A 130,142-nucleotide genomic window follows, 5' to 3' on the forward strand; every position below is an offset into this window, starting at 1 on the left:
GTTGATGCGAGCAGTTAAACTGTCAACCCATTAACTTATTCAATGATTTTTTGCCATTTTTTTATTTTTGTTGTCAGAACGACTCTATTTTGAATCGATTTTTAAAACCATGGGAAAATGGTTGCAAATATTCTCTAATTTACCAAGGCATTAAATGATGAAGAAGTGATCAGGAGAAAATATGGCATATTAATAATGCAGAGAGAGAGAGAGAATTTAGTATCCTTTGTTAATTGATCCTAGAACTTGGGATTAAGAAGAGAGTAGGAATAAGACTCTGAAACCATGAAAGTAATTAAGGATTTAAAAGTATTTCTGCTTTTCTATCCAGCGTTGACATGAGAAGTTGGTATCTAAACCCAATTATAGCCCTTTTTTTCTTATATATACAGAAAACTTGGTTAATTATAGTAATCAACCTTCCCAACCTTTTTAGTACTAAAACCATTTTGGTGGGTGGGTCCATCTCTTCCGAACATTAAGGCTTTTTATTAGGAAGTTGATACAAACTATCAATGAATGTGAGAGGTTCAAACTTCAAACAATACAAAATATACACCTAGTGCCTCTATGGCCCCCTGATTAATGTGTGCGCCCCTTGTTTCAAGGGTGAGAATGAGTATTAATCAGCTTTACATCTCAATCATGTTGTAAACCACCATCAAATGTTCATAATCTGTTTCCTTCACATAGAACCAAAAAAAAAATGCAAGAATACCTAAAAACAAGGATCATAAATCATAATACCCATTACTTGATAGCCTTATCATGGTCATCAGCATTATTACTAATTAGATCTCATATTATCATGTGATGAATTTAAGGCTCAGTTTGGAAGGAATATGAATACGAATATAAATATGTATAGTATAAATACATATAAAATATATAAAATATAAGATTTTTCACTCTACATATTTGCATTTGTGCTCTTTCCAAATGGAATCTAAAGGAATTGTGGTAGATAATTTAGGTTGTTTTTGGTATTATTATTGTTTTGCCAATCAATATAAATTGATAAAAAAATGTGTTAAGTGTAGACTTGGCGAAAAGTTGATTCAACCCAACCCAAAAAAACAGGGTTAGGGGCTCATATTTAGCTATTTGAATTTAAGAATGATCCGACTCGAATTGACCCAAAAAATTGAGTTGGGTTGGGTCATGGGTCAACCCACTGACCCTATTATCAAGTCTAATTAGAAGTATTTATACATTGTTAAAAGTTTCTATTCTTTAATTTTTACTATTTAGTTTTTACTCTTTATTGTTTATTCTTTGAATTGTTAAATGTTCAATTTTTTTTATTTTATATTTGAAATTTTAATGTTAATTCTTTTAAATTTGGTATTTTTTATGTATTTTTTTTATTTTTAAATATCAAATATTTGTTGAGATGACCCGAATTGACCCATGAATCAACCCTAACCCGAACATTTAGGATTAGGACTACCAATTATCAACCTAACCCAAAGTTCAACCCGACCCGAAATCAACCTAAAGTTATTTGACCCAACCCAAACCCGACCCACCCAACCCAATTGCTAGTTAAGTATCACTACATCACATATGAGAGTTACTTCAACTAAAAAAAATACATGCACAAAAATAATTATTGACGTTTATTATTATTGAAGGTAGAAACAGCAATTTGTATCAATCTGCAAATGGTAACAAATGCAACCTTAATGAGATAGTGAGAATTGTTGCTTCACTAAGAAGAGAAACAAAAATGGTCAAATCATCATCTCTAGTGAAGGAGTGAGTAATGACCACTAAGACTTCACTTATTAGACGTTTGAAATCGCTAGGGTTCTTAATTTCACTACTACTTATTATTTTACCTAACTCAATGGGGGGGGGGGGGCAACGTCTTATTATATAGATTAATTTAAAAAAAAAAAAAATTGAAGTCAGTGGGCGAGAAGAGAATATAATCATAAAAGGCCATGGGTTGGGTTCTTGTTAAAAGGACAACTTTTGCAAAAAGAAAATGAACAGCAAAACTTGCAAAAAGTATAAGTCTTTGAGGAAAAAAAAAAAAAAAGATTGCAATGAGATAAAGAAAAGACATATGCTTGGATTTGGCACCGCTCAATTAATCAAATGCCCTCCTTCGACCTTTTTTTTTTGTTTTTGAGATGACACCAATCATCAGTCATCATCTTCTTGGGTTCATTCAAAATCACCACCTGTACCCACCACATCTCTCTCTCTTTCTCTGTCCTCTCTCTTTCTGAATCCAGTTCTATTCAATGTTTTTGAAGAAATGGACAATTCATTCATTGGTTAACTGACTGATCATGATTTAGACAGACACAAACCAGTGATAGAAAATATAACATTTTTTTACATTGAACTGACAATGAAACCAGGTGTGGTTTGGATTGTTTTATGACTGAAATCCATGGGGTTTGCTGGTTCTGCACAGTTTTCTTCTCATTCTAGCCCAATTAGGGCTTTCTTTTGTAGTAAACTCACCTATTTCATCTCAAAGTGGAGAGATGATTTGGACAATCCAAAGCACGTACCACATTTGCAACTCCGGATTGATATGTATGCAATCTTCCTAAATCTTGTTCTTGAGTAATGACATCATCTGTTCAACGCTACAATTTTTAATTTGAAATCTCAAGGAGAGAAAGAGCTCAGTTTGCATTACGTAGTAAGATCTTCACATGAGGCCTTTTGTCCCCAACATTCCTACCATCTCTCTCTCTCTCTCTGGGCAGAAATGTTTCGTAGATGATGACCCAAATTATGTAATGCAGAAATACAGAGAGAGAGAGAGAGAGAGAGAGGGAGATATACAGAGCTTCAGTTGTCCCATCTCTCTCTCTCTCTCTCTGGGCAGAAATATATGTTTTGTAGATGAACCCAAATTAATATATGTAATGCAGAAATACAGAGAGAGAGAGAGAGAGATGTACAGAGTTTCATTTGTCCCATCTCTCTCTGTCTAGTATATATTATCAGAATAGACATGTAGTGGGCAGAAATGTTTTGTAGATCACCCAAATTAATATATATATACATGTAGTGGGCAGAAATGTTTTGTAGATCACCCAAATTAATATATATATATATATATATATATATATATATATAATGCAGAAATGGCTCAGAGAGACAGAGAGATGTACAGATCGAGCTTCATTTGTCAGTGTTCTGTATAGTAATGGAAGCTTCTAAATTCGTCTGAAAGCAGACAATAAAGCCATAGGACTTAGCTAAGCTAGATGTTGACCCATGTTCATCGTACAGAAACTCCCAGAAAGAAAAGTGGGTCGTACAGGAGATTACTACTTAACCATGCATATATGTAGATAAAAATAGAAAACCCATCAACTAGTGCGCTGTCGTCTCAGATCCAAATCTGGCATGTCGCCTTAGAGCCTCTGCATTTCATTGTCTCGTTCCCATCTCAACTGTAGTTAATAATACAGAAAAACAAAACAAAGTTGGAGATCTCAAGGCCAGGCCAGGCCGCCCACGTGAAGCAGAATTATAAGCAATTAATTCAGTCTCTCTAGCTCTTGGAGCAATAGAAAATGCCAATTTGACGTCGTTTCTTTCCTCATAACCTCAGAGAAAAATAGTTCAGTTCATCAGAGAGCAAGTTCATTCCAGTGTGTTTCCTCTCTTGTTGTCGACAGATTGCACATGAAGTAGACGATGCATATGCAGCAACTGTACGTGCATACACAGCTCATGTTTTTGACTTTGGTTTTGTCATGCTTCTGATGACAAATTGACAATTAATTAATCATGCATGGCCGAAAGTTGAAACTTCTGTGGAGATTTAGAAAAGAAAAAACCAGAGATGTTCTGGACATGTACCATTCCAACTCATCTCAGAGAGTTTGGGAAGCTCTGAAATATTGAATCCATCTATTATTTCTATACTATACCCACAAAAAGTTCAAAATTGGACAACGTCAGATCTGAATGAATTGTGAAGCCATCTCATTTGGCCTGTCATCCCATTCCCAGCCATTAACTGGGCAAGCATGCAACCAAGACCACTTGAGAGAATATTAGTTGCAGAGTGGGGAACTGGGGAAGTGATGACAGTGACTTAATACCACCTGACTAATCAGTTCATCTGTTCGTTTCTGGGTTTCAGTTGGATGGTCTGGACCAAGTCTAAGGTTGTGTTTGGCACCATTGTTGTTTCTACTTAAAACCTTTTGTGTTGATCAATACAAATTAATTGGTGCGAGATATATGTTGTCACATTGTATTTGTGAGAATTACTTCAACTAGAATGATTAGACTTCAGTCCCTATAGAGCAAGAAATACCAATTTGATGTTAATTTCTATAAGCAGTATAAATAACATCAATCTCAAAAAAACAATTGTATATCAATTTATATTGATCAATCCAAAACGTTTTAGGGAAAAACAGCAATGGTACCAAATACAACCTCAGCTTATTGCCTGCCTGTATTTCAAATGGGCGATAGGAATTGGGAAGTGAGTGGTTCTTCCCTTGTTAACTCTGGCACCTCTTTCCAAAGCTGTTGTGACATGACTCTACATATGGGTGTGCTACGTTTGATAGAGAAATGAGAAATTTCTTAACATTTCCTCTCAACTTTCTTTTCTCTTTGATTTTCTACCAAACCCAAACAAATCCTAATTGGATTGATGGAAGGTGATGTAGGTGCATGTGGTAGGGTCCGGATGATGCCATGTGGCAGGGCCAGGAAGCAATCCTGGCCGTCCGCTGCTAACCACCTCCAGCTCATCCTAGGCGAGCTCAAGTATAAATAAGTGGTGTCACTCCCTAGGCAAGCGATATTGGCTCTTTCTGCTCTCAAGCTCTCTAGCTCCTAGGTGATCTTGTCTGACCACTCTCACCTCAGGTCTCGTCCGACCCCCTTACTACACACTTACAAACTTGATCGTCGGATTCTCCGCCCTTAGGATAACACTTGGGGCCTCTGATGTACTTCCTCCTTCATAGGTCAGACTTACAGACCCTCGGCTTCATCAGCCCCTGGCTAAGGAAGTGAAAGTACCTTGTTGCCCTCGGCCCATCCTTGCAGAAACAAAAGGTGATGGGTTTGATCAGCAGTGGCAAACTCATGACTAACTAATCGTTTTAGGGTTTCAAATGTGAATGCTTTTTTTTTCTTGTTTTTAGGAATAACCAACAGTGTAAAAAAAAAAAAAAAACGAAAACGAAAGCAAAAGTACTTGTTTTCAATTCCATAAGGTTGATATGGACTACCATTCATTGTGTCGAACACACACAAAAAGTCATAGAGTAGCATCCCTGTTCAAAATCATAGGATAATTCAAAATATGCACTATATTTTGTGCTCCACAATGTAACTGTGGCACTTGATATTATCTTGCTTCCTTTACTCCCCGTGCGAGTAGTGGTGTCAATTGGACCAGATTTGGTCCAACAAGATCCGGTTCAATATGAATCCATTACAAATGGACCATGTCCAATTTAATACGATGAATACTTTGAAACATTTTGGACCAATCCAATTCATTGTCTTGACCATCTAATCTGTTCAAATTGGATTTAATTTAGATTGATTCTAACCCAAACCTGGTCCATTGGCAGCTATATTCTTAACTTCTATCAATGGACCAGATATCGGTTCAATCCGATTCAATTTATAAATCCATTATGGATGACCAAGTCCAATCCAATCCAATAACTACTTTGGACCAGTAAGTCTGGACTAGTCCAATTCAATATGTCTTATTGGTCCATCCAATCCATCCAAATTGATTTTGATTCACATGAGATTCAACTCAAAACCGATTAATTGACACCCCAATGTGCGAGCACCTGCCACTCCCTGCATCCACATATAAACTGAACTGGATATTACAAATTTACAATTTGAAGAATAGATCCCCATCCTTTGGGTGGATAGAACTCTCCATGGGATGAACTCCAATATTTTCATGTACTTTCCTATAACGAGCATCCCATGGTAATCTTAGAGCTATGGCAACTCTTAAAAGAAAGACAAGATACATTGTTGCCAATGCTGAAAAACCTCATGAGTCATCTGAATTTGGTTTTGTTGAATGTCAAAATTTACATGTGTCCCAAACCACACAGCCATAGAGAATTTACATAAGAAGAAGAAATGAAACTCAGATTATTATTATGTTCCTCCCCACGGTATTTTCTGGACTGTGGAATGGTGAAATAAAATTGACACAAGGCAAATTAGTAAGGGTGTCAATGGACCGGTTTTGGACTGGACCCCGTCTAGTCCAGAATCAATTTGGACTGACCAAAAAGACATAGTGGATTGGACCAATCCAGTCCAAAATATTTATTAGATTGGACTGGGCCTGGTCCGTAATAAATTTAAATTGGATTTGGTTGGATTAAGCCAATATCCAGTCCATTAATATAAGATAAGAATATAGGTATTAATGGACTGGGTTTGAGTTGGAATCAATCTAAATTAAATGAATTTGAACAAATTGGATGGTCTGAATATTGAATTGGACCAGTCCAAAATGGTCCATATTATTCATTGGATTGGATTGGACCCGGTCCATTCATAACGGATTTACATTCGACTGGATCGGATTGGACCAAATCCAGTCCAATCGACACTCCTAAGGCAAAGAAGGCACTATTTTTGTTTATCAAATAAATAAAAAATATGGGGTTCCCCCTATATGGAAAATGGGATGTACCTCCTTCCCAAAAAAGGTATATACTCAAATCACCCCATTTTAAAAACCAGAAATCAAGGACTAATTTCTGGTTTAGCCTTTTTAAGAACACAATATTTTCCCAAACTTGGTTTTCATGCGATCATGGGAAAGGAAACAATTCACATTGGAGAACACCCGCTTCATATATAGTCTTTACATGCTACACAACAAGCCTTTTTGTGTGGTCTGTTGGGCTTTTCAAAGCTTGGAGACTAAAGTTTGGTCGTTCTTTCTGTTCGGTAATGAAAAATGGGAAATCAGAAAGACCTCTGCCCTGAAAAGCTCATAGAAGTCCAAATGATCATAAATCTTGAAGTTTCCTATCTTTCTGCACTTAAAATCTTTTATTTAACATATTTGTAGTCTTGTAGATCATGATAGACTAGAATGCTTGGGAAAAAGGTAGATCTTTAAAGACAAGACCCCAAAAGATCATTATAGGGGTTGTTTGAAAAGTCTTTTTAGAAAGATCTTCTGGTATCTGTGACAGTCAAAAGACTCATTGAGCTTTTTCATGAAGATCTGAGCAGCCCGAAGCTAGTTTGGCTACTACACGTCTTTCCATGTCTTTCTGCACGAGAATAAAACGAGAAAGACGTGAAAAACTCTATTTGGAGCTTCCCAGAATCAGCCCAAAATGGGCTTCTCGTATCTTTTCAGCGCACCGACTTTTAGCGGCTAGATCTATTATAAACCAAACGAAAAAAAAAAAATGCGGTGCGGTCTGCCCGGCTTATAAACAACCGAAATACCGCATAAAAAGACGCACCAAACGACATCTAGACTGTCGGAAGATCCTCCTAAAAAGACTTGCTAAATGGCATCAAGTTATAAATGTTTAAAACCATCTCTCTCTCTCCACATATCATATCTAGCCTTGCAAGCTTGCTGCATCTTGTGAGGATAGATTTGGATGGGCCAAGTTCAGCCAACCGAAGCCCAATCACAAAAGAAGTATTTTTGGCAATGTGACCCGGGTCAAGTCCCAGTGGAATACCAAAGTTCCTTGTATGTGGCAAAGTAAAATCAGGAAAAGTGATTTTTGGATAAAACCTTGTCTGGGTCACTGAAACCCTAGTAATATTGATTGTCCCATGAAATGTCACAACAAACAGGTCCAATAATGCACCAGAGGGCGACCTCGAATCTTACAGCCCACACTTCAGACCCTGTGCATGGCACTAGAGCCGAATCCCGTGCTGAAACCATCACACTACATCTTTTCAAGTAGCCCATTTTGCCTATTTATGGCCCTACAAAACCAATATATATATATATATATATATATATATATATATATATATATATATATATATATATATTTATATATTTGTTTTCAAATGACAAACTCAGTTTCTCTACCCAAAAGAAGATAATGGGCTAGCTAAGCCCATTATGCCAGTATAGCTTTTGGTAAAAGCAACCACTTTGGAGACCACCCGGTTCGGATCCCACTGATGATGGGCATCCAGGACAACACATTACACACTCAAAAGTGTTCTTCTGTTGAGAGGAGAGTCAATCTGATCATGATTCTAGGGGCAGACGACCCGTTACAGTCCACTTGCAACTTATGGCTCTTACAATGGGCCCATACACGTTGGCCTCTTTATGGGCTGTTTGTGGACTTATTCAAAGACAAGCTTGTCAATGGGCTTGTCTAGCCCGACACAGCCTGTTTTAGGTCTAGGCTTGCTTGCTCCCTACACCCAAAACAAGGGACAAGGAAATCAGGTTAGGACAAGTACTTTGATTTCCAGATCCAGTGATATCTTCAGAGAACTGTAGGACTCTCTCTTGAGGGGTACCTTTCCCTTGGTCCACGCCATTGGTCGCTCTCACCTCTCAGGGGAGGCTTTACATGGTTTTTGAATAGGTTGAAATGGCTTCCTACATGGTGTTTGGTTGAATATATCATCATATATATGGACTATTTCTACTTTTCCTTGTTCACTTTTTATATACTTTTACTCCCATCATACGGGGCCTTGTTCAGAAATTTAGGCCCATTGTCTACACAACTAGTGGCTCATTGTGAATATTGGCCCATCATGTGTTTGTATTTTTTCCCCTTTGCCAATTACGTTGATCCATCGGACGCTGGGGCCTAGGGATAAAGGGTCTGCCTACATAAATTGTCGGGCTTCTGGAACAAAATGGGAGACCAAATTTGAGCCCGTAATTGCATTCATTTAGAGCAATGACTTGATGACCACACATAGCTCTTATTGGCTCGAGCAAACAAAAGGTCAAAACTTTCGAACTGATGGGCCAAAACTCAAAAAGGCCTCTTTGATTTAAGGCCCGTTTCAAAGCACTTCCACTTTGCACAGCAGAGGACTGTATCTGAAGCCACAGAATTGAATTGATAGTTGCTGCTGATTGGTAAGTGATGGATCAAAGTCAAGCCTGTCAATTAGGGGTGAGCATTATTCGGTTAAAACCGAAATATCGAACCAAAAACTTCGGTTCAGTTTTTGGTATTTTAGGTGATTCTGTTTTTATGAATTTTGGTTTTCGATTTTCATTTTCAGATTTAGAAATTTGATTAACCAAAAAAACCGAATTAGTCGAAATTCATTAAATAATACGTAATATATAATACACAATGTATAACATATAATATATAATATATTATATATTTATATATTAATATATTATATATAATGTATTATAATGAAATTTGATTTCATAATATATATTATAATATATAATATTTTATATATTAATTAAATTCGGTTTTTAACCGAAAATTTTGGTTTCGGTTATTTCGATTTTCTTGTAATTTGGTTTGGTTTAGTTTTCATCTTTTTTATTTCGCTTTTTAAAATTCTCATCTATTCGATTCGGTTTTTAATCAAGTAAACTAAACATTGGGCTCAACTTTTTCAATAGTTTAGGGATTCTTATTTCGTGGGGTTTGGTTGTATTTAAAATGGCTGTGAAAATGAATATTTTCCAATAGTTGACTAAGTGGTAGGAAGAAGGCATTCTTTTAAATTTTTTAGATCATCTCTCTCTCTCTCTCTCTCTCTAGATCAAGTGGTCTTGGTCCTTTGAAAAATAATTGTTTGATCAATGGATCAGGCTAACCAAACCCAAGAACCGAATTCCCAGTAATTTGAAATCTGAATTTCCGGATCGATCTTGTACAAATTTGAAACCCAAATTAAATGTTGTCTATACCTGATACGATGTCCACAAAAGCAATTCCATAGTGGTAGCGTACGCCCAATATCAGACCTAGATCAGCCCCTGCTAAAGATGGCACAACAATATGTGTGAAGTCGATTCAGCAATGCAATTTCAACAAAACTCAAACTCCAACCTCCTTGGAGTTCAAACTTGGATCAGGACTTATCCATGTTTAAATCAGCCTTGTCTTCTTTAAAAGAAATGGGTGTATATTCAACCCATATTACATGACAACTTAAATTGTCACATGACCACTTAATTAACCTTATTAATAATAACTAGCCGGAAAAGTGAAACAATGGAAACTGATAATTATATTAATAATTTTAGTAATTTGTTATAAAAATAATTTAATAATTTAGGTTATTATATTAATAATTTTAACAAAAATAATAAATTACTACTAATTAATTGAGTGTCTATCACATGAATAATCCAATATCCAATAATTTACAATCAAAATTATTGAAAATACAAAAACTAATTTTCAATAATTATTTACTATGAAAACTAAACATTTTTTCAAGAAATTTTCAGAATTGCACAAATCTAATAAATTATATTAAATCTTTCAAATTTTTGAAAAGTACACTAATTTATATTTTGCCTTCCAAAATATGATTTTCTAAAAATTTTAGAAATGTAATAATTTACTATAAATAAAAAATTTTCGGAAAACTTTTGAAAATGCAATAATTTTCAGTAATTATTGAAAATACAAAAAATAAATTTTAATAATTATTTACAGCACTTTGAGGAATTGTCACTTTTCAATAAATACCGTAATTAATAAAAAGCATTGTCACTTTTCAATAATTTTCAAACATTTTTGCAATAAAATTCTGTTAATTTTACTTTTTATTATTTTCAGAATTTTGATTAAATTTTAGGTTTTAAGAATTTTCCATATTTTTATTTAATTTTCTTCAGTAATTTTCAGCATTTTTTTTTGCATATTAGTCATTTTTCATTAATTTTCACTACAAATTTAATGTGCATTTGTTTTCTGTAAAAAAAATTAAATAAACACCGTAGTTAATAACTACTAATTTAATTATATATTAATTAACAAATACCGTAATTAATTTATTTAATAAATACTTATATATTAAAATTAATTGTTAGTATTTAATAAAATACTATTGATTTTATTAATAAATATGGTTAAACTGTTACTTAATAAAATATCGGTAATTAATAAATACTGTTAATTAATTAATAATACAGTGTTTATTAAAATACTGTAATTATTAAATGTACTATTAATTAATTAACAATACTGTAATTATTCAAAATAATGTATTTATTAAAACACAGTATTTTAATAAATAATGTGAATTAGATAATTAAATAAATACTGTAATCAGTAAAAGAATACTGTTAGTTTTCAATATTGTTTCAATAAGTTTAAAAAAATTTGGAATAAAATACTGTTAATTTTACTTATTTTAATTGTTTTCAGTATTTTAATTAAGTTTTATATTTTTTAGAATTTTCCATATTTTCAGCATTTTTTTGCATTTTAGTCATTTTTCATTAATGTGCATTAATTATTTTTCAATCAAAATAAATTAAATAATTAAATAAATACCATAATTATTTTTAGTCAAAATCATTTTTTAATTATTTTCAGTAATTTTTATTGTACTATGCATCACACAGTATGTGAAAATCATGCGGTGTACAGCTTGGGTTGGACCATGGCTACACGGTATAAGTAAACCGTGTGGCACACGGTCAAATGTTAACCATGAGCCACATGGTTTGGTTTCAGGCAAACCCAAAACTGTATCGAAATTGGGTCGCGCTGGACCCGTTTTGATCATCTTCTTCGCCCAATCATTAATACGAGTCCTGTGCCAACCCGAATGCTTCTTTTTTCACTTTTTTTCTTTTTAATATACTTTTTACTTAGTAGTTAATCGTTTTTTTTTTTATGTTTTTCCAATATTTTCAAAGAAAAAACTATAAACGAAGGAGATAAATGTGAAAATTAAATCTATTATAAGTGACACTTGCAGAAGTTTTTTCAGCATTTTTTTCCATGGTAATGTGTCACTTTTTAATCATTTTATGTTTCCAATCATATACGCAAAAAGAAACAAAAAATGTAATACATACCTGGAGTGAGCAAGCAAATGGGAAGGCACAAAATGACGCTGAGATGCTTCTTGCAAGCTAGATGAAAGATCTTACATTGGGGCAAGTAAAATCAAACCTGGAGAACAGTGGACGGATGAGAATGATTGATATAACTCCGAGTTTTAGAGAGAAAAATGAAACAAACCTGATGAGCAAAAGAGTCCATAATCTAAAAGTTTCAATACGGAAGTTTAAAATTTTGAGCCCAAAGGTTTGGCACGTATGTAAGGAGAGTTTTTTTTTTTTTTGTTTAATCTATTGCATAAGATTTCACAGTAGATGTGCGCGGGAGACGCGGAAGTGCAAACGTCTCTACCCACACTTTAATTCAAGCTTATTTAATTGGTTGTTTTAATAAATACATGGAATAAAAAAAATAAGAAAATAAAAAAAAAAAACAGAAAATTAGAATGTGGGTTTTCTATATATATACACACCTAAGGCCTATTTCCTTTAATGGTTCATGGCCTAAGGCATTTCATAGCCACTTTAGGCCTGAATATCGTATGGTGAGGGACCCAAAAAGGTCTCATATAAAGTCCACAAGGGTTCGGCCCCACCCCTAGAAAGGAGTAGGCCGAATTCACTACCTAAGGATAGTGAACCATTGACCCAATCAGTTTGGGCTCAATTTGGGTCGAACATTTAAACATAAATGATCATTGGATTCAACCACCCTTTGAAGACCAAAGGATAGGGGTAAGCATTGTTCGGTTAAAATTGAACTGGAATTTTCGGTTTTGGCTTGTTTGGTTCAGATTTTTCGGTTTAAAAAAATGGTTTCGGTTTCAATTTTCAAGATTAGAAATTCGGTTAACCGAAAAAACTAAAATTTATTTATACATAATATAATATATATTATTAATATGTAAAACATAATATATTATAATATGTATATAATATAAATTAACATATACATATATTATAATATACATAAATATATTAATATATATAATATAATATGTATTAGTATAATATTAATAAATTCGGTTTTAACCGAAATAGCCAAAAACTGAACTGAAAAATTCGGTTTGAATTTTTTTTGCTTTCTTAATAATTCGATTTTGGTTCGGTTTTACATTTTATAAGTTCGGTTTTTAAAAATCTGGTTTATTCGGCTCGATTTTTAATCGAATAAACCGAATGCTCGCCCTTACCACTTTCATCATACTTGTTGATTGGTTACATTCTTTTCAGTATCATCGTCAAATGATTTGCTTTTTTTTTAATAGGAGGCTAGACTTGTTCATGGGCCACACTGGGATTGTCTCTGTATTAACAAAATGCATTCAATTCTGAGCTCGAGCCCAACTCAACCATCAAGCCTAGGTCTTGAGTCCAAGCTCGAGACCAGCCCTCATATAAAGCCTGAAGCCCGATTATATTTTTTTTCGTTTTTTCAATAAAAAACTGTTTTATGTACATTAAAAGACCTCAAAACCCAAAAATATATGTATGTATGTATGTATGTATTTTATTATATAATATATTATCAAGTCAGGCCAAGCTTTTTTTAGAAAGCTCGAGCCCATCCCAAAAAAACTTGGGCCTGGTGTTTTGGGCCCAAGCCTAAGCCCACAAGCCTAAATTCATGTCCAAGCTCAACTTATAATGGCTCGAGTCAAGCTAGACTGTCGGGTTACCCAATCCATGAACAAATCTATAGGAGGCTAATCAACCAAATGGTCAAAAGGAGAAACCCTCTTGTTTAATTGAGGGCTTTGCATTGATAATTTACAAAAGATGTGATGTTTCCCAATTATTCTTACTTTTGACAACACATGCGGAGCATTGTCGCAGTGACTCTAACAGTATTTTGGTGTAGGGTGTACATATGTGTCTTGATCTGTTAAAAACAATAACTTTGTGCATAAAATGTCTCCCATACATTTATATTAAATTCATGGGGAGATGCTCCAAACAATGTGTCGTTAGATGCACGTACTTTTAGAGTATGTACAAAGATTTTGCTTGCAGGGATTTGTCTAATATGATATATGATGCATTCCTTTTTACGAGTATAATCTATATTTTGATGAACCTATTGATTTGACCATTTAATCCTTTTAATGCTTGACTACATTAATAATGGCCGATGTATTCCTAAAAAACCTTCAAAGTTGAAATTAATAATTTTCAACCTGACAACAATCCAAATTATCAACCTACTTAACTTGTCACCCAAATGACAATATGGGTTTGTCTGCCAATTACCGTGGTCATGAAAATGAAAAAGCAGTTCACTTGATATTTTATATGTAGTTTCATTTCTGACTTGTCAATGCTTCATGGGGGATTGCTAGGGAATGCTGAAACCATGGTGGCACTAGTAGCAGACATGTTATTTTTTTAAACCATTGGATAATTCATCTGGTTCAAATAAAGATATTAAAAATATAAGGGAATTTTTCTAAATTTCACCATCGACTTTTTAACATTTCTATTAAACTTACCACAACTTTTCAAAACTTCCCAAAAACCCCATGTCAAATAGTTTTTATTTTCCAATACTCACCTTCCATCAGATCACAGTTAGTGATCATTGACAGAAGTTGCCCACATAAGCAATTAAGTAATATATGTGATCAAAATACCACTAAACGGTGAATGAATTAATTTTTGGCGATTTTGTTGATGTCATAAACTTGATATGAAACGACAGAGGGAGAAGAAAGTGAATGGGTGTAAAATCATGATTGTCATGAATGGTTTACAGTTCGAAGTGCTCACAAGATTCATCTCAATTGGAAGGAGTTGTAGCAGTGCAATACATATTACAAGATTCATCTTTTAATCACTTGGTGACTGTTGTAGGAGGGCTTACCGGTGAAGTCCACATTATGAAGCTTTGATTGAGATAAACGCTATTGTTTTGGTTATAAGTTGAAGTAGCATTGAAATAGAGGATGACTTTATTTGGTACTGTTCGTTTACAACAATTGTATATTTTTTATTCATTATTGTAGGTTGGTGAGGCTCTTGGAGTGGACAAATTCCGGCTAATGTATGATCAATGGATGTTAATCAATAAGGCATGTAGAGGTAATGAATACAAGTGCAAAAAAGTACTTTTTAGATTGTAGACTTGTAGTAAGCCAATAATCATTATTGTATAGAGGGCTTGGAACCAAATTACCTCTAAAGGATGGTAACCAAATCTAGCAAAGGTTATTAAGTATGAGATTATTTTAATAGCATTTAGTCACTTTTAATGACTTTAAATTGCTTTAATCAAATGGCTTCAATTAAGCACAAATTGGTGGGAACTATGAAACAATTCATATATACATGGATTGGTGAAAGAATATTCAATATAAGTCAAGCACAAGGGCTCTCAATCTCTCGGAAAGGGTCCTTAGTGGGTTTCAAGGAAAACCTTTGGAAGTTATAGAATACATAGGTTCAAATGTACAGTCCAGATAAAGAGAGCATGGGCCATGTGCTTTATGCACAAAGGACATCGAGGCTAGGACCTTGTTGCAACCAACAAATTAGTGGCCATGGACAAGAGCATCTTGTCTGAACCCAGAGAAGGGGTCAATGGGTCTCATTTCATATTTTGAGGATTGAAATCACTCACCCTAACTTGTGTAATAAATTGGCTTAAGAACAATGCATCAAATTGCCTCAACTTCTTTGTATTCTTAAACTGATTAGTTGACCCAACGGAGTGTTTGATTTATTGGAGACCTTCTCTACCTTGGGTTTCAAACGAGTCCTCTATGTCGAGGAAGGGGGAGAAAAGGGGAAAAGAGGGAGGAGGAGGAGGAGGAGAGAGAGAGAGAGGCATCTCTGGTTCATTCGGAGGAAGAAACAATGAACAATGCTTTTCTTAACCTTGTTTTCCTATAATTGGATCCTCCAGAACCATAAGAATCCTTAGAATGGAATGGGATTCCAACTCAACACCTATTAAGATTTGAGAAGAGTTGTTCTTTTGAGAGCACAATACAATGAAAGTTGTAAGTTGTGTTCGAGGAGGAGTATTGTCTATCATTGTCCTCTATGGTAGAATCAATCGGGGAGCCCTGAGAAGTGGTGGTTTACCATGTGGCGGATGTTAGTGGTTCGAGTCTGCTTATCTCTAGCTCGTGAACTTAGCCCATAGAAAGGTATATGATAGCACCAATTTTTTCTGATTCTGCAGTTCGATCTAATACATCTCTAGGGCAAACTCATACACATTGAGTACATTCTATACATGTATGTAAATTTTTATTAAATGTTACATTAAATCTTTAGATTTTTGAACATCATAAAATTTTGACCTAGTAAAGTAATATAATAAATGAAGCATATGTTGTAAATACCACACAAATCAATGATTTATCAGAAAATTTTTAATTAATATACTTCTGGATTTACTTATGAGAGAGGGCCAAGATACTTTGATTTCTTATGTTTTAGCAAAAATGGTCATGCCTGTCAAATATGCTAATTTGAATTAGTGAATATTCTATTTCTATTCTTTGTTTATATGATTACTACTATTTTTATTAATAATATCAATTTTATATATTTATTTTATTACAACTATTTATTCAGCAAATTCGATGTATTGATATGAGTTGATTTTTTGGTACGAAAAACGGAGTAGAGCATAAACCTAAAAGAATTGAAGAGGCCCATTTGGGAACAAGAAAATTACATCACGATTTGGATTCGATCTTGATGAAACAATACACCAATGAGAGGTTAGTTCGATAAGTTTAGTGAGTTTTTTTTTATTTTTTATAGGGAAGCGAGCCAAAACTCATATTTCTTGAAAAAATAGAAGAGAAGTCCCTTCCTTAGGAGTTAGAAAAGGCCTACTATGAAAAAAGAAAGAGGGTTAGAATTGACACATTTGTTTTTTTTTTCGTAATTTATTGAGCCATATGCATCCAAAGATGCATGTACAGTTCCTAAAGAACATAATTTTGTCTTAATCAACCAACTTCATCGAGAAATATTACTTTTTTTGGGCCAAGAGGTTAATAGTGAGATCTCAAATCAACTTATTGGTTTCATGGTATATCTCATTATAGAGGGTGATACCAAAGATTTGTATTTATTTATAAACTCTCCCTGTGGATGGGTAATACCCAAAATTGTTATTTATGATACTATGCAATTTGTGTAGCCAAATGTACATATAATATGCATGGGATTAGCCGCTTCAATTTGTCCTAGTCGAATTAGAAATTACCAAACATCTAGAATTCCCTCATGTTTGACACTAATGCATTTTTTATTTGAAAGAAAAAAAGGAAATTATGCCTTTGTCATATGGTATATAAAAAAAATGAAAGAAAAGATAATGTAATAATAGCATGTCGAGAGAGTAGTATGAGACAGATTGTTTTTTATTTGCTCTTATCTATCGGGTGTTCATTTTAGCGTCACAAAATTTTTTGTTTTTACATCAAAAGTATTCTTCCAATATTTATGTTAGGTTATGAAAGAATACAAAATATTGAACATGAAGGAGATATTATGGTTTCTAGCAAGCCACCATAGAGAAATTAGTAGACACGCTACTCTTAAGAAGCAATGCTAGATCATCTCGGTTCGAGTCTGAGTGGCGGCATCTTCTAAAAGATGTACAATAAATCCTATAATGAATTCAATTCATGATTTCCATTCTGCACTTAAGGCTCTATTTGTTTGCAATACAAACGCCAAACCGGGGTATTTATGCACCCTGATTCGCATTTGCGAGTGTTTGTTTGACATACATAATTGTATTGATTAAAAGGGCAAATTTGTTTTTTTCTAACAGCTTTGTGTCATTTCGAGAGTGCATCATTGTACCCATTTTTTGGATACAAACTTGCGCTCTCCTAACTAACATTGTAAATAGGCTATGTGTTTGTGTTGTTCCTGTGACCGAAGAGGGAGAGCCACTTGCATCCCCCCCCCCCAATGGTAACTTCTCACCTTATCTCTAGCCATGGCATGGTCATCGCCTATCGCCAATCAAATAGCATATTCCTTTGTTCATCTCCTCTTGTTGTTTTTTGACTTTGTGTCTTCATGATGTATATCTCATATGGTTTGTGAGGATCTTTCGATGAAGTAGGGCCGATCTTCAAATAGTGTCTTCCCTTGTAGACCTGACCTAAGGTAATAATAGATTTGAGGTTACAAATTCTTAAGCTTCTATAGTTTTACTATTTTCTCCATTTTTTCTATCTAATAGATTTGTGTTCATCCATACACATGCATAGATCTGGGCTCCAGATATAATGCACAAGAAAGCTTCAATTGTAATATTGTTTTTTCCTTGTTTTGTTACTTCATTCTCAGATCTAGACCAACTTCCATTCTAATTTGTGTGTAAACCTCCTCTAATTTATAGTCAGGTGTAGCTTAAATAATGGTTGTTCTAGTAATAATTTATTTTGAATAATGGTTGGTCATTCCTAATGTGGATAGGGTAACAGTTTGGAAAATAGTTTCCTTTAGTTTATGGCTCTATCTCATTTTAATGGTTTAAACTAGGAGCTTCTTTTAGGCTATGGATAACAGATTGGAGAATGGATTCTTTTAGTTTGGAAAACTAATTTGTTGGTTCAAATATACTTGGATTAGTTGTGACATGCATCTGATGTCTTCCTCCAATTTTCTTATTCCAAATATTTGAATTAAAAAAGATTAAAACTGGCATGGGCAAAAGTAAAAAAGAAACTTTACAAGAGATTTACAACAATGATGTAAGACTAACATAGCTATCTAAGTCTTACCTAAAAAACAAAAGAAGATGTCTCGAGTTAGGATCACTCTTTTACTCAAGTATTTGGCTTGACCCTTTCATGGAAATGGAAGCACTTAGAAGGTAGAAACTATAAACTAAAAACTCTTTTACTTAAATTGCTAGCATGACCATCTCTACCAATCCATCACCTCTTTGTATTAGTATGGTTAGCTTACAAGTTGTTGGGTTACTCATGAAATCCCTACTAGAAGTTCTCCGGATACTCTTACACATGAAATCCCTAAAAGAATGATGAACTTGGGTCATTGGACCTAATCCAGGCTCACTTTGATGTTATTTCCAAGTCCCATAATAAATTCCAATTCATTTATATTTGCGTCATTATTTCCATAGCACAGAGTTCTTGTTCAAACTAGGATAAAAGGAAGCAATGCATTTGACACCCAATTTGTTTTTATACTGTCTTATAATGGCATGTTGTCTCATGACATTATTTTGACTAATCAACCAAGCACGAGGGTAACACATGACATCATGGCCAAGCGTAGACAAATCAGTGCGGACATTATGACATATTTTGCAGTGCTTGTCATCGTGAGTCGAAGGGTGCAAGAGGTCAAAATCCTAGGGAAGGGAGTGTTACCTAACAATATATTTAGTAGTGAGGCATCTTGCTTATCTCAAATTAGGATGAGAAAGCCATGTTTTGATTCTTTGTGTCATTTGCTTGTGAAATATAATGGATTTTGGATAACCACTAATATGTCAGTTGAAGAGCAAGTTGCAATGTTTTGCACACTATAGGGCATAATGAAAAGAATAATGTCATACATGTTACCTTTGGGCAATCATAAGAGACTGTGAGCTGATATTTTCACAAAGTCCTAAATATTATAGTCGGATTGTACCTTTTATTAGTTATACAACCAACTGGAGAACAAGTACCCCTGGAGATTAGGAATGACTCTTAGTTTATGCCATACTTTAAGGTAAGTAACAATGATTTAAACATAGTTTTTTACAATTTCCTGAACCCCCCTAAACCATGAAATTGACAAACTTTAGTTAAATGTAGGACTGTGTAGGTGCAATTGATGGGACCTATATCCCATGCAAAGTGCTTGTTGAAGAGCAAGGCAAGTTTCGTGGTTGGAAAAGTTTCGTGGTAGGACTGTGTAGGTGCAATTAATGGCTATAGTGACATTTGATTTAAAATTCACTTATGTATTGGCTAGGTGGGAGGGTTCAACGACTGATGCCTCGGTCCTCTATGATTCCCATAAGGTAACTTACATTGCTACTTCATCATTTCTAATACTTGAATAGTCGACTCCATTGTCTTGACTAATTGCTTATTGCCAATGGTTACTATACACAATATAGGAAAGTACTACTTAGTAAATGTCGGATACAGAAACATGTCAGGCTTCCTAACACCTTACCGAGGCACAGATACAACCTCAATGAGATATGAGGGCAATTGTCGAAGTCCCCTACGGAGATTTTCAACCATAGACATCCATCACTAAGGAATGCAGTAGAGCGTGCTTTCGGTGTTTTGCAGAAGCGTTGGGAAAATTCTTGATGCAACACAACATTTTGACTTTGACATGCACGTCAAGAATATTATAGCTTGTTGCGTGCTTAACAAACATATCGTAGGAGTTGATCCACACGACCAATACATCCAAGAAGGGACCCGTGAGGTAAACAAGTAGAATACATCTGTTGGAGATGAATTTGTGGATGAAGGCGCCAATGCAAATTCTCTTGCACCAAAGCTGCAAAGAAATGAACTAGCAAGGTGGTCATCATTTAGGGACTAAATTGGGTTAGATATGTTTCGGGACTGGAGGAAATTGCGAAGATGATTAGGAGTTGTTGTTTTATTTGAATTACTTTTCATCATTTTGAACCAAGTTTTATTAATTGCAGTTCTTATGTTTAAAACCTCCAAGTTATTTGTTTTTTTTAGATATTCATGACTTGGTATGAACTTTGGTTACAACAACACTATTTTTGACTTTGACAGCTTTATTTCTAAACTATACATGTTGTGGATTACTATAGGTGATTTTAACATTTCTTTGTGCCGGTGTATGTACATGTCTATATGTTGCTTATTTATTGCATGAAATGGAATCCTTGGTAGAGATAGTCTCTAGTAGAGATATAGAACATCTATTGGGAACAGGAAAGATGCCCATACGGGTAAGGATGTGTTGGCTGTCTCTCAAATTGTGTCAAACAAGGGTGATCAAAATCAACAAGTAAGATGAAATGATGCCATGGACAAGACATTGATTAAGCTATTTGCTAATCAAGTAGCACTGGGCAACAAAATTGATAAGGGGTTTTAGACATCTATATACACATTAGTGTGCAATGAGATGATTGCTCGTTTCAATACTAACATGAAAACACCCCACATTAAGAGTAGAATGAGAACATTAATGCCCAAATACATGGAAGCCAATAAGCTATTTAGGACTAGTGGCTTTGGTTGGAATGAATCCAAGAATCAAATCATAGTTAACCTAGTTGTTTAGGATGATTACATTAAGGTAAATTTGGCTTATTTGGTAGTTTTTTTAAACTAATATTTAGAATGTAGCAGTTGGTCATGATGCCACCTACAATGCAGGCCAATTCAAATGTAGTGTGTGTAAAAGGCAAGGTGATGAAGATGTTTCAGGAGATACAAACAATTATGGGAAATGATCATTCTATAGGTGACAAGGCTATAGCCAGATTTGAGTCCATGACTGAGTGTGATGTTGATGTTAATGGTGCTGAGGTGTATGACCCAGAGATCAATGATGATGCAACAACCCCACTGACTGTTATTGAATTCTTATGTAAAGATAGTACTTAATTAGTCTCCAACAATTGTAGGGTAGCTTCCTGAAGTTCAAAGAAAAGAGTGCATGGATCAAAATCAAAGCCCAACTAGGACTTTATTGATGCAATTGACATAATGAATATTACAATGTAAAATATTGCATTTGCACTCACTGTGGAAATTAAGATGGATTTCTTAAACCATTTACAAAGGGAAGTTATGGACTTTGAAGGATTTGACATCTAAGTTCGAAACACTGTCTTTGAGTACCTAGGTGAACATGAGAAGGAAGAAAATATTTTCCTTGCTAGGGAGAATCCATTTAGGGCTTAGATGGTCATATCCATCATATCTAAGATGACTAGTTTTGGTGTGCAGTTGGACATCTTGGCTTGTTAGGAAGTTTAGACAATGAAACTTGACACTTCTTTTTTTTCTTGGTTGGATTTTATCATATTCTACCCTTTTTTGTTATATCCAAATGAGGTTGATACATTTGATGATTAACCACCATCTCTTTTTTTGTAGTACATCATCATGTGCTTGGTTAATAAAACCTATTGGCTGTGAAACTATTACTAACTAGTTGGTGGCAACTATAATAGCTATTATGATTCTTTAGAAGTTACTGCTATAATGGTACTTTTTTTCATGTGTGTGTTGCTTACTTGAAATATCTAAAGTTAATTATATTGTTGATGCCTTATATTCATATCAATTTGTCCTTGTGATGAGTTTTGTGAGATGAAAAAAATCATATGTTATGTTCAAGGGGAGAAAGCCAAGTGTGTATGACTTATAGCTCAAGTGTCAAAAGAAAGTTGTTGAGTTAATGGAGAATTCATATTGTTCATATAACAGTCAAGAAGAAGTTGAAGAGGTATATTATAAGTATTGTGAAGTAAAGCTGGATACAACATTTTCCTTTAAAAAATTGGTGGCAAGGCCATTCACATAAATAATTAGGCCATATTTGATAGGAGGCATCATTGGATTCTTGACTGGGATTGTGGCATGGGGGTTGTTTAATTAACCTACTACATATTGGAAGGTAATAGATTGATTGCAACTTTATGTGAAAATGCTATTATATATACAAAGAGAGAGAGAGAGAGTGAGAGAGAGTGAGAGAGAGATCTATAGCATTTGTCTAACTATTGTGTTTCTTACTCTGCACTTGGTAGAAAACTATAGTATATAAGACATGCCATGCACTTTCTACCCCTACTATTGGTACAGGTGTCAATTGGACTGATTTGGTCCAATCCAGTCCAATGTGAATCCATTATAAATGGACCAGGTCCAATCCAATCCAATGAATATTTTGAACCATTTTTGTCCAATCCAATCTAATAAATATTTTGGACCGGACTGGTCCAATCTAATATGTCTTGTTGGTCCATCCAATCCGTTCAAATTGAAATTGGACTTGACGAGGTCCAATCCAAAACTTGTGCATTGACACCCTTAGCTACTGGAATGAGTTTATATATAAGTCGTGCCACGTGCACTTGCTAGAAAACTCACTTTTCAATAGGCCAAGAAAACTATAGCTCATTAGTGATGATTCACTCATTGGTGATGAGTAATGTGTAGTAGTTGATATTAAGAAAATGGTAGCTCTTTTTATGCTAACTTCTTTACATAGATGAAAAATATATGAATACAGTCATGGAATCAACAAGGCTATGGAACAAGATAGATTGAAAATTTCTGCTGGTTCACTAAACTAAATGGGTTTATGTTGAATGTTGGATCCCATATGAAATAGTTTGTAGTGAGAGTACACCTGGACTGATTCGGGTTTTGATGCTAGGATCCCTTTACTAGCCAGTTTAATCATGTCAGCTATTACCATCAGTGAGGGTTACAATTGAATATGGTTTTGATACTTGGATCCCTTGGCCAGCCTACAAATCACCAATTCTGAAACACAACTATATAAGTATAGACTATTAACAATTGGTTTGAAATTGGACATTGAAGTTAGTCTACTAGAAAACTAAATTTTGAGTTGTTATTGATTAGACTTTACTCAATGTTGTTAATGGGTGTGAAAGTTTAAAGCTCTTACTTGTTTGGTAGTGTTGATGTAGTAAATTTTTATTAGATTATAATCTTGAATGGCAAATGTTTAGGTAACTACTAATCCAAAGTAGGGACCTTTGTGTGGGGGGTATTCTTTTTATTTGTGCATGTCCAGCACTCAGGAGTTGGAGTCAAGGATGGTAACCCTGATGATTTGATGATTGTATCCAATTTGCAAGTGATTAATTAGTCACTCTTGGGCCCATAGATGCCCAATATGGATTCGTACAAAACAAATGTTTTGCTTTTATAAATGTTGAAGAGAGAATGAAGGATGACAAAAGGCTTTGAACCAATTAAGGCCCAAATTCAGTTCTCATGAATTTTTTGTAATTACTATTATATTCTGTATTTTAAAAGGGTGGTTCTTAAATAACATAAATGACAATTTTCTTTTTAATAAAAAGCTTTTATATATATATATATATCAAAATTGTTTACATCCACTTGATATTTATATTTTTAACAAACAATTTCCAAATTGTCTAAAACCCAATTATCCCAATGAATAGTTGGTTTGATTCTAATTCAAAAGCATTTAATGTCTGAATTACCAAAGTATCACAAGTTCACAACCATGGTAGGAAATTATAAGGGTCAATTTGTTTCATCACTAGGTAACTTGTCGTGTTCTACTTAGGCAATAAACATAACTTGTCATTCTTAATTCAAATGTCTGGTCAACTGGGTTCAAATGCCCTAGGTGGATCAAATGCATGCAAGATTGAGTCTATAAAATTGTTTAACAGTCCATTTTGATGAAAATAGTAGAGACAACCGTTTTTGTTGACACATTTGATCGAAAGTTCAACGCAGTGGAGAGTAGGTAGTTTGAGCATTTATGTTTGCTCTCATACATTGCATCGATGTCAACCAAATGCCAACAAATTTATGTGCACATTTATCTCAACCCCAGACAAACAAGAAGAGTACAAAAATGATCTAAAGATGTGAACCAACTTTGCATTCATGAACTGATAAGATGGTAAATATGCAATGTACATATTTGTGTTTGCATCGCAATCAAACAAAGCTTAAAGGACTTTTTTTATGATTTATTTTATGATATTTTTGGCTTTAGAGCATATATTAACTCACATTTCCTTTTCGATCATTTCAATTGTAATTATGATTCATTTGATGACCTTATTAATCGATGAAATTGTAGGACTATATGAGTCGTAAAAAAAAAGGCATGATAGCTACTTTTCTTTTTTCTAAATAACATGATTCATAGTTACTCATTGGATTCATTTAGGGCATTTTTCTGTTAAGCGATTTATATGAATCATTAATGTTCCTTTTATGGAGTTTCTCCATTAGTCATATGGTTCCTAAAATAGGAAACCAAAATCATTTAAGAGAAATAATCACACAAAGTGCTATTTTTACCCAAGGCTTTGCCACTTCGGGTCTTTTAACTAAAATGCATGAATCCACAATATTAGTGCGCATTCTTCAATGTCAGTGGTGAATGATGCTTGTAAGTATATTAGTATTGAGTTATGTAGCTCTTTTATGCGGATCATTATTGTCAATAGATATTTTAATCATTATATTTTGAAAATGATAGAAAAAAGCAATCATTTATTAATTGGGTCATTTTACTTTTGTGAGATCCAATATGTGAATGAAAAAATAAATGTTTTATGAAAAAACTTCTTTTACTTTTAGAAATTATCACAGGCATCAATTGATTCAGTAATTGGATCATTTGAGTTACCGTGCCATTAGTCTAGGGTAGTATTAGCTAACAAGGCATGGGGTTGTATTGGAATTGGGATCCGAAGGAAACTTAGGCATTTATTACTTGGACCATATTCGTGATTTAATTACATGCTAGAATAAATACAAAATTGTGAGGTGAAAATTCCGTAATTGGGACCAATCTATTAGGAATAGGGCTACTAGTTATGGGTCATATACATTTTGATGTAATTGAAGAAACGACCTGACAAATACAATGCATATGGTGTATATAATGAAATGTTGAGTAAGTTTTTGAAAATCATTTGAATCAATCAAATGGTTCTCAAAAACATTATTTGGAGGGGTGTAATGTGGAATCTGAAAACACCGTTTGTCTTTTTATGCTAGACAACTCGTAGGGGGCTCTCCAGAGGTTCTGAAAAGTTATGGTGAATTGAAGAGAAATGGAAAAAAGTCATGTCGAGTTTTTAGATAATATCCCAAAATATAAAAATTGAGTTAAGATCAAAACAAACTATTTTGCATCAAAATAAACTTAAAACAATAAATAATACAATCAATACAGATATTACACATTAACATGTGTAAACTGTTAATATATTTGCAATTGACATTTTTAAAAAAATGAACTAATCAATGGGATATTTGGTAAAAGGCAAAAGAATTGTTCACTTAGTGTATAGGTGTTATGTTGTGTGTAATAAGGTTTGTGGTTGAAATTGAAATTGAAATCCTTTAAAATAAGAATCTGAATGGTCTATTGCTGATGGAGGATGATTTGACCCAACCTATGAAACGGTGACACATGGACACTGACCCAGCACGAGCGACAGCTCAGCGTTGTAGCCTGGTACGACCAAGTGACGGGCCCGCGAAGCGGCTCACTACATTGTAGCTCATGAAAGAAGCTCGCCGCAGCGCGAGCCCCGGGTTCCCCGAGATACCTTTGAAGAGATACTCCGAGGCAACTTTAGCTCGCGAGCTAAAGTTATTTGCTCGTCCGAGCTCCCAAGCAGACAAGTCATCCCGAGGACCAACCCACTAAGGGTGGTCCTGGAGTGTTCCCAGCTCGCTGCAAGATAGTTCGCAAATGAGCCGCATGAGCGCTCCTCAAGAAGCTTCTGACTGACTGACCGTACTGGTCAGACTGCGCCATATTCTTTACTGATGGCACAGTTCCAGTCCTTTCGACAGTCTGCATCCACGTCTCTCAACAGGCAAAAGGCGTGCCTTCCACTTCAGAGACATGTCATTCACCCGGGCGAGACGTACGCCACAACGGCCACCTGTGCAGCCCTAGCAGGTAACAGCTGTAGCAGGAGCCCAGTGGCGGTTATACCCGACCCGACGTGAATGTCCCTATAAAAGCCCTCAGGGCAGAAGAGAGACTTCTTGAGACCTCTAATCTCTCGAGTATAGTGAGAACGCGCTATCTGCACTCTTAGCCTTCGTCTCCTTTTTGCTTCTCTTACAGAGTACTAACTTAAGCTTGTTAAAAAATGTCATTTTTGCTTGTTAGTACTCTGTACCCAACCCGACGTGAATGTCCTTTTTGCTTATCTTACAGAGTACTAACGCGCTATCTGCACTTCGACAGGGGTATTATTGGCCAACAATGAAGGGAGACGCTATTGAGCTTGTTAAAAAATGCGACAAATGCCAGAAGCACGCCAATATTCACCACCGACCTGCCGCCAATCTCAAGTATCTCACTAGCCCATGGCCCTTCGCACAATGGGGCATCGATCTACTCGGACCATTCCCGCCAGCAAAGGGTGGGAGGAAGTTCTTAGTAGTAGTAGTGGACTACTTCACCAAGTGGGTAGAAGTTGAACCCCTTGTAACGATCATAGCCCGGAATGTCCAAAACTTCTTTTGGAAGAACATCGTGTACCGCTTCGGGTTACCTCGGGTATTGATTTCTGACGACAAACAGTTCGAGGACATCAAATTCCAAGACTGGTGCCAAGACATGGGAATCCGACAGAATTTTACCTCAGTCGCACACTCTCAAACAAACGGTCAGGCAGAAGTCACGAACAGAGCCATCCTCCGCGGACTAAAGGCACGGTTGGACCGGGCTAAAGGTTTGTGGGTAGATGAGTTACCTAGCGTCCTATGGGCCTACCGGTCCACGGAGAAGACCGTCACGGGAGAAACACCCTTCAACCTTACCTACGGTACCGAAGTAGTTATCCCCGCAGAGATCGAAGTCCCTACGCTGTGATTAGAAGCATACAGTGATCAGACGAATGAAGATGAGCTCCGTACCAACCTCGATCTACTCGACGAAGTAAGGGACCTCACGTATATCAGGACTGCAGCCTACCAGCAGAGAGTAGCTCGGTACTATAACGCCAGGGTCAAGAAGTGGAACCTCCGCGTCGGTGACCTGGTTCTTCAAAAGGTTATGGTACCTGAGTCCGGCGCTGGCAAGCTTGGGTCTAACTAGGAAGGACCTTACCGAGTGAAACGAGTACTCGGGGAAGGAACGTACGAGCTCGAGAGGATGGAATATTGTCAACTTAAGACAATACTATCTGTAACAACTGAGTAGGCCACGAGCCACTCCCAAAGCCTAAGGGCCAAAATGCCGAGCTAACACGATCTCGGCGCAATAAGACCCAGTCACCTTTGAGGCACGGACGAACTTCAAAAGTGAACTATAAGTCACTCCCAGAGCCTAAGGGCCAAAATGCCGAGCTAACACGATCTCAGCGCAATCAGACCCAGTTGTCTTCATGACATGGGCGAACTTCAAGTGAGGAGTGTAAGCAGCTCGGGCTTAAACACCACCAAGCATAGCTTGTTCTAGTACAATGATCGAATTAGAGAATAACCAACGAGCATATAGTTTGGGCACACGTGGTAATCACTTCGTCGTGTACCATAAAGATGCCTTAAATGATTTAAGGAACAATTCGAGATAACGATTATCGAGGAGTCCTACTTCGGGTATGTAGCTCTAACAGCTTGGGTGTTGAGATCGCCTTAGCAAAGATAAAGAGAGCACATCATACTTGGAAGAAAAAAGGGAGAACTTTCATTATCATTTCAAAAAAAAAGAAGAAGAAGAGAGACAAATGACAATGCGATAACCGAGCTAAACAGCTCAGGAAAGTCTGACTATCACAGGGCACAACTGCCCGATCAAAGACCTTTGAAAGACCGGGTTTATGGCACCCGGAAGCCACCAGAAGTCTAGAGAAACACCGCCTCAGGGATCCGCCTCCTCATCCTCTAGGGAGTCAGGCTCCTCTTCCTCCGCTTGGTCTGCCATCTCAGGAGACAGACCCTTCATAATGATGCCATCGAGGTTGAGCCCGGAGAACTTCTTCCGAACTAGCCACTGGTAGAGCTTAAACCCGGAGCGGTATGAATTCGAACCATATTCCACCTGGAGGTCGTGGTATTCCTGGGAGTCTTTACAATCGCAGACCGCTTTCTCTCGTTCAGCCTCCACCATCTGATCAAAGTTTCGAGTCCGATCTAGAAGAGCGGACTCCAAGTCCTGCACCTGCTGCCTGAGGAGCTCCCTCTCCGCCGCCATCCTCGATGACTCCTCCCTGTAACGCGCTCTCTCTTCAGAAAGCCGGGCTATTTGAGCCTCCTGGTCATGGACGAGCAACTCTTGAGACTCGCTGCCATTGCAAGTGTGATGGAGTTCGCCCCGGATCCGATCGAGCTCGCCCTGGATCTTCTTGTTAGCAGCCCGCTGGTCGAGGGCATCGACGCGGTGGACGCGCATCTGGAGAGCCATGGCATGGATGGCGGAATTCACCTGCCGACAAAAGAGAAGATCAGAGGATAGTGGAAAGGAGCAAAATGAGAAAAGAAAAAGGAAAGGAGTCACTTACCACCATGCAGTGGGCGGAGGCGAACGCGGCGAGGTCCCCGGGCTCCATATTCCCCCAGTGAGCAACCTCGTCGTTACTAATCGCCTTCCGACTCCTCCGGCGAGCCACGAGGTAGTCGTTCACCCCTTCCCAGTTTCCCACTGGAAACCGGGGGTAAGGGCATGGCTGGAGGGGGTTACAGGGAGCCTCCCCCTGCTGAGGGAGCTCGTCCCCTCCGAAACCGACCCCATTGGTTCCCTTGGGTGAGAGCGCCGGAATCTCATGCGGAGGGGAGGATAAGACCGGCTCGGCAGACCCAAACTCAGTACCTCCTGAGGGGGGAGCCCGGTCGAGGCACGTCCTCTTTGCATGGTGCCTCTGGCTGCTCGAGAGAAGGCGGCGCGAATCGGCACTAGACATGATGGCTGCCAAGAAGAACATCAGTGTTAGTTCAACAAGAATGAAATATATGCATGCGAATGTGAATACAATGTCGTTACAGAAACCACGCGACCTGAAAAGACAACCTACCCGGGCTCAGGCCGGCCTGCACGAGCTTCTCCTCGGCTAAGTAGTATGAGCAAAGGAAGCCTACCGATGCCCAAGACAGCATCGTTTTTCGAGTTTCGGGGTCCAGCTCGGCCCCAGGGTCCTGGATGGCGCCCCTCCAAACAGTCGGGAAGGGCCACCCCTCGGGGTTGCGAACAACAAAGTAATCCCACTTCCAGGCGGGAATCTTATTCGGCAACTCGTACAAGAGCTTATAGCCGCGACGGGGAGAGAGGTAATAAAAGCGCCTCTCCGGAGGAACCCCAGGAGCAGCATTTTTTATACAGAGGATAGAGGCAAAAATATCAAGGTCCAGAGGAAGACAATACTCGTAACACAACGATATAATCCCAACCATGTTTCGAATGGCGTTGGGATGAAGTTGGTCAATGGTGACGTTAAAGTGATTTAGCACCTCCACTATCATGGGGTGCAGGGGGAGGCGCAAGCCAGCCTCGAGCTGTTCCTGGAAGATTACTATGTCATTAGGACCATGCTCCCACGGGAAGTTGCCAGTAGGGAGGCTGTAGACCAGGTCCCCAGGGAGGCGAAAGTAGTGGATTAGAGGCCTGAGTCTCTCCGCTATCATGGAGGAAGGGCCGAAAGTGTCAGGCTCCCTCCCCCTAGAAGTAGACGCTACATCGCTGGAGGCCTCCCGAGCCTCCGGGATCTGCTCCCAGGCTCCCCCCGAGCTCGAGGGAGCATCGTCGTCGTCCTGACTATCGCCACGGTGGTAGGTGTGGTATGGGTACCCAGACATGGCCAACATCGATTGGGACTCACCAAAAGAGACGGAATGAAGCAAACTGAGGAATTCAGGTAGACTAGATGAAGTGCGCGACCTCAGAAGCCGAAGACAGCAAGATGGCATTGGAGAAAATGAGGCCCAGGAGGCCCCCCCTATTTATAGTCTCCATTGACGGCCCGGATCAAAGCAAATCCAACGGCCCGCGGGCGCCCTGACCGCATGCCTTCTGAAAACCGAAAGTGATTGGCGGCATGTCCTCTATAATTAAGGTAATCGCGGCCGCACGACGTTCGGAGTTAAAAGCCACTTCAACACATTTTCGGAATCCGGAAAGTCAGGAAAATCATAAAATCTCTTGATTCCCGTGAATGCATTTAATGTGGGCAGTTAATCAAGTTTGAATTTCGGTCAAATCAGTCCATCGCGCTTCATAAACTCCCCGCACTAAGACAATGCCCTTAGCCCAAGGAGTGGGGGGCAATTGATGGAGGACGATTTGACCCAACCTATGAAACGGTGACACATGGACACTGACCCAGCACGAGCGACAGCTCAGCGTTGTATCCTGGTACGACCAAGTGACGGGCCCACGAAGCGGCTCGCTACATTGTAGCTCATGAAAAAAGCTCGCCGCAGCGCAAGCCCCGGGTTTCCCGAGATACCTTTGAAGAGATACTCTGAGGCAACTTTAGCTCGCGAGCTAAAGTTATTTGCTCGTCCGAGGTCCCAAGCAGACAAGTCATCCCGAGGACCAACCCTACTAAGGGTGGTTTTGGAGTGTCCCCAGCTCGTTGCAAGATAGTTCCCGAATGAGCCGCATGAGCGCTCCTCAGGAAGCTTCTGACTGACAAACCGTACTGGTCAGACTGCGCCATATCCCTTACTGACGATGCAGTTCCAGTCCTTTCGACAGTCTACATCCATGTCTCTCAGCAAGCAAAAGGCGTGCCTTCCACTTTGGAGACGTGTCATTCACCCGGGCGAGACGTACGCCACAACGGCCACCTGCACAGCCCTGGCAGGTAACGGCTGTGGCAAGAGCCCAGTGGCGGTTATACCCAACCCGACGTGAATGTCCCTATAAAAGCCCTCAGGGCAGAAGAGAGACTTTTTGAGACCTCTAATCTCTCGAGTATAGTGAGAACGCGCTATCTGCACTCTTAGCCTTCGTCTCCTTTTTGCTTCTCTTATAGAGTACTAACTTAAACATCGGAGTATCCTCACCGGGTAAACTCCCCGGGGATTCCTCTTCTTCTTCACCTCAGGTACCTTCCAGGAGCCACGTGAGTGCTAACTAGGAGTGACTGGATCACGCTACATCAATTGCCATAGTCTGTTTGGTTCAAACATGAATCAAAGTGGGAATTAGAATTAGTTGGAATGGGATTTCTTTCCCAAGGGAGGGGGTATGGCCATTCCCTCAAATGGGGGAATGCCATTCCACGAGGAATGGGAATGGGATTTTGATTCCACCTAACCAAACAATTCCAGACCCCTGTTCTCATGAACCAAACGGGCCCTATGTATTGTCACATCATATACAAAGTGTCATTTCAAATAAAAAAACATGTGTATGCCAAACATCAAATTTGAAGTTTTAAGTAAAAATATCAATCTACATTGATCAAACTCAAAACATTTTCAAACCATTTAAAGTAAAAAAAAAATCTCTCTTTCACAAATTTGTATTATAACCCAAAATATAATGACAATACAATGCCACTGTTCCAAACACCTCCTAACTAATTATATTTAGGGAAAATTCCATATTAGTACCCTAAACTTTGGGAGTAGTTTCAAGTTAGTATCCGAAAAACTTTAAAACACTGTCAATTTAGTCCCTACCATTAACCAACTGTTAATTGACATATAAAAGGACATAAATGTCTTTTGTCTATCATATAATTTTCTTTATCTACCACACCCATATAAACCTCACCATACCATTCAAAACACTTATATTCGTTAGGGCACTCCGCAAAATGCCCTTTACTCCCCACAATTATAACAACTACCACCACAACCAAAAATTTGTAAGCAACCATGAGATAACAACCATTGCAGCGATTACTTTCTGCTCTTGTTTTCAATCATCGTGACGAATGTGAGAATTTATTTGGCCAAAATGCCCTGAGTTCTATGATTGCTTAGATGAATTTAGACCACAACATGCTATTCTACAATCTCTACACTACACTACTTTACCTCTGACTGTGACTGTGAAAGAACATCACGATGGAGATATAGTGAAATGAATATGAACCCACTTAAGTTGGGATTAGAACTTGTTAAGTATAATAAAAGAACCAAATGGGTCTATGTGGACAAGAAAGAAATTGAAGCTATCACCTTTGTGCCGTTAGTCTTGTCGTTGCCTTTCTCACCGAAATGCAACACATCGAACACTGCACCATGGTTACCATTGAATCCTTTTCTCGGTGGTACTGTAGTTCTCTTTTGGTCCTTTGTACTCTTATCCAGGTTTTGGTGAAGGCGGTGGGGACTTCGTCGACTTGGACCCACGGCCGCCGCTGATGCCTTGGTGGTGGTTGCCTCTGTGAGTCTTTCATTTCTTCTTGGACAAAGAGGTTGAGGTGATACCTCTGCTCTACCTCCAGTGCTTTCCTCTTTTGCCTCGCTACTGACATTTTTATGGAAAAGGAAAGGGCATCTTTGGCTTTCTTGATGGAGGAATAAATAGTGTTGCCTAGAAGGGACGAGGAATCAAAAGTATAAAAGGCTCCGATTGCTTCATTGCTTTTTGCTTCCCCCTCCTTAAACCTTTTCTATATCATCTCTAATCCTTATCAGATTTCAATTTTCCATCTCTGTTTTTATATTGATGTATAGTGTGTTAGTTGATAGAGGGATTAGGGTTTTACATCAAGCTATCAAGTACCATTTCACCTGTGGGTTTCTCTGAAACTAATTAGAATGTGACCATAGGAAGCATATAAATGTGGTTGGGCCCTCGTAGTATTCCAGTTACAAGGACTGGTACAAACCCACCCAAACACATTCTAAAATTAGAACTTCAAACTTTCGAGTCTCAAGACATTAACCCTAAATAAATCCCTACAAATTGAATATGTCTTCAGTTTGAAACCAATAACTTACTACAAATAGTGCATTGTAAATCTGACCATCTTTCCTTTCGTCCCCCCTCTCTCTCATACCATCAATTTTCTCCTAGAGCTTCTAACTAAGTCGGTCACCCGCATTTGTAGCTTGGTGGAGTCATGCAGCTGTCCATAGCAATTCTTCATGAAAGATGTTTTTATTAAGGATAATTTTAACATTTTTAAAACTTTCAAGTACATATCATCACGTGATACAAATAATTGACGGACTATTAATGGAGGACCAATTTAATAGTTTTTGAAAATTAGGATATTGTAGTGATATATTTTGAAATTCGAATGCTAATTTGTAATTAACCCTACTAACATGGAATTTTCCCTCTCATTGTTTACCAAAAATAAAAAGGTTTTCCCTCGTTCTTTTTTATGAGGCTAACCCAGCCAAACACAATTACAAATCGGGATGTGTCCGGTTTGAGATTGAATACCCTTACACCAGGTTTAAGCTTGGGTTGACCTCAACCCAACCCAACATTGACTGAGTTATAACCTAACCGACACGTGACCTGAGTTATATCTAATTTTGGTGTTGGTTTACTGGTTTAGAAGACCTGAAGGCATGCGACATGTAAATGTTCTAATTTTGAGTTAGTCAGATAGTCGTACCAGATGTCTGGTTGAGTTAGGTGGTGTTTGGCATCGGTAACATTTTCTAAGAAAACTGTGCCACATAGGCACTATGTCAAAGAAAATGGTGCTTGGAACAACAGATGGGCAGATGGTTGTTTGGTTTCTTTTTTCTAAAAAATGGGGACAAAACAACCACACCTTGGAAATCGAGAAGACGTGGTCGGAAGCAATGATAGAATTGACGTTTCCCCAAATTACTTATCATTGCTGCCAACAGTAACATGATGTGGCGATTACGTGGCATCCAATATAGCACAACTTTGAATTTATATGGTGCATCTCAATGCACCACAAATTTTGTTTTCACCCGTTAAACAAACCCTAACACAGTTTGTCTTCTTCCCACTGCTATTGCTCTCTTAGTCGGCAGCAGACGTCAAACTCATTGCCAAAGGTCAAACTTTTTGTCGTTTTTAGCCACTGGAGGTCAGATTGCTATGTTCAGACCATTTGTCTTCTCTTTAGAATCGCCGAAGTTAGGTTGTTGTTATTGCTCTCCTAGTCAGCAATAGACGTTGAACTCATCGTCGGAGGTTGGACTTGTTGTTTTCAGCCGTTAGAGGTTAGACTGCTATGCTTAGACCATTTTGTCTTCTCTTTGGAACCGCCAAGGTCGGGCTGTTGTGTTTAGACCATTTGTCGTTCTCAGCCGCCAGAGGCCAAACTTCTTCCCACTGCTATTTTTCAACTGCTGAAGTTTTTGTTATGGTTATTTTTGTATCATCAATTAACGTTGCTCATGGCCATTGTTAGAGGAGTAGGATAGCATATACCCAAGAGAAGCACTAGATAATGGGTGCAAGTGCAGAAAACAAATTTGAAGCATTGAATTCCTTTTATGGAAAAACATCCTACTGCGAGCACCGTTTCCAAACAAAAAAAGCACCATTTTCTAAGCATGTGAGAAAATGGTGCCATGCTCCTAGCAACAATGCCAAACACCTACTTAGGGGGTGTTCTATAGTGTGGATGAGAAATTGGTGCACCACACCACAATTCACAGCTGTTTTGAACTATGGACAAACTATGTGGATTGGACCAGTCCACACCCACAATATTGTTCTGTACCACACTTTTTGATTCCATGTATCTCATATACATTTTATGAATGATCTACACAGTCGATCATAAATGTCTAATTTTTGCAATTTATATGATAAATATATTGAAAAAAGGCATTGATAAATTAACATTAATCAATAAATATTAATTTTAATAAAAATGATAGTAAAATAATTAAAGAATAAAAAATAATTTAAATATTTAAAATTATTATTTTATTGATAAAAAATTTAAAATAATAATATTTAAATAAATCTAAAAAAGAGTGAAAAAGGAGCACCATCGGACTTGTGCTAGAATTAACATTAAAAATATTAATTTATTGATAAAATATAAAAAATTAAAATTAAATCATTATCATTTTAAAATTTAAAAATCAAAAAGAAAGAAAAGTATGTAAAAGAGATGTACTGTATCAAAATACAATGTGGAAATGTTATGGATCAGTCACATCCATGAGATATATAAGTGTGACCCATATTTTGAGTCGTGGACGGGGATGGTCCACGATATATTGTAGACCAATCCCTCCCATCCATAACCAATAGAACGGTGAATTCACCCCGTGGCATGGACCGAAATGGTTCATCCACGAGATGAACACACTACCGAACGCCACCTTAGTATAGTCGAGCCGGATGTCTGGATTGCCAGGTCCGTGGTCCAGTTGGCAAATCGGGTCAATGTCCGATCTGAGTCTGACAACGCTGATACTGAGTTGAGACTAGGCCGTCAGAAGACTCAAGCTCGGAAGCAGTAATTTTAATTTTAATTACTTTACAAATTACAGATATGTCAGTCAGTTGAAGCCAAAGAGTAGTGGGGAGAGGGACCTTCCGAGTTCCGACCTTGCTCGCTGTTTTGCCAGCAATTTGATCCGAAGAGGCTAAGAACATTAAAAAACAAAGAGATCATAGGAAAACTACTTTTGATGATGTTTGTATCGGAGTCTCTCTAATGAATTCTTCTACTGCATCGGTCTCTCCTTCTCCCTCTACTTCGTGGTTCTCTAACCTTGTTCGCAGCCGCTCTGGTAACCCTGGAAACCCTAACATGTCCAACAACTCAAATGCAGCCGATGGAAGTGGTTCTTTGAAGCGGAAGAATAATCAGTTACGAGGCGTTCTATTTAAGTACGGGCCCAAACCCGTACAGGTCTGCTCATGATTGCTCCTCTCTTTTTCTTTCTTCTTTTTTCCGCTTCGGAGTTCGGACAATTGGTTTCCAAGTTCGCGTTATGTTAATTTGTGGAGTGTGATTTTGATATTTAGATGCTCTAAACAATGCTATTTTTCTAACCATGACGATGATAGAATGCTTGCTCATGGGATGACTAAAATAATAGATTTGGTCATTCAATATGGAGAACTCAGAGGGAGGATTATAGTTTGTTCTTTGCTCGACCAAGAACTATTTTTCCCTCACGTGGTTCATGGGTTATTGGGTTTCGTTATTTGAATTAGAATTACTTGATCAGCTGGTTCAAGGCTGCAAACTAAACTCGATTGCATTGATTGATATGGTAGAAAACTGGAAATTGCATTGTATTAAAATAATTCCATCAGTTTGGTGTGAGATTTTAGAAGATCGTTATTAAGGTTGTGATCCCAATAGTGGCATATTCGTATGTGTTCAGTATGAAAATAAAAAGCCTTCAAATGATCAATTTTACAAGACTTAAATACCTTTAATTTATTAATTACTTTTAGTTTTTAAGAGCATTATAGGGATGCAAAGGGATCGGATCATATTCGAATCAGGGTATATCCTAGTCCAATTCGACACTGTTCATGCCGGATCTGATTTGGTCGGATCTGATAGGCCTTGATTTGAATTCAAATCATATTGGTAATTCGGATCATTGGATCTGATCCAATCTGACTTGTTTTCTTTAACAATTAATAAATTATTAAAAGAAAAATAAAATATACCAATTTAAATAAAGTAAAAACAAAAGTACAAGTAATTTTTAATTATTTTCGTCATATATATACACGTTTTTATAAAAAAATAATATAACAAATTTATAAAAATACAATATAAATAATATATTTATAAATAAATAAATAACACACACATATATATATATATGCATTATATATTTGTATTTATAAATATATAACATATATCGGATTGGATATTCTCGGATCGGATAGGGGGGATCCGAATCTGATCCGATCCGATTTCTGATTGGATCCTATTATCTGATCCGAAGACCCAAACAAGGGTGATTCGAATTCGACCAAATAGGATTGGATCTCAGATCGGGTCAAATCGTGATCCTATCCATTTGCACCCCTAAGAGCCTTAAGCCTTGGGACCCTAGGATCTGTTTGTTTCTATTTTTCTTTTTCCGTTGGATTCTATCATTGGACAACATAAAGTTGTGGTTGCTTCCTAATGGTAGTGAATTCCATGGCTTTTAAAACCAACCCGGAGACCGAACCGGTCTGGGGTCCGGTTACCAGGTCGAACGGTCGGCCCGTTCTGACAAAAAAAAGGAGGTCAAAACTGTTCGAACAGTTAACCGCCCGTGTCAGCGGTTTTCTGACCAAAGACAACGGTTTTTGGAGAAAATCTGGTTTTGGGGAAAAACGGAAACCGGTCACCTGACCAGTTCCCGGTTTTTCCGGTCTGACTGTCCGGTCCAGTCCGGTTTTGAAAACCATGGTGAATTCTGTTAAATATATTATGGGTTGTGGAGAAAATTTTATTTTCATTTCAGTTTGGGGGGGGGTGAGCATGAGCAAGGTGTATTTGTTAATGCCTTAATTTCAAGTAGTTGGAGGAGTTTGTAGAATTGTTTGCTAAAGCAGTTACCATTTACCAAATATCATTGATTAGTCTTTGTTAGGTTGTTCAGCATCCAACCTCATCCATCACTTATTTCTAAAGGAAAAACATATTGGTCCTTGCAAGCAGGTTATGGAGTCATAGATATGAGTTTGTAATTAATGTTTTTCTTTGTTGAACAGGTTGCATTCAAAACGGGTGACTTCAAACAGCAAGTCATTTTTATTGGTGGATTAACTGATGGTTTTCTAGCAACTGAGTATGTTTTTGCGATTTTTTTTTTATAGTTAGCATATTCCATGTACTTGGTCTCCCCCTTTTGTTCTATTATCATCATTTTGTACATTGAACTAACTAGTGGTTTTCTAGCAACTGAGTTTGCATTTGCAATTGTTTTTGGATAGTTTCTATATTCCATGTACTGGGACTCCCCCTTTCCTTCCATTATCATCATTTTGTACATTGAACTAACTGGTGGTTTTCTAGCAACTGAGTATGTTTTTGCATAGTCAATATCCTAATATGTAGAAAAAGGAATGCCCGGGAATCCCAACTAATATGGTAGTCCTCCCAACCTCAATTGATGAAAAGAGAAGAAATATAAAGAAAGATAATCTAGTTAAATAGTTGCCTCTATGATATGGCTGCATGCTTTTGCCTTAAATATAAAAACCTTGCATTTAGGTACTTCTCTTCCAAATAATGGTTATTCTTTTTTTGACTATTATAAATGCCTTATGTGCACCAATATGTTGAAAGACTGTTCCAATTAAATTCATGTTGCCTCCAGAATGCTTAAAGCACATGGGGCAAGGAAAACAAAATAATTGAAGCAAGAAAACCAATGTTGTTGGTAGGCCTGTCCACAATATAAAATACCCCTATGAACTTTACTTTCCGTTCAGTCATAATCAAGTTTGCTGGCTGAACTAAGAGCCTATGTGAACAGTTGTTCATTCTAGAGGCCAGCAATTCAACCTCTCTAATTGGATGCAACAGCATCCATGGGGCCCCATTAGAAATCTTTAATCACTCAATACCAATTTGGAGATCATTTGTATCTCTCCAGACCTAATGAATTTCTAAGAATGAATCTCTGAAAACAGTAAGGTATTAGAAAAAGTAAGTTTACTAAATATTCTAGGGATCCTTGTGGGTTCCACATAAGTTCGAACACCAGTTCAGTGGGTTTGGGGTTTCTAGAATGGGGTTCCTTACTTTTGTGCATAGTATGGAGACCTCTCAATCTGGAAGGTGCAAAGTTGAAGTTGTTCAGATCTTTACGGCTTCAAGGTCAAACTAATAATCAATTCATTATTTTGTAAATTTAAAACTGGTGATTTGCTAATTGTGTGTTTGATGTGTGAAAGGTTTCTAGGGACATGCTGGAAGGTCTATTCTAGAAAATTTCTCTCTTAAGGTGACAAAGAGGATAGTTTTGAATGCCTATTATTATTAATTGGTGATACCAGCCAGGTCATGTGGAAATTGAACATGCCGTGGCCATCATGTGGGCAGAGATACTGAAGTGCAAGCCTCTCAAGTTTTTTTTTTTTTTTGATAAATGAATAATGATTTTATTACTTAAGGAAGGAAGTATACATTCACCCTAAGAGGAGGCACAAGATGTTACCTCCCCTTAGAGATGAGAACATAACCACACTCTTAACAGGATACAATCATAAGGTAGCCCAAAATAATCCAGCCCTTGAGACCCCTTGTTTAGCCAAAGAATCAGCCATAGCATTTTTCGATCTGCTAACCCACTGAAAACTGACTGACATGTTCCTTGTGAGCCACTTAACTTTCTTGAGAAGATCCTTGTATCCCCAAAATACTGTATCTGGATTCAACAACCAGCCCACTACTACCTTAGAGTCTCCCTCGACTATCAAATCTTCCACTCCTAGTTGGTTGGCAACCTGTATTCCTTTTTCCGCAGCCAGTATCTCAGCCCTTGTAGAACCGCTAGATCCCATTGGACCTGAAACTAGGGATAGGATGTTGCTGTCCTTATCTCTTAAGATCCCTCCTATCCCTGAAGGTCCTGGGTTACCTTGACTACTCCCATCAAAATTCAACTTTACCACACCCTCTTTAGGAGGTTTCCAAACTGCTTTTAATCTATTCTTTTTGGAGGTTGTGGAAGCCACCTCTATCCAACTTTTCCAAAGATCATCAAAGGAGTAATCCCTAAACAAATCTGAAGTTTTCAGCCTGTCCTTGTCAAAATACATACCTTTACTTTTTTTATTCTTCTTTCATTTTCTTGGAATATTCTAGCATTCATTTCCTCCCAAATAGTCTACAAAGTGGATGCTCTGATGCACTTCCACATTAGTTTCCCTCTCTTAGTTGACCACCCAAAAGTAGATGGATCAAAAAGCAGAATTACTTCAGAGGGCAAGTTCCACCTATACCCAAATAACATTTTTTTTTGGAAAAGGTAAAGTAATTTTATTCAGCTCAAAAACATATAAGCTGTTACACTTTCCACCAGAAATCAGAGCAATAAAAAGAAATGGGCTTACCAGCCTATTTTATGGGGATATTCTGGCGAACTATGATTGATTCCGACGATGGTTTCTTCCCTGAATCTTCATTGAGCAACCTTTGAGATCCGACTGGGGATATTCCGCTGGCTTCTTTTACCAGGTAGTGGAGGAAATTTTGTTGGTATTGATGCTTTGTAAAGCCCATTCTAAGAAGTCTCCTGGAGGGATGAGGAGATGGGAAGTGAATAACTGGTATTGAAGAGAAGGGGAGGATGTGAGGGCGAGAGTTAATTTTTCATACAGCAAAGCAGTGTCTACAGGTGCATGGCCTGGATTTGGCTCTTCGGAGTTGAAAAAATTGGAAGATAGAGTGATAGTAGTGACAGAGTCCCAAGTCCCAACCAGTTGAAGAGAGAAGGAGCTTCCTGTGTAACTGCCTGGTGGGAAGATTTAGATGGGGAATGGGAGTTAATGAGGTGGAAACTTGGGCGTGCAGATTATGGAAGGAGGTGGGGGGAGTAAGGGTGAAGAAAATGGCTGACGATTTATTCCTTTTCATATGTTCCTCGAGAGCTGATGCAGAGTGGATATTACAAAATGGTCCATGGCGGATGGGGAATAATTTTCTCCTGTTTGACTGGTGGGGTGCAAGTGCGGGATGTATCTACCTGGAGCCTGACTCAGTTTTGGATTATCAAGAATTGATTTGGGTAAGGGTATTTGGCCTTCCCCTCCTGCTTTGGTGTCCAAGTGTTATCAGAGCTATAGGAGATGTGTGTGGGGGTTTCATTGAGGCTGATGATTCTCCTTCAGAGGTAGTAACGTGTGAATGGGTGAGAATGAAGGTGCGCAGGGGAGACTCTATTCCGAACAAAGTGGAGATCGCTGTGGGAGAAGCTCTGTTTTCAGTTCAAATATGGCCTGAGATTCTACCGTCTGTGAGCCGATGGAAACGGGAGGATTGGGGAGGAGAGAAGTCCCACAGAGAAAGAGAATGGGAATCGGAGATTTCAAGAACCCTTGTTCTGGAGGATGTTGGAGAAAACCTGTAGCATCAAACGAACCAGAATGTTTGTCTTCCAGAATTCCAGTCACCGACGACTTCTCCGGCTGTTGGTGAAGATGGGGAAGGAGAAAGAGTTAGCTCTAATCCTAGCCATCTGATCTTGGAGGACTTGGAGGGCCAGGATGGGCGGAGTAGGAAGAAGAGTGAAGGAGACGGTCCTTATTCTTGCCTTGAGACAAATGGGTGGAGCTTGGGACTTGATGAATTAAAGGAGCTAATAAAGCAGTGCATAGTGGTGATGCACGTGGCTCCCATGGAGCAAAGTGCGCTGGAAAGTCAAAAGACATTAAGACAGTCCCAAGGTATTGAGCAGTGCTTGGGCCAACAAGAGTTAATGAATTCTCAGACGCAGAACATGGACCGTCTAAATCCGGATAGGGGTACACCGCAGGCCTTAAACAGTGGGGGTGGGCCCAGAGCAAATAGTGAGCCCAGGCCCCTCTTCCATAGGGATGACCCGTGTCACCTGAACCAAAACAAACCTGGTTGATTCAGTTAGCCTCCAAAGAGGACCGAGTTCAATTGGGACAACCAGGGTCGTGAGTAGGCACCCTTGCTGGTGGAGCTGAATGGTGGTGCCGATGTGTGAATCGTCCAGGGTCAACCCCCCTAGTTCTCAATGAAAGGATGTTTCAAATTTCTTGGAGGGAAGTCGCCTAGATCGCTTTCAACTTGCACTGGCGAGGGTGGAAAACTCGGTTGAAGCCGATCCAATTGCAATGGTGGATTCCAACGAGCAGTTCGAAGAAAGGAGGGAGAAGCCTTATCAACTTTCTCCACAGGAGGGGGGTGGGGAAGTGATTTCGATTCAAGGAAAGTGGATGGTAGTCCAGCGCAGTTGGGTAATATCAAAGAAAAGAATCCTGAATTACTGTTCCAGGGAGGTATGTTGTCCAATCTTCCTAGTTCCTCTACTTGGGTTTCGTCGAAGCTCTTGGGATTAGGGAAATTTTTAGAAGTTTCAATGGAGGGGATGGAGGAGGAAACAATTAAATATCTGGAGGGGATTGAATAGCGAGTTATCTTAGAGAGAGGGAATCTGACAACAAAGAAAGGAAGTAAGAATTCGAAGAGGAGTAGAGAGATGATGAGGTTGACCAGGGGGTTAAATGATAAGGCCGGTAGTAGTGAGGGATCGGTGGGGGGGGGGGAGTAATTTGGGGGGTGGTTTGTTTTTTTTGTTCTCATCATGGATTTAAAATTTCTGTCTTGGAATGTAAGAGGGCTGGGGTCGGGAAGGAGGAGAGTTGTGGTGTGTGCTTCTCTGAAGAGGTCAGGTTCGAAGGTTATCATGCTGCAAGAAACTAAATTGGATTATGTAGATGCTGCAATAGCAAGAAGTATTTGGGGGGAGGGAGAGGTCAGATGGAAAGCTAAATTGGCTGTGGGAAGTGCCGGGGGGTTGTTGAGTCTTTGGGATCCTTCTATCTGCAGTTTAATTTCTGCTCATGTTGGGGGATTCTCAGTCTTATTAATTTTGAAACTTCTTGATGGTAATATTTGTCAAGTCACAAATGTCTACGGTCTGACAGAGGGAAATCTTCGGGAGGATTTTTGGAAAGAATTGGTTGAAGTGAGGGGTAATCTATCTTATCCATGGGTCATTGGTGGAGACTTCAATGTCATTCTAGCTGCTGCAGAAAAAAAAACCAATGGTAGGAGGTCAAGAGGGATGCTTCAATTTGCTGATTTCATCAATAGATTTGAGCTGATTGACTTCCCTCTTCAGGGTAGCCAATTTACTTGGACTAACAATCAAGACATTCCCACCCTGGTGAGATTGGACAGGTTTTTGGTGTCCTCAAATTGGGAAGAATTTTTTCCTGATTTTAGGCAGATTGCTCCCCCTAGGCCTGTCTCAGATCATTTGCCCAATTCAGCTGGTCTGTAGATTTAGAGGAAAAACCAGTGCACCCTTCAAGTTTGAGAATGCCTGGTTTGAAGATGAGAAGATTATTCTCTTGTTGAAGACTGTATGGAATGATTTGTAGGTGGCGGGTACTAGCTCTTTCATTTTGGCAAACAAACTTGGTGCAGTTAAGAAGAGGCTGAAAATCTGGAAAGCGGACAATAATTTGAATTCTGAAACTGAAAAGAGAGCTTTGTTAGGTCTTATTAAGGAAATTGATGTTGCAGAAGAAGTAGGTCCTTTAACTGATGAAAGCAAAATGAAGAGGTCTCAAGCAAAAATCAAGTATGGCAGTAAAAGAAGAAATCAAGTGGAGGCAAAAAGCTAAAGTGGCCTGGTTAAAAGAGGGGGATAAAAACACTCATTTTTTTATAAAATGGCAAATGCCAGAGCAAGAGTTTCTTTAATCAGTAAGCTGGAGCGGGAGGGCAGATTGGGGGAATCTGATGCTGAATTAAAGGTAATGGCTACTAATTTCTATAAAAACCTCTATAAAGAGAATTGGCCTATCAAACCCTTTCCAAGAGGCCTTCCTTTTAAACAGTTGAATGAAGAGCAGTCCTATCTCATCGAGAGACCCTTTTCGGAGGAGGAAATTAAAGTGGCCATATCTATGTTGGCAGTTGATAAGTCACCAGGGCTAGATGGGCTTACCAATCTATTTTATGTCAAATGCATAAAGACCCAATTCCAAATATTAGAGTGGTAGCAATTCTCATCATGTTCCTTACATAAAACACACCAATTTAGGGACAAACAAAGATAAGGTCTCTTCTTTTGCAGGTTAGCCATAGTGTTGATCTTACCATAGAAAGTTTCCTAGCAAAAACAACTATTTTAGGAGGGATGGGCCTAGACCAAAATTCTTTGGCAAGGAAAACCGAAGAGGAAGGGGTAGAACAAAGGGACTTGAAGAAAGAAGCATAGATGAAGGAATCATTTAGAGTTAGAGACCAAATTCTTCAATCAAGTTGAGAAAGGTCCAAACAAACAGAGTCCAGAAGAAGCAAGAGTTCAAAAACACATGCAAGTTCATCCTTTAGACCTATACGAAACCCAAAGTCCCAATTTAGAGTCAAAGGGAGAACTAGGGGTGAAAGAAACCTTGAGACTGGCTTCTTTTTAAAAAGGGAGATAGAGTAGAGAGAGGGGAAACGATCTTTTAGAGGTTGAGTGCCTACCCAAATATCTCTCAAAAAAGAATAAAATTACTAGAGTAGACATCAAACCTTACAAAGTTGAGGAATTTAGGGAGAATGCCAAAAATTGCCTTCCAAGGTGATGTGAGCAAAGCCTGTTGAGAAACCCCAACATCCCAACTTGTCTCAGAACCACCATGAATATTGGCCACCACCTCATGCCATAAACTCTCTCTTTCCAGTGGCCACCTCCAAAGCTACTTGCCTAGAAGAGCTTCATTCTTACTAATTAACTTCCCTAGCCCTAAACCCCCTTCTTTTTTATTTCGGTTCACCACTTCCCATCTAATCAAATGATCCTTTTTTTCTTCCCTTGTCTCCCACAAGAAATCCGTCATCAGTTTTTCAATCCTCTTAGCTTCCCTGTTTGGTATTCTAAAGACCGACAGAAAGTAGATTGGCAGGTTGGCAAGTCTTGCTTTGATTAAGGTTACTCTGCCTCCCAAAGAAATGTAATTCTTCTTCTAGGCTGCCAACCTTTTCTCAAACTTATCCACCACAGGACTCCATAATTGGCTGTCCTTTGGGTTAGCACATAGATCCAAGTTTAGTCCAACAACACAACTCTTCTCAAAGTTGATTTTCAAATTAGAGGCACTCTCAAAAAAAAAAAAGGTTCTTCAAATTTCTCACTTTTACTAGGTCACCACCCTCACAAAAAATTATAATGTCGTTTGCAAACTGAAGGTGAGTTACCAGAACTCTATTTTTACCAACTCTCCACCCTCTTATTGACCCAATCCTATATGCTTCTGATAAAAGTTTAATAAAAGCATCAATAACCAAAGTGAATAAGAAGGGGGGACAATGGATCACCTTGTCTTAGGCTCTTACAAGTTGGGAAGAAATCATTGACTACCCCATTGACTAAAATAGAGTAATGGTAGGATGTAATGCGGCCGCTAATCCTTTCACACAATCTATCCCCAAAACCACACTTCCTAAGCACCTCTAGCAAGAAACTCCAATCCACTAGATCATAGGCCTTCTCAAGATCTAATTTACATACAAAACCTTGATTACTTGATCTTCTCATCTTCTCCACACATTCATTTGCTATTAAGATTTGATCAATTATTTGTCTCCCCTGAATAAAGACACCTTGAGCTTGGATAATGATAGATGGGAGCACCTTTTTGATCCTGAATGACAAGACCTTAGCTAGAATCTTGTAGATGCTGGTCACCAGATTGATAGGTCTAAAGTTTTTTGAATGTTTGGCCTTTTTCTTCTTAGGACCCAGAGCTAGAAAAGTATCATTAACTCCATGACTTATTATTGAACTATCCTCGAACTCTCTGAAAACCTCAAACAAGTCTTCTTTAACTATATTCCAACAGTCTTGAAAGAAAGCCGTAGTAAAACCATTTGGCCCCAGTGCCTTAGATCTATCCATTGAGAAAACGGCTTGCCTAATTTCCTCCATCTCAAAGTTCCTTTCTAGCCATCCTTTATTTTCTTCAGAAAGTTTCTGCCAAGTAACACCTTCCATCACTACTCTATTACCTAAAGGCCTCCTAAGGATAGATTTGAAGTGGGCAACAAAACAATTGGCTATCTCCTCTTGAGACTCATGTACCACTCCATCCACGTCAACTTTAGTCACCAGATTTTTCCTCCTCCTCCCATTGGCCATCTCATGGAAGAATTTAGTATTTCCATCTCCTTCCTTAATCCATTTGCATCTAGATTTCTGCCTCCAAGAGATTTCTTCTCGCAGTAGTACCTCTTCTAACTCCCTATTCAACTTCCATCTCAATTCTTGTTCCTACAAATTCATGGTTCTTTGGGACTCTTTTGTATCCAACTCCTCTATCTGGATTGACAGAGATGATTTCAGTTCTTCTAATCTCCCAAAATGGTTTCTATTCCACTCTTTTAAATTTGTTCTCAAACTTTTCAACTTTTTGTGGAATCTCATCCCTTTCCACTTCACCCCATTTATATCTTCCCTTCACCACTCCTCGATCTTCTTCACAAAATCAAGGTGTCAACCACATGTTTTCAAACTTTAAGGCTCGAGGGCCACACCTAAAAGGCTCTTGTCCTAGTTTAATGGGACAATGATCAGAAGTAACTCTAGGAGTAGCTCTAGCTACCAAATCCTATTAAAGATTTCTCTTTCACCAAAAAAAAAAATCCTGTTAAAGCTTTCTCAAGTTTTAATAGGATAAATTATATTGAAGTTGTGCTTGAATATCAGGAACTCACCAAGGAGTTTGTCTTGATTCCCTGATGAGATGGAAAACCAAAAATGATCATAGATTGCATGTTGACTTCAGCAGAGTTCTTGGGGTTTACCTTGATTATGCATTAACTGTATTAGGTCTTTATTATTTCCCCAAGCATACGAGTGGTGATGTAGCTGTTTTGGTAGGGCTTAAAATGCAAATTCACAAGCTTAATGGCCCCTCTAAGTTTGGCCTATGAGGTATCAAGATCTTTAGAGCAATTCCATTCAAAGATCTTGCTAGTAAGCATGCAACACAACTTGTAAGGGATTGACAAGGAGCCCAAGAGTACTTTGGGCTATGGAGGGTTGCCTTGCTTAGTTGCAAAGGTATTTTGTACATGGTGCTATTATATACTTTTATATTCTTAATTTGTTTTTTTTGATAATTAAAAATGATCAATTTCATTAATAAAAAACTAGTACAGTTACAAGTTTCCTTTGGAGAGGCACGAGCTGCATCCTCTCCTACCAGTAGGAATAAAGACAAAAGATAGAAGACAGATTCAGTCTACAATTGAGCCCAATACAAACTTTCCCTATTTACCCTTTGCTTTGCAAGACCATCAGCCATAGAGTTTGCTGACCTCCCCACCCATTGTATTCTTACAGTCAAGCTTCTTATTAGGCAGTTGAACTTTTTAATTTCATTCTTAAAACACCACACAACAGATTCCGGATTTTGTAGCCAGCCCACTACTACCTTGGAGTCCCCTTCTATTATTATCTGTTCCACACCTATCTGCACTGCTAATTGTACTCCCTGGATAGCGGCAGCAAGTTCCGCCATAGTAGAGTTTCCAGCTCCTATGGGTCCTGAGAAAATAAGGACCACATTCCCACTCTCATTCCTCAGTACCCCTCCCACCCCTGACGGACCAGGATTACCAAGACTGCTCCCATCGAAATTCAGCTTCAAGAATCTTTCAGGAGGGGGTTCCCAAGCCATGCTCACTTTAGTTTTTTTGGATGAACAATTAGCCACTGCTAACCAATTCCTCCACACATCTATATTCTTAATTTGTTGAGAGTATAATAATAAATCATATATTATTGAAGTAAATTAGTCAGTTTGTAAGTTAAAATACTAGCTACTTTTTATTATTTTTATTCAGTCTTGAACCCTCAAAGACTTGAAAACCTGAACTGATAAGGAAGAACTCAAAATTTTGTCCAACCAACACATATTGAATTATTGATCATTATCTATAGGGGCTCAACCCCTCTATTTCTGAAATTTCTTTTCTTTATTTTTAATGAATATGTTGATTTTTTTATGTTTTAAATGAAGTTTGTACATTTTTTATGAAGATTATAGACAATTACTAGTGAAAGATGATTGCTGCTTTCTATGGAACCTAGGGAATTACCCTAGGATTCATGGTTTTTATTCAAAAAAATCCATCAGCTAGGTGAGCGACATGGTACCCCCTGTCACCTAGTCTCACCTTGGCACTGTGAAAACTATGGAATTGTTAAGTTGAGCTGAGTTATTAGATTGCTTATAGAAGTGTCTTATTTTAGACATTACGGAAAAGTGTTTCCATCATATGCCGGCAATTTTCTAGCAGAGGTCTGCAGTCCATACTAATTGAAAGGGAAAAAGTGAAAAAAAGACTTTTAGTACCCATTATTCTGTTGCATCACCTTTACCCAGGCATATTTTAAGCATGGTTTTGGTTACAAGTGCATGTAGGATTAATAGTAAAGCAACAATAATTATAAATACATTCTTCAAGACTGGATGGTAGTTCATGCTTATTAAGATTCTTAAATTTGATTGATGTTTTCTATTATTTTGCAGGTACTTGGAACCTCTGTCAATTGCTTTGGAGAAAGAAAAATGGTCCTTGGTGCAACTGTTGCTGTCATCTTCTTACATTGGATATGGCACCTCCAGCTTACAGCAAGTAGTGTTTCATGCTTTTCAGTCAAATCTTATTGGTGCATTTGGAAGAAATGTGGATTGTGCACTAGATCATTTCTTTTAAGATGGTTAAAATCTATGTTGTTGTTGTTGTGTATATAGAGAAAATAAAAGTACACAAAAAAGAATTTTCTATATGGTGGTGCAAATGTACTGGTCTTGCTTTTCAGCATTTAATCTCTATACAAATTTATACATAGATAAAAGGAAGAGAAAGAAAAACATATACTCTACATTTTGGAACCTAGAAAGTTCATTAGCACACTATTTATTCATGTCTCTTTGTTGTTTCTGTGTGTTTTGGTGGGTTGTTAAAATAAGAAATGTTTCAATATTTTGTACATTACAGCATATGAAATGGTAGCCATTGACAGAACCACCAATAAGGGGGGTATGGTTTAGGTTAAAGGCTTTAGAAAGAGGGAAGGCCAAAAGGCATGCGAATTTAGAAAGTAGAAATGTCATGTGGATTTTACACTTAAATGTAAGATATAGCCTTAGTGGAAATGCACATGCGTTACACGTGTCTTGTGGATTTTACACTTAGGCTTCTATTGTACAAGTGGTAAATTCTATTGCTTTAGGTACATATATGGTATATATGGACTTAAAATAGTGTAAAATCACTTTTCTATATAATATTTAGCCTTTTTGTATATTGAATTTAGTTTTTTGATAAGTTGGTAAAAGACAAATAATCTTATGATTTATGATACAATTCACAATTCAATTCAATTCAACATTCTCTGCGATTTACGACAGGATTACAATTTTCAAGACACTGCTTGCAAGATTATCTGTAAAAGCATTGGTAGATGCTGGTGTCTATCTGAACAAGCTATTCATCGTTGATGAGAAGGATCTTGCCTCTCAAATGCTGTAGATATAAGTGCATGGTCACCATCTAAAGAGATCATCCCACCACTGCTTGATAGAAGACTCTTACTACCACCACTACTTGATAGGAGACTCTTACTACCACCACCGCACCACCTGGTTTAGGCATTCTTTTTGATTGATCTGCCTGGTTTAGGCATAGAGAGTAGCCAAACATTGGTCCTTGTAGCAATGACAGTTTTTTTTTTGGATCAATAACAGAATTTCATTAATTAATAAGAATACATAACAGAGGAGAGGTAACCTTTTTTAAATCTCAGCTTCAAGTCACCTTCTATAATCAGATTTTTCGTACTTATTTCCTTTGCCTTTTGCACTCCTTCCATCACAGCCAGAATTTCGACTCTCAATGAGTCTCCTGCACCAATTGGACCAGAAAATAAGCCAATAACTTTGCTTTCCTTATTACTAAACACCTCACCAATTCTGGAAGGACCTGGGTTACCTGCACCACTTCCATCAAACTTTAACTTAAAAAAATATTAGCTGGTGGAGACCATAAAGGCCTCATCTCGGCCCGATGACAGTTAGAAGAAGCCACTTCCTTCCAGTTCTTCATAATATGTTCTTTTGTCAGCTTCTGATGATTATGTGAGGGGAAAAATTCTACTTTTGGAGATTAAAGCTTCTCTAATATGAAATGTTGTCATTTCTTCTTTTTGATTATAAAAGTATCCTTTCTTTTGTGATAGGATTGCAGTAATAGCATTAGCAAATGGCCCTGTACTCAGCACTTGGGAACTATTTGTTTTAATGCCTGAAAAATAAAAAAAAAAATTTCAGCACATATATTTAAAATATCATCAGCCTCTGTTTGGAAACTTATAATGAATTATAGTTGTGACTTTTTAATTAGTTTCAATTTTCTAAGAAATCTGAAACAAAAGAATTTCTTAATCTTTATTTAGGCCTAAAAGAGTTTTAGAAAGAGAGGGACTCCTCTGGGATAAAACATTGTTTCTTGAGGAGATTTGCAATGTACTCGTATCCACAACATTGAATCAAAAGAAAGATGGTTGGATTACTATCCCTGTTTTGATTTGGATTAAGAAACTTATCATATGGACTAATTTAAATGGATTGTTTGATGTGGACCCATTGCCCACATGGCAAGTGTTGAAAACCCTATTTATGGGCAAAGGTGGTAGCCATGTTGATGAGAAAGAAACCCATCTGAGGATCTCAGCTTTAGCATATATAATTTAGATGGTGGAATCATGTCTTGGCTTTTGGGTACAGAAAAGTTCTAGGGACTTCAAGATTATAATTTCTAAGCAAATGAAAAAAGTAGGTGTAGCAGTGTCCACTCTAAGTTATGTCAAAGTAATGAAAGATTAGCTTGCTAAAGGAGTTGTCTGTTGGCTTGCTTATTCTGAGAGAGCATTCTGGTTTAGCTCTAGTTGTATTTCAATTTCTTTTCCTGTTCTTCTTCCATAACATGGTTGGACTAGTGTTGTATGCTTTACCTGCACCTGTAATAATTTTTTTATCCCAACATTTTTTTGTGTTTAAATCTAGTAATCTAGTGGGTGAATTTACCTTTTACTTGGAATGAATTGGTTGGGAGGTCATATAATGTTTTTCTTGTCTTCTTTGTCTTTATATCTTTCTTATTGTAGGATAACACTATACCTTTTCTAAGCTGTGTGCTGGTACATATGGTTATTTTCTTCACTAACTCAAGATATTCTTGCCCTATGTGTTCTTGAAGGATGCCCAAGAACTTGATCAACTAATTGGGTATTTTATCAACAAGGAAGATTCTGAAGGTGTGGTGTTACTTGGGCACAGTACTGGCTGTCAGGTGAATAGTTGTGTTATGGAGCAATGGCAAATTAAAATTTGGCACTTTTTTGTTGAACTTCCTGACGAAGTAACTTCAATCTTGAATGAAAACAAATGTAGGATATTGTTCACTACATGCGTACAAATGCAGCATGTTCCAGAGCAGTTCGTGCAGCCATTTTGCAGGTAAAATTTGCCCAATGTAGGTAATTCATATTTTTAATTTTATACATTTCTTGCTACTAAATTAGATGAAACTAGTCCAAATTGAAGCTAATAGTTAGTTCTTTGGCAGCATGATATTGTTAGTATTAATACTCTAGGTGTATAGCATGTGATTGTGATAGTGATGACAAATTTGTAGTTTTAATTAGGTTTGAACTGTCCTTACCGAGGTTTTTCATTATTGGTATTTTTCCTTTTTATTTTTCCAATGATAATAAAGAGAATTTTGAATGAACTACATACTAATAGCTTTACATACTAAGAGTGGAAATGCATTCTAGTCTTTGCATAGAAGGATCTTTTGTATATACTTGTATATCTTGTCAACCTTCTAGGTTAAGAGAACACCAGGAGTTTCAGGGGTGTTATGCTGAACAATCGACCCCCACCCCCAAAGAGCCTATTATATCATAGGCAAACTTCTTAAACTACCCCTACTGTTTATCTAATTGACTAAGTCTACCCTTACTATTTAACTATTGTCTTAAAGTATCCCTAAGTTTTCTGGCAATTGACTAGCTCTACCCCTACCATTAATGTCCGTTAATGTTCCTTCAAAATCTGTACACATATGACAACACATAATTTTTTTTAAAACCCAATATTACCCTTCATCCCTCTTCTGTAAGTCGGATAAGAATCACCATCCCTCTTCCATCAAAACCCTATTTTACGGTGCATCAATGGCTGCCCCTGGTCACCGGCATTTATCAAAAGGGCTGATCCCCTATTTTATGGAGCATCAACAGCCGCCCCTGTTTCAGTTTTCTTCTCCCACTGGTGCACCACCCACTACAATTTATGGTGGTGTATCAAATGGAACTGCCTACGGAAGCTCACCTATTTGCTCGAACCCGTCTCCGTCACTCTCATTTTAACTGTTATAGCTGTAACCAAAAACAATCTTTTTCAACCAAAGGAAGATTTTGCTTTTTTCTTTCATTTTGGTGAATTGAATTTTATTTGGGTGGTTGCAGCAAGGTCAAGCAACCGGGCATGACGGCCACCACAAAAGCTTTCCTTCATGGCGGTTGACGAATGCTATCTTCATCTCCAATGATGACGGAGGCATTGCAGGGTTAGTGGCCTAACATGATGGGCTTCATAAGAAATTTCTGTTTGTGGAGAGGAGAGGAGACTGATCAAGTCAGGGACGTCAATTTGGATCCTGTAGGCTGGTGGATCGGCTACTATCCCAGCTTACAGAGGTACATGTTACAAAGGACGAGAGAGTTCCTGTTCTCCTATAGAAAGTAACTCTTCCTTGTTCTTTCACCACCTGTTTCCCATTCATAAACCTTCCTAAATTCACCCGTTGTCCCACTTTGTCCCAGCTGTCTCTGTGTCTCTTTGAACTCCATGTCGGTTGAGAAATTCTGCCACTTCTCTTTCTCAGTCCTAATCTTCCCCCTAGAAGAAGGCATTGTCACCACATTGTAACCACCAGCAGTACCAGAGGAGCTGGGAGTCTTGTTAGCCTACTCTCCGCCTGAAGAAGAAGCACACCCATCTCCTCTTCCTCCTTGGTACTGAATCCTCCAAGCCCTAGCTATCCACAACTGCCTCCCTGCAATTTACAATCAGTCTTTCCAAGGGCAATGTTGCCTTCATCCTCTCCCCATCAAGTCTCCAAATCCCAATCCTCTACTTCTCTCATCTCTCCCTTGAGGTCATCCTCTCTCCCACCAATCCGGCCAGCATAACATCCGAAAGTTTCCCGCCAAATCGCGCTAAGCAAACTAGTAGTCACCTTCACCACCTCCTCCACTGCTCAAAATCTTTCCACTTTCAGTCACCTTCGCCATCAGCCACCGCAACTTCATCGCCTTGCTTGCCAGATTATAAGTGACTAGGACGGAGGCCGTGATAGATGCAAGAAGAAAAAGATGGAGAAGGATTCAGCCCCCAAGAAGCCTTTAGCCCTCTTTTCTGCTGCAACTCTTATGGGGAAGTAGCGTATCTCTTCAATGTTCACTTCTTCGGTTTTGATGTTTGATGATTTCCCTCTTGGGATCGACAACAATCAGATAATTCACCTTGCAAAGAAACAATCTGGAATAGGATTGCTTGAACAAGTCTATTAACAGTGAAGAAGTAGGACAAATTGAAGCTCCTGTTTTTCTTTTAAGGGCAAAAAGGACATTTTGTCTTTTTTGTTATGGATTTAACGGCGATGGCCATTGTCAGAAATAGTAGGGGTAGTTTAAGACAACAGTTAAACAGCAAGGGTGGTAGAGTTAGTCAATTGGCTAAACAGTAAGGGTAGTTTAAGAAGTTTGCCCTATATCTTATTAGTTATATGTATTTACAAAGAGGCCCTTGAAGAGCTAAAGATAAAAAGAATAATTACAAAGAGGCCCTTGGAGGGTTGAAAGATAAGAAAGAAAATAAATGCTATGGTACAACAGGGACTATAGAACTACAATACATCAAGTATCTCTCTACCCTCCCCCTCAAACTGATGTTGAGACATAAGCATCAGTTTGCCCACAAGAAATAGATGTCTAGATCTTGTTATAGGCTTCATGAGAATGTCGGTAGTCTGTAAGTCGAAAGCTATATGAGGAAGGGGAATAGAGCTAGCAAGAAATAGATCCCTAATGAAGTGACAGACTGACAATCCACCTCAATGTGTTTGGTTCTCTCATGAAACACTGGATTAGATGCAATCTTGATAGCGTTAATGTTATCAGCATAGAGAGGAGTAGACGTGGGGAGGTGAACACCAAGATTAGCAAGGAGAAATTAAAGCCAAACAATCCCATTGCATACTGATGACTTAGCCCTGTATTCGACTTCTGTAGATGACTTAGAAACTATCTGTTGTTTCTTACATTTTTAGGAGATAAAAGAGTCTCCCAAAAAGGCACACCACCCGGTAGTAGACTGTTTGGTGTTAGGACAATTTTCCCAATCTGCATCAACATAAGCCCTCAACTAAAGAGGAGAGGAAGAAGAGAAGAATAGTCCCTGAGATAGAGTGCCACGAACATAACGGATAATCCGGTGGGCAGTAGTCATGTGGGGGGCTAAAACGAACTGACTAACTACTTGAACCGCATGGGAAATGTTCGAACAAGTCATGGTGAGATAGATGAGAGACCCAACCAACTGCTGATATAGAGTAGCATCAAGAAGCAAGGTCCCATCAGATTTAAACATCTTGACATTGAGTTCCAAAGGTGTATCAACCTGTTTGGTGTTTGTAAGGCCAATAAGCTTAATAAGATCAGATGTATACTTGTGCTGACAAACAAAGTAACCATGGTTGCTACGATGTACTTCTAGCCCCAAGAAATAAGTAATAGAACCCAAGGTGGAAGGAGCTGTGGAGAAGAGACTTAAGTTCATGGATTCCAACTTCATCATCTCCTGCCAATAACATATCATCTACATACAACAAGATTGTAATGCCTTGAGCTCTTTGATGGATGGAGAATAATCAGAGGCACTCTTTGTAGCCAACAGCCACTACAACATCTCGGAATTTCTCAAACCAGGCTTGGGGAGATTGTTTGAGACCATATAAGGATTTCTTTAACCGACAAACAAGAGAGGGATCACCACTGTATCTAGGAGGCTTCATGTATGCTGTCTCCTTCAAATTGCTATGAAGAAAAGCATTATTCACATCAAACTGATGAATGGCCCATGAATGCGTAATGGTTAAAGCTAGGAGGATATGGACTGTTGTAATCTTGGCAATAGGAGCAAATGCCTCCTCATAGTCAATGCCATACTCTTGGGTGTAGCATTGAGCAACAAGCCTAGTTTTGTACTGGTCCAATGAGCCATTTGATTTCAACTTAACTGTGTAAACCCAATGGATTCTAATAATTGAAGCATATGAGGGAGGAACTACCAAATCCCAAGTGCCATTCTCCTATAAGGCATGAATTTCTGCATCTATGGCATCTCTCCAATGAGGACTGGTAATGGCTTGCTTATATGAGCGGGGAATATCTGTGACAGATAGCACAACAGAGAAAGAACTATGGCTTGAAGGGAAGCTATAGCGGTTAGGGGGTCTAGAAATACGAGAAGAATGATGAGGAGATGTGGAAGGAAGAGAATCTGAAGGAATCTCACTTATAGGAGCATTAGTGGGGGGATGATCCAAGCTGGGAGAAAGTGGGGTTGGAGGCATAGGATCTGGGGCACACAATCTTTTGCGAGAGAAGACGAGAAAGTCCTTCACATCAATAGGAGGAGAAGCATCCTATGAGTTAAAATTCTACAAGACAGAAACAGATGGAGCAAATAACTTTGCAACAACAACAAAAAATGAGATATGCTCAAGGAAAACAACATTTCGAGAAACACGAATATGATGGGTAGAGGGATCATAACAAAGAAATCCTTTGTGATTTGGACTATATCCCACAAAGGCACACATAATAGACTGAGCAGATAACTTGGAACGTTCACAAGGGGGAAGATGAACAAAGCAAAGACACCCAAAAGCATGTAGGCTAGATAAGTTTGGTGAATGGCCAAACCGATTCTGAAAGGGGACATATTAGCAAGAACTGATGAAGGAACATAGTTAATCAAGAAAACAACAGTACTAGCAACCTCTACCCAAAATTAAGAAGGTGCATGAGATTCTTGCAATAGGGTTCTCGCAACACTGAGCACATGACCATTCTTATGCTTTGCCAATCCATTCTATTGAGGTGTATCTGGACAGTTTCGTTGAACTTGTATCCCGTGACTTCTCAAGTAGGTTAAAAGTCTTCATTAGTGTATTCTCTCCCTGAATCTAAATGGAGAATATGTATATGAAACTAAAACTAGACTCGTATCATAGTATGAAAAAGCCGAAATGTTGGACACACTTCAAATTTATGTTTCAGAAGGTAAATCCATGTATACCTGGTGCAATCATCAATAAACAAGATGCAAGTACCGGAGTATTCATGGACGCATAGAGAATGGTTGGGATGCTGGAGTATCTCGGCAGGCTACTTTGAACTCTCCGTGGAAGGCTATTAATGGCATTCTTCCCCTCTTCTTGAGCCTTATCAGGTATGATGCTAGTACTGGAGATAAGGTTCTTCCCCTCAGTCTTTTGGATTAAGTTGGAATATGGGCTTTAGAAGGAATTTGAGAGACTTTGAGCTAGACCAAACCACTCTGCTTCTTAAAACCCTTGACCCGGTTTGCTTAGACCGTTCCAAACCAGATGCTAGATTTTGGACTCCCAACTCTTTGGGCATCTTTTCGTGTGCTTCCTTCTTCTTCTAGTTGTGTACCCCCTAACCCTCAATCTTTCTTTTGTAAAGAAATTTGGTCTAAACCCATCCCCCCACCTCCACCCCACCCCAAGGTTGGAGCTCTTTGTTGGGAAGCTTCTCTTGGGAAAATAAACACTTTGGACATCCTACAAAAGAAAAGACCCAATCTTAGTATTTCCCCAAGTTGGTGTATCCTTTGTAAAGCTAATGGATAAAGCTGTCACCACCTCCTAATTTCTTGCCCTTTACTGTGTAGCTTTGGGAGAGGATTTTTGGTCTCTATGGTTGCAGGTGGACGATGCCGTTGCAAATTGGGGGACTCTTTGACCCTACAAGCTTTCGGTGGCCTAAGAGAAGAGGGGGAGTTTTATGGAGATGTGCTAGGGCTGCTTTGGTCTGGATAGTTTGGGAGGAAAGAAATAATAGAATCTTCAATGATAAAGAGAGGGATGATGATTCTGTTTGGGATTGTTTGCTAAACAGAGCCATTAATTGGGCTAAAGCATCAGAACGCTTTGCACAATTCTCTCTAGCTGACTTCATTGATAAATAAAAAAAAAACTCTCTAGCTTGACTTGTGGAGAAACTGGGAAGTAATTGAAAAATCCTCTTCTGTTAAGAACAAACCAGTTGTTGCTTGGAGGGCCCCTGAAGAAGGCTTCATCAAGCTAAACTTTGACGGTAGCAGTCTTGGCAATCCTGGACCTTCCGGTATTGGAGGTGTGTTTAGGAATGCAGAGGGTCAGGTTGTTGCCTTGTTTTCTGGCCTAATAGGAGTAGGGGATGCAGTTAGTGTAGAGGTCCAAGCAGTCGTACAAGGAGCACAACTAGCAAAAGATTTGAACTTCACGAGATTGGTCATTGAAGGAGACTCTAAACTTGTAATTGGGTGGCTAAAGAGCTAGGGATTGTAGTGTGGTCATATAGGGGGTGATGAGCAAATTTAAGTGGCTAACATCCAATTTAACAGTTAGAGTTCAGTGGGAAAGGAGATCAGCTAATGGGATGGCAGATTTTCTTGCCAAGCAAGGGGTGCATAGGAATGAATTATTCTGCGCTCAGTTGTAATTTTGCTTTGTTTTTTTGAGGCAGCATTTCATGCCTTTCTATGGGATCTCTATTATGTAATTTTTGTTGGCTCATATTAATTATTCTTAATAAATCACTTTATTACTTATAAAAAAATCATCAATAAACAAGACAAAGTGCTTGTATTTGAGTCGAAAAATAACAGATGAAGTCCAAACATCACGTATAATCTCAAATGGTGAGGTGGTATGTTCAGATGTGTGAGAAAAGGGTAGAGTGCGGCTTTTACTTAAGCAACAAGAAACACATGAGGTATCAAAAGTACTTAAAGAAGGATTTTATTTTTAATAGAACCAGAGTCAAACAAAAATTTCAACTTTTCAAAATGAGGATGTCCCAAGCATTTATGCCATAAATCCCAAACATTATTTCTTTGTCCAACAATAGATTCAGAAGAAAACGAACTAAGATATGCTGAAGATGCTGGTGCTTTAGGATTCTCAAACTCCAATGCAAATAAATGGCCCAACCTATGCCCCTTCCCTTTCACCTTCCCAGTATACCAGTCTTGAATCAAACAATCATCATGAGGAAAAGTAAGTATATATCCTTCATCAACAAGTTGACCGACAGAAATTAGATTAGCAGTAAGATTAGGTACAGGAAAGGTTTTGGTAAGAGGAAAGGAGGTAGTAGATGATAGCTTAAGGGAAATGTCATTGCTACCAATGATATTCAGTTTTTCACCGTTGGCGGTAATGATATGTCTATGATGGGATTTAGGTATGCTGTCTAGGGGTTCAAAATAAGCTCCTGTCATATGATTAGTTGCTCTGGAATCAATGATCCAAATTTGAGACTGAGAAGAACAGTAACCAGAAAACTCACCAGACAGGCCAATGGCAGAAAAAGTAGAGGAAATAGTAGATGATACCAGTTGCGAATTTCATCCATAGATGCGGGAGATCTAGAAGATTCACCCTTAGTAGAAGAATCACCCTTGGAAGAGGAAGCATCAGTGGTTTGGCCCTCAGTCACTTGATATGCACGTGGTTGGTTCTTCTTCTGAACACCTTTAGATGGTCTAATTAGACAGTCTGGGATGATGTGATCATGCTGCTTACAATAGATGTAGACATTCTTCTTCTTACAGTGAGAAGCAATGTGTCCAAACCCTTGCACTCATAACACTGTATTTTGGAGAAGTCCTTAGCACTAGATTTCTTGTTTCCATGAACAACAAAAGCTGTATCTGCCCCAAACAATTAATTTTCCATCAAAACTTGCAGCAGTTAAAAATCTAGTCTCCTCCCTCAACAATTCCCCCATTACTGAATCCAGATCTAGAATAGTCCCTCAGTATGTTGGACCTGATTATCTCATATTCCGGCCTCTAAGTCTCATAGGAATTGATTCACTTTTCTTTTCTCAAAGTGTCGCTGGAGATACTTGATGCATTCTATGGGATCTGAAGAATCTGTATTGATAAATTCATACTCTTCCCACAAATCAATAAAACTGGCATAATATTCCTGAATCTTCTTATCTCTCTGGCAGTAAGAAAAGACTTCAGATTCAATCTGATACTGTCTGGACATGTTAGATTGATCGTACACTTTCTTCAAATATGCATTTATCTCATAAGCTGTATGCATCTGTCTCATGGGTATAGCAATATGAGAAACAATTGAGCTGAGTATCCAAGAGACTAATTTCCCATTATCCAACTTCCATTGTGCATATCCTTTGATATCAGTTTCATCTGGTTTAATCTTCCCATCCAAATATCCCTCTAGGCCTTTCCCTTCAACAAAGAAGTCAAAATGGAACTTCTACATGCTGTAGTTAGTTCCATTGAACTTTATGGGAATGGTATTAGCCTTCTCGGACATTTCAAAACACACCCACAGTCCAAAAAGGTTAGCAGACTTCAAGAGAGGGTAACAGTAAAAAAAAAACGGTGATTAATCACCCAACTAAGATCAGTAGCAAATCAACAACAAATACTCCACCAAAAAAACTGAGGTTTTGCTGCAGAATCTCAAAAAAAAAGGGCTGTATCAATCTCAGTCCTAAAATGGTAAGTTTCAGGACTGTATCAATTTCAGGACTGTCAACAACAAGAAGAAAATCTGACCTTCTGGGCGTCTTTTCCAGAAAAAAAAAGATATCAGCTTCGTCTGATCCAAAACAGCACTTCAAAAAATTCAACCAGGATTTGAGAGTGATTGAAACACTCCTTAAACAGTCCACTAATCACCCCAGAACTTAAACAAATCAGCAGCTGAAGGATATGGCCTGCTCTGATACCATGCCAATCTTCTAGGTTAAGAGAACACCAGGAGTTTCAGGCGTGTCAAGCTGAATAAACAATGCCCACCCCCAAAGAGCCTATATATCTTATTAGTTATAAGTATTTACAAAGAGGCCCTTGAAGGGCTGAAGGATAAGAAAGAAAATAAATGCTATGGTACAACAGGGACCATAGAACTACAGTACATCGAGTATCTCTACATATCCATTCCTCCAAAATAGACATCCAATTTATGTCAGAGTTACTGGTAGTTTTCTTCTATTAGAATTATATAATATATATACTTCTACATGGATTATATATTTCCTTAGTACATATACTATGCTCCTAAAGTGTGTTTTAAGGTGCCAATTTCTGAGATTTAGAAGGGCCTACACAATGAAGGTCTATCTGCTAGAGGGGAAATGAACTTGGCAAGGATTTTGCTAGTAGGGGATTGGCAAGTGGTAACAAGTTGGATCAAGCATAATGAAAAAGGGGTGTCGCAATTTCAGGCTAGAGATTGAGGTCTATCTTATAGTGGATCTCTCTTCATATCCACTTTGCTTCACATCATCATCATTTTATGATGAGTAAGCATGGTTCTTATTGTACCATTATGAGGACAAAAGCTCAAAAATGGTACAGTTCCAAGGGTAAATGGGAACACAAAGTTAAATAATTTGGCAGAAAATGGAAACTTGAAAGTTCCTTCGCTTTTTCTATTATATATTTTTGGTCCACTAATTTCTTTGTTTCTTAGTCAAGCATGGGAGTTTGCAATTTTATGTATATTTGAGAAATTCTATTAGTTTAGAATTTAGATGTAAGTTGCCTAAAATAAATTAAGCTTGGTTCAGGCTCCAGTTAGTGACCGGGAATATAGAGCAACTCTTCCTGAAACTGCTGCAATGATTGATTTGGCTTCAAGCATGATAAAAGAAGGTCGAGGGATGGATTTAATGCCAAGTGAAGCAAATCCAGAAGCTCCTATAACTGCCTATAGGTTGGTAAATGCCATTCTTTTTTTTTTATCAGCAAAATGATTTCATTCATTCATTCAAGTTAAAGCATATTGCATAGTGAGATACTGAAATTAATACAAATAGGCATTCTTTACAAGCCAAAAATCCCATTTACAAGTCAGCCCAAAATAGTTGTTCCCTATGCACCCCTGGTTTAGCCAAGCAGTCATTCATCCCATTCACTGTCCTCTTTACCCATTTAAAGGTTGCCCCCCCCAATGAGCTCCCATCAAAGTTCATCATTCTATTATTTTGAGGAGGCTTCCACTTCATGAGAATTTTACCTTTCACTGCAGCAGAGTGCTACTTTCTAATTTCTTAGGATATCATCTACTGAGACCAAATGGAAGATATCCATTGTTTTTACCCAATGAGCAACCATGATTTTTATGCTGTCCACACTGTCTTCCTTGGATCTGCATTATCCTTGAATATCCTTTCATTTCTTTCTTCTCATATTGTCCAAATAGCTGCTGCCCTTGCTTCCTTTCACAAGATTCACCCCTTTTTCATTTGCCTCAAAAAAGTGGGTCCCACCTGCATCCAAAGAGAGAAGAAAAGCACATCCAAACAGAAAGCACAAAAGGACAGGATATTAGTAAATGGAGAATAGTCTCACTATTTGCTTTACATACACTGCACATATGAGGGGAGAGGAAATTATTAAGCCTTCTTTTCTGAAGCATATCACAAGTGTTAAATCTTTCCAAGGAAGACTTTTTTATTTGATCAGTAAACATGTATTTTATTAAATTTCAGATTGTAAACAATTTATCAGAAGGCTTCAATTTTAGGTGGGATAGGTTTACTCCAAATTTCTTTCACTGGAAAGTTTTCCCCAATGGAATTTAAGTGAATGAGGGTGTTGTAAAAGGAGGCACAATTGAAAAGGCCTGAGGGGGAGGGAGTCCAAAACATACTGCCATTTACCCTTTGGTAAATGCCATTCTTTTTTTTTAATCAACAAATAAAACTTTTATTAATTCATTAATTACTGATTAAAGTACAAGAGTTTTAGAGTTTCAGCAATGTAGTGACCCAGATTACAACAGATTACAGTTTAGCCCAGATAAAGAAAGTCTATCTGCTCCTTGTTTGGCTAGGACATCCGCCAAACCATTTGCTGTCCTTTTTACCCATCCAAACTGACAGTTAAATCTCCTTGCAAGTAGGTCAATTTCTCTGAAAATAAATTTGAGCTTCCAAGGTGCTGAAATGATTTGCTTTGCCCAATATATGACCAGGAGTGAATCTCCTTCAATTTTCAAATCTGTTGCTCCAATCTGCTCAGCCAATTTCAAGCCTTGTAGGAGAGCCAGAGTTTCAGCCTGAATTGAATCACCAGAGTCCTGAGAATAGTGCCAAAACTGCTCCTTGATGATTTTTTAACACTTCTCCGTACCTGCTCTTTCTGGGTTACCAAAGGAACTCCCATCAAAGTTCAGTTTTAGTTTGTTTGGTATAGGTGGTTTCCAATCCATTCTCACATTTTCTCTTAATGAATCTATTTGTACCACTTCAGGCCAATTCCTTAGAATGTCATTTATAGAGACATTCCTGAAAAGTTCCATTGTTTTTACCCAATGTGCAGATCTGTTTGGTAAATGCTATTCTATGTTCTCCCAAATCAAACATCAAAAGATTTTCTGAATTGGTTAATTAGTGATCAGCAATTCAGCATAGATACATTCTTTCTAGAAAGATCATCGTCCATTTGCTTTTCTAGAAATATTTTTTGCCATATAATGATTTCTAGTCTATTCTGTTGGTTTTATAAAGATTGTGATGATCTGTCTTTATTTACAGGATAGTTATAACTAATCTTCACCAACTTTGCCCACTTGAAGCTTGTATCTTCTTTATTGATAAAAAACAGTTTGCATATATATATTTTTTTCTTTTTTAGAATTTATGGGTGATAGAAACATTAGTAAATCGAAATTACCATTTATAGTAACTTTTGAACTTTCTATTTTTAGCAATTCCTGTAATTATTGCTATAGAAAAACTGCAAATATTATTTTTAGTGATTTCTGTTTTCTTTGCGTTAAATTAGGCTTTGTTTGGATAAACTTTTGCTTTTGAACTTTGGGTTGTGGGAAACAAAAATGAGCCAAATTGTGTTATGAGCAGTTAGTTAGAGTTGATTTTAAAAACATAACAACATAAAGCCAAAACACTCTAAGCCCCAAAGCACAAAGTCCGGAATTGGGACTTCGTGCTTTTGGTCTTTAAAAGCACACATCCTGAAGCTTATCCAAATGCAACCCTGGTTTTGGTAGGATTAGTAAGGTGTTACTTGAATTGTTTTAGGAATTAAAGTCCTTATTTAAGTATCCTTATGGTTACCTGTGGGTTTGTCTTAGTTTTAAAGTTGTTAGAAGTTCTCATTTATTCTAATCATTTGCTTATCCTTTGTTGGACAGCAAGCTGTCTACTTGCTTCTTCATCCATATTCTTCTTCATAAATCATCCAATGCCCTTCCGTCACCCCACAAAGCCCATTCTGTCCTACATCAATTATTGTCAAAATGACAAAATCACCTTAGAGACACCCCCCATGGGGGGTATCGGACATGGGTTTGCAGGAAGTCCCCCCAACTAGAGCCCCAAGACTTCCTAAAGAACAGGTAAACCATGAAAGTTTCTTCTAAGGCACAGCCAGCCATGTGTTTTTTAAAAAACTCCAGTGGCTGAAAGCTAAACTAAAACAGTGGCAGAAAGAAAGATCAAAGAAAGATGAGGAGAAAAAGGACTTTTGCTTGAAATTAGTTGCTGATTTGGATGCAGAGGAGGAAACTGGACCTTTGGATGACGAGAAGAGAAGGAGAAGGGCAGGGGCAGAGAAGGATTATGAATCCTTGGCTTACCAAAATTAAATTAAATGGAGACAAAGGTCAAGGGCTATGTGGCTAAAAGCAGGAGATAGCAATTCAGCTTTCTTTCACAAGTTAGCTAATGCTAGGAGAAGGCTAAATTCCATAAACCAGCTAGAGATGGGAGATAAGACTGTATCTCAAGAAAAAGAAATTGCTGAAGCTGTGAATTCTTCTTCAAAAATATTTTCAGTGAACCTTGCAAACGAAGACCAAAGCTGAATGGTATTCAGTTTGACACCCTCATGGATCAGCAGGCCAAGGATCTAGAAAAACCTTTCTCGGAAAGAGAAGTTAAGGAGGCTATTGACAGTTTGGAAGGGGAAAAGGCCCCTGGACCAGATGAATTTACTATCCTTTTCTACAAGAAATTCTGGGAACTAATTAAAACAGAACTGTTGAAAGTTTTGGAGGAGTTTTATGAATCGGCTGCTTTAGAGAGAAGTCTGAATGTCACTTTCCTATCTCTGATCCCTAAGAAAAGTGGAGCTAAAGGGATGAAGGATTTTAGGCCATTAAGCCTAATTGGTAGTGTATACAAAATCCTAGCCAAAGTATTGGCAACAAGGCTAAGAGCTGTGGTGGAATCTCTGATTTCACCTCACCAAGGTGCCTTTGTTCATAATAAACAAATCCATGATAGAGTTCTTATTGCAAATGAATTAATTGACTCCAGGTTAAGAAGTGGGAGGAAAGGGCTGATTTGCAAAATTGACTTAGAAAGAGCCTATGATCATGTTAATTGGGCATTCTTAGACTATATGCTGGATAGGATGCATTTTGGTTCAGTAGAAATCACTGATTGCAGTTTTAGATAAGTTCCTTGTGAAGAGAAAGAAGAAAGAAGGTGAAGAGTTTCAGCAGTAGAGAAGAAAAGAGGAGAAGAAGAAAGGGAGTAGGATGTCAACCAGAATTGAATTAGTTCTGGCCACCAACCTCTCTTTGTATTATGTACTCAACTTAAAAGAATAAGAGATTACTAGAATGCCCTTAGTAGGGCGGCTACTTAAGTAGCTGAACAGTTACAACTTAAAAACATAAACTAATGGGCCTAAAGCCCAACAACGTCCAACTTAACAACTTAAAAATAAGAAATAAATAACTGGGCCCAATAACTAGAAATTGGCCCAACTCAACACTCCCCCTCAAGTTGGGAGTAAATGTCACACATTCACAACTTGCATAGATCATGCTCCATCTTGTTTCTTGCAACACTTTTTGTGAGAACATCAGCAAGCTGCATATCAAAAGCAATGTATGGGAGACAAACTTCCCCAGAAGTCACCCTTTCTCTGATGAAGTGTCTATCCACTTCAATGTGCTTTGTCCGGTCATGCTGAACTGGGTTATGGGCAATGTTAATTGCTGCCTGATTATCATAGTACAACATCATAGGTTCTTCTGCCTTTAACCAATCTCTCCTAACAAGGAACGGATCCAGAGAAGTTTTGAAACTCCATATGCCATAGCCCTGTATCCTGCTTCTACAGTTGATCTTGCCACCACTGTCTGTTTCTTACTTTTCCACGAGACTAGGTTACCCCCAACAAGGGTGCAAACTCCTGAAGTAGATCTCCTGTCATCAAGGCATCCTGCCCAATCAGCATCTGTATAAGCCTCTAGCTTCAACTGTCCATGATCAACAAATAGTATGCCTCCGCCTGGGTGTCCCTTAAGATAAGCAAGAATCCTGTTAATAGCTTTCCAATGCTGGACTCGTGGGGCAGGCATGTATTAACTCACTACACTCACTGCATAGGAGATGTCTGGTCTTGTCATACACAAATACAGTAGCCGCCTCACAAGTCTCTGATATCTCCCAATGTCCTTTACCAGCTCACCTTCTGATGCATTAATTCTGTGATTCTGATCAATAGGAGTACTAACTACCTTTGTTCCAAGCTTCCCTGTTTCTTGTAGAAGATCCAGAACATACTTCCTTTGAGAAATGAAGATTCCATGTTTTGATCTTGAAACTTCAATGCCCAAGAAGTACTTAAGCTCTCCAAGATCCTTAATTTCAAATTCCCAGTGTAGATTCTTCTTCAAACTGTCAATCTCACTTGGGTCATTCTCTGTAACAACAATATCATCCACATAAACAATTAGGACTGACACCAAGGATTCCCTCCGCTTCACAAACAAGGTATGATCAAATTGAGTCTGAAAGTAGCCAAAAGCAACCAAGGCCTTCCTGAACCTGTCAAACCATGCTCTGGGTGGCTGCTTTAAACCATAAAGTGACTTCTTAGTTCTGCATACCTTTCCCTTTTTAGCATCACTGTAGAAACCAACAGGAAGATCCATATACACTTCCTCTTGCATATCTCCATTTAGGAAAGCATTCTTCACATCAAGTTGAAGCAAGGGCCAAGAGTATGTGGCAGCAAGAGAAAGAAGTATTCGAACAGAAGTCATCTTTGCAACTAGTGCAAAGGTCTCTAAGTAATCTATGCCATAGGTCTGTGTATACCCTTTTGCAACAAATCTGGCCTTAAACCTTTCTATACTTCCATCTGCCTTATATTTGACTGTGTAAACCCATCTGCATCCAACAGTCTCCTTGCCCTCAGGTAGATCCACAATCTCTCGTGTTTGATTCTTAATTAAGGTTTCCATCTCTTCCTGCATAGCTGTCTTCCACTTAGGTTTGGAGAGAGCCTCACTAACACCTTTGGGTATAGACACAGAGTCAAGAGAGGAAAGGAAAGCATGGTAGGAAGGAGAAAGTCCACTGTAGGATAAATATCGTGAAATACAATGAGCAGTACACTTTCTCTTCCCTTTTCTGAGAGCAATAGGAAGGTCCAGGTTATCTGTAATGGGATTAGTAGAATCAATGGGAACTGAAACAGTAAAGGGATCAAGAGGAATACCTGAATCCGTGTTAACTAAATCTGGAGTCTCCAAGGAACTGATAGGAAGTGATGTGAGTTATGTTGTAGTGGAATCAACTTCCTTGTGAAATCTTTGTCGTGAGTAACACTGAGAAGCAGGACGCAAAGGAGGTGGTAAGGTAGGTGACATAGGAGGATCAGACACAGGAGTGGACACATGAACTGGAACCGGAAGAGGGATAGACTGTTCACTCACTTCCCCATAACACTCTCCATGAGAAGGATTCTTCGAGAAGAAGGATGTGGACTCAAAAAATGTGACATCCATAGTAACATACCAATTCCCAGAGGCTGGATCATAGCAGCAGTACCCTTTCTGATTTTCTGCATATCCAAGGAAGACACACTTCTTTGCTTTCGGATCAAGCTTCAAACGATGAGGACCAAGAATATGTGCAAAGCAAACACACTCAAACACTTTGATAGGAATATGGAACATCTCCCCCTTAGGAAAAAGGAGACTGAATGGGGTGCTGAATCCAAGTATACAGGAGGGCACCCTGTTAATCAAAAAAGCTGCTATGAGAATTGCATCACCCCAAAAACGAACAGGAACTGTAGATGTGATCATCATGCTTCTTGCAATCTCAACAATGTGCCTGTTCTTCCTTTCTGCAACACCATTCTGCTGTGGACTGTAGGAATAGCTGCTTTGATGGACAACACCATATTCTAACAGATACGAAGCAAGATGTTTTTCCAAATATTCCCTGTTATTGTCTGATCTGAATACCTTTATTCGTATCCCAAACTGTGTTAGCACCATTTGATGAAATTGCCTTACCAATGATGGTACCTCATCTCGGGATCTCATTAAGTAAATCCAAGAATATCAAGAAAAATCATCCACAAATAAGAGAAAATATCGATAACCACCCATAGAAGGAACATGATAAGGTCCCCACACATCACATTGAATAACATCAAAAGGAGATGAACATCTTTTATTACTAGCTTTAAGGAATGTCTACAATGTTTTCCAAGTTGACAACCTTCACACTCCAGACTTGACAAATTAACAGACTCAAAAAGCTTTGGAAACAAGAAACTCAAAGAAGAAAAAGACAGATGACCTAAACGATTATTTCAAAGCATAATCTGACTCACAAACCCTGACTCACTATTCCTGCTGACATGATGACCCTGATGAGGAGGAAGCACATCCAGGAGGTAGATTCCATTCACTTCACAACCACTCCCAATCGTCCTCTTTGAATCCAGATCCTGCAAAATACAATGACCAGGAGAAAAAATTACTGAACAGTTCAGGTTCTTAGTCAAACTACTAACAGATAATAGGTTAGTACTCAATCTGGAAACATGAAGGACAGAGGGAAGGGAAATGGAATCATTAATCTTGACAGACCCCTTCCTAGCAATGGGAACATGAGATCCATCAGCTGTGAAGACTTTGTCTCTGCCAGAACAAAGCTCCATATTCTATAATCCAAGGAGGCCCCTCCTTACCTGTAGTAGAAACATAATTTGCAGTGGCATGTGAACTACCTGTGTGAGCAAAGGAAGTAGAGTGTGCTCCACCAGAACCACCTGTACCTGGCTATCCACCTGTTATTGAATTAGAACTGTATCCCGCTGATTTAGGAACTGCCCATATCTGTCAAGTTCGGCCCTCACTGTAGCAGTTGCAACAGACTCTAGAGTAGCTGCAGTGGGAGGGGCCGGTATGTCACCAGTAACTGCCATGTGAGCATTTCCCTTCTTGTTTTTGAGTCTATTCGGCACCAAATGAGGATGAAGCTTCCAACAAGTATCTCTTGTGTTTAGGCTTCTTACAGTAGTCACAAATCAAATCCTTTTTGTCTTCCTTCTTGATTTCACTACCACCCCAGTCTCCACTTTAGGTCTTACAGTGCTAACCATGGCTGATTGATCAAAACCAGAATTTTTCATCATCACATTTCTCCTGTTCTCTTCCCCTGACACAAAGGCATATGCCTGGGAGAGAGTAACACTGCCCCTGGAAAGAATGTGATGTCTTGCAATATCATACTTGGGATTAAGGCCACCAAGAAATTAAAAAACCCTATACTTCTCTAGGAGCTTCTGATAGGCAGTTGCATCCTTTGTGGTTTCCCAAACAACTGTCTCTAGATGGTCAATCTCTTGTCAAAGGGTTTTAAGGGCTGAAAAGTAAACAGCAATAGGTCTATCTCCCTGCCTCGTAGCAATAATCTAGTAGTCGATCAAGATTACAATCAGTCTTGAATTTCAATTGATTTCGGATTGAGAAAAATAGAAGGAAGAGGAAGAAGAAAGGAGAAGAAGCAGAAGTGCACAAGGGTTTTGAAAGGAGGGACAGATTGAATGAGTCTGCCGCCGCCACTCTTTTAATATTATAGGTTATGTTCATTAAATGTAGGAAAGGACAGAACTGCCCTTAATACTTACATGGCAAATAAAACAAATAAAAGACTAAAATAAATAACAAACTGAAATAACAAGCTGTCTAAGATAACTACCAACTAACACTGACATGACTAACAAAGGTTACACATGCTGTCATACGAATACAATGGGGACCACAGCCGTGGGGCCCACATAAGTGTTCTCTACACTCCCCCTCAAGTTGGGATTAGATATTTGTCATTCCCAACTTGAATAGGTCTGCCTCTAACTTCTTCCTTGGTACAACCTTGGTGAGAAGATCTGCGAGCTGCATGTTGGAGGTGATATACGGGAGACACACTTCCTTTGATGAGACCCTCTCTCTAACAAAATGTTGATCAACTTCGATATGCTTAGTTCTGTCATGCTACACCGGATTGTGAGTTATATTAATAGCTGCCTGATTATCACAATATAACATCAAGGACTTCTCATAATCAATACCCAACTCTTCAAGTAGTGATTTTAGCCATAGGATTTCAGCGACTCCATTAGCCATTGACCGGTACTTAGATTCGGCACTAGAGCGGGAAGCAACACTTTGTTTCTTACTCCTCCAAGAGACAAGGTTACCTCCCACAAGGGCGCAATATCCAGAGGTAGACCTCCTGTCATCAGCACTCCCAGCCCAATCAACTTCTGTATAGATCTCCACCTTCATGTGATTATTGATCTTGAACAGTATACCTCTACCTGGGCATCTCTTCAAGTATGCTAATATTCTCTCTGCTACAAGAAGATGAGTAGTTCTAGGGGAATGCATGTACTGGCTGACAACACTGACTGCATAATTGATATTTGGCGAGTGAGGCAGAGATATAGGAGCTTTCCAACCAACCGTTGGAACATAACTTTGTCCTCAAGAGGCTCCCCACCCTCTACACTGATCTTGTGATTCTGTTCAATGGGTGTATCGGCAGGCTTGACACCTAACTTTCCAGTTTCCGCCAACAGATCTAGAACATATTTCCTTTGAGAGATAAAGATCCCCTGTTTAGATCTAGCAACCTCAATACCCAAAAATATCGCAGTGCACCAAGATCTTTCACCTCAAACTCTTGATGAAGGAGCTGTTTGAGGGACTCAATCTCACTACTATTATTCCTTGTCGCTACAATATCATCCACATATACAGCAAGCAGGGTCAAAGAAGAGTCCACCCTTTTAATGAACAGTGTATGATCTGACTAGGCCTGTACATAACCGAATTTTCCAAGGGCTAGTCTGAATCTATCAAACCAAGCTCTAGGGGACTGTTTTAATCCATACAATGCCTTATTCAGTCGGCAAAACTTCTTACTTGTCTCTGTATCATAGAATCCAGGGGGCAACTGCATGTAGACCTCTTCCTGTAAGTCTCCATTCAGAAAAGCATTTTTAACGTCCATTTGGAACAAGGGCCAAAAAGTCTATACCATAAGTCTGAGTGAACCCTTTTGCAACCAACCGGGCTTTGTACCTTTCAATGGAGCCATTAACATTATATTTCACAGTGAATACCCATCTACATCCAACTGGTTTCTTTCCTTTGGGTAGGTCAACTAGCTCCCAAGTATTATTTTTCAAAAGGGCATCCATTTCAATTTTCATTGCATCTTTCCACTCTGGAACTGATAAGGCTTCTTGCACTGTTCTGGGGATAGGGATATCAACAATGGAAGTGAGATAGGACCTGTAAGAGGGAGACAGGCGATCATAGGATAGAAACTGGGAAATGCAGTGAACTGTGGAAGTAGCAACAGTGGAAGGTATCTCAGTGGGCCCTGGGACTGTAGTACCTGGATCTGGATCCGCAGAAGGAGCTGGGGCTGGCCTGGACTGCTGATGACCAAGATCAACCTACCTGCATTGCCTGTGATAGACTTTCAATTCCTGATCCCTCTGACAACCCTCACCAGTACAGCCTTCATCACTCAATGGAATGGGTAAAGGAACAACCTCGGATGAGTTAACCCCACTCTCACTGCACTCCCCCCGAGGAAAAAGACCCAAATTCGCATTCTCACTACTCTCCCCCTGAGCAGAAACCCTAGGATAATAGGGTGCCTCCTCAAAGGTGACATCCATCGAGACAAATCTCCTCCCGGAAACAGGATCATAGAAGCAATAACCCTTTTGAGTTTGTGCATAATCGAGAAAATTGCATTTGGAGGCCCTAGGGTCAAATTTGGAATGATGAGGTCCAGGAAGCTAAACAAAACAGGTGCATCCAAAGGTTTTAAGAGGAACAGTAAACAACTCCTCGTCTGGGTATAGAAGGGTAAACGGAAGCTTCATATCAAGAACCCGTGAAGGAACCCGATTAATGAGATACACTGCCTTGAGGATAGCATCACCCTAGAAACGGATAGGCACATTGGAGGTAAACATAATGCTTCTAGCCACCTCCGAAATGTGCCTATTCTTTCTCTCGGCAACCCCATTCTGCTTTGGTGTATGAGGGCAAGTGCTCTGGTGAATAACCCCATGATCAAGTAGATAAGAGGCCAGTGGCTTAGCAAGTATTCTTTTGCATTATCAGATCTGAGGACTTTGATTTTGACCCCAAACTGGGTTAAAATCATTTGATGAAAGTTTTGGGTCAGAGCGGGAACCTCATCTCGAGAACGCATAAGGTAGACCCAAGAAAAACGGGTATGGTCATCAACAAACAACAGAAAATACCTGTACCCACCCATAGAAGGGAGGTGATATGGCCCCCAAACATCGGTATGCACAATATCAAAAGAATTATTACTTCTTTTATTACTCAAAGAATAAGATGTTCTACAATGTTTGGCAAGCTCACAACTCTCACATTTCAAATTTGACATCTCAACAGACTCAAATAAAGTAGGAAACAGACTCTTCAAAGACCAAAAAGATAAATGACCTAATCTATTATGCCAAAGCATAATCGGACTCACACACTGAGAAACAAAAGACTTCTTATCCACTGGCTCTTTCCAATAAGGACTCTCTTTAAGCAGGTAGATCCCATTCGTCTCACGACCAGTCTCAATCACCTTCCTCGTCTCCAAGTCCTTAAAAACACATCGGTCAGGGAAAAAGGTTACTGAACAGTTTCGGTGTTTGGTAATACTACTGACTGAAAGCAAATTAGTATCAAGTTTAGGAACATGCAAGACAGAGGATAAAGAGATAGTATTAGATAACTTGATGCCACCCTTGCTAGAAATGGGAACAAGAGAGCCATCAGCAATGGATACTTCATCTCTACTAGAAGACAAGTGATAAGTAGTGAACAGTGATGGCAAGCTAGTCATATGGTCAGATGCTCCTGAGTCTATTACCCAACAGTGTTCAGTATTACCTGGAGCTGAAGCATGGTAGGCTGAGGCCCGGGTACCTGAATGAGCAAATGTAGATGTGGCAGAGGTTGATGGTGACTGAGATGATTGGGCCGAATTCCCAACCTCCTTTTCCAACTGTACCAGGGCAGCCCAAACAGTAGCTAAGGTATCTAGGGGTGTGTCTTTTGTGCCTGACGAGGATGCAGAATCAGTATTCACAGCCATATGAGCATTACTCCTTTTATTCCTCAGTTTTGCTGGGACTAAATGAGGGTGGAGCTTCCAACATGTATCTTTCGTATGCTTGGGTTTCTTGCAATGTTCACATACCAGATCCCGTTTGTCTTCCTTCTTCATGTCTCTTTCTGTATCACCCCCAGACTTGGGTTTAACTGCTGCCAGGGCTGGGGGAAAGGGCTGATGTTGCATCATAACCTTCCTCCTGGTCTCTTCACTATGCACCAGGGAGTATGCTTGAGAAAGGGTCACACTGTCTCTTGTCAGTATCTGTTGTCTCACAATGTCATAATCTGAATTCAGGCCAGCCAGAAATTCAAACACCCTATTGGTCTCAACTTGCTTTCTATGGGTCTGTGCATCTTTTGGACTTTCCCACTCAAGAGTCTCCAGGTGGTCAATTTCATGCCACAGTGATTTCAGTGTAAAGAAATACAGAGAGACTGGTTTCTCTCCTTGTTTAAGGTTATTCACTTCACACTTTACTTCATAGGCCCTAGCAACATTAAGGGGTTGGGAGTAGGTCTCTTCATGACATCCCATATCTCCTTGGCTGTCTTTTCCCACAAGTAATTTCGGCTAATATGTGGCTGCATCGAGTTGCACAGCCATGTCATAACCAAGTAGTTCTCCTGAACCCACTTGGTATACATTGGGTCCTCCTTGGAAGGCTCTTTCACATCTCCCAATAGATAGCTAAGTTTCCCCCTTCCCCTAATAGCCATCATGGTTGATTGGGCCCATTCCAAGTAATTGGATCCATAAAATCTCACAGTTGTAATCTGAAATGCAGTCTCAGACATACTACCAGAACTGTTGTTCCCAAACACACCTTCTCCCCGATTTTTGAACTCCATTCTTGGTCAAGAATCAGTAGTTAAGAACTATTAGGGTTTCCACACTAGAAAACAGCACTGAAGCAATCGATCACAATCAGAAAACTGTATGAAATCAGTTCAGATCTGATCTGAAACCAATCGGCAATCAGAATAAATGCAGTCTGATAATAGTTCTCACTCTCAAAACAGGCTCGGAAGCCAAAACCAGGTCTGAAACTCACTTAGAAAGCACTCTGTAGAGCTGAAGCAGAATTAGGGTTTCAATTGTAGGGTTAGGAAGACCCTCGTGAGAACATAAACAGTGCTCAGCCACACTTTACAAGAGAATTCACATTCAAGTCTAGCCGTAGGGTTAATGACAAACCCTAAAAAAAGCGATCATCTTTGAGAGAAAATAGGAGGGTTCGGCTGCTCCACCTAGATAGGTCCAACCTATCTTGACTGACAGCAATCTCAAGGGAAAAATAAAGACTTACCCAAAGAATTCTGATCGCTACCTTCAATCGTGGCCTGAACCCTAACCTCCTCTGATTCTTCATGATTACCAAAACACTCTGCAAGCCGCGACAAGTCTTCGAACAGCTACTAAACTTTTCTGGTAACCTCCAAGAATCAACCAACGAACAGTCCTTTGTAAGCTTCCAGCGCTAGATAGTTCTCATGTGGTCGGCTGGACTAGATTCACATGAGAAACCCTAGATAGGATCTGATACCAAATAGTCGATCAAGACTACAATCAGTCTTGAATCCCAACTGATTTCAGATTGAGAAAAATAGAAAGAAGAGGAAGAAGAAAGGAGAAGAATCAGAAGTGCACAAGGGATCTGAAAGGAGGGACAGATTGAATGAGTCTGTCGCTGCCACTCTCTTAATATTTATAGGTTATGTTCACTAAATGTAGGAAAGGACAGAACTGCCCTTAATACTTACATGGCAAATAAAACAAATAAAAGACTGAAATAACAACAAGCTGTCTAAGATAACTACCAACTAACACTGACATGACTAACAAATGTTACACATGCTGTCATACGAACACAGTGGGGACCACAGTCGTGGGGCCCACATCAGTGTTCTCTACAAATCTGATTTTTCAACTGATAAGTCCTAGCAACATTCTCCCTTTGTGAATAGGTTTTTGCAACCCCATCCCATATTTCCTTAGCTGTATTTGCCCATAAAATTTTTTTACTTATATGGGGCAACATCGAATTACACAGCTAAGTCATCACCATATAGTTTTCCTGTACCCACTGGGAGCTGTTAGTTTTGGGTTTCACTTCTTCATCAGTGATATACCCTAACTTCCCATGAGCACCAATGGCCATCTTTGCAGATTGTGACCATTCTAAGTAATTTGAACCATCCAACTTAACTGTAGCAATGGTTCCAGCCCCGAAAAGGTCTCCGGCACCTCCTCCCACTGGTCTTATTACACTCCCAGGCTTGTTTCTCAGAAAACTCCAAGGAACCCTAAAAAATTAGGGCGCCACTTTCTAGGTCAAAATTGAAGAGTCCAACAGAAACAGGACTCTCCCCCTTTTCTCCAATTTCTCCTGATTTTGATGGGAAACCCTCGACCAGCTACAGGGCAAACAGATCCACCAAAAAATCCAAAAACTGGGCTTACCTGAGATCTTCGACCAGCCTCTTAAATCACTCTTGACAGTGTAGCCGGCCAGAGATAAGTGGAAGAGGAGAGAAGAGAAGAGAAGAAGAAGAGAAGAGAAGAGAGGAGAGAAGAGAGAAGGTTTGCAATGTAACAGTACTGGCGGCGCCAGTGTTTATTTTACTATATATAGGGCGATAGAAATAACAAGGGAAAAGACCCTTGTGCCCCTGAGTACAATAACAGACATAACAAAAATAAAAAAAACGAAATAAAAAAACACTTTAATTAGCCAAACAGGCCCTAACATCTACAACTAAGTTATTTTAACATTATTCCAACACTCCCCCTCATGTTGGAGCATAGATGTCAATCATGCCCAACTTGTCACACAAATCTTTGTGCCACACATGATGAAGACCTTTGGTGAAGATATCTGCAAGTTGCTCTTCCGAGCTGACATATGGTGTGCACACTTCTCCACTTTCAAGTTTCTCTCTGATAAAATGCTTGTCCACTTCAATGTGTTTCGTCCTATCATGCAGAACTGGATTAGCAGCAATATTGATGGCAGCTTTATTGTCACAGTAGAGTGACGTAGGATTGCTTACTACGAAACCCAGTTCACCTAACAGATTTCTTATCCACATGATTTCCGCAACCCCATGAGCCATCGCTCTATACTCTGCTTCAGCACTGGATCTAGCCACCACACTTTGTTTTTTGCTTCTCCATGTGACAAGGTTTCCTCCTACAAAGGCACAATAACCACTGGTAGACTTTCGGTCATTGACTGCTCCTGCCCAATCTGCATCAGTATATACTTCCACTTTTAAGTGACTGTGTTTCTGGAACAACAAACCAGCTCCAGGAAACTTCTTGAGATATCTCAAGATCCTCTCTGCAGCCTCAAAGTGAGTTGTCCTCGAGCTGTGCATGAATTGACTAAGGACACCCACTGCATAGGCAATATCAGGCCTGGTCATAGACAAATACAGAAGTCTCCCCACGAGTCTCTGGAACATCTTTACATCTTTCAAAAACTCTCCCTGACTGTCTCCCAGATGGTGATTAGGTTCAATAGGTGAATCAGATGGTTTTACCCCCAACTTGCATGTATCTTCTAGTAGATCTAGTACATACTTCCATTGGGAAATAAAGATGCCCTTGTGAGAGCGGGCAACTTCAATTCCAAGAAAGTATCGTAAGGGGCCTAGATCCTTCACCTCAAATTTAGTGGCTAAGAATTCTTTTAGTCTCTGGATTTCAACCTCCCAATCTCCTGTGATCACTATGTCATCCACATACACAATAAGAGCTGCAATTTTACCTTCACCTCTTTTTACAAACAGGGTATGATCTGATTGGCATTGTTTGAATCCCATCTGTTGGACTGCTAAATGGAACTTACTAAACCAAGCCCGAGGTGATTGTTTCAATCCATATAGGGACTTTTTTTTAACCTGCACACCTTTTGTTCACTGCCTTTGGCACAGAACCCTGGGGGTTGGGTCATGTACACCTCCTCTTCCAAGTCACCATTCAAGAAGGCATTCTTGATGTCCAATTGGTGAAGATCCCAGTCAAGATTTGCTGCTAAGGAAAGGAGAATCCGGATGGAGTTCATCTTCGCTACTGGAGCAAAAGTCTCTGCATAGTCCACTCCATATACCTGTGTGAAGCCTCTTGCTACCAGTCTAGCCTTGTACCTTTCAACAGTTCCATCAGCTTTGTGTTTCACTGTGAACACCCACTTGCACCTCACTGGTTCCTTCCCCTTAGGAAGATCTACCAACTCCCACGTACCATTTTTGTGTAAGGCATCAATTTCTTCCTGCATTGCATCTGTCCATTCAGGTTTTGACAAAGCTTCTGCCACGGTCTTAGGGATGGGGACACTATCCACAGAAGAGAGAAAGGCACGGTACGAAGGTGAAACATGCTCATAGGACACAAAGTTAGAGATAGGATGATTAGTGGTACAAGATCTAACACCCTTTCTCTTAGCAATAGGAATATTAAGATCATTGGGGACAGGTGAATCAACATTTAAAGGAGCAATGGGAGCAAGTGTACCTGGCTGATGAGACGAATCTGCCTCGGGTGAATCCGATGATGTTGGTTGCATAGTGTCCGGCTCCACGGCTCTTGAACTCTGTTGGCTCATATGGCGATGATGAAAAACCCGGAACAGAGGAGGATCGGGTAAAGGAGGTAGTAGTTGAATCTGAGTCGTCGCCTGTTTCTCCTCAACCCTACTCTCCCCCTGAGGAGAAACTGAGAAGAACGGTTGACTCTCAAAGAATGAGACATCAATGGAAACATAGTACTTGCGGGCAATGGGATCATAGCAACGATACCCCTTTTGAGATGAAGGGTAACCAAGAAAAACACAAGGAATAGCCCGAGGGTCAAGTTTATCACGAGTAGGTGACAGGTTGTGGACAAAACAACAACACCCAAAAACACGCATCGGAATGGTGGACAGCGGGGCAGTAGGGAACAAGAGCTGATGTGGGGCCTTATACTCTAGTAGCCGAGAGGGCATGCGATTGATGATATATGTCGCACACAATACTGCATCCATCCAGAACTGTTTTGGCACATTCATATGAATCAGCAAGCCACGAGCAACTTCGAGAAGGTGACGGTTTTTTCGTTCAACCACACCATTTTGTTGGGGTGTCCTGGCACAAGAGCTTCGCTGAAGTGACCCACTCGAAGCAAAGAACTTCATGAGATCACTATGGAAATATTCATTTGCATTGTCCGACTGGAAAATATGAATTTCCGTTTGGAACTGAGTGAACACCATGTGTTGAAAATCTTTCACAATTTGTGGCACTTCATCTCAAGATCGCATAGGGTAAACCCAAGTGTATCGAGAATAATCATCAATCAAAGTAACAAAATACTTATAGCCAGCCGCAGTAGGTAGAGTAACAGGGCCCCAAACATCAGAATAGACACTATGAAATGGAAATTCAGATCTTTTATTTCTTAAAGGTAAAGAACTTCTACAATGCTTACTCAACTGACAAGTTTGACACTGTAACTGACTCACTGACAAGGACTCAAACAACTTTGGGAACATAACTTTTAACGACTCAAAAGAAAGATGACCTAAACGACTATGTCATAAATAGGCCTGACTCTCACTCTACGAACTTGTGGACTCAGTCGCCACTAGACCAGCATTATTCTCCAATACGTAGAGACCATCCACCATGCTTCCTCTACCGATCGTCTTCCCCGAGGTCAAATCCTGAAACACACATGAAGACGGAAAAAAGGTGACTGAGCAGTTCAAAGAGTGAGTAATACTACTAATGGACAACAAATTAATAGGTAATTTCGGAACATGCAGGACATTAGGAAGAGTAAGGCCAAGTGGGAGAGATATGATGCCTTGGCCAGCTATGGTAGAAAAAGAACCATCAGCCAGTCTTACCTTATCTCTCCCAGAGAGAAGGTTATATGTCTGGAACAAATTTGACTTACCGGTCATGTGATTTGAGGCTCCGGAGTCAATAATCCAAGGTGAATCAGTAGTATGAGATGACACATGGAAGGCTGTGGCATTACCTGATGTAGACGCAAATGAGGTAGAAGGAGTAGGCCTAGAATCCACCTGGCGGAGAGTCCTATCATACAATTCCAAATGTTCATGGAAGGAGTTGATAATATCTTCCTTGGGGTCAGAACCGGGATGTCTCTCCTGAGTTACGGAAGGACTAGTCTCTGTCGATGCCATATTAAATGAGTTATACCTTTATGATTCTGCTGGCCTGGTTTCTTGCCCTGATCCGGTGCTGACTTCTTACCCAAATCCTGTGCCCATTTAGGTTTTCCATGGAGATCCCAGCATGTATCTTTAGTGTGTCGTGTCTTCTGGCAGTGAGTGCACCAAAGCTTGCTTTTATCTTCTGATTTTTTCTGAGTGTCACCCCTTTTAAAGCCACCTCCGACATTTGTATCTGAATTTCCCCGGACCGCTAGAGCAACTGACTCCCCTTGTACACCATTCATCACACTTCTTCTGCTTTCTTCTGACTGCACCAAGGCATACACCTCCTGGACTGATGGCAAGTCTTTGCTACCCAAGATTTGTACCCTGATGGACTCATATGACGAATTCAGCCCTAGGAGGAAGGCAAACACGCGTTGCTGTGATACAAGTGACTTATAGGCCTTTGCATCTTCATCACAATTCTAATTTACATTCTGATAGTGATCAAGTTCTTTCCATGTTGATGTCAAATCAGAATAGTACATCGAGAGACTCCTCTCCCCCTGCTTGCAAGTAGAAGATTCAGCTTGTAGTTGATATATCTTGGCATAGTGTCTCTGTTCTGAATAAGTGGACTTCGCTTGTTCCCATATCTCACAAGCAGTTTCAGCCCACATAAAAGTCTTCCTTACACGTGGCAGCATTGAAACCAAGAGCCAAGACATCACCATACTGTTCTCTTGGTTCCACCTATCATGCCCAACACTTCCATACTTCGGTTCCTTTACTCTCCCATTGATGTATCCTATTCGCCCCCTAGCAGTGATGTAGAGTTTTATCCCCCTAGACCACTCAAGGTAATTCAGACCATCAAAGGGAATGACAGACATGGGAAAGCTCATATCCATTCCCCCACTCACTCCATTGTGGCTCCCTGAGATCTCTGAAGTAGCAGAATTCTCAGTCAACATGGTCAAGCAGTTAATCAGTCCCAAACACCAAACTTAGGACCCCTTCTTACTCCACAAAACAGTGCTCCACTCAGTTCACACCCACACACTCGGGTTTACCAACCAGATTGAGCACAAACAGTACCAAATTCCGGACAAAAACTGAGGTAATATTCGGCAGATTTCAGACCTGTATAGTTTTATCAGTCCCCACCTACCAGAATTCTAGAATGTCTAACAACCACTAATCAGCAGGAGAGATCCTTCTTACTTATAGTCAACTCAAACCATTGAGAAGACAGGTCAGCATTGACCTACAGTTGTCTTAACACATGAACAGGATCACATGATCCAAGAAAACTAGGGTTACACAGGTTCGACAGCATTCAGCCGCCCCACATTCATAGGGTTTTCACTCGGCACATGACCAAGGAGAGTAAAGAAGAGAAAAAATAGGGAGAACTGTACCAGTTGTAACTATTCTGTAGTCCAGAATCAGATTTCTTTTCTGCTAGTCTGTTCGATCTGTTCTTTGGGTTGATCGATCTTCTCTTGACAGTAGGGTTGATCGATCTGCTCTCTTTTAATCAGCATTCCCGCTCTGATACCATCTTGACAGTGTAGCCGGCCAGAGATAAGTGGAAGAGAAGAGAAGAGAAGAGAAGAAGAAGAGAAGAAGAAGAGAAGAGAAGAGAGGAGAGAAGAGAAGAGAAGAAGAAGAGAAGAGAAGAGAGGAGAGAAGAGAGAAGGTTTGCAATGTAACAGTACTGGCGGCGCCAGTGTTTATTTTACTATATATAGGGCGACAGAAATAACAAGGGAAAAGACCCTTGTGCCCCTAAGTACAATAACAGACATAACAGAAATAAAAAAAACACTTTAATTAGCCAAACAGGCCCTAACATCTGCAACTAAGTTATTTTAACATTATTACAAGAATCACCATGTAGTCAGCAGATCTAGGGCTGCATGATAGAATAGCTCAAGGACCTTTCGGCCTGCTCTGATACCAAGTAGAAATCACTGATTGCAGTTTTAGATAAATTCTTTGTGAAGAGAAAGAAGAAGAAGGCGAAGAGTTTCAGCAGTAGAGAAGAAAAGAGGAGAAGAAAGGGAGTAGGATGTCAACCAGAATTGAATTAGTTCTGGCTGCCAACCTCTCTTTGTATTATTTACTCAACTTAAAAGAATAAGAGATTACTAGAATGCCCTTAGTAGGGCGGCTACTTAAGTAGCTGAACAGTTACAACTTAAAAACATAAACTAATGGGCCTAAAGCCCAACAACTTCCTAACTTAATCACTTAAAAATAAGAAATAAATAACTGGGCCCAATAACTAGAAATCGGCCCAACTCAACAGGTTCAAAATGGAGGAGCTGGATTAAAGTCTGTATCTCAACCTCAAGGTTTTCATTAATAATAAATGGGTCAGTAAAAGGAAACTTCACAAGCTCAAGAGGGCTGAGACAGGGAGACCCGTTATCACCTCTGCTTTTTCTAATTGTGATGGAAGGCCTAAGTAAGCTGGTGGGAAGGGCTTCAGATTTGGAGTTTATAGACGGTTTTGAAGTAAGGCCCAATGGGACCAAAATCCCCATGTTACAATATGCAGATGCTACACTCCTTTTCTGCAATGCTTCAGAGTATCAAATTATAAACCTGAAATATCTGTTGTTCTAGTTTGAGATTATTTCAGGCCTGAAGGTGAATTTGACAAAAAGTGAAATAATAGCTGTGGGGGAAGTCCCTAATATTCACGAGGCTGAGCTATTGGGATGCAAAGTGGGAAGCCTGCCCTCAAGCCACTTGGGTCTGCCCCTTGGAGCTAAATGTACTTCCAAGGTTATCTGGGTAACAGTTCTAAAAAGGATGGATAAAAAATTCTCAACTTGGAAGTCAAGGTACCTCTCTAAAGGTGGAAAGGTCACACTAATCAAAAGTGTGTTAGCTAGTCTTTCAACTTACCTTATGACCCTTTTTCCTATCCCATCGGAGGTGGCAAAGGAAATGGAGAAAAAGATGAGAAACTTTCTTTGGAAAGGCAGGAAAGAGACTCACAAGTATCATTTAGTGAGCTGGGATCAAATCTGCAAACCTCAATCACAAGGTGGCTTAGGGTTAAGATATTTGAAGTTGTTCAACATAGCTTTATTGGGAAGTTGGCTGTGGAGATTCTCAACTGAACCAAATAATCTGTGGAGAAAAATGATAGAGAAGTATGGCCTAAGGAACAATGGGTGGGATGCTGGAACACCCCCTCAAACCTATGGTTGTGGAGTATGGAAAGGAATTTGTAAGGCAGCTAGAAAGTCCTCCGACTGCAATTTGTGTGGTGAATTTTGACAATGCCTACTATACATACATACATACATAACCTGGCCGGTTCTAGGATGCCGCATGCTCCATGTGAAGGCCCTAGCAACCCCAGGCGTGCTCATACTTACCCTGGCCGGTTCTAGGATGCCGTGGCTGGTTCCGTGATGTTGTGGCCGATTCCACGATGCCGCATGCTCCATGCGAAGGCCTTGGCAACCCTAGGCACGCTCATACTTACCCTGGCCGGTTCCAGATGCCGCGGATGGTTCCACGATGCCGTGGCCGGTTCCACAATGCTGCATGCTCCATGCGAAGGCCCTGGCAACCCCAGGCGCACTCATACTTACCCTGGCCGGTTCCAGGATGCCACAGCTGGTTCCGCGATGTCGTGGTCGGAAACCCATCGACGTGGGCTATTCGAACTACCCTTTGCTTGATTCGCTCCAGTTGGAAACCCATCAGCGAAAATGAAGCGCATGTCTTCAGCCAGCGGGCGAACACCGACCATGAGAGCTCCTATAGGGGCTGACTTTTGATGCAATTCATCATACTTGCAATAGTGTCGCCTATTATGACCGCAAGAAGTTCCGTGTCAGTCTGCCAGCCCTACTGTATGACAAAAGAGGTAGCCCTGGCCATAGAGTCGGACACCACGTACTTGTCACCCTTAGAAACGCCCTGAATAGCGACAAGATCAACAACCGAATATCCCAACGGGCGCACCTTGCGGAGTGTACAGTACCGTTCAAGCTCCTCACATACATAAGCCAATTCTTCCTCAGGCATCATGGCTCTGACGGTGAGAGAGCTTCAACGGCCACGGGTCCTGAGGAAGACCGAACCTCAAGTTGTCGCGATAACAGTGTGTCCACCCCCGCATTCTCGTCCTGACAAGGGGATCGCAAGGATGGTTCTGCACCTACACCCTTAGCATCAGCCACTCCCTTCTCCCTTGGGCTCTCTCTGGCGATCAACATTGGCCGGTACTTGTCCCTAATCCCCCATGGCAGACTGCGTTGGCTCATGTGCGGGCTCTTTAGGTACCACGTCAGCTGGTCGTCCTTCTTGGGCAACCTCAAGTTGACCCACTGGCTCGCTAGGGATCTCCCTCTACAAACCTGTGGGAGATTCTTCCCTTCGCGCAGCGGATGCTTGGGTGATGTCATCGGCAACGACATCCTCAGTTACTCTGACACCCACAGGGTCACTTGGGGGGTCTTCAGTCACTCTAGGGGGTTGCGATGACTGTAACTTACGTACCAGTCTCCTGATGATTGGTGAAACTGGTACAGTGGAAGGATCTACATTACAAGGCATCTGTGATAAGGTAAACCACAAATGATCAGCACAATAAGTTAATCGCAACATGAAAACTACACAAGTGCCCAAGTTCTACATATCCTCTCACCCACAACACCTTCAGGTCGGGCTTGTGAAGCTGCTGCATCAGGCTGAGCATCTTCAGCCTCCACTCGAAAATAAAAGACTATTAGTAAAGGCATTATAATCGCAGCAATAGTAAAGCAGATACAACAAAATGTAAAGTCTTACTAGATCAACTTTCCCAGGCTCCCTCTTACGAGGACGAGGAGCCATCTTCTTCACATGTCCGCCTAAGACGCAGACAGATACAACCTTTTCGGCAGGAATGGGCACCGCTGATTGCACTGACTCTGTATCGGGTGCATTCCTAACTTCGGGTGCAGGGACCAAGGCTCTTGCTTGACCTCCTGTTGGCCCAGTTGTGGCGAGTGCCTATCTTGACCATCCCCAACCCGGGATGATGCTACGTCTGACACAGGAGCGCGTGGCACAGTTGGTGCAGGCAGAACAGTGGTGCGAGGTCCCCTCGCTGACCTAGGTTTCTTCGCTGTAGGAGGGCAGCTGCCTTCACCCTTTTCAATAGTGGGGCGCTTCCCCTTTCGAATGGCGCCCATGAATCCTGCTTTCGGCGAGCTCAGTGAGGAACTAACTTGCGACTGCTCTTGGTCTGTGGCGTGACCCTCAAGGGGAGCCATAACATGACGCGAGCGAGGGCTTGCCTGCATGAACATTTGTAAACCCCCGAAAAACGTGCACAGGTAAGCGAAGTGGAGGGATTTACAAGCTTGGACCCTCCGTCCCTCCCATACCCTACAAGAGGGAACCGAGAACCTCCAGGGAATGCTAGATCATGACGACGGGTCCAGAAGACATCTTCCCTTGAGGATTGTAGAAACTGGGCACCAGGATCACCATACCCGAACTGGCACTGGACCCTATCAGGGCGGTAGGCCATAACTTGAGTACATGAGGTGGTATTCCACATGCTTGTATTCCTAATATTTCCATTTCCGTGGATACCAAGACAATATATTATTGGAATTGACATATTCCCTAGTGAGAACTATTGGCACCATGTGGAGTGCATGAGATGGTATAACGTAAAATGGTGACAATATTGTAGATATGTGGAGTTGCAGTATTATTGCCTGCCTAATGAGCATGATTACCACTTTAAGGCAACTTGAAATTCTTTTCAGACATAAAGGTAAATCTTAGTTTTTGTTTGTTTATAGTAAGAAATTATTTGGTTGCTCTACTACACTCAGTTGCACTTTCTATAAGTTTAAATTTTGCTTGAACTCACTCCATAATGTAGTTTTGACTCTTAAAGAATACAAGATTCAGAAGTTACAAGGAAGAAAAAGAAAATATTAACATACAATGGATATTTGTGTTTCAATTAGTGTGTGGTCTAGAAAACATGGTCCTTTAGAAAGCTGCAAGTACCCTATTAGTTATTTGTTTGTTTGTTTGCCAATGCATCAGCAACCCATTAGCTGATCTTTGAACCCATGTTTTGTCAATGCTTCTCATCTCCTTCATTTAGTTCCAAAGTGATGATGAGTTAAGCTACTTGAAATGTACCTAAAATAACCATCATTTGACCCTTAATAACTCAACAAGATCCTTTTTCCCCTCTCATTTTTCCTCTTGAATACTTGGATCCTTCTAAGATTATTGATAGTAATAATGTCCATGAACACTTTAAATTTGAAAATGCATGAGGTGTTTGCTTGCTTCTTGACATCTTGAGAATGGGAATCTTGGCTTGCAAACTGGCATATCATTTGCAAATATAATGAAGAGAGTATGAACTGATTCTTTTTTTTTCCATTGCAAGCTTGCTATTGAAATGACAAGTTTTTCTTATCCTTGGTTGGTATGAGTTGTGTCAGCAGATCATTTGTAGTTTCTTGTTTCATGGCCTGAGCTTTTCCTTTCAATGTCAAGTAGCAAATCATGTAAAGCGAAGTTTTTTTTTTGGAATATGTGGAAGGAGTACAATAGGAGGATTTTTTATGATGTACAATGGTCACTGAGGAGAATTTTGGGGGATATATGATTTGTTTCTTTTGGATGGATAGAGATTTACTTTGAAAGAATTCAAGGATGTGGACTGCATATTTTGGGGTTGGATTGACCATTCTTTATTGGGGATAGAGAACCTTTTGTATGTACTTGTTATATATGTACCTGTGTTTTCCTTAGACATGCTATAAATTTTTTGAGTCTTACATTTATTTTTACTAGGAGAGTTTTCACATTTATACTTGTTAAAAATATTATTTTCCACAAGTCTGTATTCAATGGACACCACCTGTGGAGGTGGAGAGAAGTCAGGAAGCAACCGTTGAATGCATAATGGCCTGGGTAGTGCACTGGGTTAAAGATATGCAGCTTTTCTTACCCTGTACACACAATGATTTATGAAATGGAGAGAAGTGGCTGCATCCTCGTCAAAGAAATTAAAAGTTAATACCCAATTGGCACCACCTAAGGAGGGGTTCATCAAACTAAACTTTGATGGGAGCAGTATTGGAAATCTGAGTCCATCAGGTGTGGGAGGTGTATTAAGGAATTTGCAAGGACACATTATTGCTATGTTTTCTGGACCAATTGGTCAAAGGGGACTCCACAAGGGCTGAGCTGCTACAGTGCTTCATGGATTACAGTGGGCAAGAGAACTGAATGGCACAATTAAATCATTGAAGGTGGTCCTAAAGTTGTAACTGAATGGATAGGAAATGGTGGGGAAACAGTATGGGGATATAGATATGAGATCAAACAGATTGAATGGATTACAAGGAGTATGTTTATAAAGACATGTTGGGTGTGGAGAAGTGCAAATGGTTTAGCTGATGTTTTAGCTAAGCAAGGGGTTAATAGGATTCGAATGTATTGGGCTTGCTTGTAATTGATATAGTGATATCAAGGTAGGGTACTAATAGCTACTCTGCCTAAGGGCTGTTTGTAATTTTTCCATTCTTTGGTTTTCATTAACAAATTATTTACCTGAGGAGGGCTTTATCAAGCTTAACTTTGATGGAAGTAGTGTAGGTAATCTGGGTCTCTTTGGTGTGGGAGGAGCTTTTGGAAATGTGCAAGGACATGTCATTGGTTTGATTTCAGGACCAATTGGCTATTGGATTCTACAAGGGTTGAGCTTCTTACAGTACATGGATTACAACGAGCAAGAGAATTGAACACATTTTTTCGTAAAGAAAATTGAGCACAAATTTAGTCATTGAAGGTGATTCTAAACTTGTAACTGACAACCCTTGTACTATGCAAAAAAGGTAATTTTGCCCTTAAACTAACAAAAAGGCCAATTTAGACCATAGACTTCAAAAAAAGGCCAACCGTAGGGCGTAGGCAGATAACGCCTAGTGTTAATGAGGCCATTTCACTATCTGTTAAATAATGAATAAGATAATAGGAAATGCTGATGTGGCACTATTAAACTCAAAAAAATGAAAACTTGCAAGTGGGTCCCACTAAATGAAATAAAAATATTTAATATATAATTAATAAATGTTAAAAATAATATATAAGTGGGTTCCATTTGAACTTTCCTCTTTTTAGAGAAAAATAATAGGTGGGTCCCACTTGAAATTATATGCGGGCCTCTCTCTCTCCCTCCCCCTCTCTCCTTCCTCCCATACCATCTCCTCCGCTGTAAGTCCAGAAGCACCCGCTGGAATCTGGGGTCTCCACCGTTGGCATTGCAAACACAAGGATATAAGCAAAACACTTGATATTACGCTTGCAACGGAGCTCCTCCTTAGACTGCAAAGATGCCAATTCTTCGTCACTTTTCGTTGGACCCGAGGGTGGTGCCAAAGGATTGGTCTGAGCCTTTTCCGCCATAATCAGTTCTCAGATGTGTAAGGATTAATAGGCGTTTTTTTTTTGTTTATTTCTCTCTTATTCTTTTTTCCAATCTCTTTTGTTTTCTTTTCTCAGCTTAGCTTTTATTTGGGTTTTCCCTTAGGATGGGAAATGGGAACTGGGAACTGGGAACTAAGCTAAGTTAGATTAGATGTGATTGATATAAATTTATAGAGATGGAATGGATATCTAGAAGCATGTCATGTTGCGCTTTTTTTTCCACTCAGCGTGTTGAATGGTGTCGTTTATGGATTATGTTCGTTGTTAAACGCGACCTCTGGGCTTTGGCTCAGTTTTTTATTTTATGTTCATCGTTTTTTTTTGTTTGTTTGTTTGTTTGACTTGAAGGCTTCACCCGACCTTCGTGTGTGGACCCTTCACCCATCTGGTAAGTTTTCAACCAAATCTTGCTTCAAGGCTTTAGTTAGGGAAGAACAAATCACTGATCAGTACCCCTACAAGAGAATTTGGTGTGCTCATATCACTTCCAGGGTCTTTTTTTTTTTTTTTTTGTGGGAGGCCAGCTTAAAGAAAATCAACACTTATGATCTCCTTCAGAAAAAGAACCACGAAGGATGTTATCTATCTCCTCATGTCTGTTGCTTCTGCCTTAAAGCCGGGTATCTGCCAACCACATCCTGCTTCACTGTGAGGAAACTAGAAAATTATGGAACTTATTCCTAACATTATTTGATTACAGTTGGGTCTTCCCAGAACATGTGGTTGAATGCTTAGGACAATGGTCAGGAAGAGGTTTAAGCAAAAGAGGGAAAACTTTATGGTAATCTGCAGCACATGCTATCTTTTGGAGCATTTGGGAAGAGAGAAAAAATCGGGTGTTTACCAATAAAACAAAAAACTGTGAGGAGCTGATTTCTCTAATCTGTTACAGATGCTTCCTGTTGACTTCCAGTTCAAATTATTTCAGAGGTGTCACATTTGCTGACCTCCAAAGAAATGCCGTAAATTTTCTTCACTCTAATCACATACACCTCAACACTTCCTGCAGTTTTTGATTTGCTGAGGAAGGGAGACAGCTTAATACTTTGATGGGAGTGCTTTTGGAAACCCAGGTGCAGCGGGTATTGGAGGCGTAATTCGAAGAAGAGATGGTACTACCAGTTGGGCTTTCAGTGGGCCAATTGGGATAGCTTCCTCAATAAAGGCTGAAATCATGGTAGCGTTAACCGGCATCAGGATTGCAAGAGACCTGGGTTTATTAAATCTTACCATTAAAGGAGATTCAGCCAATACCATTAATTGGCTCACTAATCCTTACAGTGGGCCTTGGGCCTTAGCTCACTACTTGGCTGAAGCGAGAGGCATCCTCTCCTCCTTGAATGCTCACGTGGGCTGGGTTCTGAGGGAGCTAAACTCTGTAGCTGACAGTCTAGCTAAATCTGGCGCTTACAGGGATTACTTATTCAGTGATAGTTTTCTGCCTATGTAACTCTTTGAGTATCTGATTCCTATGTACATCTCCTCATGTACTTTTCTTATTTCGAATAAAGTTAACCTTTTCTCAAAAAAAAAAAAAAAAACAATTCTATTTTAAGCACGCGAAAGAAAAGAAAGGAGAAGCTGAAGATTCCAGTTTTCTTAGTTTTAAGCGAGATCCAAATGGATGTGTTCTAACAAAGTTATGGCCAATTTATGGAAACCTATGGCTGATAATTGGAAAACAGCGATTGGAATCAATTTTCATGGTGGTCAGGGAACAGTGCCAGAAAGGCATGATGGTGTCTTTGAGGGATTTCTACTGAGAAACCCTTATTCATTTTCTTGCCTTGGGAGAAATCAACTAGTATTACTGTGCAGAAGCAGAAGCAAAGAACTCGAGGGACCCGTTGTTTCACTTGGAATGTCAGGGTCTAGAGGCTGGTCGCTGGAATAATATAGGTGTTTTTTTTCGGTTGGAAGAATAAGAAAAAGGTGTTAGGGGAGCCCAAACGAGATATGATTTCTGGAGTTCCTTTGCACCTACAAGGCTTTAAATAGAGCTTTGAGATGAACTTCGGTAGGATGAATGGCGATAGAATCTTATGGGTTGTGATCTAATATGATGACATTTGATGGTGGGTTGGCACAAAGGACAAAAGCTGCCAAGACGGGAAGTATTTGGATTTTGATTTAAACTCAACAAGAAAAACATGCCTGGATCAATTTCAGTCCTTTAGAGAGATGTTCAATGAAATCCTTCAATGAAGAACATGTGGACTTTTCTTTTTTTCTTTTTTTATTGGTACAAAGAACTTGTGGGCTTTGGATGACTGTAATGCCTGTTTTTTTTATCAGTGAAAATGATTTTATTAATAAAAGGTATGAGAATTAGTACATAGATTGGGTAGCCTCGGCTACCCCAATGTCCAATAACATTCCACCCAATATTTGCTTTACATTCTTACAACATAGCCCAGAAACAGTGTTTCCTATTAGCCCTTTGCTTTGCTAGCTGGTCCTCAAACCCATTTGCTACTCTTGGAGTCCACTGAACTATTAACTGGATATCCCTTGTAATGTGCTTAATTTTCTTGATCTCATTTCTGTATACCCATGGAATCTTTCCATCCTGTTTTAGCCAGCTTATAATCACTTTGGAGTTGCCTTCAACAACCAAATTTCTCACACCTATTTCCATGGCTTTTTGTATTCCAAAGACCATTGCTTTTAGTTCAGCTGTATGCCCGGATTGCCAAAACTGCTCCCATCAAAATTTAATTTGAGGAAACCAAATTCAGGAGGATCCCAACTCCTTACTGCCTTCTTTTTTGCAGATGGCGAGGATGCAACAGACTGTAATGCCTGTTGAGAACCAGTAATTACTCAACAGGCACCGACTCACTTTAGGATTTAAAGTAATCACTCACCTTAAGCATAATATGCAGAAAATACCATTCTAGCATCAACCACCATAGAACAATGCACATATATAGATTCTTCAGGGTCAGCCAATTCTATCCTAAACTAATAATACTGAAAATTACAATTTTGCCACTCATATTTCCAACTTAGAAAAATAAATAACTCCTAAACTGCTTGATCAATAAGCTGGAGTATCCCCCCCCCCCCCACCCCAACAAATGCAAAATAACCAAAATGCTCTCATCTAAAAATACAAAAAAACCTTCATTCCTGACCACTTGACAATTTGTGGAGAGGCAGTTCCTAGGATTTTTTTTTTTTTTTTCTTTTTTAGTACTTGTTTTCTTGTTTTTTTATAGCATATACATTTATACATTTTTATATTTGAACGAGACAGGTTGGGCCTAACCAGGATAAGTCACATGTAATTTAGGGCCAGATTGAGCCTTTTACATGTCATGTACTCGTGTATATGTGATGGCTGGGCTGGGTCAGGTTCAGGCTGGACCTAATGTATGTCTTAACCTATTTGACTCAACTTTGCTCCAATGTAGATCTCCAAAGTAGTACTCTATCAACGGCCACAAGGAAAATGATGCATTTCTTAAATGTGCATGTTTGTCTTATTCCTTTGCTGAAAAATTGAGTATCTTGTAGATATCACTCTCTTTGTGCATATATGGGGGATGATGACATGTTCAGTTCAGATCTTAGTGATGACCAACTTAGAATGAGACTTGGACACATGTCAAACACACCTTGTCAGGTAAGCATATCTTGAATGCAGTTCTTGGTTATCACATAATAGAAGCTTATATTGTATTGAGACTTCAAGTCCATAACTTGGATGGAGTATTTGTTTTCTATTTCTTAATTCCTTATTTTCCTTTTCCAAGAAGACAACATATTTGTTGTAAGAATAATAGAAGATGGAAATCAAATGTGTCCCTAATGGCAGTTGCTTCTTGGTTAACCATCAATGTTCAGCTTTGTACTCTCATCTATAAAGAGCATGTTTTCCATAATTGAATCTTGTTCTTCTTCCTTAGTTTGAGAATAGTGAGTAAACTGTTTTTTATTGCAGGTTATTTTTTCTATGGCTGATGAATATGTGCCAGAGTATGTTGATAAGAAAGCATTAATGGAACGGTAAGAATTCTGCACAAGTCTTGCAAGATAATGATAAATGTGGGGTAGGATATAATTTATATGAGCAAAAGTCATTTGGAAAGGATTATCCATGGTAACAATTTTGTCTCGTGCTACCTGCCGAGAATGTGGTCCCTTGAATGGTCTTAGACTCTTAGTTAATTAATATGGTTTCTAATACAAACACATGTACACAAATTTATGGGCCTTGGCATGGAACAATCTTGTGACTTGTGAGCTGCCAGTAATGCTGTGATTTTGTCTCTTGCAGATTGTGCAAAGCCATGGGAGGAGCAGAGAAAGTTGAAATTGAGTGGGGGAACCATTCCCTGTCAAACAGGGTTGCAGAAGTAGTAGAGGCCATAGTGGACTTTGTTAAAAGAGAGGGGCCCAAAGGTTGGGATGACCCATGGAGCTAATATTGACGTTCCCATATTTCTATGATACTTGTTCATATTTGTTTTAATTCATGTTGTAGCCCTAGCTTTGCATTCACCTTTAATATTTTCTTTTTTGTTCTTGAATTCCCTCATCTTTTCTTTGTAAGAGGTTGGACAAATTGCGGCCTCAATTCCTGTATTTTCTATTTGAATCCGTCGTATGGAGTAGACATTATTTTATTTGTTCTCAGATAAACATTTATTTGGTGTAACATTTCAGAGTGAGGTTTAGGTTATAAAAGCCCAGCTCTATCAGAGAATCGATGAGTCATGAGTTGTCGAGTTTATTTTGAAAAACGGCTAAGCGGTTTGAAGGCAGAGTCCAGGGTCCAACAACGGCTAAGCGGTGAAGGCAGTTATATATGAGCGGTAATAGCGAGTCCGAGTCATCGTTGTTGGACCCTGGAGATCATATATGATATGACTACCATTATTTTTGGGTATTATGTAACTACACCAGTTAAAGTGTGTCCAAATGAGACTTCCACTTTAACATCTGCCCCGGTTCTAACAACATGGCTTCCCACTTGTAATTATTGAGATCTCATTGCGTGGTTTTTTTATGCAAGTATTTTTGGGTACGGGAACTGATGGTGCACGATCTGGATACTTCTAGTTGGAAGATGATCCAAACTCCAGTTGCGTGGCAAGTTAGACCAAGTTGCAAAATAGTAGATCAGAAAACCTGGGGTGGCTAATCCGGTGAGGCTGCTCCGATGCTTAAGTCAGTACTATACTATGGATGCGAGCTGAGTACTTGAGTGTTTGAATGCTAGTGAGTAATTAATCATGCACACCTCTCTTTTTTCTCGTCTCTAGGTCTTTGGGGTTGGTGTCTTTATATAGGCATTGTTTAGCGTGGGTCTCACGCACTGCATCCGAGATTTTCGGGAGATCATGCACACCTCTCTTTTTTCTCGTCTTTAGGTCTTTGGGGTTGGTGTCTTTATATAGGCATTGTTTAGCGTGGGTCTCACGCACTGCATCCGAGATTTTCGGGAGATCATGTCTAACCGATCTGAAATCCTTGGAGGTAAACATCATGCACGTTGACCATCCTCCGGAATGTTTGGTACGTGGGCCAACTTCCAAGAATCGTGGGAGTGTCGGGATATGCATGCCGAATTTGTCGGCGAGCACGTCTCGCAGGTCGCCACCTAGACCTCAGTCAGGTCGGCACGCCCTCGAGGGAGGTTGCTCCTTGCGTTGAGGTCACTTCGGCTAGTAGCGAGGTGCTGCAGGTCGGCCCTAGATGAAGTGCTTCTAGTCGATCTAAGTTGTGATCGAGGTCGCCAGGTTGGTGGTGAAGGCAGGTCGCCAGGTCTAGGCGAAGAGAAACCACGATCTGGGACTCCAAGTCATTGCTTAGGTGGTGTCTATGTGTCAAATTGTTGTTCCAAGATGCCATGTGTCATGATGTCATTGGAGGGCCAAATTCGGCCTCATCAATTGCCCCCCACTCCCGAGTTGAGAGTAGCTCGGCGAAGGGAGGAGATTGCTCCTTCTGGCCTAAGATGACTGATTCAATCAGTTCGTAGTCGCAAGCATTGATCTGATTTACTTCTCAAATTGGAATAGTTTGAGTGTTTGCTGCCTTACGTAGGACCTCGCTATCTTGATTCTCAGGGCACGAGAGCAAACTCATCCTCTCGAGGAGAGGTGAAGCAGGTACCCCGAGGACATCTACCTTATTAGGGATGTAACCGTCAAGGGGTTATGCAATCCGACCATTACCTCGAGAGCGAAGCTTACCATGCTGTCCTCAAAAGGGGGTTCTAACTGCGTGACTGCTTTATTAGGTCGCTCCACCTAGGTAGACTTCGATGCAATGTCACTTGAACTGGTTCTCAAAAGAGTAGCCAGTGAGTTCGACACGAAGCCTACAATCGAGGTAGAGGTCTATTGTGAAGAGATCAGCCAAGTTTGTGTTTGTCATGGCGCCCAACCGGTATGCCGAATATGTGTTGTATTTTGTCCTCCACTCCATTGCGTAAAAGTTTTCTAAGTGTGGATTACCCCAAGGTGCCAAACTGTATGCACACCGATGAGGCTAAACGCGAATTGCTTTTTTATTTTGCCCATGCCGAAGAAGCGACTAGGTATATGCCCGAGCTGATGTAGATAAGTGTGGATTACTAAAGAAGTGTCGGGCTGACAAGCTAGGCTCTAAAAGGAATAACCCGATCTCAATGTATGCCGAAGTGAACAGACATTGTAGAGTATGTGCCCGTCCTACCTGTGCACAAGCTACTTTTTTATTTGCCCATGCCGAAGAGGCGACTGGGTCTCATGCGGTGCCGAGGTCATTTATCAGCTCGACACCTTAGCCCTTGGGCTTTGGGAGCGACTCGCGGTCCACTCTCCTTATCCTTATTTAACTGATGTGCGACCTGACCTTTCCGCCTAAGCGGGTGGTCATTCTGTAGTAACTTCTCATATGGCTACTTCTACGTCATCCTGTGGGATTATCTTCTTGGGTGAGTGCTTGCGAGACCACAACGTACATGTTCTGCCCCCCTTGCGAGGGCATAATGTTGTTGACGGTGTGAGTCGGCAGTTCAAAGCCACGGTTGCACAGCATTAGCCTCGTTAGTGACACCGGTCATCCACTCCTACAAGAAGCCACTGGGAGCTCGACCTACGGGGCAGCACTACTGACTTTAGGTCACCAACTCGCACAGGAGCCTTGGAAGGCTCGACCTGCAAGGGCGTCCATGCAGTTCGTTGGCCGCCAACTCCTGTGGAAGCCACGAAGAGTTCGTCTTATAGAGGCGACCTCGCGAAACAAGGCTGATGAGACCTCGTCCTGGCTGACTGTTGTTGAGGATGAATTGAGGATGTTCTGTTGTTGTCTACCTCGGCCTTCTCCCATGCTTAGATCTGGAAATTCATACTTCATCTCATAGAACTGCTACGCTTCAATCCCAGCGGGAACCACTGATGGCTCTACCACGGGGAGAGGGGTGTTCACATACAGTAGCGGTGTATTTATCTAGGGCACTAGGGGTGTTGAGTTTGGCCTGAACTTATTTACTTGTCACAGGGGAGTTCTCCAGGTTCATCATAGGTGTTTTTGTCCCCCAGTAATCGGTATTCATTCTGGGCGTTGATGCTGCTCAAAATGCCTTTGAGTTCATAAAAAATGGAAATTAGAAAGTGGGAACTTTAGTTTCTAAAATGTGAGATCTTAGCTTTTTGGAAAAAGAGGACTTAGCTTTTTAGAAGGTGAGAACTTAGCTTCTTGTAGCATTTTCCACAGAGAACCTGGGGTGGAAGATGATCCGAACTCCAGTTGCGCGACGAGTTGGACCAAACTACAAAATAGTAGATCAAAGAACCTGGGGTGGCTAACCCGGCGAGGTCGCTCCGATGCTTAAATCAGTACTATACTGTGGATGCAAGCTGAATACTTGAGTGCTTGAATGCTAGTGAGTAAATAATCACGCGTACCTCTCTTTTTTCTCCTCTTTGAGTCTTTGGGGTTGGTGCCTTTATATAGGCATTGTTTAGCGTAGGCCTCACGCACTACATCCGATATTTCCAGGAGATCGTGCCTAACCAGTCTGAAATCCTTAGAGGTAAACATCATGCACGTTGAGTGCAAATATGTACTCGATGTAGATTTTCTACCCGGTTCAATTTGCATCCCTTTGTTTGCAGTTATGATTCGTACTCTTATTTGATATAATATTTGGTATTCGGTGTCATGCACCATTAATAACTTCCCCAGACCCCTTTTTTTCCCAAAGTGCTGGTTGTGGGATTTAATTCATCGACAACGCTGGAACAAACCAGCTAACATACCAACAAGCCAGCCCTTGGTTGGTTCAAATTCGATTTATTTGTATATCTAAATACCCAATTCAAAGCTCAATAAACTTGTATAAAACTATAACAAATCTATAAAAACAAATAAAAATAAAGAAAATATATTGTTAGTAGACAAAAAATGCCCTAAGTTCTGCAAAGAGATCGGGTGCTGTTCCAAAAACCTCTAAGGAGATCTATCCAATGGAGCAAATGGCAAGCTCTAAGAGTCCAAAAAAAAAAACAATAAGCCCTTCAGTTCATATTCATAGTCCTGATTTTAAGTCACCGCATAAATTTCAAATTGAATTGGTGCCTAAGTGTTCATCAAAAACCAAAAACCCAAACTGAATTGAAGAAATTGAATAAAAAATTCGGTTTACTTGTGGCTCAGTTTGGATTAACTTAAAAGAAAAAATAACGGTTAACTGAATCAACTGATAATATTTAGGGAGTGGGAGGGCTTTTCTGGCATTTCATGAGCTGCAAGACCCGGAACACCATGAATGCCATGAAGCTGTATTTGGTAAAATCCGGAAAGCCGAAAATGAATTTACACGAGAAACAAAATCAATTTTTCCAGTGAAGTTATCTCAGGTAGCTTCTCTAAAGCAATTCTATCAACCCTCCCAAACGGGCCCTTAGTGGATGGGTCGTTCCAAAATTGGCAGGAAGAGAGAAGCAACGTACAAGCATTTGCTTTGCAGACACGAAATGGACGGGGCTGGACAAACACTCAGACATGCCTGTATGGGTTTTGTCATGGTTAGAGAAGTTAGTGTAGTTCCAATGAAACGTCCTTCTCAACAGTGCCCTTTCATATTCTCTCATCCATGAAAAGGAAGGGAAAGGAGTGAAGACATATTGGAAGTTTGGAGCTCCTTACAACTTTTAACACTCAGCGCAAATGTATTTTCTGCGTTTTTATGTGTGGTTTTGATCAATTTCTTTTCATTACATAAAATCGTTTTTTTATACACATGAAACTAGGGTTGCGTTTGGAAATGATACAAATGGAGTATAAATCCTGATTCAGGGTAAATTTGTAGTCTGGTTCACTTTTGCCTGTGTTTAGTAACATTACATTTATGTATTGACAAATGACAAACCAATGCATATTTACATTGGTAATAAGACGTAAAAGTACATCCATAAAAAAGAAGTAAATTTGCATGTGGACTTCTGATAAAATAAAAAAGTATGTTTTATTGGAATTCATGTTTGCATCCTTTACAGTTAAGAGTCTGTTTGGTAAGAAGGTAAATTTATCGGTGCAAAACTAATCCAATTTTACAATTTATATGAACCGTTTTATACTCTACATATTTGCATTCACACTTATTTGCATCGTTTCCAAATGCAGAATAAATGGCTCATTTCAAAATGAAATCGTTTTCCAATCCAAATTGGTTGCAAATTTTTATTTTCTCTGCCATCAGTAGATGACAAAACTTAATAATTTATGGTTGCATTTCAAAGAGGGTCCCTTCAGTTCAGTGGATGAATATAGAATCTGATGTGTAAGCGCTACCAATTCACCTTTATAATTTATTCTTCTTGTTCTTCTACTTTTGCTGCTAATGCTGCTGCTGTATTTGTGTTCTAAATTCTAATACAGTTTTGGCCTAAGGGTGCAATTTGGGCGGTTCCGAGTTGGGTTTTTATCACAGTTTGAATGGTTCCAACCCAAAAGCCAAGACCGATACAGTGCAAATTCTTCAAATCAAAGAGATTACATTGCTGCAACCCGTAGTCTAATTTTAGAGCCAACCAACGCTATGTTTGGTTGTTTAGGTTTCCATACCTTTCCCTACCTTTTCCTTCAAACCAAACATAACTTAAAATTGCGTTTGGAATCAGTGTAAAATGTCATCGGTGTAAAAATACACTGATAGTGTTTACGCTGAACCGTAAAAGTGATCATTGCTTTTTGAAAAATACACTAATAAAATTGCTTTATAAGGTTTTACATCAATTATTAATGTAAAACTCCACTCTATCCAAATACATGCAAAACTGAATCAAAGTGGAGTTTTACGTCAATCATAATTACACGCTCCTTCCAAACACCTACAAAACTGAACCAATGCAAATATTACATCGATTCTTGATTTACATTGCTTTCAAATGCAGCCTAAGTGCAAATATGCAGGGTTTCAATTTTGGGACGACGCAGGTTAGAGCAATTGTAAGTTACAAATCCAGAATCTAACTTGCACCCCTACTTTGACCCCATGAGAGGCCGGTAAGGTGCTATATTGTGACGGTTCAGCCACCATCAGCACGCCATCTAAGTGTCTTGGGTTGGGTCCTTGTACTCTTTTTGTAAGGGGGGTATGCCAATGGCAATTATGTAAATAGTAGTATGAATGTATAGTATTTTGATGTATCCTTTTGTCACTCCCCCAAAAGCTTAACGTACTCTTTGAGGGGAGGTAGGTAGTCGAGTGAGCTCATAAGCGTGTAAAGGTTAAGCACGAGATCCCCTCGACACTGTACTGTGTGCTTGTGCTTACCACTGATTAATGCAATACAAGTTGCCTTTTGTCTAATTTGTGTGCACTCTTGTTTCCTTTTGTGTGTTGTTGCTTGCATTTGTAGGCTTTCTCGACCCCAATCGAGCGCCGCACGGGGCCCCGTCGATTAGCCCCGTGACAGTTGGTATCAGAGCCTCGTTGACACTAGTGGTTGTCAAGCGCAACAAGTCCCTTTCGTGCCCCGCAACAACACCAGCCAGATGAAGAATCGTGACACGCGAGAGGAGATCCAGGAAGGGATCTCACGGGTTTATGATGAGGACGAGCCTAGAGGTAGCTCTCCCAAGGACAAAGGCATCAGCTCAAAGCATAGCAAGCGTGACAAGTCAGTTGACAGGCTTGCGACCATGGACAAGCGCATCATGCGCTGTGAAGCAGTGGTTGGCGAAACTCGTGACCGTGTGGACGAGCTTCAAATCAACCTTGAGACCGTAGCATCGGTCGTGGAAAGATTGGAGGACCAGTCCGGTGACAGCTCCAACAGGCCAGATAACCCACTAGAAGACCTGGTGAAGTGCCTACAGATCCAGCTTGAAGACTTGAAGGGCGAAGTGACCCTTCTGAAGAGGCTGATGGCCAGTACAGCCAGCACACCTGCTGCTCCAGCCCCTCCAAAGATCAAAGTCCGCGAGCCTACCTCATATGCAGGGACCCGCGATGCCCGGGAGCTTGACAACTTCCTGTGGCAAATGGAACAATATTTCACTGCCGCCGAACTCGTCGAGGAGGCGGCCAAGGTGCGTACTGTTGTTATGTATCTTACTGATGTTGCTATGTTATGGTGGCGCAGGAGATGTGCCGATGCGGAGCGAGGATTATGCTCCATTAATACTTGGTCCGTGTTCAAGAGCGAGATAAAGTGCCAGTTCTATCCAGAGAACGTGGAGTACCAAGCCTGTCGGAAGCTCAAGAACCTAAAACACACGGGCTCATTGCATGAGTACGTGAAGGAGTTCTCTGCACTATCGCTTGAGATCACAGACATGTCAGACAAAGACCTTCTCTTCAACTTTATGGACGGCCTACAACAATGGGCCGAGCTCGAACTCCAGAGACGAGGTGTGAAGGACCTCGCCACAGCCATGGCCGTTGCTGAACAACTGGTAGACAACAGGCGACCAAGCAAAGACGGCCCCAAACCCAACTCATATCAGGGCGTAAGCAAGATAGGAGGTGACAGGAAACCTTACTACGCGCCCAAGGGAGACTCTGGGCCAAGTAAACCCAACACTTTTAAGTTCTACAGGAGACCCGAAGGAGACACTGGATACAGAGGTGACCAGTTTGTGAAGAGAACACCTCCGGCACCATGCTTCATCTGTGAGGGAAAGCATTGGACTAAGGATTGTCCTAGTCGGGGGAAGCTCAATGCCTTGCTTGCAAAGCTTAGTGATGATGAGCATAGCGAGGAGGAGAAGGAACCAGGGGAGACAAGAATGGGGGCTCTACGAAGACTCAATGCAATGAAGAAGAAGGCGAGCCCGCAAGGAGCATCGAAGTTCAAGCCGAAGGGATTGATGTATGTAGACATTTGCTTGAATGGTAAGCCCACAAGAGCCATGGTGGATACTGGTGCTACTCACAACTTTATCTCTATGGAAGAGGCATCCCGAGTAGAACTTGCATCTACCAAGGAAGTCGGATGGTTGAAGGCTGTGAACTCTAATGCCAAACCCATACAAGGTGTAGCTCATGGGGTGGTCTTGCAACTTGGTGACTAGGAAGGGATGATAGACCTCTCAGTCATGCCCATGGATGATTTTCAGGTTGTTCTCGGCATGGACTTCTTAACTCAAGTAAAGGCGGTGCCCATGCCCTTCCTCAACAAAGTGTGCATTTTTGAAGATCAGGCTCCTTGCATGGTTCCAGTTGTGCCAGATACCACGTCCACCCCCAAGATGCTCTCAGCATTGCAACTCAAGGATGGAGTGCGGAAAGGAGAGACCACTTACCTAGCCACATTGGTGGACTCCAACCTGCCTGATCCACCAACGATCATATCCCGTCAGCGATTACAATGGCACTATAAGAATTCCAGGACATCATGCCTCCCACATTGCCGAAGAAGCTTCCCCCAAGGAGAGAAGTTGACCACAAGATTGAGTTGGAGCCTGGAACCAAACCACCAACACGCCCGCCATACAGAATGTCTCCTCCTAAACTGGCCGAGCTACGCAGACAGTTGAATGAGTTGTTGGATGCTGGATTGATTCAGCCTTCTAAGGCCCCTTTTGGAGCACCAGTCCTGTTTCAGAAGAAGCATGATGGATCTCTTCGGCTCTGTATTGACTACCGAGCTCTCAACAAGCTCACCATCAAGAACAAATATCTCATACCATTGGTGGCCGACCTCTTTGACCAGCTCAGCAGGGCCAAGTACTTCACCAAGCTAGACCTGAGGTCGGGGTACTATCAAGTGCGTATAGCCGAAGGAGATGAACACAAAACAGCTAGTGTTACCCGCTATGGGTCCTTTGAATTTCGTGTCATGCCCTTTGGACTTACCAATGCTCTAGCCACCTTTTGTACATTGATGAACAGAATATTTCATCCCTACCTAGACCAATTTGTTGTTGTGTATATTGATGATATTGTAATCTACAGTAGAACCTTGGAGGAACATGTTGACCACCTCCGCACTGTTTTACAGGTCTTGCGGGACAATAACCTATTTGTGAAGAAGGAGAAATGTTCTTTCGCCACAGAAGAGGTGGCCTTCCTCGGTCATATAATCCGAGCAGGCACAATTAGTATGGATCCAGCTAAAGTCAAGGCCATTCAAGATTGGGCACCGCCCACCAGGGTCATCGAACTTCGCTCCTTCCTTGGCCTCGTGAACTACTATCGAAGATTCATCTCTGGATTCTCAGCACGAGCCACTGCCCTCACCAACTTACTGAAGAAGACTAGTATGTGGACCTGGAGTGAATGTTGCCAAACAGCTTTTGATGATTTGAAGAGAGCTGTCTCAGCAGAACCTGTCCTCGACTTGCCTAATCCAAGCAAGCCGTATGAGCTACACACAGATGCTTCTGATTTTGCTATTGGCGGGGTCTTGATGCAAGAAGGACATCCCATCGCCTTTGAAAGCTGCAAATTGAATGATACAGAGAGGAGGTACACTGTACAAGAGAAAGAGATGACAGCCATCGTCCACTGCCTCCGCACATGGCGACACTACCTGCTTGGCTCCAAGTTCGTGGTCAAGACTGACAACATAACTACTAGTTACTTTCAGTCTCAGAAGAAGCTGAGCCCTAAGCAAGCTCGATGGCAAGATTTCTTAGCGGAGTTTGACATGACTCTAGAGTACAAGCCAGGGCCGATGAACAGGGTTGCTGATGCACTTAGCAGGAAGGCCGAGCTTGCAGCACTATCCACAGGTGAAGGTCCCTCTCAAAGCCAGATCAGACTAGACCTCATCAAGGAAGGACTCCAGAAGGACCCCATTGCTCAGAGCCTATTGACAGCGGCTCATGAAGGGAAGACTAGGCAGTTTTGGATTGAAGAAGACCTTCTTTTGACAAAGGGAAGGCAGATATTTGTGCCGAGAGTTGAAGACTTGAGGAAGACTCTCCTACGTGAATGTCATGACAGCTTATGGGCAGGACATCCTGGGTGGCAGCGTACCTTGGCACTTCTACAACATGCCTACTACTGGCCTTATATGGAGCAAGATGTTCGAGAATACACAAGGACATGCCTGATTTGCCAGCAAGACAAGCCCGAACGTGCCAAGCCTCTTGGACTCCTACAACCTCTTCCAACTCCCTCACAACCTTGGGAGAGTGTTTCCATGGACTTCATCAGCGGTCTTCCTAAAGTGGGAGACTATACATCCATCATTGTTGTTGTTGACAGATTTTCCAAGTATGCCACTTTCACCCCAGCACCAAAGCACCTTTCAGCTGAAGACACGGCATACCTTTTCTTCAAGCACGTAGTGAAGTATTGGGGAGTCCCACAGAACATTGTTAGTGATCGGGATCCCCGATTCACTAGTGCTTTTTGGACAGAGCTATTCAAGCTTCTTGGCTCGAACTTGAACTTCTCCAGCAGCAACCATCCAGAGTCAGATGGGCAGACAGAGAGAATGAACTCCCTCCTTGAAGAGTACCTCCGCCATTTTGTATCAGCTACACAGAAGAATTGGGTTCGATTGCTGGACATTGCGCAGTTCTCTGTCAACACACAGAAGAGCTCCTCCACCAATCAAAGTCCTTTTGAAGTCATCACCGGCCAACTACCAAGATGTCCGCACAGCATCGTCAACGACCATCAAGGAAGAAGCCCTCGAGCCTTCACTTTCACCAGGGAATGGAAAGAATGCCTTGACATCACTCGAGCCTCCCTAGAGAAAGCCTCTAGAAGAATGAAGAAATGGGCCGATTTGGGTAGACGACCCGAGAACTTTCAAGTAGGTGACCTAGCCTTAGTAAAACTCCATACCCATTGCCTTAGGTTCTTTCGAAGAGTTCATCCCGGGCTTGTGAGAAAATATGAGGGACCCTGTGAAATCCTAGCCAAAGTAGGAGCTTCAGCCTACAGACTCAAACTACCTCCATGGCTAAAAGTACACCCTGTCTTTCATGTAAGCCAACTTAAACCCTACCATGCCGACAACCAAGACACCTCTCGAAACCAAAGTCAACGCCCACACCCATCCTACCAACCACCCAAGAACCGATCCCTTGACTCCATCCTCAACCATAGGTTGTCCCAATCCTCCCAAACATCAAAATGGGAGTACCTGGTGAAGTGGAAGGGACCTGCAGAAGAAGACACTTGGGAGCTTGCAGAAGACCTCCTTCCGTTCGTAGTGAAGCTGGACGAGTACCTGAGGAAGAATCTTCGAGGACGAAGATTGAATTGAGTGGGGGAGACTGTGACGGTTCAGCCACCATCAGCGCCATCAGCACGCCATCAGCACGCCATCTAAGTGTCTTGGGTTGGGTCCTTGTACTCTTTTTGTAAGGGGGTATGCCAATGGCAATTATGTAAATAGTAGTATGAATGTACAGTATTTTGATGTATCCTTTTGTCACTCCCCCAAAAGCTTAACATACTCTTTGAGGGGAGGTAGGTAGTCGAATGAGCTCATAAGCATGTAAAGGTTAAGCACGAGATCCCCTCGACACTGTACTGTGTGCTTGTGCTTACCACTGATTAATGCAATACAAGTTGCCTTTTGTTTAATTTGTGTGCACTCTTGTTTCCTTTTGTGTGTTGTTGCTTACATTTGTAGGCTTTCTCGACCCCAATCGAGCGCCGCACGGGGCCCCGTCGATTAGCCTCGTGACAATATGGCAGACCTATGGATTAGTAGGGTTAGTAATGTGGTGCACATAAGGTCCACTACTAGAACAACACAGAGAACCTGTATACTAATAATGGGTTTGAGCCCATACCTCCTCGTATCAAAGGATGTATGTCATGCAACGGACTGAACTACAGGGTTGTTGGATGAGATTTAAGCAACTAAAATATTAAATAAGAAAATAATTAATTAGGACTTTCTGATGAATCTATTTGAATTGCAAGTAGCATTTTTATTAAGTTTAAAAAGGTGAAAGCTTTCATTAGGCTGCATTTGTTTGGGGTGCAAATGAGGTTTAATACATATATGTACACAGGTTTAGTTACCCAAGTAAATGTAGTTATTTGGGTAAGTTTTTCCTGAGAAACACTTACCCGGGTAAATGTATTTATCTATATTCTTTTATTTCTTATGTAAATAGGGCAATAACCATTTTAGCCATAAAGGGGCATTTTTGTCCCATTCAAGTGTTGGCAACTTTCCCCTAGGTGGGAATGGGTACCAAAAAAATAAACTTTCCTTGGTCCCCACATAAATCTGAAAACAGAACATGGGATTTTTGGTCAATGGGAACTAAAATTCCATTGACCAACTTTTCCCCTCTCAAAATCTGAAAAAAGAGCACCCCCTAAGAAGAACAGTGCAGACTTACAGGAGACCGGATCTTCTCCTCATAGAAAGCACCTCACACCAACTTCACAGGCACATCCCACCATGTATCAGGAACATCTCACGTACTTATGTATTACTATTTACGGGAGATGTTCCCAACACATGGAGAGATGTGCTTGTGAGGTGCGCTGTGTGAGGAACAGATCCCAATTCAACTTACAAATGGGGGGTTAATCACTCAATCCAATTGGGTTTATCAGTTCAAACCAAGTATGGGAATTAGTGAGAGGTCCCCATGGTTTACGTTCATAATGAATAATCAAATGTAGCTTATCAGTAAACAATGGAAACAGGGAATATATAATAGTAATCTATATCCATATTATAAAGAGGCAAGAGGGAGGCCAAGAATCTTCTCACCTCAATGCTCACATGGACCTCCCTTTCCTCTCAATTTTCATAAATGTGGTTACTTATTTTTAAATTAAATTATTATATTATAAATATAAAGAGTCATAATAAAAACCATTGATTATTCTTAATTTTCTCTAATAGAATATAAGAAGTCTTAATTTTCTCTAATAAAACCCATGTTTACTCTAATATTATTCTTAAAATACATATACACACATTCTCTCTCTCTCCAATACTCAATGTAACATCTCCCCTCCCTGTTAAGATTATGTTTGGTACCATTACTTTTTCTATCTAAAAACTAAAATATGTTGTATTAATGGATACTAATTCATGAGAAATATGTTATCGCATCACATATGAAAGTCAGTTCAGCTAGAATGATTAGCAACATTATCATTTTTACTTGATCGTCAATTCGATGTTTCTACAAACAACCTCCCCACACATGCATTTTAAGGTATACATATTTCAATTATAAAGTATAAACAGCCTCTCAAAGTATAAACATTTCACTTAGAAACAGCATTGATACCAAATGCAACCTAAATTCCTCATTTCCTCTTAAATCTATTTGAGCCTCTTTTAATTATGGACCTGTTTGGCATATCTTTTTGTACAGTCTTTCAGTTGTTTACAAACTGAGCAGACTGATTTTTTGTCTATTTCTATTTGGTTTGGGGAAGATCTAGCCACTAAAAGCTGGAGTGCCGAAAAGATGTGAAAAACCCATTTTGGGCTGATTTCGGAAAGCTTCAAATGAAGTTTTTTGCATTTTTTCTCGCAAAGAAAGACACGGAAAGACGTGTGTCTGTCAAACTAGCTTTGGGCTACTTAGATCTTCGTGCAAAAATTCAATGTATCTTTTGACCATTAGACCTATCAGAAGATCTTCCCAAAAAGACTTATCAAACGGGCCCTATATCCTAATAAAAAGAAATATAAATAAGATGAATTGGATCTGATTAAAGGCCAACCCAAAACAAACTCTAGACAACCTAATTAATGTCATAATTGATATTTGCCAAAACAAACTGCTATGGACTTACTTGCTAGTTTTGATCAAATTGAATGTTTCTATAACATGTTATGTTTTTGAGACACCTACATAACCTGTATTCGAATGACGGGAGGTCAAAGGTTCAACCAGAGTCAAATTGGAGGTCGAACCATCATGTAACACTATATATAATGTATTTTTACAATCTATATATATCATACTTTGGCAAGTTTCTTATTTTTAATTTGGTTTCTAGGATATGGCTGAATCAACCAGTGCCCTGATCATGGTTCAACTATCGATCAATCTTGTCAATCTAGTCTGATTTTCTAAACATTGCTTTTCTGTTGAATGCGCTCTCTCACTCTCTCATTTCAATACGTGTGTTGAGTTGGAAAGCTTTCAAGGTACCAAGGCAACTGCGTGACTGCGTCGACGACGTCTATTTCGCCTAGACAACGGAGGATGGCAATTGCTCGGCTATTATTCGATGTACCGAAACATCTGCCACGGGATCCGCAAGAGATCAATGGATGGAATAAATATTAATGGGTCCCACATTTAAGCCAAAGATAATTCGCCGGATGACGTTGCAGGCAAAATTTAGGGGTGCAAATATATTGCATTTTTCTTTTTCCTTTTTTTATAAAAAACATGTATATATATATATGATGAAAATAATTGAAATTTATTTTTATTTTTTGTTTTTTATATTTTTTTAATAATTTATTAATTCTTTTAAAAATTAAATCAGATGGATCAGATTCAGATGTTTGACGTTTTATTGGATTCAAATCCAAATCAATGCGTGTGCGATGCCATGGGATATTTGGATCGGACCTACAATTATCGGATCGGATTTAGATATATCATGATTCGAATCCGATCATATCCGATCCGTTTACATTTCTAGCAAAATTAACCCTCCACCCGGTTAAGTTTAACCGCTCCACCCATTGAGTTCCCCACAATAATCGACGTCTCCACACTCTTAAGTATGACCCGACCCGACTACTCACAGAACCGGAGAAGTGGAGAGGCACACAATATTCGTACTTTAGAAGTTGAACTTTCACGGTTCGGATTGCGCCCCGACATAGATGTGTGTTTACTTTCGGATCCAAACCCAACTCTAATTCTACCATTTACCATTCCCCGCTCGATTTCTGACACGTGGCCTCACTCGGCGTGATGTTGGAGACGATCACGCGCTGTCCTGGAAAGACGTAATTACCCATAACCGGAACACGTGGCGTCAGTCCGGGTGTCGTTTGTCACTGTTGTGTTGTTCATTATTGGAGGCATTGGAATCATTACATTAAAAGGTAGGGCTATTTTAGGAAGATTATGATAATAACCAATAAAGCACCTTGTCTTTGTGTTTCCCCGAATCTCCGTTGGTCCGTGTCCAGAGACATCTACTCCCTGGTCGAGCTTCTCCATTCTTCTCTCCCTCGATTTCTTCCTCTATTTTCTTTTCTTTCGATTAACGAACTTCTATTTTAGTCTGATTTTCCTTTTTTAATACCTCACTATTTTTCCCCATTGCTGACCAGAAATGGAGCCCTCATTTCTCTTTTTCTTTTCTGATTTCTACAAAGATTTTTGAGATATTCGTTTCTCTTTTTCCCTTTCATTGTCGTTAGATTATAGGTGAAATTAATCTTCAGAAGGATTGAGTTTCGTCTGGATTTTGTTTAATTATAAGTAACCATCCTCGATTTTAAAAGCCCGAGAAAACGCAGTTGCAGATGGTAGCTTCGGGGCGAAAACGCAGTTTTTCGCCCTAGAAAATGCTCATATGACAAATCCGAAGCTCAAAATCCATTAAAACCAGTGAGGAAAGAGCAAACCCAGCCTGAAGCCCTAGAACAAGCTCATTTCACAACAACGGGGAGAGATGGGGAAGTACGACTGTGCGAGTGGCTAGCTATGCTCCCCTGTCTTTTTTGTGAATTGTGACTCAGCTAGCTTGGATCTGCCATTGCCAAGGTAAGTTCATGTTCATCTCCAGTTCATGGGTTTTAATATATTTTTATTTCCTTGATATATATATATATATATATATATAGGGAATGTGCGTTGCCTTGGCAATAGTTCATAAAACTGTAGAGAGTTTAGAACGGTGAATTGCAATAATTTGATGGAGCTTTACTTTATTTATCTTCTCTGTTTAAGATGCCGGAGAATGGAGTGAATTACGCCTCGCAACATCCCATTTTCCGGCCCAAGACGTGGTCTCCGAGGCATTTCCCGATCTTAACAGGGACGATCTTTTTAGGGATATTGATCATTTGGAGCATTGACGGATATACGATCACAGACAGCGTCAGGTTTTGGCGGAACCAGGAAGATTATTTAGCCCTGAGGCCTCAGGCTGCGGTTAATAAGACTCAAAACCATGAAAATCCGACTCTCCTCAGCTCCCACATTCCGCCGGTTGATCTCAGCCACAATATCTCCCTCGATCAATCGGCAATGGTCGGTCAACAGAACGCAACCGCCATCCCCGGTAAGCCTCTCTTGATGAGCTTGACGCAGTCGCCGGCTCCGCTCGGTATACGTTGGATCTCTGCGGAACTAGAGCCGAACTTCACGTCAAATCTCCTCTCAAGATGGTCAGCTTCAGGACGTGAAACTTGTCAAGATTCACAAACGGTTGGTATCAGAATCCCTGGTTTGGATGATCGAAACTCGGCGGTGGAACTATCAGCTGGAGAAATCCATGAATTTGTTATCCAGGCGTTGGACGAGTCCGGGAAACCACGTTGCGTGGGTGGGGACTATTTTGAAACTGACCTCTCCGGCGAGCTGTGGAAATCTCGACCGCCAGTGAGAGACCTCGGTAATGGCTCTTATTCTTTTTCTATTCAGGTCCATCCAAAATACACCGGGGAGTACAATCTGACAGTCATCCTCCTCTTCCGACACTTCGAGGGGCTCAGGTTCTCACCGGCCCGATTCGCCTACGACAGGCAGATACGTCGAATTCCAATAAAGTTCTACAGACGGAAAGCTCAGCTGTCCGAACTGCGGGCTTGCGAGAAATCCGACTTTTCCAGGGACGTATGGTCCGGCCGGTGGACGCGACACGGCAAGAACGACACCTGCGAGATTAGTGACGACGGGCGGTACCGGTGCCTGAACCCCGATTTCCCTTGCGAGAAGCCGTGGTGTGAAGGCCCATTGGGATTGCTAGAGAGTAATGGTTGGGTGTACTCCACCCACTGCGCCTTTCGGATCTTCACTCCAGCTTCCGCATGGGAATGCTTGCAGAACCGATGGCTATTCTTCTGGGGCGATTCGAACCATGTAGACACGATACGGAACCTACTGAATTTCGTTCTGGACTTGCCGGAAATCAGTGCGGTCCCAAGACGATTCGATTTGAATTTCACGAACCCAAAGAACAGCCTTCAATCGGTCCGGATCACGAGCATCTTCAACGGCCATTGGAACGAAACTCAGAATTACGAGGGCCTGAATTCGCTCTCAGACGAGGAGTACCGGAATCTTTTAAGGCGATACTTCTCCGAAGAGACGGTGCCGGATACGATAGTGATGAACTCGGGCCTCCACGACGGCGTCCACTGGAAGAACCTTAGAAGGTTCACAGAAGGAGCCGAGTACGCGGCGGGGTTTTGGAGGGACGTAATTGAATCGGTGAAGCAGAGAGGGAAGCGAGCGCCGGATGTGGTGTACCGGACAACGGTTGCGACGGGAGGGTACGCTAGGGCGCTGGCGTTCAACCCGAATAAGATGGAGGCGTTCAATGGGGTGTTGTTGGAAAAGCTGAAAGATGTCGGGATCGTATCGGGCGTGATCGACGATTTCGACATGACGTTTCCGTGGCACTACGATAACCGGTGCAACGACGGTGTGCACTACGGGAGGGCGCCGGCGAAGCTGAAGTGGAGGGATGGTGAGATCGGGCACCAATACTTCGTGGATCTGATGCTGGGCCACGTGATACTGAACGCCTTCTGCGCAAGATAGATGGAACTCGTATGAATTTTGCCATGATGCGCTGATGGGGTGATCTGTTCAGTCAAAGAAGTGTAGGGACCTGGGTGATTGGATTTGGATGACAAGAGAGAGAGAGAGAGAGAGAGAGACGTTGAACGTGGTTGCATGTGAAATTATCAACTGCTGACTGTTGGAGGCGCAAACAGAGGGAGATGATTAGCTGAGTTTGAGTTGAAGTCAATGACAGAGAAGGATGGATTGTTTATTGGTTAGCCAATTATTTTTGCATCGATGCATTGTTTTGTTTCTAAAATTGCCACGGACATGTCGTTGAGGTTGTATTTAATGCTACTGAAATTTGTAAAGATGGAAGTAGAAAAAGAGAAAAAAAAAAAGAGAGAGAGAGAAAGGAGAGAGAAAAGGGGGCAGGGGATCCGGGGGAACCCTCACTGACTTTTCTGAGATTAATTGCACCTCTAAATGCATTGATAGTAAATGGTTTCAGATTTATGGGTGTGATTATTGCAATGAAAAACATGGTAATGTCGTGCTTTTAATTCCTAGTTTTGTTTTGAACCAGCTAGGCTAAGCAACAACTGGATTCTGGACGCACTGTTAAATAGTGTTTCACGTCAAAGATCATTTCTGTCGGGAAACTTCGAAATATTAAATTTTCAGTCATCTGATTTTTAAATTACCATTGAATTCAGATTCAGGTTTTATTTATTAAACTCTAGACCCAAACTATTTGCACTTACCTGCCAAATGAATTTGATGGCTTAAAAAAAATGTATTCTTTTGATTTCAAGTAAGGGTCAAATATAAAAACCTCCCCTCAGGAGGTTTCTGACAATCATAAAGCCTCCCATGAAGTCTCAATTTCACAAAAACTTCCCCTGTAGTATTCAAAACCTGCAGCTACCTTCCTTTTTGAAAGTATTGTTTCAGAGGGAAAACGTTGGCTTAGTGTGCTAGTTTTTCGAAAGTGCCCGTCTTAATCTTATATCCATATGAAAATTTATTAAAATACCCCCAAAAGAATCTTCACTTTTAATTAAAAAATCACTGAATTGGATTGAAAAGAATAAATTAATTTTACTTTATAAATTTTTTAGATTCAATGAAGTTTAGAAGGGCAAATTTAATATTTTGAATTATATTGAAAGATGTCCAACTAAGTTGTAAGGGTAATTTTGTAACTTTGAACTCTTCATTACTTGATAAAAAGGTAATTATAAAGGAGGATTTTGTGAAAGTGAAACTTTAGGGGAGGTTTTTATATTTTATCCTTCAAGTAAATTATATAATGACTATTTAAGTCATTATTAGAATGGGCAAAATTGTCCCATCATGTTTTATCAACTTTTCCTTAGGTGCTATCTTGACGCAAGATGGAAACCATGGTTGAGCTTTATATTGTGCAAGCTACGCGTTGATAAGAAAAGACCTAGAATCCACTAGGTTGAAATTCTAGTAAAGCACCAAAAAATAAGAGAAACTCTCTGAATAAATTGTATTTGAAATTCACTACTTGTAAACAAAGGCTTAGGGTTCTTTTTATAGGCCTTGACTTACAAATTTACTCAAACTAGAAAACCAATTCCTAAGGAAACAAATAGGAAATGAGACAACTCCAACACCTTTCCTAATTAATTTAAAAGAAAACAAACAAATAAGAACTCTACTAAGACTATGAAATTAAAAAACAAACAAAGAAACAAATAAGAAAGTTGAATGTTTCCATTTGACTGTGTGTTTTCATTCATTTTTAGGCAGTTTCTTCCTATCCAATTGCTCCATGTATTTATTTGCAAGTTGTTCCATATCATTCCCGTCCATTTGAAAGAAACTCGCCCCTGAGTTAACTTCTCGGTAAGATGGACCATTATATGGAAAGTACTCATAAAAATCAGCAATATTGAAGGTTTTGGAGATATTCATTTCTTAGGAAGATCAACAACATAAGCATTGTCGTTGATTTTCCTTAAGATCTGGTAGGGACCGTACTTCTTCGGCTTCAATTTGTTGTAGATACCAATAGGAAACTGCTCCTTACACAAGAACACCAGTACCTAGTCTCCCACATCAAATACCTTCGCTCGTCGTCGTTCGTCAATTGCTGCCTTGTACTTGGTGTTGGACTCTGCTAGCTTCTGCTTCACCTCTACTACAGTATCTTGGTGATGTTCAACCATGACTCTAGTTGTGACACTCATGCCAGAAACATTAGGCAACTTTACTAGATCTAAAACATGCCTGGGCTCTTTCGTGTAGATGATGGAGAATGGAGATATCCCCGTTGAATTATGAACAGTGTTGTTAAATGCAAGCTTTGCTTGAGCCAAAGCGTTGTCCCACTGTTTAGGCTTGTCACAACAAATGCCCCTAATCAAATTGTCCAGAGTTTTGTTTACTATCTTAATCTGTCCATCCGTCTGAGGATGTGTCGTGCTATTGAAATTAAGTTCAGTACTAAACCACTTCCATAAAGTTAACCAGAAGTGAGCTAGAAACTTACTATCCCGATTTGAGGTGATGGACTTATGCACTCCATGCAAGCACACAATCTCCTAGAAGAATAATTTTGCCACATGCACTGCATCACTAGTCTTGCAGCAAGGAATGAAATGCACCATCTTTGAAAACCAATTGACTACCACGAATGCAAAATCTACTCCTCTCTGAGTTTTGGGGAGTCCATAGATAAATCCTCCCAAGGTTCTGACGGCACTAGCAGAGGCATGTAAAGACATATGTTTTGAGATTGCCCCTTTACGACTTGACAGATAGGGCACTTCCTCACATAATTTCCGGCATCCTTCCTTAGTTGAGGCCAATAATACCTTTCTTCCACGCTATTAATTGTCTTATCTCTATTAAGATGGCCACCCAAACCTCCAACAGGTAATTTACGAATCACCTTGTCCCGTAAGGATGTTCTAGGGAGACACGGCTTGTTTTCCTTGAACAGAAAATCATCATGTACAAGAAAATTACCCATAGGTTGTTTGGTGGTATGTTTCTCCCATATATTGCCAAAGTCCTCATCGGTTTCATAAAGCTCCTTCAAGCATTCGAACCCAACAACTTCATTACTTACAGTGATGAGAAGAGTGGAGCGTCTGCTCAATAAATAAGCTACATGGTTCAAAGCGCCAGATTTGTGCTTGATAATATAATGAAACTACTCTAAAAAAGTTGCCCACCTGGCATGCATCTTATTGAGGTGATGTTGATTTCTGAAATACTTCAATAATTGGTGGTCTGAATAGATCACGAACTCCTGCTAAAATTGACTATTGGTTTATCTTCCTGAGACTAAACACTACCGATTCCAACCCCATTGGCATCACATTCTAGATTAAAGACTTTGTCAAAGTTTGGTAAATCCAGTACTAATGCAGAAGCTCTCCTTAATTTCAGTAAAGCTTCTTTTAGCCTCTTCTGTCCACTTGAACTTTCCTTTCTTCAAACAATTGGTGATGGGAGCCACCATACTACTAAAATTTTGGATGAATCTTTTGTAAAAAGTGGACAAACCATGAAAGTTGCATACCTCCATCACAATCTTTGCAGATGGCCAATCCCGAATAGCCTGGATCTTTTGATCATCCACATGTATTCCAACAACACCAACTATATAACCAAGGAACATCAATTTGTCGGTCATGAAGTGGCACTTTTTTAGATTGACAGAGTTCGTTCTCTTGTAATACTGCCAGTGCTTCCCGTATATGTTGTATATGCTCTCCCTCAAATTAGCTATGGATCAGAATATCATCAAAATAGACCACTATAAAGTTGTCGATAAAGGGTCTGAATACCTGATTCATTAGTAGGAGCATTAGACATTCTAAAGGGCATCACCAACCACTCATATAAGCCCCCCTTAGTTTTGAATGTTGTTTTCCATTCATTGCCAAGTTTGATGCTCTCTCGAATTTTCCCTTTGTGTAGAATCTCATCCACTTTCTCTCTTAGGATCTTGCTTTTCTTTGGGCTCATCCAGTAATGCGACAGATTTGGTAGGGTGGTACCAAGAATCAAATCAATCTGATGCTAGATGTCACGCATAGTGGGTAGATGATCTGGTTCCATGGTTAGGGCCTTAAACTCGTCCAACAGGGGTTGCACCTACTTTGGAACTTCACGATCAGGCTCTACCTCACCCTTGATCACCAAAGCAAACATCTCCTTGGCCTCCTTGATATCTGCGAAAAATTCAAGTTCCGACGAAGATATTGAAAGGAAAGACTACCCCTCCACTTTAGAAGCTTTGGGTGAGCCTCCCTTTGGTACAAGAGCAATCCTCTTGTTCTCCCATCTAAACACATACATATTTTTTCTATCCGTATGTGTAGAATCAACATCATATTGCTATGGATGCCCCAACAACACATGGCATGCATCCATATCTACTACATCACACATGGCAATGTCTATAAAATTTACCCAATGAGAGAGGAACCTTATAGATTTTTGTCAGCTTAATGGTAGGGCCCTTCTTGATCCACCTGATCTGATAAGGGACTAGATGTGGTTCTATTGTCAGTTACAAGTGATCAACTAGTGCCTTGAAAACATAATTCTCATAGCTGCAACTATCTATAATCAAGTTATAGACCTTTTGGTTGACTGAGCACTTTGATTGGAAGATATTCCGCCGCTGTGAGATTTCCTCCTTTTGTGTGTAGAGGATTCGCTGCAGCACACAAGTAACTGGTTCACCATCCTCTTCATTGACCATATCATCGAATTCACCTCCGTGTAAGTCTATGTCATGATCATGGTTGTCTTCCTCCCAATCCTGCTCTATTACCAATGTGAACAACACCCTTCCGTAGAGGGCAATCACTAGATCTGTGGCCACACTCACCACACTTGTAGCAAGGACCATTAAGCACTGGCTTGGTATAAGGGTTATTATTGGCCCTACTAGTAAAAGCTCCATCCTAGGGTTTCGAGCCATCCCCTACTTGAGCCTTTCTATGTTATGCCCCAAATGGTCGAGTTTGATTAGCAACTCAGGGCTGCTTATCCTTGGTAGTAGAAAACTTATGTGGCTCTGCTTGAGTGCGCTTATAATTCTCTATTCTACTTATTGATTGACGTGGTAGCAACCTCTCCGCTCTGAGTGCCAAATTGTAGGCTTCATCAACAAACTATATAGTCTGCATCCCCAATTTATCTTGTATGGCGTACTTTAGGCCATTGATGTATTTGATAGTCTATTAATCTTCTGTCTCTTTGAGATTGCAGCGGGTTTGCATCCTCAGAAACTCCTCGGTGTATTTTGCTACCGTTCGCTTGCCTTGCGCACAGTTCTGAAATTGTTGGAACAAAATCTATTCATGATTTACAGGCAAAAATCTTCCTCTCAATAGTTGTTTCATCACATGCCATTGTCGTATGGGATGCCTCCCTTGCGATGCCCTATTCTCTTGATGGCATTGCCACCAAGCTCCTGCCAACCTATTAATCTATAAGCAACAAGAGGAACTTTCCGATCATCTACTATGGCCACAACGTCGAAGAATTTCTCTACCTTGTACAACCAATCAAGGAAACCTTCAATGTCTAGACTCCCGTTGAAAGTAGGAATCTCAACTTTGATCTTGTATTCTTCAACTCTTTGTGGCTTAACTGCTTCGTAAGGCTCTTCAAACTCTCCTTCATCGTCAAAATCATCCTCCCAAACTCGTTGTTGCCTACAAACAGGAGCACATCTCTCTACAAGTTGATTTCTCTCACGAGCATTACTTTACCTCTATCTTCACGTCCTCTATTACCGAGGTTGAGACCTATAAGTGTATTATGTATCTCCTCTAACAATTCAGATGTGCGATCCAACCTTTCATTCGTTCGACGTTCTTGAGTCTCCAACACATCCCATAAAGCTTTTACTCCACATTCATTGTTAGAGTAAACATCTTCTCTATATCCAACCATCAGGGTACTGAAGAACTCTAATGAAACAAGTTGGATAACCTGCTCTGATACCAATTGACGCAGGATGGAAACCGTGGTTGAGCTTGATATCATGCAACCTACACATTGATAAGAAAAGACCTAGAATCCACTAGGTTGAAACTCTGGTAAAGCACCAGAAAATAAGAGAAACACTCTAAAGAAATTGTATTTGAAATTCACTGCCTGTAAACAAAGGCCTAGGGTCCCTTTTATAGGCCTTGAATTACAAACTTACTCAAACTAGGGAAATTCCTAAGGAAACAAATAGGAAATGAGACAACTCCTACACCTTTCCTAACTAATCTAAAAGAAAACAAACAAATAAGAACTCTACTAAGACTAGAAAACTCAAAAAAAAGAAACAAATAAGAAAGTTGAGTGTTTCCATAGGACTGTGTGTTTTCATCCTTTCATTCCTTTTTGGGCAGTTTCTTCCTATCAAATTACTGCATGTATTTATTTCCAAGCTTCTCCACATCATATCCGGGTAAGTGATACCTAGGGAAAGTGATTTTTCTAAGGATCCCACATGAATCCAGAAAATAAATATGGGAAAGCAATCAATGGGAACCACAATCCCATTGACCGACTTCCCCCCTTTAAAAATCTAGAAAATGAACGGGGCCTTAAATGTAGTCCATACAATTTGGATTAAGCCTTAAAGAGAAATTGATATTACAAGAGATAAATTATGATGTTGTAAAGGTGTGATTCTAAAAGAGTTGTGACTAATCAAACCCCCCTCTTTAATTTTTTTAATGAATTCCATTAGTTTGGGTAAAAGTATAAGCATTTATAACCATTGCACAAGCCATTACAAAGCCACGATGCTCTAACAAAAAACAAACCATATTAAAGAACAATAGAGGCTATTGTGTGGGCTACATAATTTGAGACTCTAGGAATATAGCAAAACAAAATGCTTTCAAAACTTGAAGTCAGGTATAGAATGTCCTGAACAATGGGGAAGTGAAAAGCCATTGTTTCTTAATATAATGATTTGTATGGATAATGTCTTCAATGATATTTAGGGCATGTGACTCCACTACTTGCATCTTGGGGACACCTAAGCATAAGACTTCAAAAACGCCAATCATCATAGCCAGCACTTCAACATAGATAATCGATGAGCCTCTAACATTCAAATAACGATCAAAAAATGGTTATATTATTTTTCCTATAAATATCTATGAGAAAAGGATAAATGAGGACTACCATGTAAGTTTCAAAGGGTTTGGCAAGGAAGATCATAGGGAATCATGTGCTATCAAAAAAGTTTATCTATTGGTTTCCTCATGAGCTAAAAGAAAGAAAACTTTTATGCTTCAAGGATGAGGAATGCCCCATTTGAGCCTAGAGTGTTGACAGTGTTATCTTGTATGTTAGGTAGATGTGCTTGTATTTGTGAGAATCTCTAAACATGGACTAATTTTCAGTTATGCCTGACCTTGGAGACAAATGGGCAAAACTAGAATATTATGGTATAACCTAGGTATTGGACTAAGCTATTTTTGATATGCCAACCAATGAGATCCACTTAGGGTCAAATACCTAGGTATGTTGAAGTAATTTAGGATATTACCTAAGTGGGTGATCATCGTGATAAGATCAACCCCTTTGTTAGACAAAGTGAATATCAACGTTTACACTATCTCTGATGGAAACCTAAAATTGCTGGCAACCAATTTCAATTGTATTTGAAATCAATTTTGCAAAGTGTATTTATAATTAGGGGTGTCCACGGTTCGGTTAACCGAACCATGGCCCCTTTTTGTAAACTGAACCGGTGGTACCGGTTTTTTCATTTCGCCAAACCGAAACTGAACCGATATCACCAGTTAATCGGTCTGTCGGTTTAGGCTTTTTACCGGTTTGATTCTTTGATTTTTTATATTTATAATATATATTATATAAATATATGTATAATATTATATTATAAATAATAAATGGTATATACTATATTATAAATGTTTCAAAAATATATAATATATTTGTAAATAGATCATTATAAATATAATATAAGTATATATTTATATATAATGAATATATATTTATATAAAATACATAGAAAATATGTGACATATATTAAAAATATATATAAAATATACATATAAATATATATACCGGTCAGTTCGGTTAACCGTCGATTTTTTATAGGTTTACCGAAAACCGAACCGGTCCTTTGGTTTTTCAAAAATTCCAAACCGAAATCGAATCGACCAGTTCGGTTAACCGCATTTTGCGGTTCAATATTCTTGGTTCGATTTGGTTTTTCATGGACACCCCTATTTATGCTCATATTATGTCATTTTCTAAAAAAGGTTCGTAAAAGATTTTATCTTGGAATCCATCTGAGTAGAGGATGTGACACTACATTTTGCAATCAAGGAAGGGGTCTTCCATGTGAGCAATGTTTTAATCATTTAGGGACAAGAGGTTAAGAGCAATAGACCATTATAGGTCTTATAACCTAATGTGTTTATCTCATATTAATCCATTATCCGTATGTAGACTTCATAAGATGGCTGAAACCAAGGATCACTTAGACTTAAGTGTTGGGCCTAAGTTGAGACCAACTTAATTGGCTCAAGGGTTCATTACCCTTGTGTAGTAAATTCAGTTTGTCTCTTTCCAAACTTGGGCTAACCCATATGGACTTATGTGAGACCTTTGTGGGTCCCATAGGAGTGGAAAATGGGTGGGTTGGGTATGGTTTAAGTATTAACCCACCCATATTGACCTAATAACCCATTTTCACCCATGTTAGTGGGTCACCTGACCCACCTTAACCTACGCATTTGACCCTTTAATTCAAAATATACTTTTCATTTTTTGCATTTTTTTTTCTATTCTAATTTCATAAAACATAAAAATATATATTTCCACTAAAAAACTATAAAAAATGTATAAAAACACATAAAATGGCAATATATATAATTTATGTAAAACATCAAAAATTATAGAAAATACAGGAAACTACAATAAATTGCACAAGTATTCAGAAAAAAAAGTGCAAAAGAATTTCAACAAAATACAAAAAATTGCAAATATTATATATATATATAATTGAATAAAACAAAAATCACAGAAAACAACAGAAATGATCAAAGACAATAAAATTTATATATGGAAAAAACATAGGAATTATAAAAATAATGGAAATTATAGAACTCTAAAATGGGAAAGTATAAAAATTACTGAAATTTGAAAAAAAAAAACATGTAGAACAAGTGAATGTACTCTATCAAAAAAAAATTGATAAAATAAATTCAATGATCATATATTTCAATAAACACCAATCATAAGCAAAAAAAATTGAAGAAAAATCTAGTTTTCAAAAATAAGAACTTATAGAAAATGGTGCAAATTATATATTTCAGAAAAAATCAATAAACAGAAAATGCCATGTTTACCGTCGAGATCTGGATCAAGCACACATAGGGATTTTTTTAAGAATCCAAGAAGAAGATTGAAAGAGAGAGAGAGAGAGGGATCAGAGAGTAGAGAGGAGGGAAATCGCCATCACAAGTTTTTAGCTGAGTTGAACTATTGAAACTTGGAGTAAACATGGCGATGCTCTGCCTCAGGGCTTGTTGTGTCACCAATCAATCTTGTTCAACAGAGGAGGAGTGGATACCGGCGGCGATACAAAGTGAGGGAAGAAGAGACTTGAGAACAACGAACCCTAACATCTTTTTCCCATTTTTCTCTCAACCCACATAAATTGACCCAATGGGTAACCCTCAACCCAACCCTACCCTGACCCTTTTCCTTTGACTCACCAGTAGAATGGGTGGATTGGGTTGGTTCCTAGGTGGGTGGGTTGGGATCAAAATTTCCAGTCCTAGCTATACACTATTTAGGCCTAAGAGGCCTTGCAATGCATATGTATGTGAATTACTAAAGGAAATGGGCCTTAACCCATTACTAGTAAGACTAGTTAATGAAGTCACATTGTCATGTGATTTGGATCGAATATGGGTATGGAACTCCATTATATTATTACAATTAATTTTGAATCCAAGTTGATTTGGATCAATACCTAATCACATTAGGAGGGAGCTCTATATAAAGGGTTAAAAGGGAGAGGTCGATACATCACTTTTTACACTCTTGCTCTCTTTCTCTTCTCCCTTGCTTCCAAAAACCCAAGTTCAGACCAGCATTGGCGAGGACTAATTCTCTATCAGATTTATGTTGTGTATTTTGAAAAAAAAAACATCAAAGAACAAGTGGTTCACACAAATGCATCAAATTCCACCAATTGGAGTCCAAATCGGCTGATGTAGTGTTACATGATCGACCTTAGTTTTTTAGCTACACCATCTTCTATTGGGAGGCTGATGTAGGTCTGATTTTTTGGTTTGAATTACCACTATTGGAGTTGCAATTTTTGGGCTCTATATAATGCATGCTAAAATTAAGTTTGGGTTTCAAATATGGTCTAGTTTAGTGCAAGTTCGGTCCAGAACATTTGGATTTTTCAAATACCAGGAAATTGGTTCTCGGGCTCGATTGAATTTTTTTAAATTCGGTCATCAACCCTAACAAGTTCAGCTTTGAAACTTTTGAATCCAATAGTAGCAAGCAGTGTTCAAGGTTAAGAATCCATTAGGACTTGGAAGATAAATTAAGGTTTGGTAAAGACTTAAAATTTACGATGTTCAGCCAATGGGAAAGCACTTGAAAGTTTATCCAAGTTCTTGTAGGCACATGGGAAGTCCTATTGGTTGTAATGGCTTATTGGTACCTAAGAAGTCTAACTATTTTATTGGAAAACTCAAGTAGTATATTTAGGGAGATGTAGACCAGGTTTGGCTGAACCTTTATAAAAATCTTGTGTGTGTGTTTTGATTATATGACTACATTTGGTGGTGATGAGTGATGCAAACGAATTTATGTACGTTATAGATGCAAAAAGGCTATGATTCGGGAGAATGCAAAGTGGGTCCAGATTTCCATACCCATTTTGCACTCATTTTGTTTGTTTGTGAATGTGGTAAAGCATAGCATAAATGTGTAAGTGTTTGGGCATCTCCATTAAAGTAAATGTTAAATGTCATGCTACCATAGTTTAATAATTGTTTGAAATTGAGTTCCAAACAAAGCACAAGCAATAAAAATAGAAAAAGGTGAGGAGTATGCAACAAAAAAAGGCTTATATCTGATTCAAATTGGGCTCTACAAAGAAAAAAATACAAACAATACTAGAGCACGATGGGCCCTGCAAGAAACCAATTGCTCAAGGCCTTATTAAACCATGTTTCATCAAACAACAAACTCAAAAAATGGGATTAGAGTCAAACAATGCAGAACAATCACTAGATCTACATTATAGACCACAAATAAAATGTATACCTATCGGGGAAACAATAGAAAAACTTCTTGTTGGTTAGATCCGTCTGAGGGAGGCTTATACAAAGCAATCTTCATTATTCATTCCATTTCAAATGCCAATATTTGTTTAAGATGGTTTTGTTGGATATGAAAAGCAACCAACTGCAATCTAAAAGAAGAGATGGGCTTAATAGATGAAAAAATAGGTGAATCATTGTTTACAATGGGGGAAAATCTATGATGTCAGAAAGATATGGTACCCAAAGATATTTGACCAATCAAAATACATCCGTGAATTTTTATAAATACCTCGTGATTGGTTTAACATTTGTGATACCAAATGATTGATCATAAGTTTTTTCAGGTATCTGATCTTCTCAATATCATTGTCGAACTCTTACCATGGGAAATCTTATATTGTAGGGGTTTCTACTTTAGTTATCCTATATTGCATTTTGTGGCACCAATGCATTTAAAACCATAATATATTATTACTAGTCGACAAAGAGCCCATGCTCAACACAAGCAAGGTTGAAGTCTATAAAGAGTTGCAATCCATCAATTGTGACTTCTTACATGAAAAGTCACACATGAAATAAGTAGACTTTCTAACACTAGAGAAGATACACAAGGTACAAAAAATTACTGTGAAAGAGCATGTGTGCTATAGGTAGAGGATACACTCTAGATCTAGTGTATTTGTATTCGAAGAGAAAATCGTTCCGAGTCCAGTCAATTTTCAAGGTGCTAATACAACATGACATCATTAAAACCTTTAACTTGTTGGTACCTAGACTTAAACAAAAGGGAGAGTTTTTTTTCATTTAGGGTAGAACTCTTAAAGTACCCCTAAATTTTAGGAAATTAACTTACTCTACCCCTACTATTTAGAAATTGCTTTAAAGTACCCTCAAGTTCTCTTTCAAAATTCATTTGAAACCCATCTTAGGTATTAAAAAAAAACATCTTCATTGGAGAAGAATGATACCATTTGAAGGAAACATGATACCAAGAGTAAGCATTCTATAAAAGACTTGAGGAGATTTTTGTAAATTTTTTGTATTTTTCACCAAATGTAGTAGAATAAGAACAAAGAAAATGAGATTACCATTTGCTTTGTTCAAGGGGAAAAAATGAAGGATTTTTCCCTTAATCCTCTGTCTCTCTCTAAAATTATTCTCCTTTAATCCAAAAATCCAAAAAAAGGAAACAAACAGATTTCGAAATAGTGACCACAACACACCAAATGATATCTACTTGAAAATATTAGTTTTGATACCTGTTCAGGTGGTATTCGAGCTGGCCGAGGACACCGTGTGGCGGGTTCCAAAACCATGTGATGGAAGAGCATGATTAAGATAAGTATTTCACATGGACAAGGAAGCAAACTCCGCCAAGGAAAGGGGAATCCTCCGAAGACCTCGACGGATAACTTCATCCTAACAACCCTAGAAGCCTAATCTGACTAGGATATGAATGCTTGGCTATAAATAGGCACCCCCAACTCAAAGTAAAGGACTTTTGGCTCTCCACTCACCCAGCACCCTTTGTTGTTACCTCCTCGGCTTGGACCAACACTACTCTATTCCACTCGTGCTGACTGACCCTATTGTCGTATTGACTTGAGTGTCAGAGTGCCTACACAGGGAATAACTCATCGGGCCTCTAACCCTTTTTGTGGTTGCATATATCTTCAATGTACAGCTTCATCCTTCCACTTTGGTCTTGTCTAGTTAGCAAGATTATTTGATTGTGTCCTTGGTTCGGGACACCTCAGATCAGACAACATCAGATGGTATCATGGTATCACTAGAAATGCCTGATATCATATCAACTCATGTAGCAACAAACGGATGCATGGACTTGAGAGAAGGGATAAAACTTGGGACTACAAATAGAAAAGGCTAAGGTAGTAGAAATTAATACACGGGCAAGTAGGGGTGTTAGTGTTATTCGAAAATCCGATTTCGAATTCAAGATTCGACATAATTGAAATGAATTGGGATAAATCAAATATCTAATTAGTTGAATTTAGATATCCTATTCATATCAAATGTCTAATCGGATTCGAATTTGAATATGGCCTGATTCGATTCGATAAATATTCAAATTCAACCGATTATTTAATTTGTATATATAATATATAAAATATTTAAATATTTTATATAATTTATATATAAAATAATTAAATTATAAAAACAATTTATATACTTTATATAAATAAAATATTTATGTTATATATTTATCAATTACTTAAAATAATTAAGTGGTCAAATTTGAATCGAATTGAATATTCGAATATTTAATCGAATTTGAATTCAAATATTAATTTTCAATATCCCTCGGATATAGAATCGAATTTAGGTATCAAATTCGAATTCAATCTGTTTACACCCCTACGAGCAAGTGCTATATATAGAGAATTAGAGAAGACTAACCAAATCATGAACTAATTAGAACTACTAAAAAGTAGTATTTAGTTGTAAAATTTTTGGTGCCATTTGGTAGCTCTTTTTAGGAAGATCTTCCCACAATCTGGATGGCCAAAAGATGTATTGTACTTTTGGGGTCTTGTCTTTAGAGATCTAGACCATTTGGTAAGTATCCTAGTCTACCATGATCTATAGAGCTGTTAAATGAAAGATTTTAGGTGTAGAAAGATAAGAAGCTTCATCTTAAGCTTTTAGGTTTTTGGTTATTTGGGATACCATGAGCCTTTTATGGCATAGGTTTTTCTATCTTATTGTCTTTCATTTCCAAACAAAGAAAGATCAATATTTGGTCTTTAAAGCTTTGAAAACCCCAAAAGATCACACGAAAAGACTTGCCAAATGCCTCCTTATTAACCCACAACATTAAAACCAAGTTTCACATATAAAATTTAGGTCAAGAGAAAGGAAATTACATATGGCCATATTATAAAAAGGATGAAATTCCTAATTGAAACATAACCAATGTGACAACAAATTTTATGAAAATAACATGTCATATACATCATACCTAATCGTTGAAGGCCAAAAATAGGCATCATACCTAATCCACCCAAGATGTACCCCCTAATTTTTTTTCGATAGGTGTTTGTGATCTTTGGCATAGGAAGATTATAAGACTTCTCAATGTGTTTCTTTTACAAATTATAATTATAGAAAGTGCAAATAAACCAAAATACAAAGAAAGATAATGCCCAAATTGTTTATAACCCATGTTGAGCATGAGCAACTAAAAGATGAAGATTAATAAAAATTGATAAATATTTAAAAATAACATTAATAACTTTAGTAAAGAAAAAACTACAACTTCAATGAATTTCTTAAAAAATATTAATACATTCATTTTTCTTTAATGTAGTGAGTATATAAAATTAGAGAGGGCCAAGTTCTTTACTTTTTTTCTAATTATAAGAGAAAAAAATAGTTTTTTATTAAAATCATTACTAGATTAATTCATTTTTATGTTGATATTTAAATAAATTATGTTGCATTACTTTATATATTTGCTTTTTGAATATTAATTAGTGATGGTGTGTGATCTAGTGCTCTCTGCTGGAGGATAGCTCGGACGCTTGTCTAACGAGGTCGGGTGGCCGAGTTGCAAGAAAACAGTTAGAGTACCCTGGGGTGCTTTACCTAGGGTGGGAACTCTGATGCTTAAGTTAGTGAAAAGCTTCTGTGGGAGCTAGAAAGCGAGAGAGCTATGAGAGCTAAATCGTGTGTACCTTCTTTGTTTGAAGGGGGCACCTTTATATAGGCACTGGTAGTCATGAGCTTCACATAGTGCATCCAAGATCTTCACGAGGACATGGCTTATCGGCTCGCTACACTCGAAGGTGATTTCCACGTAAAGTAATGGAGCTTATCCAGTTACCTCTTAAGTGGATGGTGCGGGAGCCAATTCCATTGGTGAGGAGGCATGATCCCAGAGAATTCAGAGACGATAAGTCACACATAGTGGTGGTCGGTCGCCACGTCATGCAAGTCACCAACTGGGCCTCAGTCAAGTTGGTTGGACCTTGATGAGAGGTTGCCCCTTGTGTCAAGGTCTTTGGCTCGACCTGGCTCTGCCAAGGTGCCTACAGGTCTGCTCACAACATGATCTATATCCACACATCTCTCCGTGAGACTAGGACCCACCATACTTGTGAAGTGCAAAAGAAATCATGTTGAAACTTGGAACGTATATGTTGAAACAAATTTTTTGTTGTGAGCATATCCGGCTTTGGTAAAGCCATGAAGACATGAGGGGGGGGGCATGGCTCCCCTCTGCCTCCCCTAGCTTCATCCTTGTGTGGGAAAGAGAAAATATCATCATCATCACCCAAACCTTATACTTATGGGGTTGGTTGCATGAGTGTTTAAGGTCATATATATTGTTAAGTTATGGATGTTTAAATCATTCCTTACTATTGTGACCCATACCCTTTTGAGTCAACCTATAGCCCTTTTAGCCCCTTCAACTTGCAACAAATCACTTGTTCTTATGGGTGTTGTTGATGATCCTATACGCACACGACCAAACTATTTTAGTCTACATTCTCTCATTTTATCATCTACTGGAGCTACTCCTATGCTAATTCAAATGGTTCCATTTTTTGTCGTATCATTTTTAATTTTTCCACCTATACATCTCAGTATGTACATTTCTTCCACATTCATTTTTTTAAATATGTTGTTTCTTGATTGCTCAACACTTTGCTCCATACATCATAATTGGCGTTACAATTGTTTTATAAAATTGATAAAAACCAGGACAAGTATCAACATTATATAGGAAAGAAATATAGCATCACAAGGACGATAGATGACTCTACTTGCTTAATTTTGCAATTAAGTGGTTTAACCAATGCCTTTGGGTGTAGGGAATGTATATGAGAACTACGATCTCTTTTATGAACCATTCAAGGTGGTTTTTTATTAATGATGACCATTGATTATTAAAAAAAGGGAAAAAACACTTGGATTGAAGTTACATTCTCACACCTCCTTTTTAGAAGGAACACCAAGTAACAATCTTAGCTATTGGGTGATCAACTACCAATTGTAACGAACCAATGTTGGTCCCAACTATCTATTGTCTTGGGAGGCATAGATTGGATAAGGTCCTAGCCTTTGGCATTTTTGCCCAAAGTGGTCATACTTGACAGCCCGAGATTTTACCATTATACAAAGTAATGTTCCCTACAACCCAAAAAATCATTGTTCTATGCGCTTTTCTATTTTCAATGATAGCATTTTCAGTAGTAGTTGAAAAATGAATTGAGTTGTAGACAAACTTCATTTCCTTTCCATTAATAAAAGGGAAGGGGGAAGGGGGGTCATTTATGCTTAATGAGGAAAAGGGGAAATTACTCAAGTGAGCTTAGGGCTCGCAATCTTGACCCCAACCCACCCATTCTAGTGGTGGGTCAATATGGGTCGAATGACCCATTAGGTTCGGGGTGGGGTTGGGTCTTGCGCTACCCATTGGGTCATTAACTAATTAATTCAAGCTATACTATCTCTCTCTATCTCTCTCTAGGTTTGTAAAAGAGGGTTGGGATTTGGGAAAAAGGGTCAAATTATCCTTTAGAGTTTATCTACCGATGGATGAAATGTAGTGGCGACCAGAGTGCAGAATTCATCTGCGAGCGAATGAAACAAGCTATTCTCTCTCTCTCTCCTTCCTCATCGTGTCATCTTCCTCACCAACAACTAGAGCATAGAGTTCATCTACTGACGAACAAAATAAGTTATGCTCTCTCTCTCTCTCTCTCCTTTCATTCTTATATCCTCATCGCGTCATCTTCCTCACCTACAACTAGAGCGTAGAGTTCATCTACTAACGAACAAAATAAGTTATGCTCTCTCTCTCTCGCTTATTCTTCTTTTTCCCCTTATTGTCTTCACCTTCTCTTGGACATTCATCTCCGCCCAAGGACCACTGAAAACTGAAATTGTGGCTCAAAATGCAGCCATGATTTTGAAACCTATGTTTTTGTTTGCAAAATTTGAGTTTTTCTTTAATTTTTATATTTTATTCTCTTCATTTTCTATATTTTTGTTATTTATTTTCAATTTCCTGCTTTACTATAATTTATGGTGTTTTTATACAATATTTATTGTGTAGTTATGTATTTTATATTTGAAAATATTTCTTGAACTTTTTATATATTTTTCATGTATTTTTAGTTGAAATATATATTGTATAGTTTTCTATAAAATTTTTGAAAAATTTTGCATTTTTTGAATTTTCATGTAATTTCCTGTATTTTTCTACAACTTTTGATGTTTTGCATTAATCATATATTTTTACCCTTTTTTGTGTTATTTATGAGTTTTATTTTGTATGTTTTCATTTTTTTGGAAAAAAATGAAGCTTTTATGTTTTTAGTTGAAAATCAAATATATAGTTTTAGGTTTTTATTTAATTAGAATAAAAAAGTTTAATTGGAATCAAGGGTCAAATGGGTGGGTTAGGGTGGGTCAAGGTCATAATGGGTTGTGACCCTCTTTGACCCACTAACATGTGTGGGAAATGGGTTAGCGGGCCAATATGGGTGAGTTGATATTCTACCCACACCTAACCCAACCCATCCCACCCATTTGCCACCCCTAAGTGAGCTCATACCTTTAAAAAAATATAAAAATGGATAATCTCTATTTTAATTATAAAATTTTCTGTTTTGGTAGTCTTAATAGCAATGGCAGAAGAACAAGTTTTTTCTAGTACCATGGAATATAAAATGATGCTAAATTCATGAAGCAAGAGTGGGGTTCTACATTAGTGGATTTGGTCCTCACACCATCTTCACAACCACTTGTAGACATGTATTAAGAATATCTTCCTATGAATAAAAATATACAAGTATGAAGATGTTCCTAATGCACAATTGCAAAAGGCTAGGATCAAATATTGCCTCGATGGATTTTGCCCTCGTCAAAGTTTTTTTAATATAATTATTTAAATATATTTATCAGTACACCTTAGTAACGTCAAAACAAAAGGGAACTCTTCTTTTATATGCATCTATTAGTGAATGACTCACTATAGAGAAACTCTCATTGGATTTGCTATCCCAAATTTATAAATGGCTTAATCAAGAAGCCCCCATTTGGGAGATTTTATTGAATAAACAAGTGCTTATAGGATAAGTGCTTATGAGTGTTTGGTGAAAAAATAAACACTTCTTTTAAATGGGATAGTATATGTATTTTGAAAATTATGTGGCAGGCTAAGATAGGTTGGAAGTGCAATAAACTTTTTCTTTAATTTCAAAAAATGCTAGAAAAAAGCCACTATTTTTATCAAAAAGCGCCATAGAAAAGTCAAACTTTATAGCTTATTCAGCCCTTGTTTAGTATAACTTTTTAAAGTACTTACGTGAATAAGTATTTAGAACAAGTGGTGGAACCCCACAATAAGTGGCAATTAAGCGCTTATTTGCAGTGAATAAATGCTTATTTTCGATATAAGTACTTAAAAAGGCAACTTGTCGAGTTCCCTTGATTCAAAGAAGACGATTGAGCTTCAACGTGAAGTAGAAATGGTAATTGGTGACTCTAGGATGGAAAATCGTTCCAATTTCATGAATCTCCCATCTTTTTCTCCATTTTCCCTTCATTTTGGGCAATTCTTTTATCGTTATATATAATTGTCATTTCCACAAATATAAGTACTTATTAAGTGGCTCATCAAACATTACAATCAAACAAATCTATACTACATATAAAAGTGTTGATGCAATATGAAACTTTTTTAGACTAAAATTACCTTCTATTTCTTTGTTTGAGAAAAAAGGTATAAAAGTCATTTTATTATAGTTTTAATGCCAGTTTCAATGGCTACTAAAATGCCTATATTTGTGTATTTAATCCATCTCTAATTGTAAGGGTTAAAAATATAACTTCGATTATTATTTTTCACCTCATTTAATCCCCTCTTATTAAGTATTATACTTAGAGGTATTAAATCCCATTTTCTCTTATTAAATCCTATATTTTTAAATTATTTTTTCACTAATAAATGCTATTAATTAGATCTAAGTCAATATTTTAACAATCTAAATCCATATATTTTAAAAATCACTAAAAAACAAAACCATTTTTTTTATTCAAGTGATGATTAAGCAATTCAACAATTCGAATCAAATTGATCAACCTACGAAGTCATAGTTTGGTAATAAAAATTCTAAAATAGAAATAAATATAAAAAATTATAAAAAATGTAGAAAAAATTAGACACACTTTTGATATTTTTATTAATAAAATTAAAAAATATGTGAAATAAACACATTATTTTTATTATGAAATACATAATTTAGAATTGACCAAAAATAAAATATAAAAATTAATAATAAATATTTCAACTTTTGGGTTAAATGCGTTAACCTTTAATGCCATAAATAAATAATAATAATTAATAAAATATAAAAATAAAAAATACATTAATTTTGCAAAAAAAAAACATTTAGGTACATGTATAATATCAAATATTTATCATATTTAACAAAAAATAAGTATGATATATCAAAATTACTTCTACACAAAAAATACAAAAAATGAACACATTTATAATTCTATATTTACACTACTATTAAAAATATGAATAAAATTGTGAAACTTTCTTTTGACTAAAATACTCATTTTTGAATTTACTCCCTATTTAATTATAAGGTTTAAGTTGTAAGTTGAATTGCTATTTTTCACCTTATTCAATTCACTCTATTTAAATCTTATGTTTTTTTTTTGATAAATGAATAAAAGAAAAAATATACACCAAGAAGATAAAACACTACAAAAAGAAGAGTTTAACCAATCAAGTAGACCTGTAAATGATACTTGAAATTTTACAACTCAATCTGATTATCACATATTTGGATGTGGAGTTTATATAATCATATTTGGATTTTGCAATTTAATAATAAAAAATAAAA

General features: G+C 39.2%; 2 protein-coding genes across 3 annotated transcripts; both read left to right on the forward strand.

Annotated features, from left to right (window-relative positions):
* Positions 1-36,136: 36,136 nt before the first annotated feature.
* On the forward strand, positions 36,137-92,534 carry LOC104612631 (alpha/beta-Hydrolases superfamily protein). The gene is made up of 9 exons (XM_010280130.3): positions 36,137-36,500; positions 38,321-38,397; positions 48,842-48,947; positions 51,573-51,665; positions 51,767-51,832; positions 61,291-61,436; positions 91,343-91,451; positions 91,770-91,834; positions 92,106-92,534. The coding sequence occupies exons 1-9, from the start codon at positions 36,303-36,305 to the stop codon at positions 92,251-92,253; spliced, it is 1,008 nt and encodes a 335-aa protein (XP_010278432.1). The 5' UTR covers positions 36,137-36,302; the 3' UTR covers positions 92,254-92,534.
* Positions 92,535-107,349: 14,815 nt separating this feature from the next.
* On the forward strand, positions 107,350-110,484 carry LOC104612625 (uncharacterized). Of its 2 annotated transcripts, none has more exons than XM_010280117.2 (2): positions 107,350-107,953; positions 108,140-110,484. In XM_010280117.2, the coding sequence occupies exon 2, from the start codon at positions 108,140-108,142 to the stop codon at positions 109,955-109,957; it is 1,818 nt and encodes a 605-aa protein (XP_010278419.2). In that variant the 5' UTR covers positions 107,350-107,953; the 3' UTR covers positions 109,958-110,484. The 2 variants fall into 2 exon arrangements, with proteins under 2 accessions (XP_010278419.2, XP_088759989.1); XM_088903863.1 differs by having other exon boundaries at positions 107,355-107,953; positions 108,243-110,484.
* Positions 110,485-130,142: the final 19,658 nt, after the last annotated feature.

Source organism: Nelumbo nucifera, chromosome 4 (genome assembly GCF_055504915.1).
Source record: "Nelumbo nucifera cultivar China Antique chromosome 4, China Antique-T2T, whole genome shotgun sequence".
Lineage (NCBI taxonomy): Eukaryota > Viridiplantae > Streptophyta > Magnoliopsida > Proteales > Nelumbonaceae > Nelumbo > Nelumbo nucifera.

Bases quoted from the DNA above. Each gene is read 5' to 3' on its own strand.
- LOC104612625 (XM_010280117.2), top strand. From the start codon at position 108,140: ATGCCGGAGAATGGAGTGAATTACGCCTCGCAACATCCCATTTTCCGG.
- LOC104612631 (XM_010280130.3), top strand. From the start codon at position 36,303: ATGAATTCTTCTACTGCATCGGTCTCTCCTTCTCCCTCTACTTCGTGG. The intron at 51,833-61,290 runs GTAAAATTTGCC...AGCTTGGTTCAG, and splicing joins TTCGTGCAGCCATTTTGCAG to GCTCCAGTTAGTGACCGGGA. The intron at 91,835-92,105 runs GTAAGAATTCTG...TGTCTCTTGCAG, and splicing joins AAGAAAGCATTAATGGAACG to ATTGTGCAAAGCCATGGGAG.